The 104,667-nt window shown below is 49.1% G+C and overlaps 1 protein-coding gene across 8 annotated transcripts; it reads right to left on the reverse strand.

Moving 5' to 3' along the window:
* Window positions 1–22,075: 22,075 nt before the first annotated feature.
* On the reverse strand, window positions 22,076–89,204 carry TRAF3IP1 (TRAF3 interacting protein 1). 8 transcript variants are annotated; one of them, XR_014294829.1, is made up of 18 exons: window positions 88,936–89,201; window positions 85,675–85,743; window positions 85,087–85,248; window positions 83,144–83,287; window positions 82,632–83,039; window positions 79,693–79,764; window positions 78,551–78,626; window positions 75,512–75,613; window positions 73,704–73,799; window positions 66,491–66,511; window positions 65,446–65,530; window positions 64,922–65,005; window positions 62,111–62,234; window positions 61,863–61,896; window positions 58,983–59,059; window positions 24,209–24,432; window positions 22,484–23,149; window positions 22,076–22,388 (listed from the first exon to the last, which is right to left on the reverse strand). XR_014294829.1 is itself a non-coding variant. In XM_082630204.1 (17 exons), the coding sequence occupies exons 1-17, from the start codon at window positions 89,056–89,058 to the stop codon at window positions 22,984–22,986; spliced, it is 2,184 nt and encodes a 727-aa protein (XP_082486330.1). In that variant the 5' UTR covers window positions 89,059–89,204; the 3' UTR covers window positions 22,076–22,983. The 8 variants fall into 8 exon arrangements, 7 of the variants coding, with proteins under 7 accessions (XP_082486330.1, XP_082486324.1, XP_082486328.1 ...); XM_082630204.1 differs by lacking the exon at window positions 66,491–66,511 and adding an exon at window positions 68,980–69,117 and having other exon boundaries at window positions 22,076–23,149; window positions 88,936–89,204; XM_082630198.1 differs by having other exon boundaries at window positions 22,076–23,149.
* Window positions 89,205–104,667: the final 15,463 nt, after the last annotated feature.

Below are 104,667 nucleotides of genomic sequence, written 5' to 3' on the forward strand. Positions count from 1 at the left end.
CCCCGCCAGCAAGCGTGCGTATGACCCGCTGGCCTGGCCTGTGTTGTAATCACAGGACCGGCCTGGCGTAGGTGGAGCCACACGGAGGGGCTTTGCATCCCAGGAGGAGTGCTCAAGTTCAGTGGGTGGCACCACCTGGGCAGCAGGCCCTGCAGGGGTGTCTGTTGGGGGAAGGGAGCTTCCTGCAGCTCTGTTTGGGCTTGATAACAGCAGAGACCACCGCTGGCAGGAAAGCCAGGAGTGACGTGCCCTCCAGGGAGCCAGGGGCTTGCCATGCCCACTGGCCCTCCACCAGACCTGCACCTCGGGAACACCTGGGAGCCTGAAAAACTCAGAAGCCTGGACCACCCAAGTGTCCATCAGCGATGAATGGGTGGGTAAACAGTGTGGTCTACCCATATGGTGGGATATCATTCAGCCTTAAAAGGGAAGGAAATTCTAACGCATATTACAGCATGCGTGAACCTTAAGGACACCAAGCTGAGTGAAAGAAGCCAGTCACCAAGGGCTTCCCTGGTGGCACAGTGGTTGAGAGTCCGCCTGCCGATGCAGGGGACACGGGTTCGTGCCCCGGTCCGGGAAGATCCCACATGCCGCGGAGTGGCTGGGCCCGTGAGCCATGGCCGCTGAGCCTGCGCGTCCGGAGCCTGTGCTCCACGACGGGAGAGGCCACAGCAGTGAGGGGCCCGCGTACCGCAAAAAAAAAAAAAAAGAAAGAAGCCAGTCACCAAAAGGCGAATACTGTTTGATTCCACTCATGAGTTTCCTAGAGAAGTCAAAGTCATAGAGACAGAAAGTAGATGGTGGTGCCAGGGGCTGGGGGAGGGAGGGCGGCAAGTTGTTTAATGGGCCCGGAGTTTCAGTTTGAGAGACGATAAAGTTCTGGAGGTTGCTTGGTTGCACAACAGTGAATGTACTCACTACAAAACTGTGCACTTAAGGTTAAAATGGTAAAGTTTATTATGTATATCTTACCACAGTTATTTTTTTTTTAAAAAAATGCAAGCCTGATGCCACCCCACCCCAGAGATCCTGATGCAGGCGATCTACGATGTGGCCTGGGCATCAGGATTTTTGAGGCTCCCAGATGATTCGAATGCAGCCAGGCTGAGACACCTGCCCCAGCCAGCTTCAGCTGCACTGCCCACCCACACCCCCTCACCCCCCCACCCCGTCCCAATATCAGGGCCTTTGCATCCAGAGGTTAAGTGGCCTGAGCAGAGTGTCACTCCCTGCGGGCGCCTGGCTCTGATATTGCCCTGGGGATCCTGTCTGTTCCCTAGAAAGACCTGAGGCCCCACTGGGTCAGAGGCATCCCACGCCTTCTCCTAACTGCCTGCTGGGCATGGGTCAATGCTCTCAACACCAGCAGGTACTGGAGGTAGCGCTAACGCTCGCCCTGTTTTTTTCACGGCCCTGAGGTCAGGGAGTCTTGGTACCGTGCCCACAACACACAGTGGCCCAGTCAGGACTCAAACCCAGGACCGTCCAGCCCTGCCGCCGCCTCTCCTCAGGTCTCACCTTCCCTCCAGGTCCTTTAAGCCCAAAACACCCACCGACAAAGGGCTGCCAATGAATGGACCAGATGGAATCCATCAGATCACACGACCGAGCCCCTCCCAACAGGAACTCCCTGGTGCTGCCACAGCTCTGGGAGCACCAGCCCTGGCCAGACACAGGGCCAGTGCCACCTTCAGGCAGAGTAGGGGGCTGTCCCTGCACCCCTCCAAGTCCCAGGGGCACCCTGGCATTTTCCCACCCCGTCACTTCCTCCTACCCCAAAATCCCCCGTGGCCTCCTGCTGACATCTGACAGCTCAGGCCTGCCCCACAGCAGCCCACTTATCTGTGTCCCCAAAACAAAACACCCAATGTCTGCAAATGATCCCTCCTTGGAGTCTGGACCAGTCTTTCTGGAGGCCAACTTGGCATAAAATGTTCATAATCCTTGACCAGAAATTGCTCTTCTAAGCGTTTATTCTAGGGAAATAATCAGATGCATGAGAGATGTTGCTACAGTGTTGCTCATTAAGGCATAATGTTTACAGAAAAAAATGTCCAACAATAGCGTTCTGGCTCAGGAGGTCCGGGAAGGGGCAAGGACTCCTCTCTTAATCAGCCCCTGTCCCCTCCCCGCTGCAGGCGCTGGGGCAGCTAGAAGCCAGAGCCCCAAGCTGCGCGGGGGGACGGCTCCTGCCCCGGGCTCGGGGGTGCTGGTGCTGCCGGCAGCTCGACCCCCGGAGCCCAGCCCAGGACGGGGCAGCAGACGGCCACCCCGCAGGGTGGGAAACGGGCAGCTCTCCTGATCCTGGGCCCCTGGGCCTGTGTTTGGGGCGTCTGCTGTCAGGGCCTCGGGCCTCAACCCCCTTTCGGACGTCTCCTTTGCTGCTCCCCTCCCCCCCGCCCTTGGCCTCCAAGGAGGAAGCAGGGCCACTCCTCACGTCTACCCGGGAGGCCATGAGCGAGGGCAGCCCTCACCCTCGGCTTTGCCCTGGCAACACCTGACCGGCCCAGCTCTGCAGACCCTGCCTCTGCCCTTCAGAGTCCCCGTCGCGGAGCCGAGGTGCCGACCTTCCGAAAGGGTGCGGAGCCTGGAGTCCGCCAGGAGCGGGGGGTGGGGAGGGGGCAAGTCCTTCTGGCCCAGCCACCAGTTCAAGGCGCAGCTCCTCCCGGCCTCGATCTCCTGTAAAATGGGGCTGATGACCCCTGTCTGCAGGATTACTGTAAAGACACGAAATTCCTCAGGAAGTGCACTCGCTTCCCGGTGCAGAGAGAGCCTCAGAACGAAACGGGCATCAGTGCCACAGGCTGCTCCGCTCTCCACCCAACACCAGCCCTGGGCACCTACTGCGCTGCTGGCCCCTGGGGGTGGGGGGCGGGGTCCAGACGTGGGAGAAGCCTGAACCTGAGTCCCCGGGGAGCAGAAGGGGCAGACTCTTGGAGAATGACTCCCCCATCCCAGGCCAGCCCAGTCTGCCCCAGGCTGAGGGGGTCCCAGAACGCAGGACCCCAGTTTTCAAACCGGAGTGAGCTGGGACCCTCCCCAACCACCCTGCCTCACCCTCCCTCCCTCCGGCCCCACCAGGTTGGTTCTGTGCCCTGAGACTCAGGCTCTGTCGCTCTGACCGACAAACTCCTAAACGGTCCCCAGAACTCCGGAATGTTCCTTCGCTGGGCATCTGGGGCCCTCTACAATGCAGACTCCAACCTCCCACCTAGAACCCAATGTCTGCACACACCCGGAGGCCCGTCCACACCCTCAGCCAGGGGACCTCCCTCCCAGCTCAGCAGATGCCTCCGCCATCCCCACCCGCCCAGCTGGGCACCTGGGCTCCTGGCCAGGCTCCACCCGTGCGTGCTGGGCCCCATCTCCTCTCACCTTGACTTGCAGCTGCGGGAGGAGGTGTCTTATCTCTCCTGGCAGAGGTGCAGCTTCCTCGAAAGCTGCTTCTGCTCACAAAGATATTTAGATTCCCTCACAAGAGCTCGCTCGGGACTTGACATTGAACAAACGGCCAGAAGTGACAGCCACCTCGGCTGGGCACTGAGCCTGGTGCAGGGTGAGCCAAAGTGGACACTGACCATGGAGCCTGTGGTCCAGTAGGTGGGGTGAATAGTGGTTCCCCAAAAAGATAAGTCCACCTCCTAACCCCTGAAAAAACCTATGAATGGGACGTTATTTGGGAAAAGGGGTTTTGCCGATGTAATTAAGTAAACGATCTCCATCATCCTGCATTTAGGGTGACCCTAAATCCAATGACAGATCTTTGGTTTTGAAACGAAGAGGGAGATTTGAGACTCAGACACAGAGCAAGAAGCCCACGTGAGCAGACAGAGCCTGGAGGGATGCGGCCACAAGCTAAGAGCCACCAGAAGCTGGAAAAGACAGGAAGGGTCCTGCCCGAGAGAGCCTCCAGACGGAGCGTGGCCCTGCCGACACGTTGATTTCAGACCTCTGCCCTCTGAACTGAGCAAGAGTACGTGTCCGTTGGTTGAAGCCTCCCAGTGTGTGCCGTTTGTCACGGCAGCCACAGGAAACTCACACCCAGCCATGGACCAGAATCACAGATCACCCGCGAGTGAGGGCCACAAAGGATGGAGCAGGGCCGGGGAGTGGGAGGACGTCTGCAGGAGTCAGGGAGGGTGAGAAGGTAACCACAACGAGAGAGGGCGCCTCGCAACTGAGGCCCCAGACAGTTGAGCAAAGGCCCTTCTGGGGCCTGGGAGGGGAGGCCCTGTGGGCCTGGTGATGCCGGATCCTGTGCTGGGTCACAGGAGGCCAGCAGGGTCTTACTAAGCAGTGTGGCGATCAGACCCAGGTTTGGATAGAGCCACGCTGGCTCCTGTGTGTGGGAAATCGAGGGGAAAAGGGCACAGACCCGGGCAACCCCGTCCCCACACCGGCTGAGGGGACAGGAGACGCTGGCCTTCATGGGGCCGCTGCCCCCGCGTCCAGCGCTGAGCCGTCCTGTGCATCCCTGTGAGCTAAGAGTGTGTCCTGTGAGAGACGGCCAGGCGGCAAAACAAACACAGACCAGGCGTCCCCGGGAGCTGGTTCAAGTACCAGGAGCCTTTGGTTTGGTCTGGGGACACGGGGTGGCCAGGGCGTCAGGCCAAGCTGAGCTTGGAAGGCTGGCTGCACGGGACCCAGCAGCCTCTCTGCTCTGTTTCCCTCCTTGACATGCCGTGTGTGTCTCTTTGTGTCACCAGGTGACAAAGCAGTGGCCTCAATAATCACCAGGTGTCATCGTATGTCATCCCGCATGGTTGCTGTGCAGTGGGAACCCGGGCCGGGCACGGCGGGAACCCGGGCCGGGCACGGCGGGAATGGCTTGGCTCTGCCCCATGACTGCGGTCTTAACCGGGAGACCCCGAGGCTGGGGTGGGCCATCTGAAGGGACACAGGCTGATGCTGGCTGTTGGCTGCGGCTTAGCTGGGGCTGCGGAAGGAACACCCGCATGTGGCCTCCCCACGTGGTTAGGGCTCCCACAACGTGGTGGCCTGATTCCACTGGGAGCATCCAGAGAGAAGGGGAGACAAAGAGGAGAGAGGGAGCGAGGGAGGGGGATGCATGTCTTACGACACCTCGAAAGCCGTGAGCATCATTCCTGCTGTGTTCTATTGGTCCAAGAAGTTACAAAGGTCCGCCCGTGTTCAAGATGGCAGCATGGACCGCACCTATCTCTCTGTGGAGGAACATCAATGTCATGTCCAAAGAAAGGATGTGAGATGGGATATATTTTGCTGCAGCTATTCTGAGTAATACAATCTCTCTTTCTCTCCATCTCTCTCTGTCTCTGCCTTTGTCTCTCACCGTTTCCCTGAACCTTGGTGTTTCTCTGTCCCTCTCTCTCCCTCTCTCTGTCTCTTTAGCACCCTCCCTGTCTCTCTCCCTGCCTGTCCTGTGCATGCGCCCATTCCCTCTCTGCAGATGGACTTCCTCGGCCCGGCCGTCTCTCAGCTTCTGCCCCCGGCAGCCCTCAGTCTCACTGAGTCAGAAACTCCAGCCTGACTCTAGGTGACCAACAGTTCAGGCATCCACCTCCCCCTGGGTCTCTGGATTCATGTTCTGGGGACAGAACCCTGGCCAGCCAGTCGGCCATGATCAGCTTCCTCTGGCCCAGGAGCCCCTGCTCCAAGCCTGGACTCCACAGGCTGTGTCAACCAGCAGAGTCTGGCCACCTGGATAATTAAAAGCCTTTGCTGTGGTCTGTAGCTGAGGGGTTGTTGCCAAAAGCTCGGCCTCTGTGCACCGATGCTGAATCAGATCTTGGAGTTTTGGGTGAAGTAGAAAAGAGCAGCTTTATTGCTTTGCCAGGCAAAGAGGGCCACATGCCCCTCAGAAGCTGTGTGTCCCAACCCAGGAAGATTTGGTGAGGAGTTTATAGCAATGGTTCAAGGGCAGGGTTGCTGATAAGGATCAGGGTGCTTGCAGGCCTGCGCTCCTTTCATCTGGCCTCAGGCGGTCTCCTCCTAGTGAGCTTCTCTGGTTCCTTTCATCTGGCCTCAGGTGGTCCCTTGATGAGGTTATGTAACTGTGATGTTCTCTGGAATGAAGAATGCTGACATCTTCCATTTGTTGGGGGTTTTAGTTCTGTAAAGAGCTCAAATACATTGTTATATGCATCCCTGGAGGAGGGACCAGGACCCTGGCCCAAGGCTGCACTGTTGTTTCTTGGCTGCCCCTCCCTTGTCTCTGCATCCCCTCCCTTCTGTGATTAGCAGCTGTTTGAATCTGCGCTTTAGAACTCAGGGAAGGTCATGGAGGCTGGAGTCTGTTCCCTACAAACAAGAAACGAGGGACATGGAAAGGCGTCCGTGCCCAGGAGCCCCACAGGGTCCTGCTCAGTTTCAGAGTTTCCCTCTGAACAGCACAGTGAGTTGATGATTTGTCAGGAGAGGCTCTACTCAAACCAGTAAAGGAGAAAAGAATCTATTGGCCTGTTGTAGCAGAAGCTCTTGGTGCCCTGGAACCGTTGCAAGGAGGTGAGAGAGAGAAGCACCTGGGAGTTGCAGCCCTTACCTGAGGCAGGGTAAACTCTGACTGCAATTCATACCTCAGAGCCCCCCACGGGATCCAGCTGAGGCCTGAAATCAGATTCCACCTGTTTCCACTCTTCCATGTCCCCCCGTTGCCACTCCCCGTCCCCCTCCCCAGGCAGCCACTGCCTTAATAAATCACTTGCACACACATCCTTGCCTTAGGGTCTGCCCAGGGAACAAGGAGTTGGCGTGTGTAATTGAGAAAGCTGGCAAGTGTGAAGTCCAGGCTGGCAGCCTGGAAACTCAGACAAGAGCTGGTGTTGTCATCTGGAGCCCGAAAGTTGTAGGGCAGCCTAGCAAGCTGGAAACTCAGACAGGATTTCTATGCTGCAGTCTTGAGTCAGAATTCCTTTTTCTCAGGGAAACCTGGTTTTGTTCTTAAGCTTTCAACTGGCTGAGGACCACGCAGATTATCCAGGGTAATCTCTGTAAAGTCAAGTCAGTGAATTGTAGATGCTAATTCCATTTATAAAATACCTTCACAGAAGCACCCAGACAGGTGTTTGACCAATAACCTAGCCAAGATGACCCATAAAATTGAACCATCACACCTACCAAGACATCTACAGAATGGGATGTCAAGGGTGGGATTGTCTTCAGGCACAGCTGGATCCAGGACCTCAAAGTCTGGCCCTAGGTCTCACCCACCTCCAGACTTGCTTTCCTCCGAGTGCAGTCTCCACTGTGACAGTTTCTTTTGTGTTGCATCACCACAGGCCTTCAAGCTCCTTGCTCAGTAACTGCAGGAGAAACCTCTCAGCCAACATCACACGTCCATACCAAAGGGTACTCTGGCTGTCCTTCTGGGCCACATGCCGACACAAAGACCAGTGCAAGCCCATGGCTGGGTCCTCCACCAGGGCACTGGGGTGAAGGAGGAGTTCCCCAGAGAACTGGAAAAAGGAGAGCCAGAAGGTGACCAAAGGAGCCAACACAGCATGTAGCTCCTCTAAGCCACGCTGCTCAAAGTGCCTTGCTTTGGTCACTTCCCTTCTCAGAACTTATGATGTTTGAAGACAACATAAATTTATCTTATTTTCTCACAGGTCGAAAGCCAGAAAACACATGCCATTCAACTGCCAGTGGACACTGAGATGGTCACCTTCATCCCGGTGACACAGCGCCACCTGCTCTGCTTTTCCCTGCAGTGGTCGGTCGCACTGGGGTCAGGACGAAGGGTGCATGCCCTGCACAAGGGCCCAATGAAAGGCTACTTCTGAATCCATAAAGTAACAGAAGAACGTCCTGGGTTACAATTAATAAAGGTCATTGTTACTAGATGTGAACAAAGCCGGCCTTCATTTCTTTATTTGGTGGCCCATTTGGTGAAGCACTTAAGAAGCGCCCAGGCCAACATACACATATAATGGTTTTAATTACATCCTGTGAGTTTATTTTTCCAGAGAGAAATATTTCTCAGGGAAATGTCCATAAAAGCAACTTTCGCAGCAGTGTGATTGTGTGTGTTTCCTAGAGGAAGTCTGTTTAGTTTAAGTCCCACTCTGAGTACAACTTTTTACAAAGACAGGGGGCCCGAGAAGGCTGCCAACAGCCCCAGAGATGGTGATGTCATGGCCTGGGACACCGGGGATACTGGGCGTGCGGCCTGCCCCCCATGAAAAGAAGGCAGAGTGGGTGAGGGCTGAGTGGTTCCCACTGACTCACTCTCCGGGCAACCTTTAGTGAGTTTGCAGGGTTATTTCCACACTCAAAATAAGCTTGACAGAATGGCCAAATACAGATACAGCATCGTATGCAACTGAAAGTACAGATTCTTTTCAAAGTAACATGAGAAGAACAAGTGTGGGCAAGCATGGAGGTTCCTCAACAAATTAAACAGAGAAAGACCACGTGATCCAGCAGTTCCAGTTCTGGGTATGTATCCCAAAAAATGGAAAGCAGGTATGCAAATAGATATTTGCACACCCACACTCATAGTGGCATTATTCACAATAGCCAAAAGGTGAAAGCAGCCCAGGTATCCACTGACAAGTGAGTGGGTAAACAAAATGGGGTCCATCCATAGCATGGAATGTTATTCAGCCTCGACAAGAAATGAAATTCTGACACAGGCTACGACATGGATGAACCTTGAAGACACCGTGCTGAGTGAAAGAAGCCACTCACAAAAAGACACATCCTGCATGACTCCACTTATATGAGGTCCCTGGAAGAGTCAGATTCAGATTCATCGACACAGAAAGTAAAATGAGTGTCGCCAGGGGCTGGAGGAGGAGGGATGGGGAGTGAGTGTTTCATGGGGACAGGGTTTCCGTTTGGGAAGATGAGAAAGTTCTGGCAATGGATGGTGGTGACGGTTGTACAACAATGTGAATGTGCTTGATGTCCCTGAATATACACTTAAAAATGGTTAAGATAGTGAATTTTATGTTATGTGTATTTTACCACAATAAGAATAAAAGAGGGGATAATGACATGTCAAAATGTTGTTTGTTAAGCCCAATAAAGTGATACATTGTGAAAAAAAAGTTACATGGCATTTTACGAAATTGACTACATGTTAGGCCATATGCAGCCTCCACTCAGCTCAAAGGTGTGGCTGGTCCCATTCTCTCATGTGATGCAATCAAACCAGAAATCAAGAACAAAAAGATAAAATGGGGGAGGGGGAAGTATGTATCTGACAACAGGCCAAAGAAGAAATGATTATGGAATGGGAAAATATTTGCCGCTGAACCAAAATAAGCCCTCCATTCAATGAAATAGTTTTCAGCTATCAAACTGATGGTTAAGAGAACAAAAGGACAAGGGGGATATACACTAAATTCTTTCCTGAAGATAAGAAGTCAACATTGAGTAACAGTATAAGCCACATTGTCTCAACAGTGTAAAAATGTGTGCTGATGTGTACGTGTTGCACATGCATAAAAAATAGATGCGATTGTAAAAAAAAAAGGAAATTTAAAGATGGGAAAACAGATACCAGCAAGCAGCATATAAATCGTTAACTTTGGAAGATGGGATTATGAGTCATGTTTATTTCCTTCTTGATGCTGTTTTCTAACTGAACAAAAATTAAGTAAGCAGGAAACTAAAACAATGAATGTCATTGGGACAAAAGTAACAGTAGCTGTGTGGGTGGAGCACAAGGAACCCCCAGCACCCAACTTTTGGTCCCCTGGGTGTTGATCCAGCCACTCAAGCAGGATCAATGGAAGGGCATTGGGTGGTCAGAGAAAGACACGAGACCCCGCTTCCATCCTCTGCCTTCCCAGGTGAGGGGTGCCACCGGCGGGACCCCTGGAGGTGATGAGGCCAGTTCTGCTCTGTCTGCAATGCCTCCCTAAGTCCTCTGGCTCTCCTCTCATCCTGGAGCTCCAGCCAACCATGCCAGACCCCGGGGAGCACCTCAGTACCCCAGAGCCTGCTAAATCAAGGGGACTTAGAACTTTCAGGAGGCCCTCCAGCCCCCAGTCAGAACCAGAGGTCCAAACGGAAGACATCTCCTCCCCTGATCGGAGGGAAGGGAATTATAAATATCAACGAGACAATACACAATAATATATTCTCAAAAAATTAGTGGTATAAATATGTGCAGCACACAACTTACAAACAGTAAGATATACAGTACTCTATTATAAATTCCACAGAGGTCGATCATCGATTCTCACAGAATGCTTTTGTGGATTTTTGCTGAACTCTTGTGTTCATAGTCAAACTATGGCTGTAACTAACAAACAAGTGTAGTTCTGACCTGAATGTCGGTTAACGTTTTCATTTATTTTAACAAGTAAGAGAAAAGAAATAAAATTCCTGCAGAGGAACTTCGCTCGTTTGGCAATGACACGAGTGATGACTTTGCTGAACTGAATAATCATTTTTGAACCCTGGAATGAATTGCCTCCGTTTTTTGTGCTATTCACCATGTAATGGCTACAGATACGCATACTTTATTATCACTCTCACTCTATCAAAGTTGCCAGTTTCCATGGTGTAAATACTTCAACCTTGGCCAAAAAGGACTTAACTGAATTTGGATTCGGGGAGAGATGCAACACACAGTAGTATTCCACCATACAGATAGCCCCAAAGGCAGAGATGAGAGTACAAAGTGATAAAATAATTAAGAAGCGATGAGTTTTCATTATCCACTACTTTTGTTTTTTAACACAACAGCTCGCAGAGTTCTGGAAAGTTTAACAATCGCTCGTACGAGCAGCTCCAGCTCACCGTGCGCCACTCAACCTGTGCTCTGGCCCTCGGGGTGCCAGTGTTTGGGACATGTGGCCCTGGAGGTCTGGAGGTGCCCCTCAGGCAGGGCCCTGCCAGGCTCCTTCTGCAGGGACAGCGAGGGGAATGCTCACCCCAGAGACAATTCTTCTCTTTATAAACTGTGACCTTTTCATTCCGTTGCTAAGGAGTCTAATAAGAGTTTTATTTTAAAACCACAAATGGTTGTTTTGGCAGCTGTAAAAATAGGGGAAATACTGAGATGGGTGTGCAGTCTTACAGGCGACAGGAGGGAGGCTTGTGGAGGGCTGGAGGCTGGACCACAAGCCCTGCCCGCGGGATTGTGCTGGCAGCGGGACACAGAAGCCACTGCTAAGGGGACAGCTTCCTTCCACAGCACTGCGGGCTGCAAGAGGCACATCCACGCGCTGATATGAGGTTCTGATTTTGCATCCATCCGAACGAGCTTAATGCCTGCCTAAAAGCCACGGTTTAAGAGCTTCTATTTGCAAGTTCTATTTTTAAATGCATCCCGGTGTTTGTACTGAAACTGCCCCAAAGATGCTTTCCTTCCGAACCATAATCCCTGAAAATGGAAAACCCACCAGAAGAATGCAGTTCTGCCCCACTCCCTGGGTGCGTCCGGGTAAAGTGAGGAGTGAGGTCACCTTCGAGTTAGGTCCAGCCACACTGGGGACCGGACGGGCGTGAGTCCCAGCAGCCGGGCGGCACTCAGGCTGCACGATGGTCCATGGCACTTGTGCCTTTGTGGGCCCTTCTTTCACAAAAAATATTAAAAATTCTATTTTATAACCATATAGTTATAAAGGCAGATGTATTAATATTATATATTCAAACATTTACTCTGACCTAAAAGTTAATTTTTTTATTATAAAAAGTTACAACACTTTCCCGGGCCCCTCAAAGTGCTGCACCTGCGTGCCCGGTGGGTTGGTGGGTCCTGCCAATGTGCCCAGTGGCTGTGGCCCTCGGGCTGATGGGCCAGGTATCAAGGTCTTGGCTCAGGTGTGCAGTTTGAGACAGGCAGGGGGTGACTGTCACCGTACAGAGTCGGGAGGGGAGGCGTCCTTGCTGGGGCACCAGCCAAAACAAACAGGGGCTTTTAGAAATCACTGACTCGCCCTTTCTTAGCTGTGTGCTCACCCAGATGACAGAACAAGGAACCCACCCCAGGGACCGGCAAGTGATGTGTTCTCAGCCCAAAGGCAAGCAGCCCTGGACCCGGCCTCATGCTCTTCAACTCAGCCCAGGTTTGCTCACCCCAAAGGCAGCCGGACAACATGCCTAGGGCTTAGACCTGGCAGAGGCCTGAGACTTGCTATCACAGCCTCGGTTTTCTCATCTGTAAAATAGGTAGCTAAGGCCTGACTCCCAGCCCCAGAGAGGCTCACATGAGAAGGTGGGAGGGAAAGATCTTTGTAAACAATTCCATGCCAGGAGGGCTCTTTCTTTTCCCCTGTAGCTCTAACAGAAGAGCGGAAGGGGCTTCCCTGACAGAGGGAGTTCCAGGCCCTGACCAAGTTGCCAAGCCCTGGAAACCTGCAGGGCAGCTACAGCCAACCCAGAGAGCCAGTGCCAGGCACGCGATTGCAGAGGACAACTTTCCCCGGGGTTTAAATGAAAACTTTGGAACACCCTGGAAGGGTCTCAGGCTGCTTGAAAGTGAAACAGAAAAATTAGCAAATGCTCCTGTCCCAATCGGTCTCTGTCCTGAGAGGCACATCGCCCTGAAGCTGCCTGTCCGTTGCCCCCAGTTTCCTGGGGCCGCGATGAAACCTCCTGAAAGGCGGTTTGTATTCGGGAGAGAATGATGACATCCACCCCTGGCTGGAGGAGGGCAAGGCGAGGCCTCTCCCGGCAAACTTTGAGCAGCGGAGGGGAATAGAGGCTGCAGGTCCATCAGGGGAGCAGGAAGCACGGCTGGGCTCAGCATGCAGGGTCTCCTGAAGACCACCTCTGCTGACCCGGCAGAGTCGGCAGGTAGAGCAGGGAGGAGGGTGGATGGAGATCTGGGCTAGTGGGATGGGTCATTCCTTGTGGTGGGCAAGGCCTAAAGAAGCAGAGGGAGCCTCCAGCGAACCCCCCAAGGCATCCCTGGGAAGTGGTCAACCAGCCTCTGCTTGCACACCTCCTGAGACGGGGAGCTCGCTATCCACACCACCTACAGACCGCTCTGTCTGAATGGACACGTATTCCTTACACAGGGCCAAGGCCATCTCCCTATATTTCGCATCCACGGTCAGTGCTAGGGCCACAGAGAACCTTTCATTTGAAGATAGTGGTCATCTCCTTGCTCCAGCTTTTTCTTCACTTGGCAAAATATTCCTGTTTTTAATTTTGAGAAGTGCTTCCAGAACACCCTCTAAAAATACTGACCGACCTACACACCACATCCTCAACCACACCATGCATTATTAATCTTTCTAACCTCTGCCAGTTGAAAACTTGTGCCAGTGTGATGCTGACATTACATTACGTGAATACCAGTCGATACTTATATAGCCCGTACAACGTGCCAATTATTGATCTTTGTACTTTATAACCAGTAACATATTTATCCTCTGACAACAAACTATGAAGCCGGTCCCATGTGGATTAACCCAATCAAACACATGGGCAAGTGAGGCAAAAGGTTAGGCCATTTGCCCAAAGTCACCAGCTAACAAAGGAGCCCTCCTCAGGCTGAGGGCTGGGCACCCTGACCTGCTGGGGTCTGAACCCGAGTCACTCTCTCCAGCCTGGACTCCCAAGCTGTCTGCCCCTTTATCCCTTGATGATAAGGCCAAACATTTGTTTCTGGCTCCTTCCATGAATTGACTGCCTATTTTGTCACTTCCTTCCATCATTCAACTGGGCCATAAGTATTTTTCTTATTAATGAGAAAGCCTTTGCCTCTTATGAATATTAACTTTGTTAGAGACATTGCAAGTATTTCTCCCAGGGAACCATTTTTCACTTTTGCTTGGCTATACAGAAATTTTTATTTCTTTTTCTTTTTCTTTTTTCTTTCTTTTTTTTTTTTTCGCGGTACGCGGGCCTCTCACTGTTGTGGCCTCTCCCGTTGCGGAGCACAGGCTCTGGACGCGCAGGCCCAGCGGCCATGGCTCATGGGCCCAGCCACTCCGCGGCATGTGGGATCTTCCCGGACCGGGGCACGAACCCGTGTCCCCTGCATCGGCAGGCAGACTCTCAACCACTGCGCCACCAGACAAGCCCAGAAATTTTTATTTCTTATAGAGCCAAGTATGTATAATATTTTTCCCTTAAGCCTTCTGAAAATGTCTTTTTTAGGACGTTCTTCTTCACCTTAAAATATCTTTAGCACTTAGTACCCTCTCTTCTAAGTGCTTTATTCCGATACATTACACTGCCTCTCACAAAACAGAACTATCATAAATAACAAATTTATTAATAGTATAATAAATATATCAATAAATTATATAAACATATTTATACATATTATAAATATAAAATATTCTCCAATTATTTTCTTCCGGTACTCTCATATGTTTTGAACTGTTTAACTTCTTGGAATTTACTTTTGTATGTAATAGTTTTGCCGTATGGAAAACCATACGTTCCAATGCCATTTATTTGGACAACAATCTGAAATACTTCTGCTTTGAAGTACCACATTTATCAGAAATCAAAATTCCTAGATTTATGTATCTGGTGGGGGTTCCTGTGCTATTTCAGTGATTCACATTTTCCTACACCGGTACCACTCTGTTACAATGACTAGAGCCTCATCGTATGTGATCAGCTTACATTTCTTCAATAACGTCACTGGGATTTTAATTTTTACTGTTCAATTTCCAGGTTTCAGGGAGAAAGGTCAGTTTGCGTCCCTGAGGCCTGCACCCTGCCCATGCTCTGCACCCACCGGGCATGCAGACTCGCCGTTTCCCTGGCCCTTGCCTGTGCCGCGCCCTTGCCCACCTTCCTGGGCACCCCTCCTCCACCCCCCAGGCAGAGGAAGCTAAGGGTCCACACAGCAGAGCTGGACCCGGGCAGCCCACCGTGCTGGCTGGAGTGCAGTCCCGTGTCGGGCTGTCCTCCACGTGCCCACCCTCGGCCTCCTGTCCTGGGGGGAGCCGGCAGCCAGCCCTGCCTGGTCCCGCCCCTCCAAGCGCCCTGTGGCTCACGACCAGGATGAAAGCCGGAGCCCCGGAGAGATCTGTGCCCACCTAGCCCCGTCTGTCTGTCCCCTGGGCAGGGTGGGCACATCTGCACTCAGGAAGCTGGGAGTCTGGGAGGGCTGGGCTAGCCCCTCACTGCCCAGGTCAGAGGGCTTCATGCGCTTTATGAAGACAGCACCTCCCAGAACCGTCAGGGTCCTCAGCCCCAAGGGGCCCCATGCCCGGCTTTGGGACCATATCGCTCCTCGGTGCCACCAGCCAGGAGGCCCGAGTACCCTCAGTGGCCACAGGCCGAGGCAAAGCTGCCCCTTTTGTGTCCAGCTCTGGGTGTCCTCAGGCCAAGGCCTGGTCAGGCGTTTCCTAAGACCTCAGCTCAGACCACAGTCCGGTCTCTCACAGGAAAACGCTCGTAGCCAGCGATCCAAACACGGACGAGGGGACAGTCCTGGACTCAACTGTGCGTCTGCGGCACATTCTCTCCTCGAGCCAGGAAGGAGACGTGCGACCCTCCAGCAAGATGGGGACACGGCCCACCTGCCCTGAAGGATGAAGGGGCTGAGCAGGAGCCCCCAGGAGCCCCTGTGTGAGCCGGAACGCTCTTGAGAAGCCCCCCGATGCTGAGGGGTCGTGGCGACCCCGTCCACAGGCATCTACAGCTCAGAGATGGTGTGCGGGGACACCTAGGCCACACAGCCTCCAAGTCCCGAGCTCTCCCCAGGCCACTGGTCTCCTTCCCACCAGGTCTGCCTTTGCCTGTGGGGTTTAAGGGAAAGAAAAGCATCTGTCACCAGAGGAGACCACCTCGGCAAGGGCAGAATTCACCCGGAGAGGTGGGGTCTGGCAGGGAGAGGGACCTGCACTCCTCCGTGGGGCACCTTGGTTCTTCTCTGCCAGCGGAGGAGAGACATGGCTCAAGTCCTAGTTGGGGGGCTGGGGGAAAGGTCCAGGGGTCATGGGGGGTGCATCCCGTCTGTAACCCTGGTGGCCAGTGAGACGTGCCCCCAGCTAGCACGCCACACTCAGGCTTCAGCTACTGACCCGTCTGCCCCTTACTGTTGATGATGAACCTTGTTTGGGCTTTGTAACACTGTGGCGTGATCCATGGACACGACAGAGACCAGTGATGGCAGCAAGTCACTATCTGGCCGACCTTTGATTTTCAGGTCCATCGGGGGCTTTCAGTCTACAGTTCAGAGCAAGACCCAGGAACCAGCCCCCAGGACCGGCAGAGGAGGACGTCTTGCTCCACTTGGGAAAAAGGCTGCACAAGCCTGAGACTTTTCTTGAGCTGGGAGCTGAGGCCACAGGACAGGCACGCGGCACAGAACCCAAAAGAGGGCAGAGCCCAACCCAGAAGGGAGAAAGCCTGGAGCCCGGGGCCACCCTCCTGCGGGTGTTCTCCACAACCTCCCGGAAGACGCTGGATAGCTTTTCACCATGTATCCCTCGCAGTGTAGACCTGGGAAAGGGAGCAGCAGCCACTGGAGGGGCAACACCTCCTACTGGAAACTTCTCCCCCTCCCCCTCTGTGGGGCAGCGACAAGCACTGTCCGCTTCAGGGCACTGCAGGCAGGGAAGTGTACTGGGTCCAGACCTGCAGCCCAGGGCGGGCAGGAGTGCTGGGGGGCCGCACCCCAGGGACAGAGAACCACAGAGGACTGGGGTTAACCGAACAACAGAGGGCGCCCCTGCAGCCCCGAAAGCCAGGCCACAAGCGTCTGGCAACAGGAAATCCCGGAATAACGAATATGTAACACAACTAATTGATAGAGCAAAAGAAGAATCCATCCTGATCAGGCAGGATTTGATCTACGCCTGTAAGGATATTCTGACACCAGGTGACCTAGAATCTCACATCACCAGGCCAAAGGAGAAGAAGATACACTCTCCCTAACAGAAAAGAACGATTCAACGTCCATTCGTGTTGATCACTGTTTGTGAGCCGGGAATAGGACATGTTTTCAACGTAATCCAAGTACCTTAAAGCCGCGGTCGACACTGCTCTGAGCAGTAGCACTGGAGGGTCCAGCCGTCGAGTCGGTTACAAAATGAGGATGATTAGCATCATTATTTGTTTAGCATCACTTTGGGTGAAAGGCAAAGTGGAAAATAATATTTACAACGCAAGACACAAAGGGCTTCTAGAAACAAATCAGAAGCAAAAGGCCAAGAGTCCACCAGAATCAAGGGCAGCTGATCAGAAGACTCAGTTCACAGAAAGCAAACATTCCTTAAACACACCGCCAGATGCTCGAACCCATTCGAAATAAGAGAAGTGCAAATTAAACCTCACTGAGATCCTCTTTCTCACCTGTCAGAGTAACAAAAGGCCAAACGTGTGACAATACGCTGCTGGAAAGGCTGTGGCGAAGCAGACACGCCTGCACCTGTGCTGGTGGGAGACCAAAGAGCACAGCCCACGACCATCGCCTGGAAGCGGAGGTGCCGACATTACGGTCCGTCTGCCCAGCAACCCGGCAACCTCACTGCTGGGGGTCCATCCACGGACACACCTGCCGTTTCTTACACACATGTAAGAAACGAAGCAAAACAAGGTTGGTCACTGCACAAGGCTGGGAACCACCCAAGGCCAGCAACAGGGAGCTGGGCCGCATGCGCTGGGCACGTCCTCGGGACACTCCACACAGCTCTGCAGGGAATGACGATGGCCTCTAGGGACTGGCAGGGTGCAGTCCCCAGGATTTGGGAAAATTTTTAAAACCAAGATGCAGAATGGCATATATATAGCATTCTACCCTTCGCGTTACTGTGTGTTGTGGGAGTATAAAAATATGTATTCGTATTTCCCTAAAGAAACAGAGATAAAGGAGAATCTAATAAAAGAGGCTGCCTACAGGGGCAAGAAGAAACAGTGCAGACAGGGATGAGAAGGCGGAGGCGGCTCGGTGCAGACCTTCGGCATCACTTAAGATTATTGATCCATGTTAATATATAACCTATTTCTTAAAAAAGCACTTTAAATAAAAATATGGAAGACATATTTTTAAAATTATAGTTATGCCACATACAAAAATGTGGAATGACTAAGAATACTGATACGTGAGAGCAGTTAACGGTCATTTTCTTTTTTAAAAAGACATTTACATGTAACACTGTCATCGGGTGTCACGCCGGGCTCCGTGGGAACATGGCCCAGCCCCGCCGTCCACGCGGACCAGCCGGGCCTCGCCTCCACGGGCACCCCCTGAGGTTGCGCTGTGCCGGCTTCACCACGGAACGCCCGAGGTGGAGGGGCGTCTCCGCGCGCCCAGCGCGTCCTGACTGCGGTGCCAGGAGCCCCAGGGTTCCTCCTGCCGCTCTTCTCCAAGCAGGGTCAGCCTGGTCCCATCTTGCCGCGGCCCGGGGAGGTTCTCCAGGGCCTCTGTCCTTCCCGGTCAAGGTCATGCCAGCTGCACACGGCACAGACCAACCTCCTGGAGCTCCATCCAGACAGCTGGAAGGGCGTCCAACAGGCCCCCTGCGATTCCCTTCAGGCAACGCCAGCTCACACGGGAGCCTTTGGGGAAGGCCCTGCAACAGTCATGAAGCCAAGACACACGTCCACGTCTCGCCGCGGGCAAGCAGAGGCCCTGTCACCTGTCTGCAGTGTGGACGCGTCACGAACGGCCCCTGACCTACGGCAGAGATGTGGCGACAGTGGGACCCACACGGCTCTCCTGTCGCTCAGAGGGGCCCCGTCACCCCTTCACGGCCATGTGTCACCACTCCTAGGTATCAAATAGGGAGAGGGAGAAGGTCATTTGTCATCCAAACCAGGACCCTCCTGCAGGCGGGGAAGGGAGGTATTAATAATTATGCCTCAAGAAAAGGCACGGCTGCCACCGTCCTGAGCAGATCAGGGCTATGGCTCCGCTCCCGGGGGGTGCGCGTCGCGCCCCAAGTACAGGAGGGCGCAAGAGGCACCGCGCAACTGGCGTTCAGGCCGGGGTCCGGCAAGCGAGGCCCGCGATCGCTGACCACCATCACCCAGCAAAGTGCTGGCTTTGACGGGGTCCGTAAACGGCGGACCTAAGTGTTTTTTGGTTTGTTACATCACGGCGACAGCAATGCTAAGAGCCTTTTCCGAGAACAGAACGGGAAGTCCGAGAGTGCAGTGCGGAACAGGACAGACGCTGTGAATTAGCCGACAAGCTGTGGCTGAAAACTGGTGCGGGCGGAGCGCCCTCCGAGCTGCCCCGATTCGCCGGCCGCGCGCATGCGGGGTGTGCTGAGCCGGCGGTGCCGGGGGCAGAGGGCGGGGCTGCCGGGGAACCTGGCACACCGAGCGCACCCACCGCACTCGCTTACAAAGCCCTGGTTGCGCCTCGGCTGGCCGGCACAGCCTCCGTGACCTAGGCCTTGACTTCCTTCTGAACCCCGTTTTCGGTTTTTTGCGGGGGGCGGGGGGTCTGCACCACGAAGCTTGTGGGACCTTAGTTCCCCGACCGGGGACTGAACCCACGCCCTCGGCAGTGCAAGCGCGGGGCCCTAACCACTGGTCGGCCAGGGAAGTCCCTGAACCCCATTTTCTCACCAGAAAGACCAACTTGCTTGGTTTAAGAAGATGATAATCAATCTGGAACTCAGCTCTAAATATGGACTTAAACACTAGTTTTATAGCTTAAAAAGCCATTTAAATGTCATTTCTCTCACTGAATTAAAAGAAAAAAAAGTCCTTCCCAAACTCCCTTTATGAAAACACACATAAGCGGCAGAAGGGGACTCTTCCAGGGGACTCCTTCCGCCCTCCTGCAGAGCTTGTGTGAACTGTACTCACCCGAACACTTTTTAGGAAAACATGAGGCCTTTTGATTAGTGAAGTGCATCACAGGATAGAGGTGAACACAGCCCCGCCACGGCAAGAGCTCACCCCGGGAGTGGACGGGCCTGGGGCTTTCTCCCAGCTCGGGCGGTGGGCTCCTGGGGGCGGGCAGAAGACCCCGGAGCCGGGAGGGGGTCTGGGTCTGTGCGGAAACCCGTCCTTCAGGGCGGCCGCCTGAGCACAGGGTCCTGCGTGCGGCCTCATCCTGAACCCGATTCTTGTGGGAACTCAAGCAGACTGGTCGTCCTAAGCCTGCGACTGGTGACAGCAAGCTGGTAAAGGTCCAGCCACCTCTCCTCTCGCCCCAGGGCTGTGCCCCAGGGCTGCGCAAGTCAGCAGAAGACACATCCCGGTCAGTTCAGGGCAGCTTGGAAAAGAAGTCTGGGAATATTTCAGGGGCACTTGTCAAGAGACTGAGAATTCCAGACCGCCCCCACAATCCTAAACTGCACTTATATTGTCACTAAATAACATCATCTCTCTTCACAGATTCCAGTTATCATTTTTTAAGTTGCTTATTGAGAAGAAAAATAAGCATGAATATCAAAGTAGAAAGCTCGAATTTTAGTCTTGTTATTTTTTCAAAGGTTTATGTATTTCCTTTAAATATAAATATGTCAGCTCAACTTTTAAATTAAAATTTCTTTTTTTTTTTTTTTTTTGTGGCCACACCACGCGGCATGCGGGATCTTAGTTTCCCCCACCAGGGACTGAACCCGTGCACCCTGCGGTGGAAGTACAGAGTCCTAACCACTGGACCACCAGGGAAGTCCCTTAAATTAAAATTTCTGAAGTATGACTCCAGTACTTCTTGAAAACTTACAAGCCAAAGCAGAGAAAAACACTTAATAATCCCATTTGTGCATTCAATCAAAATAATTAATAACAGGATTTAATTCGTCTGTGATAAGATACAGTAATAACTACATGCAGAGACTTTCTAAAACTTCCTGAATGGTCTTAAAATTTCTGATAAATGCTTAACTGTCATATATAAGACTTCAATTTATACAGAAAAGGGGTGTCACAAAAAGTGAAAATGTAATTTCCCTGAACTTTCTTCAAAGAAAAACAAACTGCACACATTTGAAAACTAAAAAAAAATCCAAATGCTTACAAATGCTTTTTTCCAGGTGTGAACTGAACTGCACAACCCATACACTGATAGAAAAAATATCTGATTATTTTTAATGATTTATGTATAAAAGAAAAATAAATTTGATGATACAATTTGAGAGACTACTTCATACAAAATTTTACTCACATACAATGTATGCAATTTTTTGCAACACAAAATCTCTAGTCTTATGTACAAATTCATTAAAGGTAGACACCTTCACTTGAAGCAAAACAGGGTCCCTTTAGGATGGTGGCTGCCATTCAAGTCAGTGGAAAAGAGACTATGAGCATGTGAAGGGCTGGGGACTGACACACCTCCCCGCCGCCAGTGCTGCATTAGTGGAGCCTCGCCAAACTGAATTTTATGGTAAACTACAGAAAGGAGAAGAAGACCAATGTTTCACGACGGCAAATCTTAATAATCTGACCTTGAACTTACTCAGCTTCGAAAATCATAGAACTACCTTTGTAACAGATTTATTTTGGAAATTACACTAAGAAAAACTTAACCATGCCATTTGTGCTAGTCTTTGTTGTTGTTTTTTTTGCGGTACGCGGGCCTCACACTGTTGTGGCCTCTCCCATTGCGGAGCACAGGCTCCGGACGCGCAGGCTCAGCGGCCATGGCTCACGTGCCTAGCTGCTCCGTGGCATGTGGGATCTTCCCGGACTGGGGCACGAACCCGTGTCCCCTGCATCGGCAGGCAAACTCTCAACCACTGCGCCACCAGGGAAGCCCTGTGCTAGTCTTTTAAAGAAACAAAACTTTCTCAGGCAAATTCTAACACTTTAAATGGCCCTCCTTGGGTTACATAATAAATACAGTGTCTAGAAATAAAAGTATCAGGACCCAGACCTTAAGACCCGTAAGTATGTCTCCAAACAGTGAAATTCTTTATATACAAATTGAAGACTTTAGTAAGTATTTACAATATTATATGCAGTGAAAAACTAAATATAAACCATGTTTAAAACAAAAAACAAAAACTTTTGCTGTAAAAAAACAATTTCCAAAAAAATGCTAACATTAAAAAATTTTGCGGGCTTCCCTGGTGGCGCAGTGGTTGAGAGTCCGCCTGCTGATGCAGGGGACACGGGTTCGTGCCCCGGTCCAGGAAGATCCCACATGCCGCGGAGCGGCTGGGCCATGTGAGCCATGGCCGCTGAGCTTGCGGGTCCGGAGCCTATGCTCCGCAACAGGAGAGGCCACAACAGTGAGAGGCCCGCGTACCGCAAAAAAAAAAAAAAAAAAAAAATTTTGCAAATCCATGTATCCTTTTAAGTCTTCCTTTTGCAGTTTTCCCTAAGCTACCTGTCTCTCAGGTGCACAGGTGCTTACACCTGTGCAAAGGAAAAGGCATGATGCCGATGCCTTGGAGAGCAAGCCCCTCTTCTGGAGAGAACGAGGCAAGTGACACAAGTGTGCACGTGGCGAAAACCCAGGGGCAAAATGTTGAAGAAAGTGAGGATACAGCCTGGGACAATCTCATGTCCAGATGACGTCCATGAAGGCCATACTCAAATCTCCTTTTTAAATGTATGAACTTTAAGGGCTGGAAATATAAGCAAAAGATAAAAGGGACCAGTAAGAAAATTACATAACGTGTATGCAATTACAAAGAGGTTAAAAATTAAAGTTCACGCGTACCTTATAAAGATATGGGCCGAAATTAATCCTTTTCAAGTGGACATGAGCTAAAAATATAATTCATTCATTTTCAGGCTTCATTGTATTTATGAAGCTCCTATCAAAATGTACAGCCATCCTTCACTCAGTGCTTGACTCACGGAAGTCCTGTCACTAGACTCAGAGTCTGAAATCACGGACGCCTGCATCCCTGGCTGTGGCAGCATCACTTACCTGCTGGAGAATCTGGCACAGAACTGAGCAGCCTAGTAAAGAGACTTTTCACACAGGCATCTGCAAGAGCTATTTATAACTAGCAAGTATTCTAGCCGGAAGAAGGTAGGAACACATGGTCTTTCACACACTGAATATGCCTCAAGCTGTAAAGCTCTGAAAATTAGTTGGATAACATTGTAAACTGTTCATTGTCTTCGAACGGCGATTTAAGGAGCAACGATGCTCTAGCCTCCTTTTTACGTGCAAACTGAAGACGACCTTTAGTCTCTGAGACGTTTGAGCTTTCAACTTCTGGAACTCAAATGGATACTATGTACCATTTTCTGAATTTTCTCTTCATTCCTCAGAATACTGGCCTTCACGGCGCAGATCCTGTCCTGCTGGTCTCTGACCAGCTGCTCCAGCTCCGCCAGCTCCGCCTCCAAGGGCTCCAGGGCACAGTCTGTGAGGCTGACGGAAAGCAAAGCCAGGGGCTCATAAATATCTTTCACATTTTACATTTGCTTCTTAATTAAAACAGTGGAAGGCAACAAAAGGGAATTAGTCATTGCATCCAAAGAAAAAGGGTAAAAACATAAACGTACTCTTTTAGAGTGAAAAATTAAAATACTTTCAAATTACAGTCACAAAGCTTTGGGGATTTCGATGAGATACATGAAAAATATGGTATCCAAACTGCAAAGTTTGCAGTTTGTTTTAATGTCTAAATCTCGTTTTTGAACACTGACTGCAGATCTCCTCTAACTGCTACAAAGAAATGCACGTTATGCTATGAACGAAAAAGAAACGTGTTTCCTTCGGGGGAGGGGAGGAGGTAAGAAAGAGAGGGTCGAGAGGCCGTGGGCTCTCGGGAGCTCTCCCCCTGGGCTGCGGGCCCACGTGGGCCCTGGGCCCCGCCCCGGCTCCGCCCTCCCCCCCCGGCTCCGCCCTCCCCCCCCCGCTCTCCCCCCCCGGCTCCGCCCTCCCCCCCCCCCGCTCTCCCCCGCCCCGGCTCCGCCCTCCCCCCCGCCCTCCCCCCCCGCTCTCCCCCGCCCCGGCTCCGCCCTCTCCCCCCCCCCGCTCTCCCCCCGCCCCGGCTCCGCCCTCCCCCCCCCGCTCTCCCCCGCCCCGGCTCCGCCCTCCCCCGCCCCGGCTCCGCCCTCCCCCCCCCCGCTCTCCCCCGCCCCGGCTCCGCCCTCCCCCCCCGCTCCCCCCCCCCCCGCTTTCCCCCGCCCCGGCTCCGCCCTCCCCCCCGCTCTCCCCCGCCCCGGCTCCGCCCTCCCCCCCCCGCTCTCCCCTCCCCCCCGCTCTCCCCCGCCCCGGCTCCGCCCTCCCCCCCCCCCCGCTCTCCCCTCCCCCCCGCTCTCCCCCGCCCCGGCTCCGCCCTCCCCCCCCCCCCGCTCTCCCCCCCCCCCCGCTCTCCCCCGCCCCGGCTCTCCCCCGCCCCGGCTCCGCCCTCCCCCCCCCCCCGCTCTCCCCCGCCCCGGCTCCGCCCTCCCCCCCCCGCTCCCCCCCGCCCCGGCCCCCCACCTCTGTTCCTCCTGCAGGGCTTCAGCATGCTGCCGGTTCTCGCTGTGCCACAGCTGCAACTCGTTCTGCATGGCATCCACGTCCTCCTGGACGTAGTCCATGATCTTGCCCAGGGGAAGTGCGCTCCTGCACAGGGTCTGGATGGACCCACGGAGCTTCTCTATCTCCTTGGAGACTATGTCCTTCTCCTTCTTCCACGCCGACTCAAAGACGAGCAGTTTCTCCTACAGTCAGTGGGAAGAGAATGAAGAGAGAGCAACACCCTCACTCCTAAGGCAGGACAGGGCCTGCTAAGGGCGGAAGGGGCATGGGCGTGGGGACAGTGCCGGTTCGGGACCCACCGGGCTATGGGATACTGCTTCACGCCTGTGACCGTGAGGCTAGGCCAGCAGTGACCCCGGGGTGCCAAGCCCTGTGTGAGCACGTCAGCAGCGCCCCGTAAGGGCCTGTCCCTGGAAGGCTGTCCGAGGGGCACATTTCTGTAGGGTAAGATTTTCATTTCCCAACTGACCAGAAACCTACTGCCGCTATTGTTACAAAAGCTCAGGCAGGGCCACTGATGATCTTCCCAAACCGTCTGGCGGGAAGGGGACCTGGCCCTGCATCTCACTCCTTGATGCACCACCTTCCCAGCTTAAATGACTCTGCAACCCAGCCTGCCAGGCCAGAGGAGGGCAGCCGCCAGCCGAGGAGAGGAGGGCCGCGAGGTGGAGAGAGGGAGGTGCGGTGTGCGGACGGAGGGCGCGGCCAACGGCAGCGCGGGGGCAGCAGGTGAGGTCGAGGAGGGCTGGCCTGGGCTGGCCAGTGCGGAGGTGATGGGGCCTGGGGCCCCGGAGGGCATCGAGGGTGCAGGGTCGGCGGGGGAGAGGCTCAGGCACAGCAGGTGAAGGAGGTGACGATGGAGGTGACCAAGGAGCTTCATGCAGTTTTGGCCAGGAGTTCTTGGGCTCTTTGACAAGCAATATTTAATTCCCTTCATATGAGGTTTTACCACAGACGTCTCTGAATTTTAAAAACTGATGTAAGAATCCACAAGCAGTTTGGGTTGGGAAACCTTTCCTGGGGAAATGAACAATGTTTAGCAAGTCCCCCCTGGGTGCCCCCACTCCACACAGGCTGACTAAAGCTCCCTGCTTTACCCACTGACACTATGAGTCAGATGCATTAGGTTATAATTAATCAACGTCGTTTTATTTTTAAACTTCTTTTATTAAGTTAGATAACCGCTTGTGTCACTTCTAATTCCGGTTTCAGACCATACACCCCAGGAGGGCAGGAACCCTGCATCTGGTCCATATAAGTGCCCCTTAAATATTTGCCAAATGAACAGATGAAGTGAATAAGTAAGTTATGAGTCAAGATCCTAGCCCCACCACGTCCTGGCCTTTGGCAAACACACAGAAAGCCTTAACATAATGCCTGGCACACAGAAAGTGTTAAGTACACAGGACTACAAATAAAAGGCCAAGCTCATAGAACTAATAAGTGAGCTCTGCAAGGTTGCAGGATACAAGATAAACATACAAAAATCAACTGTGTTCCTATTTACTGGCAATGAACACACGGATACCAAATTTAAAAATACAATGCCATTTATAATTGCTCAAAAAAAAGAAATACTAGGTGTGAATCTAACCAAATATGTATAGAACTTGTATACTGAAAACTACACAATGTGGATGAAATAAATCAAAGGAGATCTAAAAAGAGAGAGCCATACGCTGTTCATCAATTGCAAGATTCAACATAGTAGAGATGTCAATTCTCCCCAAATTGATATATAGGTTTAATACAATTCCTACCAAAATCCCAAATTCTCTGTAGACATGGACAGGATTATCCTAAAACTTACATAGAAAGTCAAAGAAACCAGCATAGCTAAAACATTTTGAAAAAGAAGAAATAAGAGGGAAGAATCAGGCTACCCAATTTCAGGACTTCCCAGATAGCTACAGTAATCAAGACAGGGTGGTACTGGCAGGATGGACACACAGATCAATGGAACAGAACAGAGAATCCAGAAACAGATCCTCACAAATATGCCCAACTGATTTTTGACGATGGTGCACAAGCAATCCAGTGGAGGAAACACAGCCTGTCAACATAAGGCACTGGAGCAACTGGACATCCACAGGGAAAAATGAACCTTGATCTAAGTCTCACATCTTGTACAAAAATTAACTCAAAATGGATCACAGACTTAAATGTAAAACAGAAAACTATAAAACTTCTAGAAAAAAAGCTAGAAGAAAATCCTTGGGATTTAGGGACCAGGCAAAGAGTTCTGACTTGACACCGAAAGCATGATCAATTAAAGGAAAAACTGATAAGCTGGACTTCATCAGAAGTAAAAACTGTCACTGGGCAAGAAACCCTGTTGAGAGCATGCAAGACAGCCTAGAGGGTGAGGGGACGTATGTTCAGACCACAGACCTGGTGAAGGACAAGTACCTAGGATGTAAAAACTCTCAAAAGTCAAAACAGCAAAAAAAGCAAACAGTCAAATTAGAAAACGGACAAAAGAACAGAAATTCCACCAAAGATGATATACAGAAGGCCAACGAGCATGTGAAAAGATGTTCAAAATCATTCCCTATTAAGGAAATGGAAATCAGAACCACAATGAGGTAACACTCCACACCTATCAGAATGTTTAAAACAAAAAACAGCGGCCACACAAAATGCTGGGAAGGGCGCAGAGAAACTGGATCCCTCATTCACGGATGGTGGGAATGTAAAATGGTACAGCTGCTCTGGAAAACCATTTGGCAGTTTCTTTAAAAGCTAAACATGCAACTGCCATACAACCCAGCAATTGTACTCCTGGGCACTGATCCCAGAGAAGAAAAGACATGTTCACACAAAAACCTGTATAAGTATGTTTACAGAAGCTGTATTCAAAGGAGCCAAAAATTGGACACAACCCAGATGCCCTTCAAGGAGTGAGTAGTTAAATAAACTATGCTACATCTGTATCATGGAATACTACTTGGCAATAAAAAAGGAATGAACTGTTGATTCACACAACAACCTGGATGGACCTTGAGAGAGTTATGCTGAGTGAAAAAAGCCAGTCTCAAAACTTACATGCTGTGGGCTTCCCTGGTGGCGCAGTGGTTAAGAATCTGCCTGCCAATGCAGGGGACACGGGTTCGAGCCCTGGTCTAGGAGGATCCCACATGCCGTGGAACAGCTAAGCCCATGCGTCATAACTACTGAGCCTGTGCTCTAGAGCCCGTGAGCCACAATTACTGAACCCGTGTGCTGCAACTACTGAAGCCTGCGTGCCTAGAGCCTGTGCTCCGCAACAAGAGAAGCCACCACAATGAGAAGCCTGCGCACCGCAATGAAGAGTAGCCCCCGCTCGCCACAACTAGAGAAAGCCCGCACGCGGCAATGAAGACCCAACACAGCCAAAACTAAATAAAAATTTTAAAATTAAAAAAAAAACACATGCTGCATGATTCCATTTATATAACATTCTTAAAATGATAAAACTATAAAAACGGAGAAGAGATTAGTGGTTGCCAGGGGTTCAGGACGGGGTGGGGTGGAAGGTAGAGGGTGGATTGTGGTTATACAAGGGCAACAAGAGGGATCCTTGTGATGATGGAGATGTTGTATCTTGACTGTATCAAGGTCAGCATCCTGGGAGTCATACTGCACTTGGTTTTGTAAGATGTTATCAGAGAGAAAAACTGAGTAAGACGTCCCTGGGATCTCTCTATTATTTCTTACAACTGCATTTGAATCTACAGTTATCTCAAAATAAGTTTAATTAAAGAAAAAAGGTAGTAGCTACAAAAATGCTTTTAAATTAAAATGCTAAGTGACTAAAATGAATCAATACAATGACAAACGACTTCCCAGGAAAAACTGTGTTGTCTTTATTATATTGACTACTTACTTAGTTGAGACATTTAAAATTCTATTTAAACCCACTCATAATGATTATTAAGTAATTCCTATGTATCTGGCATCATGTTGTCTCTAACACAAAACTGTTTAGGGCATAGAGCTTAGGATGGAGACTAACAGGCACAACGTCTTGCCAAACTGGCAAGTCCCAATGTGGATGAAGACAATAAGGGGTCATCTGTCAAAATTCTTCATGTTTCTGTGGCACAGAACCAAACAGGATTGGGAACACTAATCTTGCCTTTTTTTTTTTTTTTTTTTTTTTGCGGTACACGGGCCTCTCACTGTTGTGGCCTCTCCCGTTGCGGAGCACAGGCTCCGGACGCGCAGGCTCAGCGGCCATGGCTCACGGGCCCAGCCGCTCCGCGGCACGTGGGATCTTCCCGGACCGGGGCACGAACCCGTGTCCCCTGCATCGGCAGGCGGACTCTCAACCACTGCGCCACCAGGGAAGCCCGGGAACACTAATCTTAAAAGTCATAATTTTACTTTTAAGAGCCTAAGAGTTTTAAACAAGATACATTTGGGCTTGGATTATGATAGTCAGGAGAGGCTTTTATTATTGCTGCAAAATATCAAAATTCTGGCATTTTTCAAACTTTCACTTAAAGTGGCAGGTGGGGTGGATAAGTCAAGCACTGATTATGTGCTTTAAAAGCACACTCCACTGACGACAGCCTCTGATTTACGCATAGCTTCTACTGCTATATCAACAACTTTCCAGACAAATACAACAATTATAAACCCTTGTTTTTATAGACTTTTAATATGTACGGTAGAATTGGAGAATCCACCACCGTATCACCACACAGGAATTAGTCACATGAAATATGCTTAATTTTTGAAAACAGAAGAGCAAAAAATAACAAAACTGTATCATGACCCAAAATAGCACCTAAAACCGCCTAGAACACAGGAGGGCCTGTGGGCGAGGCGCGAGCGGTCGGGAGCGTGTGCTCTGCAGGGCCCAAGCCGGTCCCAGCCCGCCTCACTGTCTCCCACCTTTACGGCCTCGGGAGCTTGACGTGACCTCTCTGTACCTCCGCTTCCTCGCCATAAAACGGAAGTAATAATATTTACCCTGCAGGTCGGATTAAGTGGGGTAATATAAAATCAGCAGCTCAGTGCGTCGCACAGAGCAAGCCCTCAGTAAACGGTAACCATTATCATAAATTTATCCACCATGAAGGACAAAGCCACAAGGCCTGCAAGGGGAGCAGGCGAGTTCCTGCTTCAGTGCCGGCGCCGCCGCCGCTCCAGGCAAGGCGAAAGGCTGACAGGTACGCTGATGTACTGTCAACACCAACCGACAAGCTGTATGCCCAGCTTCAGGCAGACAAGTTCTTTCACCAAAAAATCATTTGCCTTCCTTCCCGACACATCCCCTTCCCCATTGCCACTTTATAAATAACCCAAACCATGAAATTGGCCCTTAAAAATCTTTACCGGAAGACTGCAGTGCTGAGCTCGGAGATCTGCAGCTCCTGCGTGTGGCTTGCCACGGGATCAGCTGCTACAGGTGACACAGAAGGGCACGCACACCCGCCCGCCCTCCGCCTGCTGCAGACTGTTTGCTCAGCTGGTAGCGTCTGGCCGGCCACTTCGCACGCGTGCTTCAGAAAAAGTGACTTTCCAAGAGTTTTCAGGTGAACGGTTACTCCTGGGACTTAATATTATTTGCATTTACCACACACACACTTGTCCCCAGAACTGTGGGCATTTGTGTTTATAGTGCTTTTTAAATTTATAATGATTTATTATTATAAGTCATACACATAAAAACTGCTGACCTCCGAGATTTGTTTCTTTAAATTTCAATTACAATGCTTCAGGGCAAAAAAGTACTATTGTTAAAATGCTTGGAAGCCTGACCCTTAGATTCTGCTAGAAGTCTCTCAGAAGCGGGACCTGGGGTACGACACTGCCCTCCACTCTGCCGCTGATCTGAGGGGTCACGGACACTCCTGAGCAGAGCTCTACCCTACGTGAAGCCAACCCAATAAACAAAGGCCTGATTCATTGAGGAGGGGGTAATAAATCAAAGAGTGTGAGTATTTGCTTTAAATAACATACTCTCCCATGACTTCAGGAAGCGATTTATATACAGCCTGTCAAAAGTTCATTTTCTTCGTAAACCGAGGAATGCCTGCATCCAAGTTACATGAGTAAAGCAGAGACCCACAGAATAATGATTCCAAGCGTCCTGTTCATCCAGAAATATCCCATCACCAAACTTCTCTGTAAACCACACATTCATTTCTAGTGTGGATCAAACTGGTATCTTGAATGCACAGTAAAACAGTCTGGAATCAAACACTTTAACCTTTACACACACACAGAAAACCACCTAAGACATAAATGAACGGTTTAACAAAATGATAAAGTGACACATGCAGCCACCATCTGGGTGAGGAAAGCAAACCCTGCCAGGGTCCCCAAAGCCCAAGGTCACTGTCAGTCTGCCGTCCCTGGTGTTCGAATCTCGGGTCTGCATGACGGGCTCTGCTGTTTGCTGACTCGTGTGCCTGTCCTATGTGCACGGGACAAATGGAATCACACATGTATCTGCATGTGTTGGCCTCTGTTGCTCAACACTGTACTTGAGAATCAACCATGCAATTACGAGCACACGCATTCTGTTCATCTGCATTGCTGAATGGTTATGTCATCATATGAATACACCATGATTTATCCAACCACTCCACTGCCGGTGGACACTTGGGTGATTCTTGGTCTGGGGCCATGACAAACAAGGCAACTCGGAACAATGTTATACATTTGTCCTAATACACACGGGCACAGGAGTCTCCACGGCATGCAACAAGTGGCATTGCTGGGTCAACGGGTACGTGTGTCACACAGTTGTCCAAAGTGGTTGTACCAATTTATATCAAATATTTTTCACAAGCCAGTATTTTACTTCTGTGCATATATAAGAACATCGACTCCGATGGCATTTCCACAATCTGACAGCTGCAGGTATAACTACTGAACACTGGCAGCAGAGAGAAAACCACCGGTCCAAGTCAGGGATATGCTGTTAAAAAACCTCCCAGCTGGTAAAATCCGCTCACTGCAGCCACTACGGATAAGAAATAAACATGAGCAGGAAGCTTTTAGAACGTATGTATGAGAAGCTATATAGTGTGAGGTTCACTGATGTCCTACCTGTGCAACTGTCTACATAATCTTGGGCAAGATAACTCTTGTGCCTCAGTTTCCTAACCTAGAAAATGGGGATGACACCTATCTCATAAATTACTGTGAGGATTAAATGAAGTGATGTATGCAATTCCTTAGGGATAGTAAGTGCTCTATCAATGTCAGCTGTTGTTATAATTATTATATTGTCTACGACTGAGAATATCCGATGGGGAAGCTTCTACAGGAGAAGAAATGCATATAAGGAACCACCTAGAACCTGGTGCAGAGAGAAATCAAAAGATCATTAAATGTTAGCTACTTCTACAAACATTAATGTCCTTGGAAAGGAACGAGGAACCCTCTCGGAAGGCTGGTGTGTTAAGAGTACAGAGGCTTGGCGTGGGGTCACTGCGGCTGAAGCCAAAGGTTACTGCACAGAACAGAGAAGACATACCTTCAGCCTGGCCTTTCAGACTGACCTGAAAATGGAAAGAATTTAAAAAATCATCTTGTCACATGGAGGACTGACCATACTGACACTAACAAAGCAGGCAACCGGGAAATGTAGAACTCAGATCCCCAGCTAAAATGATCCCTTCTCTACTTAAAGTAATGAAAGTAAGTTAAGAATATGACATTACTGGCCTAAACCTGGTCCTTTCAAACATTTTTATGAAAGGCTATTCTCATATATTTATGCTTTCAGAAAAACTTCAGAATATTCCCTGCCAAATTCCAAAACATCCATTGAATATTTACTGGAATTGCATTAAACTTACAAGTTAACTTGAGAGAAGTGACATCTCTATAATATTGAGTTTCCACCCAGAAACACAATGTCTCTCTCGACTTTTTCCAGACCTTTTATATGTCTTGGTAAAATTCTGTGGCTTCTCAATACAGTTACTATAAATTCTTATTAAATGCACACATGCCTTGGAAACTTACATTTTTGTTTCCAGTTCTGGATGGGGGACTTGATATACATTGTTTCCAACTGGTTATTGCTGACATATAGGAAAAGTACTGACTCCTGTGTATTTATTTTGTCACTGGCCACCTTATAAATTTTTTAAATAGTTTTAACTTTTAGGGGGTTGATTGACTTGGTACACTGTTGTCATCTTCAAATGTTGGTGACCCTGTCTCCCTTCCAGAATTCAACCTCATTTCTTTTTGTACCAGTTAGACCCTCCAGAACATCTCAGCCAGGTTTCATTTCACATCCTTGTTCCTGAATCCCATGGAAACACCTGCAGCCCCTCCCTGTTGTGTAGGTTGCTGACTGCTTGATGCAGGTACTCTCCCGCCTGTGGCCAGAGGTACCTTCCTACCCCTCGTTCACTGTAAGCTTGTAGAAATAATGGATGCTGAATTTTATATGTGCCATTTATTCTTGAGAGACAACCCACTCACTAGTGATTTTACCTGAGACACAACACACTCACTAGTGGTTTTATTTGGTTCAAGAATAATTTCTTGGGCTTCCCTGGTGGCGCAGTGGCTGAGAGTTTGCCTGCTAATGCAGGGGACACAGGTTCGAGCCCTGGTCTGGGAGGATCCCACACGCCGCGGAGCGACTAAGCCCGTGAGCCACAACTACTGAGCCTGTGCGTCTGGAACCTGTGCTCCTCAACAAGAGAGGCCGCGATAGTGAGAGGCCCGCGCACTGCGATGAAGAGTGGCCCCCACTTGCCACAACTAGAGAAAGCCCTCGCACAGAAATGAAGACCCAACACAGCCCAAAAATAAAAAAAAAATAAAAAAAAAAGAATAATTTCTTGGTTAAATGTAAGGTAAGTAAGCTGAGTTTAAAGGATGCTACAACAGCTGACTTGAGTTTTTTTTTTAACTGAAACAACTGACTCTTTCCTGGATGTGGCAGCCCAAAAGAAGAAGAAACACTGACTATTAAAGAAAATGGACAAAAATATATTTACCCACTAGGGAATAGAGTTTCCATTCCTAGAGTGTATTCTATTTCACTATTAATCATATAATAAAATGTGTGCTTTAGAAAAAAATAAGATTAGGAATTCGTAACCATGAACCTTTATTTTTGTATTTCTTTATCTTTGTTTAAATCTTTAAAATTCATTCTAGCTAGAGATTTTTAGGATTCTGCAATTCTTTTAAGCTACACCAAGTAGATTCTGCCCAAATAACAAAACTGAAACCGAACTAGGGAACAACTATAAAACAGAACAAAATGTCAGAGGCAACCATGCTCAGGAGATGGACAAAGGCAGTGGACGGCTCAGAGCTGGACAGGAGGACACTCGGGCAGCCAGCCCACTCTCGCTCCGATCTCCACGTAGGGACAATCTCCCAACTGCGGCACAGAGTAGGGGGCCACCAAGCTTTGGAGACTCCACCACAAGGCAGCAGATGTGCTGACTCTGCAGGCAGGGAGCCCTTGGAGAATGCCGTCTTAGGCGATCACCCATGATGGGAGCCTCTGCGGAAACCCAGGTTTCCGCAGAGAGGTCCAGCGCACCATCAGAGCAAAACAATCCAAGTGTGGATGCATTGGAGAGGGAAAGAGAAACAGCCTGACTTCACCCATGGTGTCACTCCTCCCCAAAGTGGAACAGCTTAGGGCCAAGAGAGACCACCATGGCCTGTGATTTCTCCCGAGGGGGACAGTGAGAGCGCCGGACTGGGCACTCCGCTTCCCCAGCTCTGTGGGAAGCTGCCAAAGAGGCTCCTTTCTCTCTCGCCCCATCCAGAGTCATGAGCTGCATGCCTGGGGGCTCAGAGTGGCTGGGAGAGAGTGGCAGGTAGCTAAACTGATGCAGATCCTACTACCCCCACTGCAGACTCCACCTACAAGTCCGCCTATGAGCCGCTGGGGACGCCTTACCTACGGACCCCCAGCTGGCCCATGGGTGCCCCCCAGCGCTCAGCGTGCCTCACCCACACGCACTCCCACCCTGCAGCCACTCCTGTGTGTGATCCCCACACGGTGAGAGCAAGCTCTGATGGACGGCTACTGAGCACGTGCAGAGAGCCAGCCTGAGTCTGTGGAGAGAGAGACCACAACCTTCAGCTTGAGCTCCACTCCTGGGAAAAGAGACAGAGGCTGTCATCACCCAGCCGGGAGCTGCAGGGCGGAGAGATGGCACAGAAGCTGAGGAATTCTGCTGAAGGAGGGAGCAAGAAACGGCAAGAAACATGGAGCGAGCGTATGCATAGGAGACGAGAAAGCCTCAGAATCCCTAGCAGGGCTGGTGGAAATGTTTATCACCCAAAGTCAGTTAGTAAAGATTGGAGGAGATGACTGCTACTTCAAACGTGAAGACAGCAACATAAGACTCAAGGAACAAGGGGCTTCCCTGGTGGCGCAGTGGTTGAGAATCCACCTGCCAATGCAGGGGACATGGGTTCGAGCTCTGGTCTGGAAAGATCCCACATGCTGCGGAGCAACTAAGCCCATGTGCCACAACTACTGAGCCTGCGCTCTAGAGCCCGCGAGCCACAACTACTGAGCCCACATGCCACAGCTACTGAAGCCCACACGCCTAGAGCCTGTACTCCACAACAAGAGAAGCCACCGCAATGAGAAGCCCGCACACCACAACAAAGAGTAGCCCCTGCTCACTGCAACTAGAGAAAGCCCGCATGCAGCAACAAAGACCCAATGCAGCCAAAAATAAATAAATAAGATAAATAAATTTTAAAAAAAGACTCAAGGAACATGAAAAATCAAGAAAACATGACACCACCAATACTCTTCCAGTAACCAATACCAAAGACATGGAGAGCTCCAATTTACCTGATAAAGAACCCAAAATAGCTATTTTAAGGAAGTTCAGTGAGCTGCAAGGAAATACAGACAGTTCAACAAATCAGGAAAATTATACAGGAAAAAAAAATGAGAAGTTTAACAAAGAGATAGAAACAGAAGTTCTGGAGCTGAATAACACAACCAATGAAATGAAAAATGTGACGAGAGCATCAACAACAGAATGGTTCAAGCGGAAGAAGAATCTGTGAAGTAGAAGACAAGACCTTCAAAATTATCCTGTCTGGGGGGAAAGAATGAATGAAAAAGAGTGAAGAAAGCCTACGTGATCAATGGGCACCATCAAGAGAAGCAATCTACAAATTACTGGAGTCCCTGAAGAAAAGAGGGAGAAAGGGGCAGAAAGCTTATTTAAAGAAATAATGGCTGAGAACTTCCCAAATCTGGAAGAAGATTTGGACATCCAAGTTCACGAAGCTCACAGTTCATCAAGCAAACTTCGCCTAAGGAGATCTTCTCCAAGATGCACGATAATGAAACTGTCAAAAATCAAAGACAAGAAGAGACTCTTCAAGCAGCAAGAGAAAAGCAGCTTGTAACTTCCAGCTATCCCCATAAAGCAATCTGCAGATCTGTCAGCAGAAACCTTACAGGCCAGGAAAGAGTGGGACAAAATATTCAAAGAGATGAAGGAAAAAACTGCCAACCAAGAATACTCTATCCAGCAAAGCTGTCCTTCAGAAATGAAGGAGAGATAAGACTTTCTCAGATAAACAAAAGCTGAGGGAGTTCATCACCACTAGATCTGCCTTATAAGAAATGCTGAAAGTTCTTCAGGCTGAAACTAAAGGACACTAATTAGTAACATGAAAGCATGAAAATATACAATACACTGGTGAAGATAAGTATACTGTCAAATTCAAAATACTCTAATACTGGCCTCTTGCCTTCCAAGATGGCCCACACTCTGTCTATGGAGTGTGTATCTCCCTGAATAAACCTGCTTTCGCTTTCAAAATAAATAAATAGATAAATAAATAGGTGCATGTATAAATGCAATTATTTTTCTTGAAATGTAGTATTAACCAAATTTAAAACAATTCATCTGAAACAAAATGCTGATCTTGAAGGAAGCAATCTCAAGATGGGACCTCATAGTTCTTATGTCATGACATATAGTTACTCTTAGATTTATGGCTGTTAAATAAGAAGCCATAAAGTCTCAAAAATAGCATATTTGTTAACTGTAGACAATCCCGTGTAAATCGTGCCTTCTGAAGTGTCACAGACAGAGAAGAAACGTCACAAGCCTTATCCATGTCTAGCATTTCTGCTAAAGCCCAAAGAATCAACAACAACAAAGCTCTAGTACTGTAATGTGATGGAGGTGTTAACCACTCAACTCTAGCATAAAGGTTTGAGGAAAAGAGTATGAAAGATAACTAAAGCCACAATAATTTGTTAATAAATACACAATATAAAAAGAGGTAGACCACAATATCAAAAACATAAGGGGGAGTAAAAGGGTAGAGGTTTTGTATGCAATTGAGGTTAAGCTGTTATCACTGTAAAACAGACTGTTGTACCTATAAGATGTTTTATGTAAGCCTCAGAAAAAAACAAAGCAAAAAAAAAAAAAAAGCAGAGCAAAAACCTACAGTAGATACACAAAAGATAAAGAGAAGAGAATCAAGGCATACCACTATGGAAAATCATGAATTCACAAAGACAGGCAGAAAGAGAAGAAGAAAGGAACATGGGAATCAGAAAACAGCCAGAAAATAACAGGATGGCATTATTAAGTCCTTACTTAGTGTAATTACTCTACATGTAAATAGATTAAATTCTCCAAGCAAAAAGCACAGAGCGGACCCAGCAATTCCGCTTCTGGGAACATATCTGAAGGAAATGAAAGCACCATGTCCAAGAGCCATCTGCAGCCCCATGTTTATTGTAGCTCTATTCACAATAGCAAAGACATGGAAACAACCTAAGTGTCCATCAACAGATGAATGGATAAAGAAGTTGTGGGATGGATGGATAGATAGTTATACACAGTGGAATATTATTCACCCACACAAAGCGAAGAAATCCTACCATTTGCAACACACAGGTAGACCCTGGGGCATTATGCTAAGGGAAATACATCAGGCGGAGAAAGACAAATACAGTATGATGGGGGTAAAGGGAGAAGGAATTGGAGGAAGGTGGTCAAAAGGTACGAACTTCCAGTTATAAGACAAAATAAGTACTGGGAATGTGATGTACAACACGACGGATATAGCTAACACTGCTGTACAGTATATATGAAAGTTGTTAGGAGAATAGATCCTAAGAGTTCTCATCACAAGGAAAAAATTTCTTTTTTTTTGTATCTATAAGAGATGATGGATGTTAGCTAACTTGTTATGGCAATCATTTCACGATATATTTAAGTCAAATCATTACGCCGTACACCTTAAAAGTGCACAGTGCTATATGTCAATTATATTTCAAAAAAACTGGGAGAAAGAAGGCATAGAGTGGCTGGAAGGATAAAAAAAAAAAAAAAACAAGACTCAAGTACCCGTTGCCTGCAAGAGACTCACTTCATCTTTAAAGATACACATAGGTTAAAAGTGAAGGGATGGAAAAAGATATTTCACAAAATTAGAAACCAAAAGAGAGCAGGGGTATCTATACTTGTATCAGACAAAATAGAGTTTAAGCCAAAAACTGTAAGAAGAGACAAAAAAGGTCATTATATATAATGATAAAGGGGTCAATTCATCAAGAGTTTGTAACAACCATAAATATATATGCATATATATGCATATGCATTATAAATATATATGCACCCAACATCGGCACACCTAGGTATATGAAGCAAATACTAATAGGAGAGAGGAAGATAATCTCTTGGGCTCAAGCTGCCCCATCTGACCCAGAAGTTCCATGGAAACAGAATTCTGAAAAAGTATTGAGCCTCCTACTGAGTCCCGTCATCAAGGCAAGAAAACCAGTGGCCATTCTGTGAAGAGGACGGATGGCTCTGGGAGAACCCTCAGACGACCAGACCAGAGGCGCCGGGCTCAACAGATGGAGAAAACTGGTACCGAGCACTCAGAGGAACCTAATCCTGAGAAGACCTTCCCAGGAAGGGCCCCTGCTTTCCATCCAAGGCATCTCCAAGGCATCTCCATGGCATCTCCAAGGCATCTCCATGGCATCTCCATGGCTACAGCATTCACATTTAAGCATCAACTAATAAATCTTCAGGGACATCAAAGTTATTAACATCCTTTTATGTCATTTTCATTATATCTCACATTCCTCTCATCTCTTTACAAGTCTATATTTGTTATCTAGATTTCTCAGGAGCTCAAGACTAAAAAGGTGTGTGCAGGCATTTCCTGTACAATATTGTTAGGATGATCTCACCTTGGGGAAGCGGGGAGAGCCATGGGGTAAGTGAGTAAGCTTGGAGTGGCTAGGCTCATGCAAGCCAGGGCCAACAAGAAACACTCCCTGCTCCTGACACAGCAACCTGGGCAGACGCACCAGCGAGAAAGAGGCCCCACTCCCTGCATGTCAGCAAGAGGAAGAAGCTATAACTGGATCACACAGGCCACCAGGCAGGAGGTAGTGCATGTCCCCTATTGGTTAGGACGATGCTTTTAGATCTGACTCAAGTCCATAGCTCCATAGCCCCCCCACCCAAATGAGCCAGGTCCAAGAAGGCCACTGCTACCACCCAGGGATGGAGGGAGTGGACAGGCTCTTTCCTCCCTGAGTACTGACCCCAGGTCTTCTAAGGGTTTAATGGGATCAGCCCTTGTGCACAGGAACCAGAAGTGGAGGTTAAGCAACTCCTACCTCATCCCTCCAGGGGTCAGCGACCACCTGGCACAGAAGCTTGAAGGCACCGTCTCATTCCTGGCTGTGCATCAGAATCATCTGGGGAAGTTTTTAAACATACCCACACCAGGATCCTGTCCAAAGACTGACCTATGGGTTTGGGCAGACCCAGCACCAATATTTAACAAGACCCTTTGGACAGGGCTAATGCACAGACAGTTTGAGCAGATGAACCTTAAGGAAATGTCAAAGGATACAGGGTTCTAAAGTTCACTTACTTTATACTTTATAATCACCTCCCATGATGTAGGCAGTGGCAGCAAATGAATCTAAGTTTAGAAATATACTTTAGAAGTGTTTTTCTCTTTTCACTATCATCTCTGGAAATGCCCATTAGGATTATTAAATTATTTTGCTTTTCCTTTCCATCCCTTTATTAACTAATTGAATTTGCTACTTTAAATGTCTTGCTAAAATATTTATCATTTTCTATTGAGCCTATTGCTCCAATCTATCCTTATAATTCTGGCTCCAGTTTTATTTTTTCATATTTAGACTTCTCAATTCTTACCATATTTAATGGCTCTAAAAATACCAGACAAAATAATCACACCCAAATTAAGCATTAACCCCTAAATGCAGTTACTGGGCTATGACCCCAGTGAATTTCACAGTTGGCATGTGAAATGGAGAAGAAATCAACACTCAAACCTGTAACTGGAAGTACCCGGATATCAGAGGTCTTCAGCAGAAAATAAATTCTGCAGAATTCGTGATGAGCATAAGCAGCGTGCCCAAAGCTAGGAGGAGCAAAGGAAATGCAAATAAAGGCCTCTGCGTCCCTGACACCCTGAGGGCGCTGAGGACAGCGGCAAGAGTGCAGCAGGTGCCCTGCAGACACAGACGGCACAATTCGGTCTTCTTACGCCGGGGCTCATTAGTCTTCGCTCCTCCAGCACTCAAGTCAGTCCAGAAACACATCCTACAATTCCAGGTGGCCACCGATGCCGTGAAGAAAACAGTCGGGTCGGACACTCGTGGGTGAGGGGCTGGAGGGAGGACTGGTGTAGCCGGCAGGTAGGGAAGGCCTCTCTGAAGAGGCGACATGTGAGCGGGGACTTGAGCGGGGGTTTCTGCGACAGGTCCTGATACTGGCCACCCGGCGAGAGGCCGGAAGCCGCCGGCCCCGCAGCACAACCCAGGGGAGGAGGGGGCTTGCCTGCAGGAAAGCAATCAGGAAAGCAAGCCGCTAATTACACCCTGACAACAGCCCCGCCCCACCTCCTACAGACAGACACAGACGGAGGGAGCGCAGAGGGGACAAACCTCAGCTCTGGGATCCTGCCGAGCCCCCGAAGGGCAGCTGCACCCAGTGTCCCTCCCAGGGCTTCCGGGGGCGGGGCAAGCTGACCCACGTGTGTAGGAGAAGGACCCCTACCCAGGCCTCGCTACCCGCGACCTATGTGCCCCACAGGCAAGAGCATGAGAACCTGTGACTGTCAGCAGCTGGGGACCAGGAAACCCTGTGAGCTCCGAGCTACTGGTTCTCAAGCTGTCGTCAGATAAGAAGTGAGCTCCTGCTTCTGATAGCAGCCCTGGGGAGAGGAGCCCCCGAGGGGACCAACCTCTGTCTGAGAGGACGGAAGGGCACCCAGCCTCGAGGCTCCAGGAAACCTCTGGGAACCAGATCACGCCTCTGACTTCAACTGTCCAGGGCACAGGAAAAAAATGAATTTTATAAAACCAACATAATCTTGATCGTAACACCTAATGACAATACACAGAAACATTCGAACAAACACCCCAGGTTAATTTCACTTGAATAAAGATACAAACTTCTATTTTAAAATAGTAGTAAATTGAATATAGTTCTGCAGTGGACAAATAATAGTCTATGACCAAGCAAAGGTTATTTTAGCAACGTAAGAATTGCTCAACATTAGGAATTCTATTAATATATGATAATCTCAACAGTTGCCAAAAAGATATTTGATAGCATTTAACATCCATTTCTGATTTGATGCCTAGAACAGTGCCCAGGATATGGCAGGTGATCCATCAATAAATGGCTGGTGAGTGAATGAACACTGACTTGTTTTTTCTTCGGCTGCGCTATGCGCTGTGCGGGATCTTAGTTCCCTGAGCAGGGATGAACCCGTGCCCCTTGCAGTGGAATCGCGAAGTCTTAACAACTGGACCACCAGGGAAGTCCCGAATACTGACTTCTAAAACAAAATAACTTATAATCATAAAACAAGTTTATATTAAGGTTTTTTTTAAAGGCTAAATAAAAACTAGTAACGAGTGTCCAACTTAAGAAATTAAAAAACAAAACAAAACAAAACAGAATAAACTCCAAGAGTAGAAGGAAGGAAATAAAGAAAACTTGAAATATCAGCAAAAAGTAAAATCAAAGATACAAAGTGAAGATCAACAAAGCCACAATTTGATGGTTTTAAGAGAGTGACAGACAAATTTCTGTAAAAAGTGATTTAAAAAAAAGGAAAAAGCACAAATAAGTAATATTATTGATTTTAAAAAAAAACCCTAAATTACAAATAGAGCAGATGTTTAAGAGTTCTATCAAAAGCTTTTTTGTGGGCTTCCCTGGTGGTGCGGTGGTTGGGAGCCTGCCTGCCAATGCTGGGGGCACAGGTTTAAGCCCTGGTCCGGGAAGATCCCACATGCCACAGAGCAGCTGGGACCGTGAGCCACAACTACTGAGCCTGTGCTCTAGAGCCTGCGAGCCACAACTACTGAGCCCGTGTGCCACAACTACCGAAGCCCGTGTACCTAGAGCCCATGCTCCGCAACAAGAGAAGCCACCGCAATGAGAAGCCCGCACACCTCAACAAAGAGTAGCCCCCGCTTGCCATAACCAGAGAAAAACCCGCACGCAGCAACGAAGACCCAACGCAGCTGAAAAATAAATAAATAAAATAATAAAATAAAATTTTTTTAAAATGCTTTTTTGCAATAAGCTTGATAGTTTAAAAGAAATTAATAACCAGAACTGACTCAGGAAGAAATAGAAGCCTGAATACGCCCACAATTAATACAAAAATAAAAGCAGTAGTTTAAATTTTTCCCACAAAAGAAACACCACCCTCGGATGGTTTCACAGGTGAGTCCCACCAAACTGTCAAGAAATGTATCATTCCATCATCTACAATCTCTTCCAGAGAGAAGAAAAGGACACTCCCCAATTCATTCTTAACCTGGGGACAAAAACAAGACGAAGACCACATGAGGAAGAAAATCAGGGGCCCATTTCACCCACGAATATAAGTGGAAAAATACTTATCAGCAACTAGAATCTAGCAGTGGCTAAAAAAGATAGCATATCATAGCAATGCTGGTTTTATACCGGGAATGTAAGAATAGTTTAATATGAGAAAAGCTATAAATGACATTTATCAAATTAAAACAGACAATAGAATCATCTCAATCAATGGGGAAAGAACATTTAATAAAATCAACACCCATTCAAGATAAAAGCCCCATACTGGGGAAAATCGTACTTTCTCAACTTGTTTTTGCTACAACAGTATCAGGAAGGGGTAACTTCTAGAATCATGTCCATTAAAAATCAGAAAGGACACAAGATTGCTCACTCTCACTACTACTATTTCATTACTACCCCAGCCAGAGCAATTAGACCCTAAAAAGAAAACCGTGAGGACAGGAGAGGAGGAGGTGAAGCCGCCTTGACTCGAGGTGGCACATGGGCTGGGGTCAGAAGGCCTGGGTGGGAGTCCCCGCTGCGCGCTGACCAGTCCCTTAGCCTCCTGGAGGCCCCCCCGTCTGCATCTCAATATCATCCACCTTAGTATCCAGTGGCTGTTACAGCATAGACAGAAAAGCATCAACAGACGCATTTGGAACATAATCCGTTTATCGAGGAAGCTGGTTATGAATCAACGGCATTCCTACCTACCAGCAACAAACAGACCAGTTTGTAAACATACAGCACCTACAATAACTGAACGAACTCCGGAGCACCCAGACAGAATCTCACAAGAGATGTGCACCACCTCTACAGAGAAGATCCTCAACAGTTACGGACAGACCCAAAAGGCGGCTAAAGAAATGCAGAATCGTGTGCATGAACATGCCCACGGAACGCAAGAAGCTGGTTCTAACGTTTACGTGGCAGTGGAAAGGGCCAGTAACAGCCAAACTCCCAGACGTGGGGCCTTATTATAAAGCTACAGGGACTGAAGCAGGGTGGACAGGGCAGGGCCAGCGAGACAGTGCAGCCCACAGCCCGCAGGCTGGCCCACCGCCTGCTTTTCATACAGCCCATGAGCTGAGAATGGTGACCTTTCACTTTCTTAAACACTTGAAAAAATATTTAAAGAATAATACTCTGTGACACACACGAAAGTCCTATAAAATTCACATTTCGGTGTCCATAAATAAAAGTTTATATATGGATACGTTCATGTGCGTGTTGTCTACGGCTGCTTTCACTACAGTGGCCACGTTGAGTACTGGGCACAGACCTCACGGCTCTCATAGCCGCACATCTTTACTACCTGGCCCTCTACAGGAAAAGTTTGCAAGCCTCTCGTGTAGAGAATCCAGGAAGAGCCTTCATATACAGCAGGGCCAGCATCACAGGTCAGTGTGGGAAGGAGGGAAACCGGGGAGAAAAGCGAGCTCCACCTCAAGGAGTACAGGAAAATCAGCTCCACGTGGATCAAGGACGTAAACGTCGTGACAAAGCATTCGTTTCTTAAAGAGAATAAATACCTTTCCGGCCTTAGAAGAGACAAGGACTTCTCAACGAAGACACAGAAAGCACTAATGAGAAGGGATAAGACTGAAAAGTTTGACTAGATTAAAATTAAGAACTGAGTAATCAAGAGACACTGCAGAAGGACGAGGAAACGTGAATAAATGACGCCTTTCATGCAACTTGACCTCCCTTGACTCTCCACCCCACTACCTGCTACTGTGTTATTTTTCTATACAACTGATGTTTTGAAAGTTGTCTTAAGGATTTCACATGTAATTCTGTAGCCCATTCAAATTCTCTTTGCTTCACTGGTTTTAATGCTCAATTTTAATTCACTTTGTTCACACCAAGGATGCCCATTACAAACACGTGAGCCACATATGTAACTTAACATTGTCTTCTAGTTTCGTTAAAAAAGGGAAACGAAATACGTGAAATTAACTTCAATAGAGTTTTAATTAACATTGTCCAAAATCTTGCTTCAACATGCAGTCAATATAAAACTTACTAACGAGATGGTTTCTGTCTTCTTTCCTTCTACGACTTCTATAAAACCGCTGGCATCTGTTAAGCTTACAGCACACTTTCCAGTTCAGACCAGCCACTTCCGGGTGCCCAAATGCATCTGACCAGTGGCTCCTACACTGGCCAGGCCTACCTTCCCCTTTCCAGAGGGGTGGGCTTGGGCTGCCTTTTTTTTTTTTTTTTTTTTTTTTTTTTGCGTTACGCGGGCTTCTCACTGTTGTGGCCTCTCCCGTTGCGGAGCACAGGCTCCGGACACGCAGGCTCAGCGGCCATGGCTCATGGGCCTAGCTGCTCCACGGCGGGCTGCTTTTTTTGATCTCTTAGTTATCTAGATAGACTATATTTTAGGCAATCATTTTTTCCAAGAAGAATCCAAGAGCAATACTTTTTGAGCCCTTGCATTATCTGGGTATGTCTTTCATTATTTCTGCATATGAGATGCCAACCTGACTAAATAATAAGAATCTTGGGTCAATTTGTTTCTCTCCAAATGCTATAACCACTATTATTATTCCATTTTCTTCGGGCATTTAGGGCTGCTGAGAAGTGTAAAAGCAAATCTGACTTCGGTTCCTTTGAAAAGAACCTATTGGGGCTTCCCTGGTGGCGCAGTGGTTGAGAGTCCGCCTGCCGATGCAGGGGACACGGGTTTGTGCCTTGGTCTGGGAAGATCCCACATGCCACGGAGCGGCTGGGCCCGTGAGCCATGGCTGCTGAGCCTGCGCGTCCGGAGCCTGTGCTCCGCAACAGGAGAGGCCACAACAGTGAGAGACGCGTGTACCGCAAAAAAAAAAAAAAAAGAACCTATTGTTTCTTGCCCTACGGTATACCTATAGAATAGTTAAAAACAAACAAACAAAAAAACACCTCAATCCCAACAATACTGCCAATATTGTGAGTTCTCTTTTTACCCAGAACATAATTTTAAGTGCAGGCCCACCGCAGGTTAAGCTTCTTGCTTTTGTGAAAGTACCAAAGCACCTCTTAAAAAGCATGCTTTTATGTTTAACATCACATTAATCTAGGTCAGAAAACCATTTAAGCGTCATGCCTATCACACTTTACTTGGAAATCTGAATCACTGTTCAAACCACAAACTTCCAAGTTGTGGCAGAAAACCGCAGAGCAAGGGGGCTGTGCCTGCTCTCCACCACCCGACGGCCTGCGGTCCGGCCATCCAGGGCTTTGCACCAGGAGAGCTCCACTGGAGGGGCTGGAAGCACCACCCAGCAGCTTAGCATGCGGCTCCTGAGGCTGCAGCCACTACTGTTTATTTCACCTCTGCCAAGGGCTTGCTCACGTGTTAGCATTCCTTCTCTTCCATGTCCCTCTTTCTCTTCTAACTGTTGTTCAGTAGCTCTGAAATTCACCTAGTCAACAGGTAATGATCACTCACTTATGTCCGATACTATGCCAGCCACGGGAGGGGGAAATGAGACGCACGGGTCCTCACCTTACGAGATTCCCTTCCGAGGGAACGTCAGTAAGTGGCCTTTCCTGGCCCCTTTCCCTCCTGAACCATTCAGCCCTGAAGGGCAGAGCAAGGAAAGCATCTGCACAGGGTGGGAAGCCTCGGGGGCCCAGGGTGGGGAGGGGAAAGGGAGGAAGGGAGCAGGAGTCAACGCAGGCTGCAGAGAGGGCACCTACGCGGGGAGACTGGCTAGTCCAGGAGCGATGGGGAGCTCGTCCACAGGGCAGCGGTCACACTGGTGTTCCGGCGAGGGCTGCTGGAACCCAAGGTGGGTGAAGAGGGCAGCCACACAGGCCTGGGGTAACAGCAGCAACAGGGACCGGCTACATGCGAGGGGGATTCATGTATAAGTTCATCTACAAAGGACAGTAAGAGCCAGGTTTCACACTGTTGGAAAAGAGAAATACAAATACAGAAACAGAAAACTGGAACACACACTCACACACACACACACACTCACACACTTTTTCTCTCTAGCTCTGACCAGCGAGAGGGCCTGACAGCAGAAACGCTTCAAAAGCCGTGAGCACACCTAGTGAGCAGACCTTGGTTTCTAAAGACCCTTCTCCACTGCGAGGAACCAGGAGAAGCGGCTCATGCCAGGGCTGAGGCAGGGCAAGCACAGGCCAGGCCTAGAACATCGTGGTGAACCAGAAGGACAGGAAGAACTCAAAGAATGACAGGCCCAGACTGAAAGCACACAGGAGCCAGTCTGAAGGAGCCCTCACTGGCCAAGTCAGAGGCTGTGTGAGCGTTAATATAACGAGAAAACCAATTGGAAACCATGAGCCCACAGTGACACAAATAATTAAATTGAAAGTTAGTGAAGAACAGGATACTCACCTGGTTCCAAAGCACTTCCCCACAAAGCATGATTTATGACAAAAAGTAACTTGACAGTGGAGAAGCCTGGCAGGCACAAGAGATCCGAGGCAGCGCTAGCAGTAACGGGACAGATTAAAACACATGCCCCGTGATAGGACCCAGTGAGAAGAGCAGGGCCGTGCTCCTGGGCCATTCCCACCCAAACCATGGTAACAATGTAGCAATGCTCATTTCCTGGGGGAGGTGGCCCTGTTGTAGCGATGAAAACGCCCTTGTTCAGAGAACTTACTCAGGAAAGTATCCGGGAGTGATATCAGCAATTCGTTCTCAGAGAGTTCAGAGGGGAAACTTCTTTGTATTGTACGTGCACCTTTTCTCTAAGTGTCAGATTACTGTGAGGATTAACTGTGGCAACATATCCAGGCACGTGGCTCAGGGCCTGGCCCGTAACAGAAGCTCACCAACTCGGGGGCACCATGACCACTGATGCCACCCCACGGTGGGCTTCGGAGAAGGCCTTCCTTCCCTAGAACCTAAGCCGGCTTCACGCACTCGAGGGCTGAATGCGGAGCCCAGACTAACCAGAGGAGCAGACCGGGGCGGCGGCGGGGGGGGGGGGGGGCCTGGAAGGAGGGCCATGACACACACTCCTTTTTCACATTAAACATCCCGATCAGTCATCTCTGAAGTATCTGAAAGTGCTCAGAAGTGGTCCTCACAACTTTAAATGTCTGACCTGCTTCTAAATCTGCTTTTCTTCAAAAGTAGCTTTTAAAATTGTTTAAAAGTATTTTCTTTGCCTTGTTTAGCTGTTACTATTACAACATAATTGTCTATCATTTTTCACTGCAAGTGACTCTATTTGTAGTATGGTAAAGCTTTTAAAAGCTACCTGGAAACCTAATCAGTCTCAAAAATATTAATATGCAGAGATTACTCCTGAGTTTCAAAACCTAACAAATAAAACTTTTATAACACATCTTGTTTGTAATATGGAGTACCCATGGAAGAGTATTAGGATACAGTGTATTTATTTGTAAATAATTTATAAATAGCAATGTCTAAAAAAATACACATTTCTACTTTATTTTAAGATCTTTTTTTCTTTAAGGGATTTAAGAATATTCTCTAAAATGTATAGCTTATGTAGAGCAAAACCCTGACATAAAACAAGCCCTTCACTAAGTGGCCATCAGTCCTGGCCTCTGTGACAACAAGGATTATGGAAAGGCTTTATTAGTCATTAAAGGGTTCCTCCTGCTGGGGAGAGGTCTTCGGCCAGAAGGAATGTTTTAGAGATTTGATCAGAAAACCTTGATAATGCTCCAATATGAAAAATTATACATGCATCACTGCTATAAGTAGGAAATCAAGTATTTCAATGCCAAGCATTTCAGTTTTCCTTGACTCTACAGCACCCCTGTGACCCGGACTCCAGGAGAGCGGCAGGGCCGTGCCCTTGGTTCCTCCAGCTCGGTCTCGCTGACATGGCCATGTGGCCCAGATTACATTAGAAACTCAAGGAAACCTAATTTATTCATCCAGGTCTGGTCCCTCCAGCAACAGAGCTTCCCTGGAAGCTGCTTTTCAAGTCATAAGTAAACACACAGGAACAATAAAGAGACAGGAACTAGCAAAATAAAATAAACATGTTTCTCACTTAAAACAGTAAGCACAAATGGGTATGTTTCAGGATGGACAAAAATAACTAAGAATAAGAATAGTTACCAGGAAATAAATGTCTTTGTTTAAAGTGAAGACAAAGACATATGGATTTCAGGATTAAACCAGTTCTAGGAACGAGCTGCTCCACCCAATCCACACAGCACAGGTTCTGCCCCTGAAAACTGGGGGGGGCGGGGAGGGGCGGTTTCTGGTGAATCTGAGATGTGTCCCCAAGCAGCCCACGGGCCCTACTGCGTTAAGACCCTCTGCCCAGGAGTGGAATAAGAGCTGGGCCCCAGGCCTTGGGCATGAGACCTCGGCAAGGTACGTAGACACCCAGACCCCAACTTCCTCAGCAGTGCAGTCCTCCCCCAGTATCTGGGGGTTGGTTCAGGACCACCCCCCAACCCCAGACACCAAAATCTTCGGATGCTTAAGTCCCTTATGTAAAATGGCAAACTATCTGCATATAACCAAGGCACATCCTCCCGTATACTTTAAATCACCTCTAGATTATTTATAACACCTAATACAGTATAAATGCTCTATAAATAGCTGTAAATTTAATGTAAATGCCATGTAAACCGTTGCCAGCACTGAAAATTTAAGTTTTGCTTTTTGGAACTTTCTGGAATTTTTTTTTCTTGAAATATCTTCTGTCTAAGGTTGGTTGAATCTCTGGATTCAGACCCCATGGGTGCAGAAGGCCCACTGTAAATCGTCGATGGTACCGGGCAGGGCTCTGAGCAAGGTGGTGAGATTACAAGAGGTGCTGCATGGGGAACGTGGCTCTCCTACCTCTGTCACCCACGGACCTGCCGTCCACCTGGACCAGCAGAGACAACTGGGGACCCGCCCTGCAAGGCTGCTCTGTGCTGGGCTTCAGGGGACCAGGCCAGACCTGCACCAGCAGGCCAGCCAAGGCAGGCTGAGCCGGCAGTGGCTCAGCTAAGATCATTTTTACGCCACTCCTTGTAAGCCTTGATTTCTAACGTGTTGGTTTTTTCTTAAAAAACAGTTTCGTGGGGCTTCCCTGGTGGCGCAGTGGTTGGGGGTCCGCCTGCCGATGCAGGGGACACGGGTTCGTGCCCCGGTCCGGGAGGATCCCACATGCCGCGGAGCGGCTGGGCCCGTGAGCCATGGCCGCTGAGCCTGCGCGTCCGGAGCCTGTGCTCCGCAATGGGAGAGGCCACAACAGTGAGAGGCCCGTGTATCGCAAAAAAAAAAAAAAAAACAAAACAGTTTCATGACATCTCATGGATATTTTCTAGTCTTCCTACCTCCACAAACTAGCGAGAATTACCCTTCAGTCAGGGCAGTGCACCTGCAGTCTCTTCCTGTCGACAGAGCCAGAGTCTGCAGCTGGAGCTTCTGTGACATGTGACGAAATCTCTCTTATCTGTCTACTTTCTGCTCCCAAGACTACCCCCTGCGCTCTTCTACAGTCAATTTGTCTAAACTCACTCTGAATCCTAACCCTAACCAACTGATGTCCACCCTGTGGCTTCCATAGCACAGTCCCCTCCTACGTTCATTAACGTGTCACCGTGAGTATAGTTAAACCCCAGGCTCCATACTACTTTGTAACTGAATGTCCATCTACAGGCTTAGGCTGTCAAAATCAATCAAACTAAAGATATTTTTTATGCAAAGCACAGAACTTTGGAATTGAGGCCAAAATTACTTATCGCGACAGAACTAAAATCTAGGAAAGTACAGATATAATATGATATGAATTTTAAGTTGACATTTTGAGTAAAAATATTTATTTGTCACATTATCATTCACTGAGTAAACATATTAAAGAGAAAATGATGACCATTCAATTTGGAAATGTTTATAAGACTATAGCTCATTCTTATAATCCAAATTGTTAAGTCACATATATATTTTTTCAGGTAAAGTTTCCTCATCCACGTAACAAACCACATCACAGGATATACAAAGAAGGCCTGTGTCCTCATAATTATTTTCGCAAAGTTCAGATACATATAATGTTTTGATGGTTCCTAAACCACTTTTGTTGTCTATAATATATCCATGGTATATTATCTGTAAGTATTTTGAAGTGATACTGTTGATAATGCTGCTTTAATTTTTTTTTTTTTTTTTTTTTTTTTTTTTTTTTGCGGTACGCGGGCCTCTCACTGTTGCGGCCTCTCCCGTTGCGGAGCACAGGCTCCGGGCGCGCAGGCTCAGCGGCCATGGCTCACGGGCCCAGCCGCTCCGCAGCATGTGGGATCTTCCCGGACCGGGGCACGAACCCGTGTGCCCTGCATCGGCAGGCGGACTCTCAACCACTGCGCCACCAGGGAAGCCCCTATTTTAATTTTATATCCAAAACTCCAAATCCCCAGCCTATGTATTGGAAAACACTGCACTACTTGGGAACGTAAAACTATCCCCTTATTTCCAAATAAATAAATAAAGAAATACAAAAACCCTATAACTCTTCATGATTACAATCAATTTCAGTGGTTCCCCAGTTTAGCTATTAAAGGCTCACCAGTGAAGAAATATCGTAGCATACGTCCCCTTTTATTTCTTTCATAGCAATTTAAACAGGAACAATATTCTTAGCAAAAGAACATCCAATAATACTAGGACCATGAACTTCCAAACTAAGAATACATTTATCAGGCGCAGAATTTCAGTTAAGCAGGAATTTGGAATAGCAGTCTTCTAACGGGGTTAAGGAATTTGTAATGAAATTGCACCATCTAGCTACCAAAATAAGAAATAACTTGACGATCTATTCAGATCACCAAAGTAAAAGAGAATACGACCGAAACCCCTGACTTTCATATAAGAATTTAGGTAATTACTATTAGCTATATTCTACTTATTACAATTAAAATATAACATGTTTGTGATAAGGTCATTTTATCCATCAAGAGGCATTTCAAGATACAAGAGGTTCTCATATGCCCAAATAAGTGCTTCTTTAAGACAGTCATCCATAATCTCTATGATGTGTGGGTGCCACCTTAGATCCTTATGACAGCTTTCCTTCAGAAGGGCAGTGAAATACATACATGCAGGTCCAATTCAACACACGCTCAGGTTCTCATCTGAAGAGATGTATGACCTCTAGCAGTCCCAGTACAATAGATGGTTTATGTGACCGAGAAGATGAAGAGAGTAAAATCACCAAAACTTTAAATAAACGAAGAGAAAGAAATCTATGAAGAGAAACAGACTCTCTGAGTCTATTTCAAAATAAAGAATTTAAATGCAAAGAAAAAGCATCTGAACTTTAACATTCACAGAACAGATATAAAATGAAAAAGCACCCGAGAGAAGACTGTATAAAAGGAGACTGAAAAATTAGGAGTGAGAAATCCTTAAATGGTACTTTAAACTGAGTGAACCATCCTTGACACTGCTGGTTATTCTCCAAAGCATCTTCATTTATAAAGCTTAAAAAGCAAGCATTTTTAAAGCATAAGGAACACTGTAATAAAACTGCTTTTCTGGTTGTTTTTCAAAAACTTCATAAATCTGAAGGAAAAAAATACTTGGCATGGGCTAATATCTTACTATTAACAAAGTTTATATTTCCTCTTGAAAAGAGAGCAAGTAAGTCAGGATGATGAAGAAAATGCTCAAAGCAATCTGACTCACATATTTATTCTATAATGTATTCCTCAAGTCCATTAGCACAATAAGAAACGGCTTTTCTTCCAACACAACTTCAAAGACAGGCTGGAGAGATGCCCAGATTACAAATATGTATTTCCTTAGCATTGAAAAGAGTGCTCCTTCCAAAAAAATAAAAAGTACCGAAACTGAGGGCACACTACAAGTTACAAGTTAGTAGGTGAGAGCAAACACCTACTATTTGAATTTTTGAATAAGATAAAGAAGATAAGCAATTAATATTATGAATAATACATAAAAATCAATAATGATCATAGATAGATACAGTCTGCACATAGTCGTCCAATCACCTCTCCGTGAAATCAACAGTGTGCACTGAAGTGTGGACACCAAAGAGAGAAAGTAAACATACTCTGCAAGCACTCTGAAACATTTATAAAAACTGACCACAAACTAGGCCACAAAGAAAGTCTCAATTCCAAATAGTCAACATCATACAGATCAAATTCTTTGAACATGCAACTATATTAGATACTGTTAAAAAAAAAACTTTTTAAAAACCTTTATGTTTAAAAACTAAAGACCAGGGCTTCCCTGGTGGCGCAGTGGTTGAGAGTTTGCCTGCCGATGCAGGGGACACGGGTTCGTGCCCCGGTCCGGGAGGATCCCACATGCCATGGAGCGGCTAGGCCCGTGAGCCATGGCCGCTGAGCCTGTGCGCCCGGAGCCTGTGCTCCGCAACGGGAAAGGCCACAACAGTGAGAGGCCCGCGCACCGCAAAAAAAAAAAAAAAACTAAAGACCAGACTCCAAAATAGCCCACATGTTAAAAAAGAAATAACAACCAACTACTTCATATTAAAATTCAAGGAGTTTTTAGTATTCAAAAAATTCTAAACTTAAGGATATAAAGCATGCTTAAAGGGAGATGTACAGTCTTAAACATATTTGTTTAAAATTATAAAGACTAAAAATAAATGAGTTGTGTCTTTTACTCAAGAGGCTAGAAAAACTAAACACCCAAAGAAATTAAGAGGAAGAATAAACAGTAGATACCAATGAAATGAAAATAAAAGTGAATATCTACAAAACCAAAAGGTGATTCTTTGCTAGAGGGTGTCTCCTTCAATAGTTTTTTCAAAGTTTTATCAAAGGAAAAAAGATGCAAAAATTTTGGGAGAAAAGGAAAACTATAACTATAGATATAGTTTTTAAATCATAAAAGTATCTCAAAACATCTTTTTGCCATGACTCTGTAAAATGTGCATGAAATAAGCAACTTCCTAGAGAAGCACCGGGGAAGGGACTGCTGGTTGACCCCCGTGTCTGATCTCCCTACTTATAGCAAAGCTTCCTGCCCTGTGTGCAGCCCACATGTGGTAGCCGTGCTGGTTCCAGAACCCTCGGCCCCTAGCCAGGCAGGCAGCCTCCGCCACTTACCCAAGTGCCTTGCAAAAACATCATTTTCTGACCATGCCAGGCAATGAGAAAATTTGGCAAGTTCTAGTCTGTATTAATGGAACCTCTGATTGCTAGCTAAGCAAACGGATGCCTGGAATAAAGGTGTCACTTCACAGACCCCTTCGTGACACAGATCTGGCCAATATAATGTAAGTAGAAGTAGTGTGCATCACTTCCATTAAATAGCCTAAAAGAGAAGAGGTGGGCCCTTCTCCTACTTCCCTTTTCCTTCTTGCTGGCTGGAACGCAGTCGTGAAGGCTAGAGCCGACAGCTATTGTGGCCCATGACGTGCCCTGAGGGATGGAAGTCACGCATGGAGGAAGGAGGCAGAAGGGTCTGGATCACCACCACCTCCAGACTGGCTCGTGACCTTCCACCTCACTTTAGCCACTATTGCTTCAGATCTTTCCTCCACCCACAGGTAACCCTAATCCTAACTGATTCAAATATTAATTACCATAATAAACTTAAAAAGAAATAGGAAATGGAATAGACTCACTTAGGAAAGTGACTTGGTAAAACAAACAGAAAGGACCAGTCTGAGAGAACAGAAAAGCTAGCAACGTAGATGCCAATACTAAGAAAAGTGAGAGAGGAGGAGGAACCAGCAATGGAGACAGAGGAGAGGTGACCAGCACTGAGCAGGGGTGACCGGCACCAAGCGGGTGTGACTGGCACCAAGCAGGGGCACCAGAGAGGCACGCTGCTGTCCTGGGAGCCAAAGGGAGAAGGCACATCAAGGAAGAGCGCCCAAGTGAATGAGGCGCTGCTGCTAATTCCAGTAAGATGAGGACTGAGAATGACACGAGGAGGATTTAACAACCAGGAAGGCAGGTGACCTTGACAAGAGCAACTCAGAAGAGTCATTCACGAGAGGATGGGAAGGGGTGAGCTGTAGCTGGTGAGTACATCCAATTCCACCGAGGAGTTCTGCTACATAGGGAGGCCAGGCAATGGAGCAAGAGTGAGCAGCCAAAGCAAAATCAAGAAGGATGAAAACAATTCCAATCAACATCACAGTAGGATTTCTAATGGAACCACACAAACTGATTCTAAAATTCATACAAAGCCAGAAAGATTTAAGAATAATAGCCAAGGGCTTCCCTGGTGGTGCAGTGGTTGGGAGTCCGCCTGCCAATGCAGGGGACACAGGTTCGTGCCCCGGTCCAGGAGGATCCCACATGCCGCGGAGCGGCTGGGCCTGTGAGCCATGGCCGCTGAGCCTGCGCTCCGCAACGGGAGAGGCCACAGCAGTGAGAGGCCCGCATACTGAAAAAAAAAAAAAAAAGAATAGCCAAGACAACCTGGGGGTGGGAGGAGTGGAGGGGGACAATTAGAAGGTCTTTCCCAGACATAAAATCATAGGACTTAAAACAGGAGGAACACAGCAGAGCCCAGAAATACACCCACACACGAGGGGTCTGGGTTCACTAGAGGGTGGCACCACTTACAAGGAGGAAACAAGCAGATCCCTACCCACGGCATAAACAAAAACTCCAGATTAGAGACCTAGATGTAAAAAAGAAAACAAACTATTTTAAGAAAAGTATTGAGACCATCTCTATTACCAGGATAGGACAGTTGTTGTTTTTTTTAACGCAAGAGCAAAACAACTTATAAAGAAAAAGCCTGATTAAATTTTATATCAAAATAGAAAAGTTCTGTATATAAAAAGACATTAAGTTAGACAAGTAACAGACTGGGAAGATGTTTACAGCATGAGACACAAGGGATTATTCCATGACACATGTAATAATATATGCAACCATAACATATACCATATGATATTTATTATTATAGGATATATGACATATGCAACCATTTTACACACACACAGACACACACACACACACACACACACACACACCAAAAGGAAAAACACCACTAAAGAAAGTGGGCAAAGATGTGAACAGGCAACACACGAGAAGAAACCACAGTGTCAATTCCAAACCCCACAAGCGCTGAAAATGGAAAGATTTTTCACAAACTTGGCACCAAAACTCATGTGAGGTTATTTTTAGCATTCTGCCCACCCCCCTAGTGGGACTCTTAATCCATGCTGTTGTGGAACTGTTCATGCATTTGATTACCTCTGACCTCAACAGGGATTAGAGGATATACAGTATATGTACCACATCACATTTCTCAATCCAAATACTTCTGGCATCAGGAGTTCTGCAAACAGGACTGTGACTGAACCGACACCAGACAGTTGATATGAGGCCAGAGCAATCAATACAAAGCCCCCTAGCACAAAGGGAGGCAACAAATGTGAGTTGCTATTAACATTAAATTAAAGAAACAAGAAGATACAATCGTACATCCTTCAGATTGGCCAAAAAATTTGTTAAGGGGGACAATTTAACCAATGATGCTGGAACATTTGGATGCCATATGCAAAAACAAGTAAATAAACTTCAATATACCTCGCATTCTATACAAAAGTTAACTCAAAATGTAAAACCTAAAGCTATGAAACCTCTAGAAACCATGAAGAAACCCTATGACTGAGGGTTAGGCGAGACTTCTTAGACGCAACACCAGAAGCACAACCAACAAAAGGAGCAAAGCACCCCAGCTGCTGCTCTACCAGTTCCGACGCCTGCTCTGTGAAAGACGCTGTTAAGAGGGGAGACACGCCACGGACTGGGTGAGAATACGCGCACGTCATGTCTGATACGGGTCTCGTATCCGGAATATACGAAGAATTCCCAGAACTCATCGGGAAGAAAACCGCCAGCCTAATGCTAAAAGGGGCAAAAAAATGTGGACACTTTACCAAAGAAGGTATTAGAATGGACAAAAAAGCACAGAAAAGACGTTCAACAGCATTAGCAACTAAGAAAATGCAAATCAAAACCACAGGACATTAAAAAGACTGGCCATCCCGAGTGCTGATGAGGGTGTGGAGGAACTGGAACTCAACTGCTGGCTGGGACGGAAGGTGGTGCAGCCGCCCTGGAAGACAGTCTGGCAGTGTTTTAAAAAGGTGAACACACAGTTACCACATGACCCAGCAGGCCCACTCCTAAGTACTTACCCAATGGGATGAAGTATTTGTCTACACAAAGACTTGTTCACGGCAGCTCTGTCTGCAACAGTCCCAAACTGGAAACAACCCAGATGTTCCTTGGCTGATACATGGGTAAGCGCGCAGCGGTACACCCACACCGCCGACTACTTACTACTCAGCAGTAAAAGAAAAAGTGAACTGTTGATACACGATGCAACGTGGAGATATCTCAAAACAATCAGGATGGATAAAAGGAGCCAGACCCAATGAAAAGTATGTACCAACTGAGTCCATTCATATCCAGTTCTAGGAACGCAAACTAAAGTGACAGAAGGCAGATGAGCGGCTGCTGGGGACTGGGGGGGAGGGGGGGACGTGGAGAGAAGTGGGTGGGAGGGATGCCCAAGGGCCACTTCTGAGGGCGGTGGGCATGTTCGTTATCTTGGCTGTGGCTGCACGGATGTGTGGCAACAGAGACTTCCTTTCCATTCGGAGAACGAATCGGTACCGCCTTGGACAGCACCTGGTGAAACTGCACCTCTGCCCGCGCTCTGGTACAGCAATTCCAGGTCTGGCACGGCCTCTAAAGTACGGGGGTCGCAAGTCACAGGCCCAGGCCTGGTTCTGCTGTTGTGAATACAGTCTCATTGGAACGTGGCCACACATCTGTTTACTGGTATCTATGCTATAGCCGTTTGCTCGTCAGCAGAGATGAGACGTTACAACGGACACTGTATGGCTCTGAAGCCTTAAATATTTACTATCTGGCCTTTTACAGAACACGTTTCCTGACCACTGCTGGAGAGAGACACTGGCTCTTGTGTGCCAGGACACACGCAAAGGAGCCTGTGGAAGCACTGTTCACAACAGCGAAAGGCTGAAGAATCCTAAATGTCCGTCAGTAAAGGAATTAATTACTGACAAAGACTGGAATACCATTCGTCAATTAAAATGAATAAACTAGATCTACTGGTATCAAAACAGGCAGGGTCTCAGAAGCATCACGCTGTCTGAAGAAAGCAACTTGCACAACAAATCAACAACAGGATGAAGTTACAAACTCATAAAGCAATGCAGATACACGTAAAAGTAAGGAGCACACCGAATCCATCTTAGTGGTTTTGCCCTCGTGAGAACAGGATTAGAGCGAGGACAGAAAGGACTTCAACTTTTCCTATACATTTTAACTTATTTTTGAAAATCGAATTAAAATGTTTTTAGAAGACCCGCAAGTTAAATTTAAATCTGGTGTCTATAACATACCAAAGAAACAAAAGCCGAGAAACTTGCTGACTCTTCCCTCCCAACTGTAATACACATCACCCCTGACTTTAGAACACTCACAAACTGTACTTCTTTAAAGCAGCAAATGTTCACCAAACAAGGGAATTTCTTCCCTTTTATCTTCTGAAGTCAGAAGATCTACTAATCTGAAATTTACTCTTCAGAGGAAACTGGAGCACAGGCCTAGTGTGCTTTGCAGAAAAACATAGCTATAAAATTTAAACCAACTGAAGCTTCAAAGGTGACCTACAGTCACAGCCCGGGGCCCACACTGGAGGTTTCTGACAGGGTTGCAGCAACACTGCCAGGGACACCGGGACAAGTCCTCAGGCCTATGAAAAGGACTATGACATATTAAATGCCACAGCAACAGACAATAAACCGCAGAAAGAGTTTTTCTCCTTCCAGAAGAGCTGGCGCTGGTGTTGCCGGCAGAACTCAGGCTACGCTACTCTCCCGTTACTGCTGTAAAGGGCTCCCTCTAACGGTGGGCTCTACATGCAGCCCTCCTCAGTAGCTATCAATCCTGCAGGCCGTATCTGCACGCCAAACCAGGACATTTTAAGCAAAATTATCTAAAACAAATAACCGTTCATTCAACTGGAAGGAAAGAAAAGTGTCTGTGGGGGTGTGTATGTAAAACTTACTGGAACTGTTGGCTGCTGATAAAGCTAACTAACCAAGAAACTTGTTAAAAAACCCCAAAATAGGGCTTCCCTGGTGGTGCAGTGGTTGAGAGTCCACCTGCTGATGCAGGGGACACGGGTTCGTGCCCCGGTCCGGGAAGATCCCACGTGCCGTGGAGTGGCTGGGCCCGTGAGCCATGGCCACTGAGCCTGTGCGTCCGGAGCCTGTGCTCCGCAACGGGAGAGGCCACAACAGTGAGAGGCCCGCGTACCAGAAAAAAAACCCCAAAAAACAAAAATCCCCAAAATGAAGATTTATTCTTTTTTTTTTTAAGGCGTGATAACGGAAACCTCACCATGGCATTTGAGGCATACTACCCAGCCTGCAGGTACACCCAAGGTCACGTGCCCAAGGGCAGTGGCTGGTAGGAGGCCGTGGGTTCCAACAAAGCCACATCACACACCTGTAAGAGAGATGGCTGGAGGCCACATACAAGTAGCACGTGTATTTAAAAGCCAGCCCTGAAAACGTCCCCCGACTCTTACTTTGTCATCAGCCAGGGCCATGCGGACAACCTGTCCACTCTGCGCAGGGAGAAGGGATGCACCAGGCAGGAAGGGGTCAACAGGGGGTCAGAGCAGAACAGCCCTTGGACCCTGACTCCTGAGCTCCCAAGCAAGGCCACTGCCCCACCCAGGACGGGACTGGATGTGGGTCCAGGAAAGCAACGTCGCACCCCAAAAGCCCCAAATCCTCTATCCTCCCAACTGGAGGGTGGGGGAGATGGGAAGAGGCTTGTAAACATGTAAACAGACATTACTGATAATCACAACATTTGAAATATGCTTCTGATTTTTAAATGTAAATGTGTGAAACAGACTGCTAAAATGCCACTGTTTACAAAAATCATTTTGTTACCTTCTCTCCAGGTTTGGGTGACTGCTGCAACTTCTCATAATCTTTCTTAGTCTCCAAAATTTTTTTGACAAGTCCTCCTGTTGAAAACCAGTGGTTTTATGTTAAAGTGATTCTCTGCCCTAAGAAGCTATCCTGTTCTAAAGGGGTGGGGGGCTGGGGGTGAGGAGGAATACTTAGTTCTTATTCTTTCACTCTCTATACTGAAACAGCTTCAGATAATCATTATATGATAAAAGATCAAAGCAATTCTCTCAGCCTATTGTAGACTAAGTACGAATACTTTTTTTATATTGGGACAAGTGATCAACTTTTTTTTTTTTTTAAGGATTACTCGTGGGGTAAATATCATATGAAAAACCATTTGAATATATCTTGTTTGGTACATGTGACCTTGGAACCATGTGAATATTTTACATAAGGGGATATTTTACATAAATGAAACAAAGTTAAATCAAAAACTTCACAGCCTAAAACTTGAAAGCAAAATGAAACTACAAATGTAACAGTGTCGAAACCCTGAAGCAGATGAACGGTTAGCTCATATTTGAAATCGTGTATCCACTGACTCAGAAGCTGGAGCAGTGTCACAATCCGCGCTCTGCAGGACTGAGACCCGAGGAAGAGGAGGTTCATCTGAAACCCTGAAATCAGACCTGCCTCCTTCCCCTTGACCCTGTTCCTGCCCCACCCCCCCATTACAACTATGCAGGCCAAACACACTTTTCATCACGTCCATCTTCTCCCATCATGCCTTGCAACCAGAGCCCTAAGACCCTGGAGGTACATCAGAGAAAACTCACAGGAGCAAATGCCTCCCTTTTTCCAGTTCTGAGGGACCATGAAGCAAATATCATGAAAGAGTCCCTTCTAATTGCTCCTTGAGGACAGAAGTGATGGTGACTTTTTCATTTTGGTTTTTTGCTTTTGTTTCTTAATTTTTTATAAATAAATAAAAAATAAACATAACAGTATCATGTTGGCAAGCGTAACCGAACAGAGAAGAATTGGTTGTACATCCCTAATGGGATACGCACTAAGAACAAAAAGGCAAGCAGATCTGCCAAAAACGATCCTAAGGCGTTTCCAGTCATCACGCTGTTGTTAACCACCAGCGGTGTTGCTCTAAATTGCTGTGAGTGCACAATGTAGGGTAAAGAAGCAAACAGCTACTGCTGCTGGGAGCCAGGACTGGGGCACGAGACAGGAATGTACCTGCAAAAATCAAAGAACTTAGGAAGAACCCTGCAATCATAAATCTAAGTTGGAAATACCAGTACAAACTCAGGATATACTTTCCTACAAAAAAAATTAGAAAACCCCCAGAAACAATGACCAACCCAGAAGCAAGTTGCAGCCAGGCTCCTTAGAGACATGGGGCGGGAAATACACAAAACGAGTCTGAAACATCTGTCCTACCATAAACAAGGAAGCTACAAAGTCCACTGGGACACGTCAAAAGGCCCCCATGGTCCAACACTGGACAACAGAACATCAAGGAGAAACTGAGATGGACTGAAATGGAACACGTCAAGTGTGTTAAAAACCATGACATCATAGAGACATCAAGTGCTTGCTTCGGCAGCACCCATACTAAAATTGGAACGATACAGAGAAGATTAGCATGACACCTGTGCAAGGATGACATGCAAATTCGTTCCATATTTTTGTAAATCAGCTACTCCAATAAAAATTAAAAAAAAAAAAAAACCCACCACCACCACCAAAGCCCTCATTAGTCACCCCTGAAGGTGCCAGGAGACAAATGCACTATTAAGACAACTGATCAATGAAGGGGAAGCACGAAGCTGGGCCTCGGAGCGGCAAATTCCTGCAGAGGGAAAGCCTCACAGTGTGGAGACTGCCAACAAAAACGTGCTGGAGGGGGGAGGGGGCGGGACGAGAACGGTCACCGTCCCCACAACCCTCATGAAACAACAGACTGAGACCAACCTCCAAGCACAGAGACGGGCCGGTGTGATGAAGAACCAACACCACTTGTCAAGTGTTCTTGCCCGAAAAACCTGAATCTGACCAAGTCTCTAGAACCAATTTACAGGAACCGAAGAACATGGAAGAAACCCACAACACTGGGGTGTGACAAGCAACACCCAACTGTGAGGAACTCTGCTGGACAACTGACCAGCCTCTTCAACAAATAAATTACAAGGGGGATGGGGTGGTAGGGGGACCTACAGGCTAAGAGCGGATTCAGAGTTAGATCCACCAGCTGCAAACACAGGGACCTTATTTGGATTCTGACTCATACAAACTAGAAAAAAAACACACAAAACAACTGGAAAAAAAAACAGGCATTTGATGATATTAAGGAATGACTGCATTTTTTAATATACAATAATGGAGTTATGGTTATGCTTTTTAAAAAAGAACATGTTTATGGCAAAAATGATGCTCTCCAGGACTTGAAAGCAGTCGGTGGAGACTGAGATCAGACCAGATGACCGTTCACCGCAAAAGCTGCACAACAGTCAGGGGTTCACGAGACTATTCTCTCTGCTTCTATAAATGTTTGAAATCAAAGAAGACATTGTGCTTGGGAAGAAAACAGTATGACAGAACTGTCGACCTGGAAGGACTTCAGGGGTCATCCAATCCCACAGTCTAACCGTGCAGAAAAGAAGTGATGTCATCCCCACAACTGCCTACTGCTGCCCTCCGGAGTCCTGGCCACCCCCCACCCTCCAGCAGCTTCCATCACCTCCCAGAATAAACCACACACGAAGGAGGCATCCGTGCCCACGGCATCCTATCTACTGCTACTCAGACCCCTGACCAAACCCTGGCAGACAAAGCTCATTTCACCAGATCCTTTCAAAACACACAGAGCAGACACACGTGTGCACACACAACCCCACGACTCACCGTGCTTCTCATCCTCTAATTCCACCGCTTGTACCTGAGCAGGAAAGGAAGAAGAAGAGGAGATTCAGATTTGTTGGAATCTCAAACTCATGCTTGCATGCATCTCAGCAGAGGTGACAAAATTAAAGATGGCAGAAAACTAACTGAAACACTGGAGGCAAATTCTGTCTACACAAATCTCAAAGTTGGAGAGTTAATTCCAGTGCTATTTGAGTGTGATTATAAAACATACGCTGTGGCTGACCAACCATTTCAAGCTCTGACATCTCAGAGAGCTGGGGGGCAGCTTCCACCACAAACTCATCGGCGTCCTCATTGTCAGAATTCTGTGACTCTACGATCACATTTGAGATGGTTTTACCACTTCCTGTCCTAAATGAAAAGAAATTAGATTAAATTAGAAACATCCTCCAGGTCACACGTCCTCATCAATCCCAGCGTCTGGAACTGTGCCTAAGGTTCCCTGAGAAGAGGCCGGAGCTGAGATGCAGTCTGCAAACGTGAAGTCTGGGGAAAGCAGCCAGGCCCCGCCCCCCCCATGCCGCCCCGCCCCACGCCGTGCCCTCCTCCCAGCCGGGCTCGCTGCGGGACCAGCCCTGGGCCTGCAGCCCCTCTCCAGGAGAGGCCCAGTCTCCCAAGTCGCAAACCTCAGGGCAGGGGTGGCACTGGTGGCCCTGCTGGCCAGCGCCGCCCCAGACCCCCACTCCTTGGTCTCTCGCAGGAACACAGCAGCCTCCTCAAGGCCCCTCATTTGGCTGCTGGGCGCTGTCCCTGACCTACGCCCCCGCCCAGCACCCTCACTTACACACCTCCTCTCCCCGAGGGCCTGCCATCATTCTGGACCAGTCTGATGTCCACGGGCTCCTGACCTGGTCTCCCTGGTAACCGTCTCCACCCAAGGGCTCTCTCCTGCCTCCAGTGGCCACCACCGGAACTGCCCCACCTACTGTCACCCCCGCGGCAGACCACCACCATCTGCCTGCTGCTTAGGCACTGACTTCTGCTGCGCCTGCACTTGGACCACAGCCCCCAGACCCAAACACTCCATGGCTCCCCACCAGCCCCTCCTGCCCTCATTTCTTCCCTACCAACCTGACACAGTCACGCTTCAACAAATACCTTTCGGCCCCTGCCACTCTCTCTCCAGCACACGTACACACGCGTGCACACACATCCTTCAGTGGGATGGGAGGTCCAGAAGCCAGTCCCTGCACTTGGGTGTGAGCTCTCAGCGCCACACCCGCTTCCCACTAACACCTTCGGCTCCACCCCCAGGGTTCTCAGACACTCCCAGCCGCCAGTCCTGCCCCACCAGGCCCGACCGTATCTCGTCCTTGGTCCTCCACGCCCTCTGCACACCCCGTCCGGCCTACATCCCACCACTTCCAACTCCCGAAACCCTCCCCCGCATCCTTCCCCTCAGCAAACCCTCTCCATCCTCACCCTCGTCCCCAAATGCTGCCGCCACATGCCTGCCCTACGAGGCCTTCCTCCTTCTGGCCTCTGACCGCCAGGTCCCGAGGAGGGTCAAGGTTTTCCTTGGGCTCATGGAGGCTTCCAGATCTTTCTCCCTAAAATCTCCCAATTCTGAATCTCACGCTGTCAGAGATTCCCCGAGAATCAGAGTCTCGCCCTGAACCCCATCATGAGTGCCGCCATCTGCCAATCCCGGGCCTCACCCCTGCACTCCAGGCTCCTGGCTTCACTCTTGAGGATTTCAAGGGCTGAGAAATGATCCCTCCCAGTCCCTGGGCTCTAGGGTCCCCGGATTCTCCCGCATCCGTCTCTTAGCCACACTCCCAGGGTGATGCCTTGTCACTGCCACTGACAGCAAATGCTTAACCGCGGATCCAAGCACCCACTCTGTGACCTCCCCCACCCATCTTCCCAGCTCCGGCTGGAGAACAAAGTCCACGCGATGCTGACCCATCACTCCACCCCACGTGCCCCCGGGAGGCACGCCACAGACCTCTGGGGTGGGGCTGCCTGTCCTCCACAGGATGCCCAGCAGCATCCTTGGCTCCGGGCCCCAGCTAGAGGCCAAGGGCCTCCCCTCCATCTCTTCCCCAGTCATGGTGCTACAAAACGCCCCCAGACGTGGCCCGGGCTGGGGCGGCCCCTGGATGAGGATCTCTGCCCTCGCCCGTTCACCAGCCCCTCTCGTGGAAGACGCTATCCACCACCTCCTCTCCTCTGAGCCCTGCTCCTCCACCCCCAGACTCGCTGTTGGCTCAGGAGAAAGATGAAGAGCCAGGGTCTCACCTCCCGGGATCTCACCCGCCCGCCAGCCTCCCGGCCTTCTCTGAGGCCATTCCCTCCACATGTCCTGGCCCACCCAGGGGCTCTGTTCCCACAATCCCCTCTCCCCACCCGGCAATGCCGGCATCTCCGGTCTCCCCCTCTCCACTGGACCATCCCCCGCACCAGAAAAATGTGCTAGCCGTCTCATCTTAAAAACAGAGACCCCTAACTTCCCTTGACGTTGCGCATCCCTCCACTTCCCCCGGCAACCACACGTAAAACACGTCTACGCCTCCCATTCCATCTGAAGCCCACTCCGACCAGCCTGTTTTCATCTTCCTAGTTTTTTGACTTTCTGTACTGGATCCACAGGTAGATTTGTAAAATTTATAAAAGCCCTGCCCGAGGCTTGTCTTTATACTGCTGATGACTTTCTGACCACCTTTTGTTTTTTAATTTTTGTGCAATTAAACCTTTAAATTTTTTTATCCTATTTTTCCCCTAATTGTTTTTATGCTTAGAAAATCCTCTATTTAGAGATAGAGGCAATCCACTTTCCCCGTAACTGTAAAGACATAACTGTACGAGCACGAACACCTGTGTTTTCCCTCACTTCTATCTGAAGTGTGTGGCAGGCACGAGGTTTGAGGTCACGGTCTACCCCGGGTTCTCTTTTATTCAACAGCAAGTGCTCCCTGCACCGTCTGCTGCCCGCTCCACCCCCTCTCTCAGCACACGCACGATCCTCACCCATCCCTGTCCCACCAGCGCCAGGGAAGCCCCGCCCCTCGGTGCCAACGCGGGTGCTAGGGCCTCACCTGTCCGTCGTCAGCACCTCCGCACTCTCCTGCCGCCTGACCCGGGGAGGCGCGGGCCGTGCGCTCCCGGGCCGAGGTATCCTCCTAAAAAGGGATACAAAACACTTGCACGTTTCAAAGTGGACAGATGAAAACCCACATTAATGTTAATGCTAATTTCCAGGCCACCATCAATATGCCAGTTAGGACATAGCCTGCAGAATATTAAGAACGTTCCATTAACCTGACAAGTCTAAAAGTATCCATCTTTTAATCTTACATTCTCGTTAATTTTAAGGTACAAAAAGTAGTAACATAACTATCAGGAATCAAACCATGACATAATTTAGCCTTAAGTACGAATTTCCCTAAATCTCTAAAACATTCTACGTGAGTTAGTTACACCTCAGGTACAAGAAAATTAAACAGTTTTTGCTTTCTTTGTACACATACTTCCTCACAATTAAGCTCAAGCATTAAATGAGCTGTGGAAGGTACGGAGAGGAGCAGGGCAGCTGCCCGGGTGGGAACCAGAGCACACGAACCTGACGGCGGCTGGGAGCTCGCCTGGCAGCTCGGAATTCTCTGGCACCTCACACTTCTCCTGGCCAGAAGGTCCAACGTCTCCTTCTGGACAGACAGCAAGCCAGCCAGCAGTTCACAGAGAAAGAAACAAGCAACTAGTAAATACGTGAAGAGACAGCAATCAAACAACTGCAAATATAAATGAGCTTTTTTTCATCTATCATTTTGATGAAGTTAAAACAGATACTTGATATCTAAATTTGGGGGGAGGTTTGGGGAAACGGGCACACTCAAACCCTGGGAATACAAACTGGTTTAACTTCTCAAGAAACAGAATTCAAAAGGTAGGTTAATCAAGTCAGCAATCTAACTTAAAGGAAATACAAGCTAAGGAAAGAAGCGGACACACGTAACCTCGTGTCAAGACGCTCACCCATCAGCATTTACAACAGTGACAGACACTAGGAAACTTCAGGAAACTGCGGTTTGTGAAGACCCTCGTATAAAACAGTCATCATGTTAATGTATGTATAATCAATAGAGTAGGGTAACATATCTGATAATTACATAAACATAGGTGGGGTTCTAGAAGGACATTCATTCAAGTTATGAGCAGGGGGATTGCCAGTGCTTTTCATTTTCTTCTTCATATTTTTCTGCATTTTTAAGGTTTTTTACTTTGGCTCTGTACCATATTATTTTTATAATCTGAATAAAGTTTTGTTCATTGTGATAAATATTTAATCAGTAAATAATAAACCCAAACTATAATATTAACACAATTAAATTTACTATTTAAAGTAAAAGGACGTTATACATTAGAAAAGAGTAAAATCAGAATTTGATTATTGGAAATACAGTTTACACTCAGGAAGAAATTCTGAAATGTATTCTTTTGAAACATATTTTCATAAAATATGAAAATTAAAATCTTAACTTGGTGTAGTTATGTTTCCTTAAGTTACTTTCACTAATTTGTAAAACATAAATCTGAGAGTACATGTTAATAACTATACACACGTACACAATTTACACCAAACAGATTTACTTAAGGCGATTCCTTACCTGCATCACTAGGAGAATCACCTAAAAAAAAAAAAAGTGCATCAGAAAATCAACTTCTGTGTTAGGAGACCTCAGTATATTAAATGAGCAGAACAGGGTTGGAGAGAAATACATAATTACTAATTCTGGAAGTCTACTGGGGAAACATGGTCATGTCCTCAGAGCCTTTTCTCTAGATTCCTACTGCCACTGCTTTCTTTTCAAAGAGAGAAAGACAAAGAACAAACAAAACTATGAATCAGAACATGTTATTACATGGAAACAGGAAGCAGCGATGAGAAGAAAGTGTATCCATCAAAGAGATGAATGAAAGAAACAGAAGAGGCAGACGGTGACAGAGCCTCGAAGCCACGGATGGACGGACTCCATGTGTCGGGGACGAGCCAGCGGTGAACTGGCGAACACACCTGGGGGCAGTTTCAAGGCTCTGGATGGAAGCAAACAAGAGTCCATCTTGCATAACTCAGCAGCGAGTGTTTCTCCATCGGCTCCTAAATAAGGAGAAAGTGTCTCTGCCCCACACGGGCCTGCCTTGGCACTCTTCCCCCAGGACCCTTTCTCTTCAAGTGCCGCTTTATGGGGACAAACGTGACCGACGCAGCCACAGTCAACGAATGAAGCATTGCAGGGGTGGGTGGACCCAGGAAGGTCTCTGTGTTACACTCCTAAAATGCATAAATGCGTGTGCAGAAGACCCAAAACTCCCTGGATTCAGGTGAGGGCCTGGACAGACGCCCCCCGGGGATGGGCCCAGCTTACCCCCAGGACACACAGACGCGACAGACAAGCGCCCCTCAGACCCCGGAGCTGTGCACCGGCGGGGGGACCTCGAGCGCTTTGAGTGGCCTGTGGACGCCGTGGTCAGAGCCACAGAAACACTGCCCCAAAGAGGGCGGCTTTAGGGGTGGGAGGGCCCCCGCTTAGGGCATCGGGGGGACCCGGGAGCCCTCCAGGACCCCATCTGCGTGAGACACAGAGCCTCCCGGAGGTCCCGCCCCACAGAGGGACAAGGCGAGGACAGGCCTGGGGAGCGTGGCTCCAGACAGAGCCTCTGGAAGACGGGGTGACGGGGGCTGCCCGGGAGGACGCGCAGCGGCCGCAGCCGCCCTCCTCGCTACCCTGTTGCCTGGTGCGCGGGAAAGAGACCAGCGTGAGAGCCGCTGGGCCCCCGGGGCCCCGACGTCACACCCTCAGACTCTCTTCAAAGCCCATGCCCTCGGCGTCGCTGGGGACAGGCCGTGGGTCCCGGAAAGGTGGCTGAGTCACGAGCTGATGCCCAGGTGGTGAGGGCACGTGGCAGCCCCGCCCACAGATCGGCCCGGCCCCTGGGCGCCCCGTCCTCGCGGATGCCCAGGTCCTCTGCGGCTCCACCTCCTCCCCAGATCCCGGGCCGAGGTGGCCCCCACGTGCAGGCGTTGTCCCCCTAGTCCCTCGTCCTAGGTGAGCGCACCCTCACAGCCGGCCGCGCCCCCCTCTGAGCTCGGGAGCCTGCCCTCAGGTGTCTGTGCGCCGCGAGACTCTGCCGCTCCCCCCTCCCCGCCACTCCACAGCCCAGGCCGCTCTCGCCTTGGACCGCGCGCTGCGCTGCCCACATAGAGGCCATCTGACTAGGGCTCAGCCAGCCACGCATCGTAAAAATGCCATAGGCTTCCTGCTGCAAAGCTCCCTGCTCTCACCGCTGCCCCTGCCCAAAGGCTCTCCCTGACCCTCCCCCAGAGAGTGCAGAGTCCCTCCCCCCAGACCACCCCCAGCACCCCTTAGGGCACCTACTGGCTTCTGCCCACTCATGCACTCACTGCCTTAGGGCCTAGCACACAGTAGGCCTTCAACCGACATTTCCTACTGGAACAAACTGACAAATGTCGGCCTTCACCTGGCCGTGCCCCTGCTGTCCCGGTCCCAACACCCTGCACCAGGCCCAGCACTGGGGCATGCAGAACTCACGTGCCAGGGGGCACGTGCACCCCTCCGTGCTCGAAGGAGCTCCAGGGCCTTAAAAAGCAAATGCTGAACGTGGACTTTACCACGACTTTTTTTTTTTAATGCTGAGAAAAATTATGCCAAAAGCAGAACCCCACTGAGGTAGGACTTAAGACACTCAGAGAACATCACAGACAGAAAAGTCACAGTCGTGACAGCGCTCTGAGCTGCTTAAAAGTCCTCTTTGGACCTGAAACCTGGGGGATGCAGCTCGGCCTCTGGGACCCCCAGCAGCAACTGAGGCTTGTTCCTGTCATCCCGACACCCCGGGCTTTCCCACAGTATCTCAGAAGGGACACTGGGGACACAGGAGCGTCTGCTGCCATCAGGCAGTGACTAGAAGACGCTTTCTAGTTTCTGCCACGTTCAGTCCTGACGGTGTGGAGAACGAGGGACTGGACTCTCTGGGGGTGTCAAAGGCTCAGGGAACCTGTGGTTGCAGCCATGGCCTTGGGCTGAGAGGCGTCCACACAAGCAGCACCACATCTGGGGTGCTGGGTCTCCCTCACGGGACAGGAGTGGTTGACAAGGGGCCCCCTTCTCATCTTTCTGCTTTACTGCTGGTTCTGGCTCAGCACTTTCTCGCTGCAGACTAGATGAATTAGCATCTGAAACACTAGCTGAGTTAGTATTAGCTTCCTTTGTTCCTGATGTAAGACAGTTAAATGGGTTATTAAGACGGAACTGGTCATCAGCGGCACCTTACTAATCTATGCTTCCCCCACCGCAAGCTTCCCAAGGATGACCCAGGGCAACTTCTAGAAAACACACCTAGAACACTCCTCTCGGGCCTGGCTCTGGGATCAGGAGAGCGCGAAGGGACACCCAGACGTGAGCAGACCCCGCCCACGTGGCCCAGGCAGAGGCCTGGGCTCCCCCAGCCAAAGCACCCTGGCCCCCCATTTCCAGAACCACCCGACACTACCAGTCTCCCCTCATTTCCCCACGACAGTCAGGCCTGGGAGTCACAAGCTGCAAATAGGTTGCAACTTCAGGAAAGCAGGAGGAAAAGGAAAAATATTTCTGGCCTCGTGCGCAGCCCCTGACATGTCAAAAGCTCCCATATACTTGCCTCCTGATTACAGACTCATATGCGAATGTTTATAAAAATAGAAAAAAAACACCAAATACCTGAGAAATAAAACATTTTTTCCTAGTAAAAAGAAAAGGATGGGTGCTGGGGGAACAGATTTTGAATTGTGGCAGGACCCAGGGAGGAAACCTGACCCGTTACTAACGGACCCTCACACACACTCTCTAAAATGGATCAGGAGACGCAAATAAAATTAGGAAAATGTTCCCTTTCCTGAAACACGATCTTACAATTTCTTAAAAGTACTCAAAGAAATAGTTTATGTCAGAATTAAACATAAATTAGTTTCTGAATTAGTGCAGAATTAGTGCAACTACATAAAATAGACAACATATAATTTTCTGAGGAAATTTTTTTTGATCTGCAAAAACGATGCTGACTTAAACAGTCTGATTCATGTCTACAGTTAATTATTTATGATATCTCATAGGACCAACAAGAAATACCATTAAGTTCTAAAACAAACAAATCTAAAAATAAGTATAAGCTAGGCAGCTGTAGATTATCCATTTTAGAAAACACCTCGATAACTTTACGTTGTCATCTGTTATTTGAAAGTATCAAATATTTTCTGTGTTGTACAAAACCCACCGGCACAGTAAGTACATTACAAATGCATCACTCCTGTCCATAGCTTGAGGAGACCAGTGACACTCTGCACAATATTATCTCCTCAAAGCTCTTTCTTTCTTTACTTTTTTGAGAGGCCTATGATGGTTGTTTTAACGTTTCCAGTGGTATTCTTAAGTAAGGTTTACTAAACCCCAAATTCACACAAACAGAAAGAACATAAAAACAGACTATCATTCACTAATAACACTACAATCGATTCTTAATCAGAGGGCAGGTTAACCAGCTTGCCTTTAAAAAAATAACGCACCCATAAGAAATTAAAATTACTATGAATTGGGAAAAAAAAAATCAGTGCATTAGCACGATCTGCTGTCTGAGTTATTGGCAATTACTGAGCCCCGCAGGTAAGGACGTGGGCGGAGCGCCGCGCCTTGAGGGGGTTCTCGCCCCAATAAGATCACCTGCGCAAAGCTGGGGGCACCGGCTGGGGCCACGGTGTCTGCGCCAGTCACTCTCCCTGAAACTCACCAAGCAGCGCAGAGCCCACAGCGCTGCACACGCAGCTTGCTGTTCTGCCAGGCCTCTGTGCAAAGTTCAGCTGCACGGAGGTGCTGACTACATCTGAGGGTAAATGCAAATAACCAGGGTTTAAAACGGGCGGATCTGCCTGGCCCAGTGACCAGCCTTAGCATCATATCATGGGATGCAGAGACACTAAGTGCATCCTGACAGGACATAAGGTAAAGGACACAGCATCACCTACGTAGGGGTGAGGGAGAAGCAATCTCTTCAACCGAAATCTGATCAGGCCTTTAGATCTAACAGAAATACCGGGGGGCGGGGGTGTGTGCCATAAGTTAAATGACACCACAAGGAAGCAATCAGACAACTATAGAGGAGGGAACGCTGTACAGGACAAGCAACCTCACCTCTCCAGAAAGTCAATGTTCTGGAACGAAAGGTGGGGTAAGGGGGGCTGTTCCACATTCAAAGAGGTTAAAGAGACAAAAAGAATAATAAAAAACATACAGTGTGTGCTGGATCCTGATTTTTAAAAAATAACATTGTTGAGACAATAAGTGCAGACTGGGTTTTAGATGCTCTTGGGGAATGACAAGTCTGTTGGGTGCAACAATAATTTTACAGCTATGTAGGAACATTTTTTTTTTTGAGGTGCATGCTGAAGTATATAAATGGAGTTATTTAGAGATAAAGTATTAAAATATTTTTAAATACTCTGAAATATTTCATAAAACTATGTCACTATAGATGAAGCAAATATGTCAGAATGTTAGGACTACTGAATCTACATGAGAGGTACGTGGGTGCGAATCATTCTATTCTTTCTATGTATTTTTCATAATGAAACGTCTAAGCAATCAAACAAAATGAAATGAGCGAACCCAAGCAAAATGAAGACATGGATGGCATAAGGTTCCGGGAAAACATAAGACGATCAAACAGCTGTAGAAGGAGCGAGTCTCCTCAGAGAGCCTGCATGACGATGTGAGCAGGGAAAGAAGACGTTCATGTTTTGAGAAAGAAATGGATAAATTCCTTGTTGAATTCTTCAATCCACCTGCAAAGGCAAATGAGAACCACCAAGCCCAGCCATTCTCCCGGGACACCCCAACAGTAACACAGGCCGGCCAGGCCCTGGAGCAGTCAGCACGACCCGGCCAGGCGTTGGTTTGAAGCGCTGGCCAGGACAGGAAGGGGACTGGGAGGACAGACCCAGTGGCCTGGACCTGGAAGCCATAATCAATCTGGGAACTTAAGGAACCCTAACAACTGCTGGCAAACCCTGAATTCCGGAAGTAAAATGACTGCCAGTGCAGGATGACATCTGTGATGACAGGGACCCGGGGTGTGTGCAGTGACAGGACTCAAGGGAGGAAGGGTGTGTGGGGAGGGGGGCTCACCAGGGCCACCCAGGGACAGGGAGCGCACAGGACTCTGCTGGCGGCCACCAGGTGGCACCAGGTTTGCTTCTAATCTCCGCAAAGCACTCAGCTGAGAATCGCCTGCTGCAATGTTCTATGCTTCTTAAACACTGAGCTTTTATTATTTTCACACATGCAGATAAAGATCTATAAAGATCCATAAAGTCTAACATATGTCTAAAGAACTGCCCTCAATTTATTTTAAATCCAGCATACCATCTCAGAACAGCGCTGACTCACCCTGACTTGGGGCTCTCGGTAAACTTTATATATAAAGTGACGGGTACTAAAGCAATGGCGCACGACACGCCTGTGACAAGCCAGCCACTTCACCGTCATCACCTCATTTACCCTCAAGGCAGGTCTTCTCACACCCGTGTACCCACGAGGAGACACTGGCTCAGAGGGCACACCTGTGCGGCTCGTTCCAGGCCAGCAGGTACGCAGGTTTGGGTTTGGATGCGAGGTGTGCCCACGTGGGCCGCCCAGGGCCTGCGCAGGGCAAGCCCTCACTCAAGCTTCGCCCCGCCCACTCCCCTCTCCTGCAGCACCGGGACTGCCCTGTGCTGCCCCCCACAGGACCCGCCTGTGGCTGAGAAAAGCTCCTGCAGAAATGAAATAAACCATCACAAGATGCAGCTGAATTGCTACAGGTGTGGCCACCGAGAAAAGCACTTTCATCCGTAAGAACTCATTCTGTCCCAGTTTAGGTCGTTCGGTCCTCCCACACTGCTCAGGACGCAGATAAACCACACAGAGCTGACCTACTTGGAAGAGAATAACCACAGACCATCACTGCTGAACCAGCGATGGAGCAGTCGGCTTGGAAACACGGCCCTCTTAGAAAAACAAAAGCCAGTAAAGGGAGAACCCAAGTGCAGAAAGATGGGCTTATGGTTATTCTAGCTACAGTTACAAAATGTTAAACAACCAGAGAGACCCGAGGCAAGTTCAGCCTAGAAAAAGTTTTATCTTTCCCTGGGGGCAAGATTTACAGTATTTTCCCCCTCAAATGTCACTCAAGAATTGCCATATTTTTGAAGAATTTAGTTAAACATCACAGAAGACCACATACAGTTACAATCTTGGATCATCCCACTGAAATTCCATACCCGTACGTCTAATCACCCGGTATCAGCCGGGTGAGGATGTGCACACACGTCACACTGCCAGCCTCGAATGTAAAAGGTGTGCCACAGGGACACCTTCCCTGGGTGCTCCGAGCAAGCACTTTAAAATAGTTCTCGTGGAGCATTTTCTTAACAGAACACAGCAGAGCACGCTGGAGAACTGAAAGATAATTTCTCTAACTATCCACAACACTTTTTAAAATCCCAGGAGTAAGATGAAGAAAGCATTTTGACTTAGATGCAAAGATGTTACACATAATAAAGCATGTAAAGGTTAACTTAAAGCTGAGTTAATCTTCTTTATCATAAGACTTAGCAAATTAAAGCAAACAGACTATCAAGTCAATTCTGTTCTTCAGTACACTGTGGGAAAAATTAATCTGATGAACATTAAAGTGGTTAGAAAAATAAAGAATAATGACAACCGCACTGAGATGTAAACATTTCATACCAAGGTGGTGAGGAATTTAAACTAAAGACTATATTTTTCTTACCCATTTCTGAAGTTGTAGTTTCCTGATCTGGTTCATTATTTAATCCAGACACTATGGGGTCTAAAATTTGAGCTGAAACATCATCCTCCTTTCTTCCTGACATAAAATAGTGAACAACAGATTAAACTATTGCAAAGGTTTTTGCGTTTGGTTGCTTTGGTTGGGATTTACAAGGCTTTATGCCAAGGTCACCAACTAACTGTCCCATCAACTCAACGGTCAGCTCTCAGCCTCCACGGGAGCCGTCTCGGAAGCGCTGGATAAGCCCCTGGCTTTCAGGGCGCTGGCTCTCCAACCCCCCCAACTTGCTGGCCTCTGTCTCCTCTGCCACAGCCCTCTCCTCCTCTCCGACCCTCGAATCCTGGGCTCCACGCTCCCCGGAGGCCATTACTGCATGAAGGCCCGCGCGCTAATCTGGGAACCCCCAAGTTCTTCATTTTAACGTCAGCTTCTCCAGCTCTGCCCCTGAACCCCAGGCCCACACACCCGCCCGCTGTCCCAACGCCTCCACCTGCTTGTTTCACAGGCATCTTGAACTTAGCGCCTCTAGAACCCATCCGCCAACCAGCTTCTCCCAAAGCCTTCCCTACTTCAATAAATGACACCACAGCGGTGCCGGACACCCCCGACCGATCCCACCTGTGGTTCCTCTCTAACAGGCGCGCTGTCGTCCCTTCCGTGAGAGCGGCCTACCCCGCTGCCCCGCCCCACCCCGATCTCCGCAGCAGTGACCTTGGGTCCCAGACATTACGGCCTCTCACCTGGACGCCACAGCACCACCTAACTGCTCTCCGGCCTTCATTCCCACCCCTGCAGGTTTTTTTTGTTTGTTTGTTTGTTTTCGGTACGCAGGCCTCTCACTGTTGTGGCCTCTCCCGTTGCGGAGCACAGGCTCCGGACACGCAGGCTCAGCGGCCATGGCTCACGGGCCCAGCCGCTCTGCTGCACGTGGGATCTTCCCGGACCGGGGCACGAACCCTTGTCCCCTGCATTGGCAGGCGGATTCTCAACCACTGCGCCACCAGGGAAGTCCTACCCCCTGAAGTTTTAACGGGGGCGCTTCTCAAACCTAAGCCAGAGCCTGTCTCTGTCCTGCTGGGCACCCCAGGGACCTCGCTCCCACCTACTCCACCATGCCCCCAGCCTGCCCGCTCACGAGCCCCTTCTCCTGGCACCTGCCCTCTCTCTGCTCCAGTCTCACCACCCGGCTTCCAGTCACTCAAACAGGCAGACCTGTCCCCAGCTCGGGGCCTCTGGCCGTTCCTGGACACCCACAGGTCATGGGCTCTGTGACGCTAGTGGACTCTGTCCAGACACCCCCTCCTCAGTGGCCCTCCCTGCCTACGCACCCCCTCCACCTCTCTCGGCTTCACCTCCCTTCAAAAGGCTCATGGTTAACTAACACGAATGTATACATCCTGAGTTCTCTTTATTATCTGTCTTCTCCTTCTAGATCATACTCTCCACGAGGGCAGGTACTGCACAGACATCTGCAGAATTAAGAAAGGAAGGCTCCCATGGACGATTTCGGCCAGTGAGGGAGTCACGGTCGGGAATCCATGCACGGCGGGGGCAGCCCCGTGGCTCAGACAAGGGGGCCCACGGGTCCCCTGCCCCTACTCCACTTGGGGCCGAGAACAGTGCTCTAGCACCCGGGTCCGCGTCAATCAAACAGGGCGCAATCTCCTCTGTACCACCCACAGGGCTCCATCTGTTTAATGATCAAACGGAAGCAAGGGATCAGGCAGCTAAAGGTTTCGAGTCGCAAACCCTCACTCGCAGCCTCCCTGGGGTTCACTCAGTCTTACCGAGCTGTTTCCCGGTGTGTTCCTTCTTAGCTTTACTGCAGGAAGAGTTACGTTCTTTTTCAGGGGAGAGATTATTTTCACTGGTTCTAGAATCCCTCCTTCCTAACATGAAATTGCACAATGAAAATACGTATTAAACTTAATTTGCGATGCTGCATATTATCGAACAAATGAAATTAAAATGCACCCACTAACTCAAAGTGATTTGCTCTGCTAGTCTCCACTAGTTAAGAATAAGCAAAAATTATCATATTCTTATGCAGAATGTTTTTTGGATCCTATGGGGATTCTAGTATGGCCTTAAGATTCTAAGTATGTCTAACAAACGTGATGCCCTCCCTCTCTAGTAAAGGCAAGGCTTCTCTCCTCGGCGGGAACACAGAGGGCCTGTGTCTCGCACACCTCCTGGGTGCTGGACCCTTCCCCTAATGCTACCCGCTAAAGCGAGGCAGCACGATAGGGCGCAGTGCCAGCTTTGCTGGGCAAGGACCCGGGGTGAGGTCAGTGCCCGACTGGCAGAGGCAGGGAAGAAAGAGTTCACCAATTTGTCGACAGCTCAGTAAACCTTAATGTCATAAAGCTGGCAACTCTCTGATAACCAAATCTCTTAAAGATCAAATAAAAGGAACCCTACAGTTCAAGCTTACGGGTTAACTCAGATGCTAACATCCTGAGTTATTAAAAAAGAAAAGCAGATGATACGACCATCAGCTTAGAAAATCAAAACATCAATGGAACAATTATGGGTTAAGAGTCAATGCAAGCTAGATTTAAGATACATTTACAAAAATCAATAAAGCTTCTATATTCCAACAATGATCACTAAAAATTAATGAGGGGAAGAAAGATACCATTTCCAAAAAAACTGAAAACAAAACAAACAATCGAGCAATCCCTGACTGACAGACACACCCAAGCACCCAACACACGTCTCGGGAGAGGAGGAGACCCCTGTCTAACTTGAAAGTAGAGTTATCCAATCTTCCCAGAATAATGAAAGCCTAAGTTTCACCCAAGTCCGATTACATCCTGATCCATCTGTTTTGTGGGAGGTGGGATTCTTTGACTCATGAAGTGATTACAAAATACATCTGGAAGAACAGCAAATAAAAGGGCTTAAAACGTCTTTGAAAAGAAAAATGATAGGGAACTAGTAGTGAAACAGAAAACAGTAGGGAAAAAACAAAAACAGAAACACCAGACTCCAGACTCCAAAAGGCATGTGGGGAGATCACAGAGCAGGAGGGAAGGGAACAATTATTTAGTAAGTGACCCTGGAACACCTGATGAGTTATTATGAAAAAATAAATTCAGAGCCTCATTTTATACCATGAATTAAAATAAGAGATAACCAAAAAGATTAAATACTAAAACGTATGACAAAACACAAACCTTCATCTCTCAAATCTCTGGAAAAACTACAGAAAAAAGACTGGTAGCTACCAGTGCATAAAAATTAAATACCTAGGTAAGTCAGAAACCAAACAAAATTAGAATTTAAAAAAATGGAAAAAAAGTATAAGAAACAAATACTTATTTAAAAATCGGCAGGGGGTGGTGGTGGGATGAATTGGGAGATTGGGATTCACATACATACACTAATATGTATAAAATAGATACCTAATAAGAACCTGCTGTTAGCACAGGGAAGTCCACTTCCCTGTACAGTAGAAACCAACCCAACGTTGTGAAACAACTATACCCCAATAAAAAATAAAACAATAAATACTTTAAAAAAAAATTGGCAGATGTCCTTAACATACAGGGAGCTCACGCAAATTAAGAACACTCAGACTCTGAGTGTTTTCCATCTATCAAAATCAGCAAGCCTTTCAAACAAATCCCCAGAGAAGGTGTGGGGTAGAGTGTACAGTGTCCACTGTAGCTAAAACCTCGGAATGTCCATAATGGCCCTCTGGGCCAGTAATTATACCCTGGGAACCTATCCCACAGACATCGCCCAAAAGGAAGAGAAAGTTTCTGGCACAAAGAAGTTCACTGAAGCATTTATCAATGTCAAAGAGTGGAACTTACCACCTAAGTTCAATTTCTCAGTGAAAAATTCCAACGACTACATTCTTGCCATACTTCTTTAAGTTTTACAATTTAGGAAAAGGATGACTTTTCAGGAACTACTACTGCTCATTCAAAGCAACTTCATGCTTCCACTGAAAGCCTCCGACACTGCCGGTCTCCAACTGTACTCCCCTGCATTGGACTGACATTCTTTCCCTACTTACTGGTCTGTCATAAGGAGACATATCCTCGGGCAAACCCACGCCAGGCCCGTTTGCTTCAGCTTCAGCTTTTAGCATGACTGCCAGTGACCTTTTCTGCTATGTTTTAAATGCATAAACATCACCTAAGGGCAGGATGCTCTTGATGTCCATCCTGCATCAGGACTAAATTAGCTTACCTATTCAGAAGAGTCAGTGAGACACGGATGACTGATAAATATTTCTGGAAAATTAACATTCAGTCACACCTTTTAGATTGGAACACAGATCACGCAGGTGTACTCTGCCCCTGGTGTCGTGAGCTCACACATGTGTGCAAGGGCATGCACATGCATGTGGGTGTGAAAGCCATATATCTTCATCATTTTCACAGAGTCTTTGTTCATTCCTTCCAAAGGCAAATCTGCTTTCTAGTCACAGAAGCTTTTTCCTACTAGATGTTGTGACTAAAACAAAGAATCTAGTATTGGGTTTCCCTGGTGGCACAGTGGTTAAGAATCCGCCTGCCAATGCAGGGGACATGGGTTCGAGCCCTGGTCCAGGAGGATCCCACATACTGCGGAGCAGCTAAGCCTGCACGCCACAACTACTGAAGCCTGTGTGCCTAGAGCCCATGCTCCACAACAAGAGAAGCCAGCGCAACAAGAAGCCTGCATACCACAAAGAAGAGTAGCCCTCGCTTGCCACAACCAGAGAAAAGCCTGTGTGCAGCAACAAAGACCCAACGCAGCCAAAAATAAAATAAATTTAAAAAAAAGAATCTAGTACTTTCAGCTACATTGTATGATAAATTTTGCAGTACCTTCCTCTGAATTTTTGGATCGCCGTTTTGATGTCTTTGCTGTCACTGACCTGGATGCTCTAGTGGAAATCTCAGTCTTAAAGAAAAGAGAATGAAAAAACAAAAATTAATTGATGCACCACAGAGCAACATCATGAGCAGATTCATTATTCAAGCTCCAGGAAGAACAAACAGGAAACACAACGACATCCGCACGCATTCAAAGGGGAACTGACTCCAAGTCGGTGCAGCTAAGCACTTAGGACCTAAGAGTGTGAGTTACAAGGAAGCTGAAAGCTCTTTCACTCTAAATGCAGAATTCCACTTTTTGGTACAGCCCTAAAAAGGTCAGCCGTCCACTGACCATACCTTGAGAATCACTGTCTCATCAGATGAGTTTATGAGGACTCGACTTCTGTCGCTATATGCTTAATTACTTCAATGCATTTGTGAACAACTCTGGGAGTGAAAATGTACACGATGTGTTTAAACAGAGCGTAAATCAGAGAAAACAGCACATCCTGTCCCTCCCACCGCTGGCTCAGTTCCCTGGCCTGACCCCTCCCTCAACCTGCCACAAGGGCCTCTTAACTAGCCTCCCAGCCTCCACTCCACGCCTGTCCATCTTGTCTGTGGCTGCCCGGATACACTTTCTGAAATGCAAACTGGACGATGAAGTTGGGGTGAGTCTAACGTCCCCAAGACAGCCCAGCCTGGCCTGTACCTCACTCACAGGAAATGCACTGCAGGGTCCCACCGGGCCAGGCAGAGCTTGGACGGGTCCCTCCAGCCGGCCCTCTGGTCCCTGTCTGCCTCGTGACTTAATCCTCTCCCAGACTCCTCCGAAGTGCCACCTCCATCCTCTCCCAAATGACTGCCTTACCCCTCTGTACACCATACATCATACTTGTCACATAAAGGTACGAGGAGACCCAAGAGTCCACCGCAGAGAAGCAGACGATAAACACACCCCACCTACTTTACAGGCAGTAAACCATTTAAAGCAGTACTTTTACAACAAAATAAATATGGACCTATTGTGTGTGAGCCTCCACCATGCCCCACCCCGTGCCTCCGTGGACTGGGGGAGGACCACACACAGCACTTACTATTTCAACACAGCTACGGGTTTATGTCTCTCAAAATTATTTTTTCAAGTTTACCTCTGTTTCAGCTTTGGAGTCTTTGAAAGATCCATCTGACGACTTTTTAGACATCTCTCCTGAGGTTGAGGACTACAAAAAAAAATTTTTTTTTCACACTCTAGAACTACTCAAGTCTGTAACATCTAAAAACGTGCCAAGATGTTTTCTCTAACACTGACCGACAACAAGATAACCCTTCACACGGGAGCACCATGTCACATCCCAGCCCTGCCCTCCTGCGGTCGCTGTGTGGTCTGGACCTCCAAAGGACCATCCAAGATCTCTGACCACTAGGGGCTGACCAGGAGGCCAAGGGCAGCAGAGACAGGGCCTCGCAGGGAACCGTAGGGAGCAGCGTTTCCCAGGCCCACACGGTCCCTACGCCAGGCCAGACTTCTCGGAGATGTTCCAGGGACACACAGGGAATCTGGAAACGAGGGAGTCACCCACTCCTATCTTCTGTGAGGGAACCACGCTCACCTCCCAATGAAGCGGCTCTTTTTGAGCAAAGTCTTCAGACGCTACATCAGGAAAGCACTCTCAAAACAAAAATGACGTGAAAACTGTAAGCATGTTAAATCAACACCTTAAAAAATCTCACACTTAAACCAACTCCCAGAAAGACACATCTCGACATAAGAAGTAGAAGAGATACAATCACTGAGATTTTCCTCCATAAAAAGCAATGGATGCCTGTTGAATACTTCAACAATTAACTGTCCTCATGACTTCATTATGAAAGTAGCAGACTGTATCCGAAGTAGTTTCTTGTGCGGGCTGGGCTCTGTGCCTGGGGTCCCCCCAGCCCAGAGTGCTCAGTTCCCTGCAGACATGGGAGGAGGGCAGCACCCACACGTGTCCACTCTGACCTCAGACTCATCCTCCACCGCCACACGGGGACACACCCGTGACTTCTCAGAGTGCCTTCACACCTGCTGTTTCACAGGCTGAGAACGTCTCATCATCGTCTCTTCTAGGTCATGGGATTCGACCGGAGGCTGCAGACTGCCCGGCAGGGCCCAGGTGAGAGCTGAGTCTCCTCTTCCCCGGAGCTGCCCTGCTGGAAGCCTGAAGGCCCAGCTCTCTGGGGGTCCCACCACTCTTGGGGGAGAGAGCAGCCTGCCCCCAGAGCCCTGTTCCACAAAGGAGCCCCAGACGGACACAGAAGGGCCAGTCCAGCAAAATCGCCATGACAGGTCTATGAACACCTGCCTTTGGCCAACAAGGGCCAGCTGGGAGCAGGAACGCAGTCCGTTCACCCTGGTCTCACACACTTAAACAAAACCGTCACTCGCTCGTGGCTCCAATACGTCCCATATATCCACCTATAAAAGTTCTCTTTGGAACTGTCTCTCTGCTGAGAAAACCAGTCACACCACCAGCAACCACGGGTGGGACACTGCGTCTGAAGGCCTGGAGGGCTGAGAAGGTGCCCCAGGCAGGGGCTGCCTCGTGCACGGTAAAGTGCACTAGAATGTTCGAGCACCACACTAAAACCGGCTCAGTGAAAAAGACTTTTCTTAGACCTCTAAAAAGAAGCAAAAGACGGGGAAGGTCTTTGTTATTTCTAAAACTCCTACGGGAAACCAGGCTTTTATGATACATACGCCGTGGTGGGTTACATGACTCCAGGGTGTCCCTGGGAGACCCCAGGGTCCCAGGTAGCATACTGACAGCCAACAGAACCACCGAGCAGACCAGCTTCCAGGCCTGGCGTGCAGTCTGTCCCACGGGGCCCGCTCACCTCCCGGTGCCAGGGATGTAAGGCCACAAAACCAGAGGCCGGCTCGGCAGGAAAGAGCAAGCTGGTCCCTCACCACCTGGCCGCCTCACTCAGCAGACCTTGTACTTTTCCAGACCTCAGCTTCCTCCTTTCTAGCAGCTGGAGACAAGAGGATTTCCAGGACCTGCCCAGGACACTTTACAGTTATATGATGTCCCTGCAACAACCAGCATTTGCAATGCCAGCCCTGCCAGGAGACTTACCCTATCTACAGCGGGTCCGAAATAACCTGCACATCTAGAAAACAGTGTCTGAAACCAAAAGAATTTTCTGGAAAATCCTAAATTTACCTGAAAATTTAATTAAACAAGAATTCAGTAAACTGAGGTCTAATTTTACTCATCTGCTAATGCTTCAGAGACTTAGAAAGTATCCCTAATCCTACCTAGAGTCTGTCATACAGAGTGAAGTAAGTCAGAAAGAGAAAGACAAATACCGTATGCTAACACATATATATGGAATCTAAGGGGGGAAAAAAAAGGTCATGAAGAACCTAGGGGTAAGACAGGAATAAAGACACAGACCTACTAGAGCATGGACTTGAGGATATGGGGAGGGGGAAGGGTAACCTGTGACAAAGTGAAAGAGCGGCATGGACATATATACAGTACCAAATGTAAGGTAGATAGCTAGTGGGAAGCAGCCACAGAGCACAGGGAGATCAGCTCGGTGCTTTGTGACCACCTAGAGGGGTGGGATAGGGAGGGTGGGAGGGAGGGAGACGCAAGAGGGAAGAGATATGGGAACAGATGTATATGTATAACTGATTCACTTTGTTATAAAGCAGAAACTAACACACCATTGTAAAGCAATTATACTCTAATAAAGATGTAAAAAAAACAAAGTGTCCCTAATCCTTAATAAACGCAGCCATGCCCACACCCCGGGGACCCCACACACTGAGGCTGCCTGGAAACGCTGCTCACAAAGCCACGGGACCCACTGATCCCCAGTCTCCAGGAGAACGCCCAAAGGCACACACACACAGCAGACAGGAAAAGCAAAAACCAGTATCACTTTAAGGTTCTCCTAGGAATCCACGACTGTCAGAATTTTAAATTGGTGATAAAGAAATCCAGTTTCCCAATCACACTACAACCAAGACCAAAGTCACTGTGGAGAACAACACGAACCCTTTCTAAGTTAAAGGCAGAGGTCTTCCCACAGGACTTACCTTTCTCCCCGGCTTCTCACGCTCGTGGCTCTCTTCCCTGTCGGGGTCCCTGGGGTGCTCCCCGTTCCGCGCCCTCTGCCGCTCCCGCTCCCGGCCCTTGTCTCGCTCACGCTCTCTCTCCCGGTCTTTCCACTTCTCCTTCTCCTTTCCACCGTCGTTCTTCCGCTCCCTCTCCCGCTCTGCGTCCTTGTCCCTGTCCCTCTCCAGCCGGGCCCTGTTCTTGGCCCGCTCTCTCTCCCCTTCGTGGTACTTGTCTCTCTCGGGATCTTTGTGTCTGTCTCGGTCATTCTCCTTGGCCTTTTCCTTGTCCCTTTCCTTTTCTCTTGGTTTGCTTTCTTCCTTTAATTCCTCTTTCTGTTTTCGACCTCCGCTTGTATTTCTCTCGTTTATTTCAGAGTTTCTTCTATCCTAGAAAAAAAAAAAAGCTGGATGACAATATCGCTTATAACTGTCTACCTGAACCACAAAGAGCCTCATTATTTCATTTTCAGATGCACGTAACCTGCATTCACCTCTTTATCTTTACAAACCCTGGACGCGTCCTCCCTCGCGTTCTTATTGTCCAGTTCTTGAGGTTTCGACGTCAGTGAGGACCTTCCTTTTGTTTCCGCCTTCTCTCCGGCTAACACTCTCTTCACCGCATCGTCGCTGGAGAGCTTGTCCCAACGTGAGGAAATAAAATGCAAGGTTGCAATGAAATTAGTACATTAATAAACATGAATGTCAACATTCAAAGATTGCTCATTAAACGGAATCTTTGTCTCCTAATGGATTTCAAAGGATAAAATATTAAAAGGAGATGAACGTTACCACAGACAACGTACAGCACCTCCTCTAACCGTCCCCTCCGGCACTCCTGCGGTAACAGCACAGCCCACTCAAGCTAAATGAACCCTGGGTCCCCTCTACCCGAGCTGCCAAGTTCGGACGTGTGTGCTGTTCAAGGACACCAAAGCTGACCACGCGACTCTACGACACCCTTCACTTCTCACGGGGCCACAGAGGCCCAGCACTGAAAGGGCCTAAGGAATGATCTAACTGGAGCCCCATCAAACGCCAAAATCCCTTCTGCAGCATCCCTGACCGCCCCCCAGAGTCTCTGAACACCTCGGGTCAGGAATCCCACTAGCCCTCACACTCCCGCTTTCCACAAGCCTGCGCTGAGTGACTGCTACACGCCAGGCACTAGACCCCAGGCCGAGGACGCGCTGCACACCGGCAAGGCAGCCAAATACAACAACCAAAAGTCAGTGCGCTGGGGGAACACGACGGGGGTTCCGGCAAGAGCAGCCAATCCCACACGGCTCCCGGGAAGCGGCTCCACACAGAGAAACCAGCAGCCCAGCAGCACAAGCGAGGGAGTGGGACCAGGGCAGGAGACCTCAGGGGTGCAGGCACAAGGCGAGAGACGAGAGAAACGGACCAGAGGAGAGGGGCTTCGTGAGTGGTGCACGGAGCTGGGGGCAAGGGATTCAGCAGGAAGGCTAGTCAGATTTGCTTTTTGGAAAGATGAGCAACGAGAAGGATCTGGGGGTGGGGGCGGGGGACAGAGGCCAGTGCACTGGAAGATCAGCCTCTGCATCTCCATGCCTTGGACCCAGCACACCAGGGCGAGGCTATCCTGAGGCCCTGGGGGCCAGTCTGATTCCACTCCCCATCTCCCACTGCTGCTGTGTGAGCTGAAACCCACCTTTCCCACCTTGGTAACATGAAAGGTTAGCCCCCAGCCCATCGGGTCCATGAAGGGCTCTATTAGCCATGCCCTTGATAAAGGTCCAACTCTGCTCCTGGGGGCTACTCAGATCCCACAAAGAAGGCAGGCCCTGGGGATGACCTGCTCTTATGGCCCCAGCTGGACTGTGAAGCCAGAGAAGCCAAGATTCTAGCCCATGGTGAGGATCTCAGGAAATCCAGTCCCTGCACAAGTGAAGTGGGATCTCTTTGAAGGCAGCACAGCTCTGCAAACACCCACCAGGAGAGAGGGAGGGATGGGGGGGAGGAGGGAAAGAGGGAGGGAAGCAGACCCAAGAGGCTGGAAAGGCGGGCAGAGAACAGGGACATCCCACAAGCCCCAAAGACGAAGAAAAGCAGCTCCTCCGGCCACCCGGTTGGAAACAGTCACCTGCCCTGAAAGGAGGCCCAAAAGGAGAAAGAATGCAGGGCTCAGCAGGCCGGGCACGCAGCCCCGAGCCACGTGCCCATGAGCAGAGTGCCTGCGGAGTCCCTATTTGATTCTGACAGCTCGGAGACCCTGTACGTAGCACTGCCGTATCTGTTTCAGTGTACAGCTCTAAACTACTTCTGCAACTGTGAGGCTCCAGGAGAGGTGGGATCAGATTGCAAGCACAGGGTTAAAACCCCCTCCTTAAACACCCCGGGCTCCGTTGGGTGGCCTGCCCTCCCCGTCTGGTCATCCCTCCCGTGCTGGCAGCTTCCAGCTCGGGGGCGGCGCTACCTTGCTGAGACAGCACTTTCCGATTCTCTGGAGCAGCTCGTTGGTCCTTTCAGGCTCGTGCCCAGCCACGATCCGAGCCGGTTTTGCCAACAGTGGCTCTCCGGAGACCATGACCACCACGTCTATGGCCTTCTGAAGGAAGCTAATTTTGGCATCTTTATCCTGAAAGATTTCCATTTAAAACACAAATATTAAAATACTTCAAAAAGAGCTTGTATTATCTTCAGTATGTCCAACAGGCACAGTTCCCATTTAGATAAAAAGCTATTTTTAGATGTGTGTTAAATTTAGAAATCCTGACTCTTTATAACAACCACCACCAAAACAATCTTCGGTAAAGCTTTTAGTTGTAGGTGGTGGACTAGCATCATGAACCTTTGGAACACTCACTCCATTTCTCCAGGATAACACGAGCGTGCTAGGCAGCTGCCGCAAAGACCATGAAGTGAGGAAGGGCACATGGCAACTCCCAGAGCCACCGGCCTCGCAGGCCAGCCACAGGTCAGCCGTGAGCGAGGGGCCACCACAGCGCACCGCTCACAGAAAGCCTGTTCATGAAGGCGAGCAGGGACAGCGCCTCAAACCTACCTTAACATTATCGGACTTCATCTCGGCGTCTGTGTAGAGGCCCTTCATGAAACCAGTCATCCTGATCACCTTCAAAAGATAAAGCGAGGCCATGGTCAGCACCCCACAGGACAGCCCATGCCCTGGCCTCGCCCACTGCCCCCGCTAAGGGCCGCCTGGATCTGTCTACGCCCAGGATGTCATTCATCCACTGACGCAATGAGCACTGAGCATCTGCCATGTGCAAGGCCTCGTCCCAGGCGGAAGCCAGCCTGGTCCTCACAGAACTCAGCCTGGTTGTGACGACAGGTAAACACGATGGACCCGCGGGGCTATAAGCGGGAGACAGGATCACTCCTAGTCCAAGTGCAGGAGGCCCCGGGGAGTCAGGGAACACTTCCCAGAGCAAATCATATCTAAACTAAGACCAGCAGCTTACGGGAGAAGAATTGGGGGAGCAGGTATTGAGGAAGCACATGCCAGGCAAAAGAAACAGTCCCACAAGGTCCAACTAGGTCCTGTTCAAGGGGCCAGAAGAAGTTTGACAAGAGGAGTCTGAGGCCAGGGAGTCAGCACGGGCCTGACCAGATAGCCTTTGAAGCCATCAGGAGTATGGACTTAGCCTCACTGCCATGAGGAGGCCCCGAGAGGTGCACAAACAGGAAACGGCCTCTTGTGAGGAGGGCTCAGGGCAGTGGAGAGCGTGGATTCTGGAAGGAAGAGGAACTTCCCAGTCTGGGTTTCTCCTCACCACTGTGTCACTCACTTCCTGGGACAGAGGGGCGCTCTGTGCCACATCACTTTTGTTCTCCCCCACCTCTTCCTCTCCTCAGTCAACCTGGACCTCCCAGTTACCCCGCAGTCAGGCTTTGGGGGTGGTGATGTTTTCCGTTCCTCCCCACCTCCAGACACACCAGGGCCCTGGCTTCTCTCAGACCAGAGGTTTTCAAAATGCGGCAGGTCACTATAAAGTCAATGTAATGGCTGGCAGTGAGCATTTTTTTAATAAAACAGATAAGAAAATATCAGACTGCACTGTATGTAGTAAGGATGAATATTGCCTATATGTGTGTGTCCTGGGTCAGACATAAAGAGTATTTATTACCTTAAGAAAAAAAAAGACAGTCCCACACTAATATTAGGCTCCTTCTCTGAGACCAAGCTACAACTAGCTAGCTATTAATTAAGCTAGCTTTCATTCCTCAAACTACTTAACAGCTGTGCTGTTTTTTTCCTGACAAGACAGGTGGAATATGAAGAGTATCCTGCATTTAATATTCCTGGAACTCCTGCATCCGCAGAAGGAAAAACCTTTTGAGCTTTTTCCAGTGTGCTGACAGTTCAACTTGTGAGCAATCATTTTAACCAAGAAGAGACGTGAATTTCGCAGGATCAGTGCTTCAATTTATGAAAGAGGCAGGGTTGGTTTAGCAGGAGCCAAAATACTAACAGGGAGACTTGAATCCAATACTCAGGGGCAGTGAAGAATTTTCGTACAAGGGTCTGCACAGATTATCTGAAAATGCTTTCCAGATGTCAATTGTCCTAACATCTTTATTGGGTAGGTGACAATTAACATATTTATCTTTACACAGGTAGAGAAATTAATTTTGACCTTAGATTAGGAAAAACCTGAGGAAGAAAAGCAGACCAGTGGATCCCGATTGGGAACACGGAACTCCTTCCCCACACCCTGGCTACCTGGCCAACCAAGTCGATTCCTGCCCGAAACTTCCTCCTCCTTCCGACCTTCCAGGAGGTGGGGACAGACAGCAGCCACCAGGAGCCCAGGGCCACACCAAGACCCACAGGACGAGGTATGGCCCCCAGCCTCCTTCCTGGCTCTGTTTCAGTGAAGAGATGGGACTAACACAGAAAATGAAAGTGTGAGGCTGGGTGGCAACCACTGTAGTTGGCCACTCACCTCCTGGGTAAGTGACTTGACCCCTCCTGGGTTAGAGGACGCTACCTGCCTACTTCACAGGGTGGGGGTGATGCAGCTCAAGGCCCGGCTCCCACCAGGCTCTCCACGCAGCCACGTCCCTTCCCCAAACACTGTCCAGGGCAGGTCTAAGTGCTGCATTAGCTTAGGAGGAGGGGGAGGCCAGTCAAGGCAGACCCTTGGGATGTGGGTGGGTTTCAAGAGAGCTGTAAGCACGATGAGGGTTTTTAACAGAGAGAGGCACACATTGTAAGTTAAGCTAAAATGGCAAAAACAAGCCAAGCAAAGTTTGTGTAAGACACCGCACCTGCTGGAAAGAGTGAGAAGTGAAGTTTAAGGACAAACATGGGGCAAGAGTGGGAGCCTGAGCCCCTGGACACCTGCAAGTTCGAGCTGACTCCTAACTCCCCAAGAGCATGCCCGAGTTCCCAAGGTCAGCACTGCACTCAGGTGCACCACGGAAATGGGCGCTGCCACCCTGAGTTACAGGAGCCTTGACCGATTCCATTCAGCAATGAATGTTTGTCATGCACCTTCTGTGTACCGTACCCAGGATATGCCAACACACAAGCTACCGTCCGCGTTACTCAGGAATTCACCAGCCAGTGGGGAAAAGTTTACAGACAACCAATCTCAAGACATGCTCTGCCGTTTATCAGCAAATACTGACCTGCTCTTTTATAGCTTCTTCTTTTCAGACCCCTAAAACCACCTTCAATCAATTCACCTACAGGTACTGATTAAGCATCCAGTATGTGGTGACCACAGTGGAGCAGGTGGAGGGAAACTTGAGGAGAGGGAGTTTATTAAAAAAAAAAAAAGAATTGATTTCTTTCTCCCGGGATTTGTAAGCACTCTCCACATGCTAGACACCGCAGCAAAAAAAACCCCACAGAAACAGCTTTGCCAGGTAGAGTGGAAGATGTGCTCTAAGAGATACATGGGTAGGATGGAAAGAAATAAGAATGCGCCCCAAGGGGCCAGGAGTCTCCCCGGAAGAGGGGGCCCAGGGGGTTGGCGCGAAGGGGAGCTCAGGGGTGAGAGCAGAGGCGCCGCGGAATCCGGCCAAAGCCCGGCTCCTCGGGCAGGGGACTAGCTCAGCGACGCGAGGTCTGACGCTGACGCCAGCCCTGGTCCCGACCCACAACCCGGCAGTGACCCCCGACCCGCATCCCGGCCCTCACCCCGACCCCCACAAGGGCCCTGACCCCCGGCCCGCACCCCGAGCCCCACAGGGGCCCTGACCCCCGGCCTGCACCCAGAAAGCGCGCCGGGACCCCGGCCCCGACCCCGAGTAACCCCGGCCGGCACCCCGACCCCCGCCCCGGCCCGGCGCTCACCTCCGTGATGATGTCGTGCAGGTAGCGGAACGGGGGCTTGTTCAGCAGCTTCTCCGTCAGCGGCGGCCTCCGAATCACCTTCCCCAGAGCCTCCTGCGTCCGCTTCACCACCGCCGCGTTCATGGCGGCGCCGCCCGCGTCTCGCCGGTCGCCGACACTAAGCCCCGCTCCCCGGCCGCCGCCGGCCCCGCCGCAGCCGCCAGGTCCGGCCTAGACGCGCCGCTCGGGTTTCCATCCCACAGTGCACCGGAGTCCGCCAAGGCGCGTGCGCGGGGCCGCGGCCCTCGGTCGCCAGGGCGGCGCGGCCTTAGCAACGGACCCGCGGCGGCACCCCGCCCCCTGTCCGGCTGCGCGCGCACGCGGGCGGCGTCTGCGGTGGGGCTGCCTCAGCGTCCCTGCCCGGTGACAGAGCCGAACCCCTTCACCGCTCAGCAGCCTCGGGAAAAAGCTGTTCGCCCCGCGTTAGAGGAGACCTCCGAGGACTGGATAGCAGCAGCACAGCTTCCAAGGTTCATTTCAGGGGGACTGGACTAAGTTATCTCGAAAGACACATACCTTATCCTGTTGTTACTTAATATGGCTTCTTGGAAGAGTACCTCCTTTTCTCTGAGGCTATGTTTCTGTTCCTATAAAGCAGGGATAATATGTGCCAGCCTCCCTAGCTCCCAGGGAGATGAGGACTGAACGATGCTTCGGGGCTTTGTAACCAGGATGAAGCCGCTCCCTTGTTGTTCTGGCAGGTGTCTGTGGTTCTGTCCCATCTGTCTCCCATCCGCCACGCACAGGCTCACTGCAGATCCTTCTATCAATTTTGAAGCTTTGTGGTCTGTTTTTAGTTCTTCTGTTGGATACCTTTATAATTTTTATTTACATTCATTTTTACCATTTTCAATGCGCTCTATTCTTTATGTGTTCTTTGCTCGAGATGTATCTGGATGTGGAGTTTTTTAACTTAAAATTTATATTTGACTTTTTAAAATATTTATTTATTTGGCTACGTCAGGTCTTCGTTTCAGCACGCGGAATCTTCGTTGGCGGTATGTGGGATCTATTGTTGTGGCGCTCTGCGGCGCGCGGGCTTCTCTCTAGTTGTGGCGTGCGTGCAGGTTTTCTCTTCTCTAGTTGTGGCCTGGGCTCCAGAGCGCAGGGACTCTGTACTTTGCAGCACGCGGGCTCTCTAATTGAGGCGCGAGAGCTCGGTAGTGGCGCTCAGGCTTAGTTGACCCGCGGCATGTGGGATCTTAGTTCCCGACCAAGGATTGCACCCATGTCCCCTGCATTGGAAGGCGGATTCTTTACCCCTGGACCACCAGGGAAGCCCCTGATTATGATTGACATTCAATAAAATTCACCCATTTTAAGTGTACAGCCTGATGCATTTTGGTAATTTTACACAATTATGCTACCATCACCACAATCAAGACACAGAACAGTTCCTGTACCCTAAAACATTTTCTCCTGCTCATTTGCAGTTCATCTCCTCCCCCACCCCAGCCCCAGGCAACTGTAACTGTCATTATAACCATGCCTTTCCTAGAGTTCCATATAAATGGAATCATACAGTACATAGTCTTTTGTGTTTAATTCTTTCCTTTATAATGTTTTGAGATTCATCCATATGTCATTCCTTTTTGCAGCTGAGTAGTATTCCGTAGTATAATTTGGTTATCTGTTCAACAGTTGATGGATATTTGAGTTGCTTTTAGTTTCTTATTATTTATGAATAACACTACTAAGACCATTCACATACAAGTCTTTGTATGAAAATAAGTTTTCATTTCTCTTGGATAAATACCTAGAAATAGGATTGCTGGATTATATGGTAAGAATATGCTTAACTTTACAAGATACAACCATACTGTTCTTAAAGTGACTGCATCAGTTTTCATTCCCACTAGCAACGTATGGGATTCCCAGTTGCTCCATATCCCCTGGCAACACCTGATGTGTCAGTCTTTTTAATTTTAGCCATTCTAATAGGTATGTAATAGTATCTTATTATGGTTTTAATTTGCATTTCTCTGGTTATTACTGATTTCAAGCACTTTTCATGTACATGTACACTTTTCATTTTCATGGACATTCATATATATTCGGTGAAGGTAGCCTACAAAGTATCATTCAGGCATTTATTGAATCACTGCTGTGTGCTGAGTATTGTTTAGGTGCTGGGGATTTCTGTGGAACTACAGACCTTCTAGTGAGCAACTTCCACAACATCCACTGTTGTTCACTGCTCCTAGGACCATAGCTCTCTCTGCTGCTAACTGCATCCAGGACCACGTGAGCATTGGTTATCTAGCCAGAGGCCAGGTGAACAGCCAGAGCTCATCTCCCTCCAGCAGTGTCAACCTCATTTCTTTCCACACTCTACCATGCAGGTGGGCTGGCTGCAAGAGACTTTACTGAGAGGTTGAGAGAAGCCTAAGAGGTGACAACCTGTGAGGGAAGGCATTTGATAACACTCACTGGAGCTATTCCACGGTCCATGAGGAAGAAAAGCCCCCGGAGAATCGGGTTCTCAGAGAGATTCCCTCCCGGGTGGCCCTCGGCTATTAACCCTGCTTCCCAACTTCCAAGTCCACCCCTTGGCCAGAGCACCTCCATCCTCTGACCCCTACCTTATCAAATCTTCCTGACTTTCTGGAAACCCCACTCTCTACCCATGGGAGCTTTTGTCTTCCCATCCATTCCCTTTCTCCCAGCAGTACATTTCCCAGAGTCTGGGTTCTCCCGTCCAGACTCACAACCCAAGGTCTTGGTAGGACAGTCCCGTGTGGCATTTGGCACTTTGGTCCCTTGGGCGATGGTGGACACTGTGAACCAGGCTCCTTCCAGGGCTCTCAGATTCCTGTTATTCTCCTTGCGGTCCACACACTTATCTTTACCACACATGTATCCTGTTTCCCAAGAACAAACATTCATTCTTAAACAGTTCATCAAACGCCATAAAGAAGCATAAGATAGTTTCCCAACTGCCTCAGCATTTCTGAGCATCCTCACCCACGCTGATACTAGTATTTCACGTCACGATGGAGAATGGTACTCACTCCCGTCCACCACCCGACCCCACCTCAGGCCCCCTGGAAGTCTATGAAAAGGGGGGCCGTAATGGGACTGTGTACTTCTTCATGGCTGGGCCCTTAGTTCATGAAGCTTGGCCCAAAGCTCTGAGGTGATTAAGCCCTTGGACAGAGGATGCACCAGCTTCCTGCCCTCCAGGCATTAGGGAGAGAAGGAAGGGGAACTCACTGGCACAGGGCGGCCAGGCCCTCGGGGCTGCAGCAGATGCAGAAGATGCTGTGGAGTCTGAGAGCCGAAGCGTCCCACCCAGACCTCTTTCTCCACTTGCCCTCCGTGGCCAAGCTGGGAGCCCAGAGTCTCCCGTCAGGAGCCCCCACCTGTGAGCTTTGAACACTGGCTGGGGTTGGCCTGAGCAGCGGCAGAGGGGGAACTCAGGGAGGTCAGTGACCTTGGCCTCTGACCCCCAAGTACACTGCCTTCTCAACAGAGGCTCCCCAGCCTCCTTCCCAGAAAGTTCACGCCGGGCAGAATCCTCCTCTGGGCCCGGAGCAGCCAGGGCAGCTGTGGCCAGTAACCGGCTTGTCTGTGAGCGGTGGGGGAGGGCGTATGGCTATGGAGAGTCCTCTGGCCCCGAGGGTCCACCGAGGACCCCAGCCAGTGCCACATGAGGAGGAATCGTGTTTCTCCCACAGCTGTGGAGAGCAGGAGGACTTCTAGGCTGAGGAGTCCCTGTAGAGGCCGGAGGGCACAGGCCTGGCCCCTCTCTGTGGGACCGTGAGAGAGGGTGTGAGATCTGAGATCTGGGACAAGGGAGCAGGGTCACCACCCTGCACTGAGGGCCTGTCTGGGCGGAGGTGACTGTCGAGTGGACATGAGTCCCTGTAGGTCACGTCCTTAACACTGTCCCTAGGTGAGTCCTCACCTCCCACCTGGAAGGCAGGTGGGCAGGCATTCTGGGGCCTGGGAAAGCAGGGTTAGTGGATGCAGCTAAGGATTCCTGACTCCAGGAAAGAGACCTGGCACCAGGGCCTCAGGAGTCGGGGCGGGAGGAGGGCACCAGCTTGGGGCCTCCGGTTCTGGGGGCTGGCTGCAGGGAGTGGGGGGCCTATACCCTGAATCCCCCTAAGTTCCTCAGAGTCATGAAAGGATTAGAGAAAAAGGCAGAGCACATAAAAGAGCGTCATTCATAAAAAAAGATAATTGATTGAATAACTAGAGAAAATCACAGCAAAGAAAGTGTTTGAAACATAAAAACCTGGCAGGAGACGCTTTTGAAATTGGCAGTTTCTGAATGAATGAATGAAGTAACTGTGGCCAGGACTCACCCCAGGAGGGAAAGTCCACAAAGCAAGGTGGCTTCCAGGTCCTACCTTCTCTTGCCTGAGAGGCGAACATTCCTAGAGACAAAGGCCCACAGAGGCTGGGGAGGTGTAATCCTGAGCTCCACATCTGAGAAGAGCCCAGAATGTAGGTCAGCCAGAGGGACGGGCTGGGAGGCAGGCACCAGGAGGAGGAGAAGTGGCCAGAGCCTGGGGACAGCCTCAGAAGGGCAGGTATCAGTCTGTATGGCCAGTCAAGTGCCTTGCTGTATACTCCATCATCTAAGCCACGAGGTAACCGACATCATTTTGTGAAACCTGAGGGGTCTGCCTAGAAGGCTTTGTCCCCTCCTCTCCAAGGGAGCCTAGAAGACAAAACCTTCTATCTGTTCCTAAACTTGCTAAGATCATTTCTGCCCCAGGACCTTTGCACTTGCTGGTCCTTTCAGCTGAATGACACTGGTCCCCCAGATCTTCATATGGCTGCATCCTTGCCATTATTCGGGTCTCAGATCACATGTGACATCCTCAGAGATGTCAAAAGTAAACCACATCTGAACTCTCCAGCCTGTTATCTTTACTTTCTTCAAAGTACTTATCACTCTCTGGAAGTAATTTTTAAAATTCATATCTGCCTTTTCATTTTCTGTCTCATCTCCCACCCCAGTTGCCCCCCAGAAAGTGAGTTCCATGAGTACAGGTTGATTTGCTCACCTCTGAATCCCCTATACCTTCAACATTGTCAGATGCATACGATACTCAATACCTATTTGCCAAACGCTGAATAGCTTATGCGGTTAGTAGAATTGCTCTTTCCTAAGGGCTCTTAGTAACATGGTTCACTTATACCGCAAGTTTAAATGAAAAAATCAAACTATGATGTTATGTGGACAATATGATCTCAGTCATGTTAAATGTGTACTTGTGTGAGTGTGTTTGAGTGTGTGAATAAGTCCAGCAGTCCCAAGGTTTCAGAGATGATCTTGGAGTTGGGATAATGGGACATTTCTCTGCTTCTTTATACCTCATGGTAATTTAGATTTATTTCTCAATAAATAATAACTTTTCAATCAAAAACAAAAGTTAAATGTTGTCAGAGGAAACCCCCACTTAGGAAAAGCCACAGTATTGATGCCTTGTTAGTGAATGTTCTGGATGCCCATTTATACCCCGTTCAAATATAACTGCATCTAACAGGATCAATTAGGAGACTGAAGTTTACCTGGTACTGTGGTGAGCTCCCCAAATTAGCAGCGACCAGCTGTCACTTTACCTGTAACCAGCTGTGTGACTTTTTGGTCAATTCTGGCCTTTTTAGTCCTCATCTATTTCACCAGGAAAATGAGGGATTTGAATTAGATAAGCTCAAACGCCTCCTCCAATAATTAGCCCTAATGACAAGCCCTTGGAACAACCGAGCCAGATTCCACCAGGATTTTCTTAAACCGGGGTCTCCCAGGACCTAGAGATCTGATGGAGGGCCCTTACATCCATGAAAACACAGACAGCATAATTGTTTAGGGCACCTTCCTGGAGTGGAAGAGGGGGGCGTCCATGGCTTTCCTCTTATTTGAACAGGGGGGCTGGTTCTCAAACAAAGGGTAAGAATCATCTGCTGTCAGAGACCGAAGCAAGCCCCTTCCGGGAAAGCCTGGTTAACTAGTGTCCAAAGTCAGTCACGGTTCGCCCAAAAGCACGAGGACAAGGCACACACGTGGACTTGGCGCTTTCTGCCAGAGTAGGTGTCACAGGAGGGCAGGCGGGCGGGTTCCGAGGCCTGAGGAAGCTCAGCGCTGCCTGGCACTGCCCCTCCGCCTCGCTGGGCCCCGCCCCTCCGGAGCGCCTACCACACGCCGTCCACGTGAGCCACACACCGTGAGCCACACACCGTCCACGCCTCAGAGCAGAGTTTCAGAGCACAGTTTCTGTCTGAATCACATAAAAACTGAGTTTTCCACCCAATTATGCCAGCCTGCCACCCCTGCAAGCCCTGTAGGCTTGTGGGTCATGCCTCGGGGAGCTTCCCCTGACCTGCACCTCCGGGTGCCTTGCCAGGTGGCCCACGGCCGCCCATCGGCTTCCTCCGGGCTGCAGTTAAACGAGAAATGGTATGAAGGGATGTTCAGTGTCTCCTCCCCACTGGAACGCGAGCTCCAGGAAGACAGGAGCCTGCTCTGCTGTGTCCTCGGTACACACGGTGCATCTTGGCTACATGAGCCAGAGCCTGAAACCACTGCCACGGATGCTGAGGACGGCCACCCAGATGCTTCTCGGACCAAAGGCCACTCCACAAGGAGTACTGGTCCTTGTTGCCTCCCAGCTAAGCTCCTCTCTGGGGAAGTTCCACCAAAGCGGCTTACCTCCCCCCTCTTCCCCCCGGGGAGTCCCCATTCGAGCTGGGGCTACAAACCCACTTTCTCAGGGACCTCCACCTGATATAGCTGCTCTCAGGAGTGGTCTGGGGAAGCAGCCTCTAACCTGAGACTTGGAAGCGGAATCACCCACTGGCCAGCTGAACTGAAATCCTCATGGTTAGTGTAAGAGTGGGAGAACTGAGCCCCTGGTGCAGTAGGGATGCAACTGTGAAAAATCTCCCCAGCGCTGGAGGGATGGGAGTCCAGCAAAAGGATGCTACCTTCAGCATCTGAAAGAACCATGGGGTCAGTTGGTGGCTGTGGGGTTGCCAGGGCAGTGGATAAAGACAATGAAGGCCAAGGCTGAGAGGCAGAGGACCTCCTTGGCAGGTCGTAAAGAAGCTCTTATCTCTTGCAGCCAAAGATCAGAAATAGCTGAGGATCTGGTCCAACATTAATTTTAAGGGCAGTGGAGCTCCAGAGAAGGTTTATTTCTCAACTCCGGGAAGTCTGTTCTGCCGAGATGAGACATCTGATTGGGAAGAAATGGGACTGAGATTTGAACAGGACATCTGGATTGATGTGCTCAAAACTCTAGAATCCCCACATTCCCCTGAATCTTCTGGGCTTACAGAAGGGTCCACTCCTCCCCGTAAAGGGCTAGCATTCCCCCTTCTCGAAGACAATATAGAGGTCATTGCATGCAAGTCAACACGCACCTTTCTCAGCATCTTCCCCATTAGCCCCGTCCTGGCCCCAAAGCTGTCACTAGGGTGGTCAAGTCATGACATGACCTGTCTGGGTCTGCTGGGCCTGCTAAGGGAAGGAGGCGCTAGACCCTACAGGAGCTGCAGGACCCAGCAGAGCCTGGAGACCGTATTTGGGACGGCATCCCAACATGCTGGATCAGCAGGGGATAGAATGAAAAGTTGGATGAGAGAGAGTTAGTCAGTATGGGAGGACTTCTGCCGTACAGTGTAGGATTTACGACCCTGACAAGGGCCCAGGGAGACGGGACTAATCATGTTAGTTGTTAGTATGGTTCTTGAAAGCCTGCAAAACGCTGTGGCCTTCACTAAGTGAAGGAAAACTGCCATCCCTGCCATGGGATATGGTGGATAAAAGGGTCAAAGGCTCAGAGAAGTAGTCCTTCTAGAGTAGACATAGTATGTAATGCCAGCAAACCCGCCAGCCAACTTGCTTCCATGCGAGGTCCTGGTGGATCACTTCTTTCACCAAAGCAATGACTGGTGAGAAGTGTGCTCGTGGTCAAGAGATGCTGTTGTGAGTCTGAGCTCCCTGATGACAATGGGGATGACAGGATCTCAGAATAATAGAGGCCAAGTAGTGGTGCCTAATGATCAGAAACAGGGTAGATACAATTACAGTAAAGAGTGGCCAGGTTGGCGTGGTAGCCAGCAGGAGGTGACATGCAGACAGCCATGAAAATGGTTGATAGAACACAGTGTTCCTAGGGGCCAGATGCACAGGCAGTCAGTGAGGCTTAAGCAACCAAAGAAATCAAAGATAATCCAGAGGCTGAGGGTATCTGCCCCCAATAAAATGCCTCTATCCCTTACTCGCTTTTCAGACCTGGACCCCACTGACTGAAGGAAAGCCCAGATTCCCAACATCACTGCCACTGTATACAGTCATAATCTCCCCCAGTCTTTCTCCAAAGAGACCTAAGGTCACTCATCCAGGTAACCCTACCCTGGGGGGCAGGGGCGGGGTATACACAACCTTTTCAAGGAATATTGGACGCAGGGTCCTGGGGACCTGAAGCATCATCATGGCCCCTGTTAGAGGGAGGGCATTCAGGGTCGAGTGATAAATAAAGTCCTGGCCAAGATTTGCTTCAGTTAGCTGTAGGTTTCTTTAGATTTTGTTAGGTCCACTGAGCGTATGGACCCACCTGGTGGTCATTTCCCAAGCCCTTAAACGCAGAGTTGGAATGGACATACTTAGCAGGTGGGATAAGCCCCGTGTTGGCCAGGTCCTTGGACTGTGGAATAAGAGCTATAGAAGTGGGGAAGGCTGTGTGGGAGCCCTGCTCAACCTCGGCCAGGAGAGTAAACCAAAACGATACCGTATACTGGTGAGGATGACAGTAGGTATAAGAATGGGACCTGCCCCACTCATAAAATGGGTAGTTTTCCCCATCATAGAGCCATTTAATTCATCAGTCTAACTCCTACAAAATTCAGTTGGATCCTGGAAAATGACAGTGGAGTACTGTAAACCCAAACAAGTAGTAGCCCCAATTATTGTATCTTTTCCAGAGCAGGTCAACATTGTCTCAAGTCCGTGGTAGGCAGCCAATACCTTCTTTTCCATCCCTACTAAAAAGGAGGACCAGAGGCAGTTTATGTTCATTTAGGACGGACAGAGGGCACATTGATGGTCTTGCCTCAGGGTTATGTTAACTCTTTTCCCGCTGTCCTAACATAGTCTGGACTGTCTGGGCACTCTGCACGACACCATATTGGTCCAGCATATTAATGGTATTGTATTTTTTTTTTTTTTTTTTTTTTTTTTTTTTTTTTTTTTGCGGTACGCGGGCTTCGCACTGTTGTGGCCTCTCCCGTTGCGGCGCACAGGCTCCGGACGCTCAGGCTCAGCGGCCATGGCTCACGGGCCCAGCCGCTCCGCGGCATGTGGGATCCTCCCAGACTGGGGCACGAACCCGTGTCCCCTGCATCGGCAGGCGGACTCTCAACCACTTGCGCCACCAGGGAATCCCAATGGTATTGTATTAATTAAACTGGATGAACAAGAGGAAGACACATCAGAGGCTTTGGTAAGATACACGTGCTGCAGAGGGTGGGAGAGAAATCCTATGAAGACTCAGGGGCCTGCAGCATCAATGTTTAGGAGTCCAGTGGTTTGGAGTATAACAGACGTCTGCTCCAAAGGGAAGGACAAAAAAAAAAAAAAAGAGAGGACAAATACTGCATTTTGCACTTCCCACCACTAAGAAAGACCCACAATGCCTCGTAGCTTCTTTGGATGCTGGTGGCAGAGTGGGCCACACTTGGGAATAATGCCCCGATGTGCTTACCAAGTGGCTCTGGGAAAGGTCCCAGAACAGCAAAGAACTCTAGCAGGTGCAGGCTGTGGTACAAGCATCCCTGCCACTTAGACCATATGATCTGGAAGATTCTGTGGTTCTAGAGGTACCTATGCTGGGAAACAATGCCATATTCCTTTAAACCACTAAGCCTGTGGTAATTTTATGGCAAGCCCCAGGAGGAGAATCACAACGTAGACCCCTAGGTTTCTGGAGCAAGGCCACACACTACCTGCAGCAAAGACCAATAGCTGCTGGCACGCCTCTGTGTCCTAGAGAAGGACTGCCTGACCGCGAGACACCAAGTGGCCACCACGCCACTAGAGCTGGGTTCCACCCGACCCTCCAAGTTGCAAGGTCAGGCACAGCCAACTGCGATCCACTGGAAGAAGAAAGTATGACGTCAGGATCGGGCACGAGCAGGGCCAGAGGACGAAGGCAAACCTTGTTCAGCCCAGGCCCTCATATCACCTGCTGCTGTTGCCCCAGTTGCCTGTCCCTCACCTCCACCTATTGCTGTGTTGGGTTAGGGTGGCACTTATGACCAGCCAACAGAGGAAGAGGGGAGCTGAGCTTCCTGTGTGGATGGGTTGGCTCGGGGTGGGGCGCAAAAGGTGCCTGAAAACGGCAGCGCTACACTACAGCCTCACTCGGTGTCCCTGAAAGGCAGAGGTGAAATGAACTCTTCTCAAGCTCCCAGGGAGGAGAAACTTGGTGTGTTACTTTCACTGTTGCTGCTACAACAAATTTCCACACACTTAGGGGTTTAAAACAATATACATTTAATATCATACAATCCTGGAGGTCAGAAATCCAAAATGGGTCTCACTGGGCTAAAATCAAGGTGATGGCAGAGCTGTGTTCTTTCTGGAGATTCTTGGGGAGAATCCACTTCCTTGACTTTTCCAGCTTCTAGAAGCCACCTGAGTTCGTTGGCTCGTGGCTTCTTTCCAGCAATGACATCACTTCAACATCTGCTTCTATCGTCACGTCTCCCTCTCTGACTCTGACCCTCCTGCCTCCCTCTTTCCCTTTTTTTTTAACATCATTTTTTGTTTGTTTTTTTTTTGCGGTACGCGGGCCTCTCACTGCTGTGGCCTCTCCCATTGCGGAGCACAGGCTCCGGACGCGCAGGCTCAGCGGCCATGGCTCACGGGCCCAGCCGCTCCGCGGCATGTGGGATCTTCCTGGACCGGGGCACGAACCCGCGTCCCCTGCATCGGCAGGCGGACTCTCAACCACTGCGCCACCAGGGAAGCCCCCTTCTTCACTTTTAAGGACATTTATAGTTAAATTGAGCCTGCCCAGATAATCCAAGATCACCTTCTCATCTAAAAATCCTCAACTTACTGACATCCGCAAACTCCCTTTAGCCATGTACTGTTACATATTCATAGGTTCCAGGGATCAGGACATGAACATCTTTGGGGGCCATCATTCTGCCCACCACCCTGGGCAGCACACTTGGCTGTTCATTTTGCGTAGAAAGGGATGTGACCTGAATGTATTCAAACCCATGGACAGTGACTAAAGGCTTGGCTGCCGCTAGTCTGGACCTAGAAGGATTCAAAGATTGAGGACCAGGAGTTTTGTGGGGCGGCACGTGTGTAGATCGACCTGTCGGGGTGGGTGTGGTGCGAAGACCTTTGTCTTCCACGGTGACACCCACCAGAAAACACCCATTAGGGAAGAGGCAATAACCAACCAAGCAGGCAAATGGTTTGACTGGTTGAAATCAACATGCCTCAGCCATTGGCCACTCAGCGATCAGCCGTGGTGGTGGGATAACAGGACGGCATGGGCCCAGCATGAGATGCTACCCACCAAGGCTGAGCTGGTTATGGCATCTGCTGAAGTTCAACCTGACAGCACCAGGAAGCAGAGCTACCCCCATCCTAGTTCCACCCCTTGAGGAATCCCACAGGCTACTTTGTGGAAAGTTGATCACTTTGGACTTTTCCACCCTAAAAGGGGCAATGATTCATGTTGGCTGAATCAACGCACATTCCAAGTGTGGATTTGTTCTTCCTGCCTTTACGGTCACTCTCTGGGGCTTATAAGAATGTTTGATCGTCAGGTATAGAACAGCACATAATACTGCTCCAGACCAGAGGACCCACTTGACAGTAAAGGGGGTGTGGCATTAGGCCCATGAGCATGGGGTCCACAGGGCCTCTTACTTACCTCTCCACCCAGAAGCTGTGTGCCCAGGTGAGTGATGGAGCGCTCCTCTTGAAGGCTCAGCTGAGGTCCCAGGTGGGAGAAAATACCCTATAAGGATGCGACTCCATCCTTTAGGACACGGAATGTACCCTAAGTCATTATAAATTGCTGTCTCCAATTGATAAAATGCATAGGTCTGGGAACCAAGGAGTAAAACTAGAAGCAGTGGGCTTCCCTGGTGGCGCAGTGGTTGGGAGTCCGCCTGCCGATGCAGGGGACACGGGTTCGTGCCCTGGTCTGGGAAGATCCCACATGCCACGGAGCGGCTGGGCCCGTGAGCCATGGCTGCTGAGCCTGCGCGTCCAGAGCCTGTGCTCTGCAACGGGAGAGGCCACAGCAGTGAGAAGCCCGTGTACCGAAAAAAAAAAAAAAAAAAAAAAAAAAACTAGAAGCAGTGCCCTTTCCTTCACTTACAGGCATTCACTGGGAGAATTTGTGCTTCTCCTCCAGAGGGAGACCACTTCCACCAGGGTACCCAGTAAGAGTGCCACTGAACTGTCATGGCTGTCACCAGTCACTTCGGGCTCTTTGTGTCCAGAGACCGGCAGGCAGGAAAAGGAGTCACCACCGGAAGGTGGGATACCAATGTAAGGTCAGACCTCCTCAAGCACAAACAAATGGGAATGTGATTGAATTTTTAAATAACCTTTTAAATAAGCTGTAAATCCGGCTACATGAATTATGAAACCCAAGCCGCTGTTCTGCACACTATACACAACATACTTTTTTGGGATAAGATTAAAAAATAAAAACAAACCAAAGGATGCCCAAGGTTGCATCTCCTGTGAGACCTTCGACTCCCACCTCAGCTGGTCCCCAGGGCCCATCCACCCAACCCCTTTCTCAGGCCATGTCCTGGGGATCATGTTCATGCTCAGACCCCAGATGTGCTTCGACCCTCCCCTACCACGTCCTGCAAGGCCTGCACTGTCCCCTCCCCACCAACCCCACTCCTTTTCCTTTACTTTGTCCATCAAGTTGGTCTCTGATCCCCCAAACAAGCCTGTTTACCACCATCTGAACAAGATTTGACATTCATTTCCCTCTGATGCACTCGCCTTCAAATCAAATCAACTTTGTAAAAACAAAAATAACACAAGCCAGAGAAACAGGAAAATAACATTTATATCAGTTCCCACAATGTTCACTGTATGCAAACAAAAAGCTGAGGCAGAGGTCCAGGAGTGATGTGTTTCTTCAAAAGGCAGTAACTGGCTAACAATTTATATGTTAGTCTTGTCCATTCACTTTGTGCAGTCCAAACAGATGAATTTTATATGTGCCCAACAATTGTTACAAATTTAGGACAGCTAACACTAGGCAGCCAGCTTCTAGAAGAAAACAGGGCTGCATCATTGTACGGAGCCATTAAGTGAGGCCCAGCCCACCCCTGAGACTCCTGGGGGTCCACACGCAGGAGGAGCATGGAATAATTTAAGAGTTAAAACAGGGCTTCCCTGGTGGTGCAGTGGTTGGGAATCGGCCTGCCAATGCAGGGGACACGGGTTCGAGCCCTGGTCTGGGAAGATCCCACATGCCGCGGAGCAACTAAGCCCGTGATCCACAACTACCGAGCCTGCGCGTCTGGAGCCTGTGCTCCGCAACGGGAGAGGCCGCGACAGTGAGAGGCCCGCGCACCGCAATGAAGAGTGGCCCCCACTTGCCGCAACTGGAGAAAGCCCTTGCACAGAAACGAAGAGCCAACAAAGCCAAAAATAGATAAATAAATTTTAAAAAAAAGAGTTAAAGCAATTGGTTTTATTGTAAGTGCAATGAAATTTTACAAACAAACCAAAACCAATTCCACTTGCTGGAACTTAGTAGGCTCTCAGCAAATGCTTAGTGCACTCAGCTTTCCTTTCACTGAAGCTCTCTGCAAACTCAGGGCTCAGCCGTGTGCCAGAGCTGAGCCTGGTGCCTGTGAGGCATCCATCACCATGGGGAATGGGGGCTTTCACAGGCCTGAATCCCAGGTACCAACAGGGGGTGATGCTTTCAGGGTATTTCCATTGTGCCCGTTGACTTTATGCCTAAAGAGAGGCTTCCATTATGACTGAGCAAAAGGAAACCAGAGTCTTGTAAATTTTCCAGAAAGAAAGGAGGTGAGATTTCACAGGAGAGCCACGGCCAGGCTTCCTTCCCACCTGCTAAGCCCCTACCACTTCTCTTAAAAACAACCCGGCCCAGCTGGAGACACATTTCCGCTCTCCCATACAAACTGAACAAAGGCTTTGTCGGCTTCAAGAAGGTGGCTGCAGAAAGTGGGTCAGTCTTTTGATGCCAGTGAAAGATGCTAGTCCCTGATGATAGGCATTCACACACACACATGTGCACGCACGCACGCACACACACACACCCCTCACTGGGCCATGCAGACGGAGCCCCAGAATCCCCAGGGACAGACATGGCTCTCCCAGATATCACACGCAGCCTTGGCCTGAGCACCCTCCAAAGACCTGGAGGGACAATTCCCAGTCAGGAGCTCCATGTACAAGCATGCCAGGAGCTCCTTTACTGGCCAGCAAAGGGTGTCTCAGAGGAGAGCTCATCTCTGGAGTGACACAGATGTGGCCTGAAATCTTGGGGACCTGAACAACGAGGGGGAGGGAAGAGAATATTGAGGGGAAGGTAGGGGACAAAAGAGGTAAACAAAAACAAGGCAAAGGACTTTCCTGGTGGCGCAGTGGTTAAGAATCCACCTGCCAAGGCAGGGGACATGGGTTCAAGCCCTGGTCCGGGAAGATCCCACATGCCGCAGAGCAACTAAGCCCATGTGCCTCAACTACTGAGCCCTCGTGCCACAACTACTGAAGCCTGTGCGCCTAGATCCTGTGCTCCGCAACAAGAGAGGCCACCACAATGAGAAGCCCGCAAATCCGCAACGAAGAGTAGCCCCCCTTCACTGCAACCAGAGAAAGCCCCGGCTCGGCAACTAAGACCCAACGCAGCCAAAAATAAAATTAATGAATTAATTATTTTTAAAAAGCAAAAACATCTGGATAGGATGAGGTGAAGCTTGTCCTTGGAAAAAAGAGTGAGTTCCAAACAGATTTGGAGAGAGCACTCCTAAACCTAGAGCCCAGGGTGGCGAGAACTGACTCCCTCAGAATAAAAAAGCCTCCATGATCCCGGGCAGGGACGCCATCAGATGTTTCCCGAAAGCGGCAGTTGATTGAGGAGTTCCAAGTGTTTGAAGAACGCTGGAGTCCTGAGTGTGAGGACAGAGAGGAGGGCAGGAGAGGAAGTCGGGTACGGTAGAAGCCATGGGTGAGCAGTGTCCTTCCGTCAGGGCTGGCGGAAGGTGAGAGCCGGGGACAGATTCTGCACGAGGCGACTTCCAGGATGCAAATCCGCCCGCACCCAGCACTGACCGACGCTGTCGTTTCGGGGCCTGATGTCTTCACGCAGATGACACCCAGGGCCACGTCCAGTCTTCATGGACTGAGGAGCACGAGCAGGCAACCCGTGTTCCAACCCGGAGCCTGAGGGGGTCGGAGGAGGAAGGGGCTGAAAAGTGACCTGGAGGTGCGCTAGAGCCTCGGGGGTCCAGCTGTGAGCAGGCGGCGGGCAGGGGCAGGGTGAGCCCCCCGCCCGCCCCCAGGGCTCCCCCTCCCTGCCCTGACCTGCTCCAGGAAGCCTCTTGCCACATCTCTGCCTTAGCTCCCCCAAATCCCACTCATGAGAGATGCCTGGTCTTTTTTTTTTTTTTCTGAAGTAGGATTGATTTACAATGTCGTGTTAG

The sequence above is a fragment of the Mesoplodon mirus genome (assembly GCF_964341445.2).
Source record: "Mesoplodon mirus genome assembly, chromosome: 8".
NCBI classification, from domain to species: Eukaryota; Metazoa; Chordata; class Mammalia; order Artiodactyla; family Ziphiidae; genus Mesoplodon; species Mesoplodon mirus.

Bases quoted from the DNA above. Each gene is read 5' to 3' on its own strand.
- TRAF3IP1 (XM_082630204.1), bottom strand. From the start codon at position 89,058: ATGAACGCGGCGGTGGTGAAGCGGACGCAGGAGGCTCTGGGGAAGGTG. The intron at 85,744-88,935 runs GTGAGCGCCGGG...TATCTTTTGAAG, and splicing joins TGCACGACATCATCACGGAG to GTGATCAGGATGACTGGTTT. The intron at 23,150-24,208 runs GTGGGGGGCCGG...GCTTTCCGTCAG, and splicing joins GCCCTGCAGGAGGAACAGAG to CCTCACAGACTGTGCCCTGG.